We start from the raw sequence: 124,776 nt of genomic DNA on the forward strand, positions 1-124,776 counted from the left end.
TCCTGGACCAGGCGACGCGTTGTGTTCTTGAGCAAAACACTTCATTTCATGCTGGCAAAAATGAGTAACGCTGCGATGGACTGGCGTCCCATCCAGCTGGGGAATACATACGCTCTTGAAACCGGGCCCATGAGCCAGGCTAGGCTTTAAAAGGGCGGAGACAGTTGAATGACTTAAAACAAGTAAAAGAAGATATGTTTTGAAGCATGTGAAAAGAATCTCTGTAGTAAATTGCTTAACCATTTTGATATCAACTTGTCTGAAACTGCTCCGAGTTCTACAATACAAACTACCTATTTTAAAATGAACGGAATTAAAACCATTCATCAAAATTTCATGTTAATTTATGCTCTAAAAAAACCAACTTAATAGTAACAAAAGGAATATGGTGAAGTTCAAGCACCTGTTCTCTTTCTATCAATAGCACTTCGTTTACAGTTTATCCATCCAGACCAATGAAACATCTCTTATGAACTAATCTAATGATGTGGAGGGAGGGTTCTTGGCCTAGTGGTTTGGGTGTTGGATCTTTGATCCTCAGGTCATGCTTTCCATTTCCACACTCAGCAGTGTGCTGTGTTCTTGAAGAAAACACTTCATTTCACATTACTCCAGTTCCCTCAGATGAAATTTAGTACCAACTAACTGCTGGAGGTCAATTCCAGCGGCGGGACAGTTATTTCATTCAGGACGAGACAGTACTGAATGCTATGTTATTCAGATGCCATGGAAACTGGAAGCTCCAACCTAAATGATCTGAAGGTTCACGACAGACCTCAGACATTAATCTAAGGACGAATGTAGAAAAAAAAAACATTTTTTACGTCATCTGCGGATATAATACAAAACACATTGTTTTCCATCAAGTGATAATATATCGAACTAAACATGCTCTTTAAGGATCACTGGAAGAAGTTGTTAACATTTTGTTTTTCTTAGTAAAACATTAGAATCTGAGAAGTTTTCATCTTTCTCACAACACTTTGTTAAAGAGAAATGACTTGTCAAAGTTGAAGGATGAAGAAATTAGGACTAATAGAGTTTCTATTTGTATTGTTTGAACGCTTAACATAAACTCAGAATTTTTCTTTTTCCTCTTTTCAACATGCCTTCTATTTCATGTTGATACTGAATAATACAAAGCATCATATCTTCGATATTTTTATGTTGTACGATGAACATATACACGTAACTGAGTAATTAAAGAAAATATTAAACATAAATATAGGTATCTTCGTGTAAAAGCTGAGTCAAAAGACTAATTTGAAATTAGGACTGTAAAAGCGGTCAAGGTGGCGATTAAAACAGAACTTTTGTTTTAACTTATTTCAGTTTGTAGGACCCCTATGCAAAAATCGAAAGATCGCAAAATTCTTTTACTATCATATACCGTAAAACTGACAAAAGATCAAAAGTATAAAATTAAAATTAACCGCTAAAAGAAGTTTTTAAAAAGTACCACTTCTTTTAAAGGTAAATGCGATATAAGATAATTACAGCGTATTCTCGAAGACATGGGAATGTATAAAAACATCATGGTTTTCTGCAAATAATTCAAACGAAAAAATACTGCTTACTGCAGAGGTGGCTGCAAACATTGAAAGTTCATAATTTTGCTGACTCTTAAGCATCATTAAATCTTATAATCAATATAGGTTCTGGTAAATTTTTACAAGTGTTTTAAACAGTGCTTTTGTTTTCTTCCCATAATACACATGCTTTAAAAACTAAAATCTTGCTGATTCTTATATATAGCATAAAATCTTTAAAATTATTTGTTTCGTTGTTTCTGATTAAACACTTACAAATTGCGTAAAAGTATTTTTTTTCTCTCCTGGTGAAATATGTAGTTTTCAAATGAAAGTATTATTCTCTCTACTATAAGCAATATTTCGTTTTCGTTTCGGCATTTCACGTAAACCAAGAATTTTTTATATATACCCATTTCTTTGAAATCCCGCCGTAATTCACCACATTTAACCAAACATGTAATCAAATAAGGCTCAAATAAAACTCAAATCGAAAATAAAAAGAGAACTATATGTCTTTCAATATGATTTTGAAATGTAATTCAAATTTTACCAACCTTCCACTATGTTATAGGTCCTAAAACAATGTTATTATTGTTTACCTACAATGGCCATCACAAAGCTAAAGCGCTTCTAAAAATCAACAACCAATAGAATTTCTTGTTTCTTTAAAAGATGCCCGCCAAGATCACAAATGCGATTAATCTACATATGATTCTAACATTTATACTTTTAAACCTTTTTCTACAATTGCTTTTATTATAAACTATCTTGACCCAAATTTTTAGTTAATTACCATTGCATTGATGATGTACAGGATCTTTTCCTTTTGAACGGCAGTTTTCAACATAATTTCTAGTTAACTAAACACTTTTAAACTTCGTATACTGGTAGAATGTGTTTATAAAACATCATTTTTTTCTTGGCTTTATTGAGAAAATTCTGTATGTTGTAACATATTTCGACTTTAATTTCGAGCATTTCGGCAATTTTAACCAATCGCTGACCGCCATTTGGGGTGAAAACATTCCGTGCTGTATGAATATGCCCCTCGTTTAAGAAACAGATTGGGTTTATTTACATTTGCGAAGAAAAAAAGATACCCTTCCCCCACCCCTAACCCTAAAATAGATTGAAATGCAATAGATCGATACTAGGGTTATAATTATGGGTGACAATTTCATACGACATCGCTACGGAAAATGGGATTTTTTTTCTAGCTTTGTTACTATGGCAGCAGTCCGGATACTTATTGATCAGACCACATAGATATGTGTCCTGGTATAGCGCTTGTGTTACTGGTATTTATTAAAGAAGAAGGAGTACGGCATACAAATACATGGTTACCATACATGTATAGATGTCAGGTATGAAAGCATCTCCAGTTACTTCAATGCAACAAGGTCACTAGCTTTAACAATGTTCATTCTTATTTCTCTCAGTATGCGCCAGAACTAGCTTCTAATATCACCAAAATCTTCTCTATCTCTCTCACTATATATATATATATATATATATAAAGTTCAGAGAGCTCCTACTTCTATTGGTAACAAAGGGCATCTCCCTCAGAGTGGAAGTAGTATGCTTCACTGGATGTGCAATGTCTGTGCATGCACAACAGAGTATAAGTGTCTTGAGAGAAAAACTGGGCAAAAAAGGCATCAAATGTCACGTGCAAGAGAGATAACTGTGCTGGTGTGGTCGTGATATGTATGGACGAGGACAGCTGTGTGAAGAAGTGCTGATCTCTAACAGTGGAAGGAAATTGTGGAAGAGGTAGACCCAGGAAGACATGGGACAAAGTGGTGAAGCATGATCTTCGAATGTTGGGCCTCGGATTCATAGGCTTGCAAGCCGCATGGCAGCCTCACTTGTGCCGAAAGCACAAGAAATGCACCCAGTACACTTAGTAAAGTGGTTGGCATTAGAAAAGGCATCCAGCCATAGAAAGCAGACACTGGAACATAATGCTGTCCTTGGATCCTGTCAAATCATCCAACTTATGCTAACATGGACATTAAATGATGATAATGACAATGATCTTTATATTTAGAAACATGTTACAGTAAACCATCCCCAAGAAGGCAACATCTCTGAGCCCGTCAACTATCAATCAAAAGTTCTTGTTTTGTGATAGTAGATGAGGGGAGCTACATGGCTTCTCACATTTAGCAATGAGTGAGGTATCTCTGTATTTAGCAAAGATAGGAGCTAGCTCTGGAGTGAGCTGTTTGAAAGTAATTGAAGGGACATAGTCAGGGTCTGTGGTGTTGGTTTTATGTTACCAGAAATGATTTTTGTATTTCGTGTGTATGTGTACAAAATAGTAAGATTGGTGGAATAAAGATATTTTTGTGAATTTTTGCAGAATGTGTGCTAAGAATGTGCAAATCAAGCAGCAAGCATAAAAGCATTTACTGCAAGAGTACAGCTTATGGTACCTTAACAGAAAGATTCCATGAAGTTGATAAAGAATGCTTTGACAAAGAACTGGAGAAAACAACTGTAATTTGGGAGGTGGAAGAGTGTGCAGACTATGAGCTGTACAGAGGCATCTGTTACTTTACCAGTTATTGGAATCTAGTATAAGTTGCAGTAGTAGATAAAAGTCATTCAGTTGGTAGAGATGGTTGACTTTTGGCAGTATCTTTAGCTTGTGCTCCTACAGGACAGCTATCATCATCATCATCACCATCATCATTTAGCATCTGTTTTCCATGCTGGTATGGATAAGATGGTTTGACTGGAGAGCTGCACCAGGCTCCAGTCTGTTTTGGCTTGGTTTCTATGGCTGGATGCCCTTCTGAAGGCTAACCTATTTCTTTACTACCCACAAGGGGCTAAACACAGAGAGGACAAACAAATGGATTATGTCGATTATATTGACTCCAGTGCGTAACTGGTACTTATTTAATCGACCCCGAAAGGATGAAAGGCAAAGTCGACCTCGGCGGAATTTGAACTCAGAACGTAGCGGCAGACGAAATATGGCCACGCATTTCGCCCGGCGTGCTAATGGTTCTGCCAGCTCACCGCCTTCTGAAGGCTAACCATTCTACAGTGTATACTGAATGTCTTTTACACATCACCAGCACAACTATTTGGTGATTGGGATTATGAGCCTTGGTTGTATGAGAGAGATGAAGGTACATTCTTAAGATTGTTGACACTGGCATAGGTGTCTTGGATGAATCCAGAGTGAAACACATTTACTGTTAGGGATAGTTAGTGTTAAATTGGCACATATCACTGATCATGAGTCTACCACCGAGATCTGCACCCGCGGTCGGCTTCACCCTGGATAAACAACAACCTGTAATCTATGACTTTTTGATCATATCTGATCGAAGAACCTTATAGCTAAAACCTGTTCCAAAACAGGAAATGAGTTAACGTGTAAATATATCAAGTAATAAGTGAGGAATCACATCTAGCATTGAATGTAGGTCTAGTTAGCCTAACTATGTCTAATATTTCGAAGTAACACTATGAAGACATATGAACAAACAGTATTTGTAGTCCAGCACTGCAAATTAGAAAACTTTTGCTAATTATACACAGCTGTCTCAGAATATAACGCTAAGCTGTATCTTTGTATGGTGATTTTTACCTTTGATTGGAACTTGCAACCTAGAAATAAGTGATTTATTTATAAACACAATTGAAGAGTTAATTGACCTTAAGTTAAACATAGAATCTGTGACACTCCCGAGAAATAATATTTCACATTAAAGATCAGTCGACGGACGAGATGGTCACATCTGGAATGTCTTTGATCCTGTGTCTGCTCGATCAGGGCTGATCTGAGGCGAAGTAATAACCTGTGGTTTCTACCCTTTTGACCATATCTGAATCCAAGTCCATGTAGCTAAAATACTGTATTTCATAACTGGAAATAAGTTATAATGGGAAAATATCTTTAAAAATATAAGGAGAGTTACATATCACATCGAGTGAAGGTCTGGTTAGCTTAGATTGTCTTCTATTTACTCCTTATGCATACATCCATACATTCTTTGTCTGGAGTCAAGAATTAGTTCCCCTGATAAAGTATTGTCAATTCGCTCAAGCACCGGCTGTTTATGTATATATCTGATGGATGCTAATTTACGCTGCCGCTACATGTAGTTTCTATTTCTCAATGAGGCGTTAGTCTTATGTAAAGTTCTTTGATAATGAGACTGATGTCTTCATCGTTTGAAATACATACAAGTTGTTGCGAAAGTATCTCTACTTTTGTAGAGTTCAAGTTTGATCGTAATGTGAACATCTGATATATTTCATATTCGGACTGCATTGATATGTAAGTATCAATTATTAGTACGAAAACAAGAAGCTACACTAAGATCTGTCTCAATATTAATTTGTTTGGTAGTTGCAGAATAATTTATTTTCTGGCACAGTACTGTAACCACCCAAGTCTTGGTTTTGGAATTCTTTTAGTATTGATTTGTATAGAATTTTTGTTTTGTTGTTATTAACCTTGATTGACCAAACTTAAGATCAAAGAAGAGTAAGCTCCTTTTAAAAGTACGATTTACCGTACGATTGAACCGACAGTAAAATTTAATGATAGAAATTAGGAAGAAAAAAAGTTTATCAGTAATTTTACTATCACTTAAATCGTTGTTATGCATGCTGTAAAATGATTATCTTTAGCATTTTACATCCGTTCCCAATCGAAGAATTTACCTTGATATCGCTTGTAAACAATGGAGTACGATTCTGGACTCAAATTTCTATATAGTGGTTAGTCAAGAGTGCATGGTTTATTATCCTTGCTCTCACGTGTGGATTGGCATTTTTTAGAAGAGATGGCATTTGAACGGACTCTAAATGACATTTATTTAACTGTGAATAAGCTGAATAACAATAAGTCTCCAGGGTCTGATGGAATCTGTGCAGAGGTCTTGAAATATAGGGATGACCCAATGGTTGAACTCTTAAATATATTATGAGGAAGTGCCTTAAGACTGGATTGATGCCATTTTTGTCTTCTTGTATAAATTGGGGCCAAAGGATCTATGTGGTAATTTTCGTGGGATTTTGCTTTTGCCTGTAGTTGGAAAGGTAGTTGCCCACATTCTGTTAGACTGTTTAAATACGTTCATAGTTCCAAATATAGTGTCTGAGTCTCAGTGTGGTTTTCACTTCTCCAGGGGCACAGTTGATTGTATCTTTACTATCAGACAATTTCAGGAAAAGTGCATTGAACAGAATTTTACCCTATACCATTGCTTTGTTGATTTAAGCAAGGTATTTAATACTGTTAATTGAAATGCTCTGTGGCTAATTCTAAGGGAAATAAGTTACCCAGAAAAATTTGTAAACATGACCAGGGCTTTGCATCAAGATATGAAAGCTAGAGTTAATTTTGGTAGTAGACTTTTTGCCATGAAAATGTCTTTGCTTCTGCGATGGTCTGGCCATATTGTCCGAATGGCGGATGAATGCATACCCAAACAGCTGTTTTTATGGTGAGCTTGCAGAAAGGAAATGCAATCGATGTAAAAGAGGTTTAAAGATGGCATAAGGACTACCATGAAGTCCAGACTGAGTTGGATGGCAAGCATAGGTGTGGAGTGAAGTGAAAGCTTTTGAGGAGGCTAAGATGACATATGCAAGACTCAAGATAGATTTAAAGACGACTGTTGCAATTGAGAAGATGAACCTCAGTGACCTTTTTTGTACAAAGTTTGTGACAGATCATGCCTTTCTTTTGCTGAGCTTAAATCTCATTTGCAAACCCATGAACAACAAACCTCCACCAACTACTCTGCCTATATATTTGTACACATCTTTCAATGCTGTGTATGCCATTGGGTCTACAAATCTAACGGAGACCTCAAAAGATATTTAAGATCCACAAAGATCAGAACTTAACTGCAGCTCTTGGTGGTCCAAATCAGATATGCAATCTATGTGGGTGTCTTTTCAATACATTGGTTTAAAAAGTCATATCAGATGCCATGATGAATCTAAGGAGTAAGTACAATAGGTGGCCAGACTTTGCATAAGGAGTAGACAACCACTGTATATATATATATATATATATATATATATATATATATATATATATATATATGCAGCTGAAGATTGCTCTACATTTTAACTTGATGTAATGTTTGCATTGTTCAATTAAATGGAGTCATGTGAAAACGATTGTACTGCATTACCTCTGGATATCCTTGGTGATTATTTTGATTATATATATATATATATATATAGAGGGAGAGAGAGAGAGAGAGAGACACCCACATACACACATCTGACTTTCAGTATCTTTTTATCTCTAATAATACTTGAGTTGACATTTATAGTATATTTTCTTTTATTTCAGATTTTCACAACCAATTGAGATAATCATTTCTCGTCCAAGCTACGTCATCAAATTCATATTTTGAAGACTGCAATTATGTGTAGTAGAACACCTGTTACATTGTTTACTTCTCTTCAGTTAAAATCTGCATTATTTCTTCTGATTTCCAACATACAATAAAAGCACTTTTATGCTATATTCACATGTTAACTGAATGATTTTGTCATGAACTTAAACTTGAAAAGCTGACTAATTATTTTCACTTAGACTGTGTACTGGCTCTTTCAGATTTTGATTTAACTAAATGGCTGGAACTAGTTTAAGAATTTATTTTGACTTAACCCACTTAGCATTTAAATTGGTTATATTTGACCCAAATATTCTATCTGATTTATGTTCAGACTGGCCAGATCCTACCTATCACACCTACTCTCATTCTAGAAAATAAACAATCACATCATTGAAATCTCGAAGCTACATGATAATATAGGATTAATTCAAAACAATGTGAATAAATAAGCATCATATTTGACAGAATAATCTGAATGCTAAAGGGTTAAAAATTACCAAATTTAGTTCTGGAAAAGGATTCTATCCTACAAGAAATTAGACTACAAATCTCTGCAGTTGAGAAAACTTCAAATTTAATGAGAGGGAAAGAGGAAAAAAATAGGACTATTTTACAGAAAGTATAGGTTTAGAATAATTCTTTGGAAATTTGTTCCAACATGTCCTAACCATGATGGCTAAAACAGACTAAAGAACATAAATCAGAAAAGTAAAATAATTTTTGTGATTTGTAAAAGAGAACATAATGGAAGATGAATCAAAGAGTCAGCTTTTTGGAAAAACACAGCTGGAAAATATTGATTTTTCTCATGAGAAACAAGGAGAGATGGAGAATAAATCCCACTCCAAAGACATTTTTGCAACAAAAAATAATTTAAAGGAAAAAAAATTTCCTCACTCTGGATCAAAGTCTTACCAATGTAAAGAATGTGGGAGAAATTTTACAAGAAACAGTTCTTTATATCGGCACCAGCTTATTCATACGGGAGAGAAGCCATACCATTGTGATATCTGTGGTCGAATGTTTTCACAAGAGAACAGTTTACATAGACACAAGTATATTCACACAGGGAAGAAACCATACCAATGTGATATTTGTGGGAAAAGGTATAATGGGAATAGTGATTTATCTTGGCACAAACGTACACACACAGGGGAGAAACCATACTGCTGTGATGTCTGTGGTAAAAGGTTTACCGGAAATAGTGATTTATCTCGGCATAAACGAATTCACATGAGAGAAAGATCACATCAGTGTGAAATCTGTGATAAAACATTCTCTACAAGTAGCCATTTATACAGGCACATACGTATTCATTCAGAGGATAAGCCATCATACCAGTGTAATATTTGTGGCCAAACATTCTCAACCAGTGCTAATCTATCTCGCCATATACGTATTCACACAGGAGAAAAGCCATACCAGTGTGATATATGTGGTAAGGAATTCTCGAGAAAATATGTTTTATTCAGTCACAAAAATAGTCACTCACAAGTAAAGCCATACCACTGTAATATCTGTGGTAAAATGTTCTCTTACAGTACTGGTTTAAATAGTCATAAACAGACTCATACAGAAGATACACCACACCACTGTGATATCTCTGATGAAAACTTCTCAGACAGCATTAGTTTATCTTCCCATAAACATACTCACACAGAGGAGAAACTATACTGCTGTGATGTCTGTGGTAAATCATTCTCTGTCAACAGTAATTTATGTAGCCATAAACGTATTCACACTGGAGAGAAACCATACCATTGTGATATCTGTAATAAAACATTTTCTAGGAGTAACTCTTTGTCTATTCACAAACGTTTTCACACAGGAGAGAAGCCTTATCGCTGCAATATCTGTGGTAAATCATTCTTTGCTGCTAGCGGTTTGTATTTCCACAAACGAACTCACACAGGAGAGAAACCATACCATTGTGAAATCTGTGGTAAAACATTTTCTATGAGTTTTAGTTTATCTAACCACAAACGTACACACACGGGAGAGAAACCGTATCACTGTGGTGATTGTGGTAAAACATTTACTTGCAACAGTTCTTTGTATCGTCACAAAAGGATTCACAGAAAAGATTAATAATATTTGAGGCACACCCTATAACACTGAATGGAATTTGTGAACAAAAAAATATTTACAGCTCTCTGACACACTACCATTGTCATATATGTCCATGCATGTTGTTATTTTACTGATTTCAGGAGTGTGGACATGCTGGAGCACTGCCTTTATGGGTTTCAGTTAATTGCATTGTCACTACTACTGTACCTTTTCAGTTGTTTATTAATTACAGAAGGGTAAAAAGCAAGATAGATCGATCTGAACTTAAAGTGATATAAAGGAATATTTCCAAATATTCAGATAACCTGTCAAGTAAAAGTTCTTAAATAGACAAGACAAGCAAAATGCCCCCCAATGGACAGTGCTGAGTTGTCAAACATTTAAACCAAATTTTCTCAAAACAACTTGTCCGACCGTCCCATAGGCCTCCCCTTTGAAAAACACTAATCGCAACAGCTGATGTACTTGCACGTACAAATGCACATTCCCACAGCTTTATTGATCGCATTCTTACCTGGAATCAATTTTTATAATTTTTTCAAGATTTATACACGCCCTGATACCGTCGGTATCTACACATCAAATTTGAGCTCAATTGGATGGAGGATGCCCGAGATCCTAGAAGACACACACACAGACAGACAGAACAGATTTTATATAATAGCTGATTGTTATTGTTATTGGAAACAAACTACATTGGTATTTATTGCACAAATTCCAACATGATTAAGTTTCACATATTCTAAGGGCTTCATTATTTATGTACACTGTTTACATTAATCAGAGTGGTGTTCTCACCTTGATTGTTGCTTTCACTATGTTTCGGCTGTTATTCAGGTGTCTTGCGAGTCCCCTTTGTGTGCTTTGCTTGGGAATGAACTCAAAACTTCTAGGTGACTGCACTGCATTAAATAATGCCTTTATCACTATGCCGTGCCCATAGGCAGTGATTGAGTGAATCCTAGATAAGGCATTAAGGAGGATTACAAGACACCTGAAGAAGACTGGAGTGTACAACAGCTGAAATGTAGTGAAAGCAACAATCAAGATGAGGACACCACTCTGACGAATGTAAACAGTATACATAATGTAAATTTTTCATCTCAGAAATATAGAATTGGTTTCATTATTGTATTAATATTTAGATTTATCATATGAATCCATCCTAACATTATTCAATTTAACGCAGCCCTTACTATAAATGAAATGGAAAGCTGTGTGATTTGCAAATATGCTTTATAAAAATTTATAAATTTTTCCCTAAAATATTCTTAAATATTACAGTTTCAATTAATTTTGCTTGAGATTAAATTTAACATCCAGCCTGGTTTATAAATCCAAACAGTTATATTCACTGTTGTACTATCTTTAACATTATTTGGAGGTGTATTAGATGTTTTACTTTCTTTAAATGATGTTTTAATATCAAAAATTTTCACAAACAAAAAATAGGTATTATTAATATATGCAGTAAAAGGTTGTATGGATATGTGCTATGGCATTATGTGTAATACAGTATCAGGTGTGCATAGATAGTTTTGAAAACTATTTCTATACAGTTTTTTAATAATACCTGTACCTTTAACATGTCACTACTATGTAACAGTAATTTAGTAGACATAACCTCACTTTTCTACTGGGATTTATTAAGATAAAGGATATCACAATGTGCTCACATACACAAAAATAATGATAATAATAATTGTACTGTGATAATTAACACCTTATATTTGGATAAAATGTCATATGAAAAAAATAAAATGCATCAGAATGAAATCAGTTTTTTGTTTTTTTTAAGAAAATGCAAATAAAAGTATAAAATAGTTATTTGTGTTATTTTATCTATAACATTTTTTCAGCCTGAAATTTCTGCTACTATAGATATTGTAGTGACCAACTGAAAACTTCTCTGTTATTTTTAGTTCTGGGTGGAATTTTTGCTGACAGCAGTGGTGTGTAAATTTGTCCTATTCACCGACAGTGGTTCTATGTCTCTTATCATTTGTTCTTTTGAAGCATCATGCAGTGAAAGAGTGATGAACAAAATTTTAAAAGGTTTAAACATAAAATAACGTATAGTAATATTTGATACTTTCACTAGAAGCCAGTACTTAGTTCTGGTGTTGGTTCTGTTAAATGAACGACAAGCAAATCTACCACTTGTACAGGATGCCACAGTATCACAGTTTACTTGGCCAAAGTACCCTTTATGGTTAAATCAAAGGAGAAAGAGCAGTGCTCTTAATTTTTTTTAAAAAGAATTGGATACTTGTGGGGGAAAATGGAAGAATAAACAAAGTCCAAATGCTTGTAACTGAGTGGATTCAGCTAGACACTCAAAGCCAGTTTGTGGTGTTAAACAAAATGATGGGCTAAGTCTGCCACCCAAAAACATGTAGAGACTTCTACACAGTTTCTATTCACCCAACATCAATCAATTTCATGAACATAGTTTAAGTCAACCTGAGACACTTGTCTAAGATACCACACAATTGGGATTAAAACCAAAAATGCATGATTGCAAAGCAGATTTATTACCAACATGCCCATATCTGCTCCCAATAACTGGGTAAACTAGAAACATGTAGCATAGCATTTTGTTTAAAGAATACAGTATGCTGGTAGTAAACTTGGCCATTTTAGTTTGCTAATGTATGATAGATATTAGATGAACAAAAATTGTGGTTAAGCACCAGATCAGACCTATGTTCAAAGATGTTCCAGATATTACAACCCCATCTTTCTTTTTGGTGTCTACAGGACTACATTATCCAATATGACCTTTTTTTCTCCGGTAGACTGTGATTTGAGTGAGACATGATTATTATTTCTAGCATGTAAGTAAATGTGTGGTGTAAACTGGTTGATGTCAGAGAGTCAAAGAAAACCGTTTTCCCCATTACTAATATAAGTATTAGTACATCAGTTGCTCTTGAGTTCCTCTATGGCTTACACCTTAAAGACATGCAGTTGTCACGTTTTGTCCTTTATGATATTTCTAGAAGAAATAACATAATATTTAACAATTCTAGAAGAAAAGAAAGATATAATTCAATGGTTACAAACTCTGTTTTTGATGTTATTTGATCCAACCTGATACTTACAAACATTGTAGAAATACAGCTTTTTCACCTGTTGGAGATATTTCTGTCACGATGACCAACAATTTAGCCACTGATTTCATAGGGATAAGTTCCCACCCACCAAGTGTCTGTAATTAAGGTATTTGTTTCAGACAATGATTTACCTAAATTATTCCTATAAACTGTGTATAAACACCAACATGCTTCAAGTGATGCCAATGCTTTGGTTTGATTTAGGCCTCCTTAGTGATAGGCAGTGTTGGATGTTTGGAGCTAGCTAAGAACTCCTACACCTTCCTATAGAAATCAGCAAATAAAACATTTGTAGATACATGCAAAGTTGTTCTTTGAGACAAAATCCAACAGAAAAAATTGCTTTATGAATGTTATGAATAGATGCACATACCATTGTTCTTATTTTCAGTTTCATGTGCTCATAATAATTTAGTCTAGTTACAATAGATCTGGAAAGTGAAAACATCACATTAATTTAAGAATTAAGACTTCAACTGGAGTGATAATTGTTATTCATAATAAAATAGTGGTATATCTATGTGTTTCTATTTGGAGAGGAGGTAAAAGAAAATCTACAGTCAATATACTTTAGATTAATCCTTTAGCATTCAGATTATTGCCAAGTGTAATGCTTATCTCATAGCCTTGAGATAATGACAATGTGATTGCTTATTTTTAGAATAACATTGTAGGGTAGGTGTGAGAGGTTGGATCTGACTGGTTTGAGCATAAAACAAGTAGATTATTTGGGTCAGATATGTCCAGTTTAAATGCTAAAGTTAACTTACAGTACATAGTTTCAAACAGCAAATCTTTGTTGTGTAAGTGTGACATATAATGACTATTCAAAACTTCATAAAGAATAAAGACTGAAGCAGGGCAAAGTTATCTATCATGTTACTGGGACTCATAAATGACAAATGATAATACAATATATAACAGATCTGTCCAATGCATGGCATGGAAAAATGAATATTTATTTTCATTAAACTAAATGTTGAGACAAGCAAATTTACATTCAGCTTAACCATTGAAGTCCAAAGAAATTAAGCCATAAATAAAAGTGTATACAAAGGGATAAATTTCTTTGATGAGATTCATACAGTGAAGTTCAGTATAGAATATTTCACATAATGCCCTGTTATAGTATCGTAAAATAGTTCATTTTTGTTTTGAAAATTATTTTTGATTCTTGCAAAACTTAACAACAGATTCTTTGTTGTTTAACTTTTTCATTACCATATTTCAGTTGAAATACTCTGCCTTTGTTTAAATTCATCATCATCATCATCATCGTTTAACGTCCGTTTTCCATGCTAGCATGGGTTAGACGGTTCAACTGGGATCTGGGAAGCCAGGAGGCTGCACCAGGCTCCAGTCTGATCTAGCAGTGTTTCTACAGCTGGATGCCCTTTGTAACGCCAACCACTCTGTGAGTGTAGTGGGTGCTTTTTACATGCCACTGGCATAGGTGCCAGGGGAGGCTGGCAACGGCCACGATCGGTTGGTGCTTTTTACATGCCACCGGCAGAGATAAATTAATTTTGAAAAATAATGAAGAATTTAGTAAAATAACTGTAATTATTCAGCTGATGTTTTAACATGGCATTTTGCTGGAAGGTTTAAATTTAGATCACTTTAAAACAGCAAGTTTGTTTCAAAGAACCAAGGATGTTGGTATTAAAAGGGTTTAACAACAAATTATTGTTGTTTGTATCAACATTACTATTTGGTCAATTTTAAAGTTCGTTTTCCAATCACATGGCTCTCTGTTTGATTTCACTGCATTACATCTTGCTTTAGTATCTTTTCTTAGAAACTTTGGCTGACCCAAGCATCAAGAGTGAAACTGTGTAGACTGGAACTGTGTGGAAGACTGTGTGATGGACTGTGCTCGGTCTTAGGTCATCACCAGGTTGGCCTTTAGAAGCCTTTGGTATAGTCCACTCTGTTGTAAGCATTCACATCATTTTACTGGTACGAATATATCTTGATATGCTGCTTCCCACTATAGTAACATAAAATTAATGGTTTCTTCATTCATTTCTCCCGTTAGTCCGGCTCTTGTAAAAGGTCATGGGTGCAACTCTTCTCCCCTCCAAAAAAACAAAAAAACACAGAGAAAAAAAAGGTACTTAAATCACAGTTGTAAACTTTGTTATCAGTTTGGATATATTTGTGGCTATATAAAATATTTTAGGGAGTATTTCATCTAATCCAGCAGTATTTTTTACAGTTGGGAAGTTATTTTGTCATGGATCGCTCATATTTTAGGATATACTCAGTGTGAATAAATCAAATGATTGCACTGCAAGAATGCTAATTTCTCCACAAACATTGCAGAAATATAGCTTTTCACCAGTTGGAGATATTTCGATCAATGACAGACAATTTAGCCACTGATTACAAAGGGATAAGTTCCCACCCACCAACTGTCTGTAATCAAGGTATTTGTTTTTGACAATGATTTACCAAAAATATGATAATGATATTACATCATGGCACAGCCATGATAACCATGTAAAAGCATACAAAATCTGTTGTATTTCCTTTTCATTTCTTTCTTAAGATGTCAAAATTCTCACTACACTTTTGCCTCCTGATCACCAAGACAATTCTACTGCAACTGTTGAAAATTAGTTCCTGGAAAGTTTTTGTAAGCCTCAGCGGGATTCCTTTACTTTCTCACTTTTTCTTTTGTTGAACTCTCAGACATACAGGTCAGCTGCCCAATCATTGCTTCACCTTCACAGATAAATTGCAATTTAGGGACAATAAATCCATACGAATTTAAAAGATACCATTTCAGAGGAAGCATTACCAAAGTAATTATATCAGCGATTAGGTTCTTCTCCAGAATGAAGATGTTTGCATTTGGTTACCTTTAACTAAAACAATGAATTTACCACACATATCAGTTATCTGGCTTCTCTTCTGTATGAATTTTTTTGTGTCTAGTTAAATGCTTTTTTTCAGAAAATGATTTGTTGCAGACATCACAACTGTATGACTTCTCTCCTGTATTTTGATGTGTATTTGAATGACATCTTTGAGAAAATGATTTATTACACACACTACAATGATATGGTTTCTCTCCAGTATGAATATGTACATGTTTCATTAAAGGACTGATTTCAGGAAATAATTCACCACATACATCACACTGATATGGTGTCTCTTCTGTGTGGATTCGAATGTGTGTTGCTAATATGTTTCTATGAGAGAATGATTCATCACAGATATCACACTGATATGGCTTCTCTTCTTCATGAATACAATTGTGTTTGGTCACTTGGTTCATGTCAAGGAAGAATTTACCACAAACATCACAGCGGTATGGTCCTTCTTCAGCATGAATAAGCTGGTGTCTATTTAAGGCAGTTTTCTGAGAAAATGATCGATCACATATATCACAGTGAAATGGCTTCTCACCTGTATGAACACGTTTATGCCTAGTCAAGCCACTTCTTTGAGGGAATGCTTTATCACATATATCACACTGAAATGGTTTCTCTCCAGTATGAATACGTGTGTGATGGGTTATTTGGCTGACACAAGTGAATGATTTGCCACATATATCACAGTGATACGGCTTCTTTTCTTTATGAATATACTTGTGTGTATTTAAATTACTTTTTTGTGAGAAACGCCTGAAGCATATATCACATTGATATGGTTTCTCTCCAGTATGAATAAGTACGTGTTTAGTTAAATTGTTTCTTTCAGAGAATGATTTACCACAAATATCACAATGATATGGCTTTTCTCCTCCGTGAATGTATTTGTGTGTGGATAAGTGACATTTTCGTGAGAAAGATTTACTACAGATATCACAGTGATATGTCTTTTCATCTGTATGAATATGTTTGTGTCGAGTTAAGCTTCCCCTCCGAGAGAAAGTTTTTCCACAGATTTCACAGAGGGATGCATTTTCTCGCATATGATTAAATTTATGTGCTGTTAGAACTCTTTTCTGAGAGAAGGTTTGACCACAGATATCACAAGGATATCGATTCTCTCCTGTTGGAATACGTTTATGTTGAGATATTAAACTGCTCATTGTGAATTTTTTATTACAAATATTGTAATTATGAAGAATTGATCCTCTTTTGGTTTACATTCAATTAATTTATTTCCAGTTATGGATGACTTTACATTGATATCAGCAGTATCATTACGTAGGTCTTTGGCAATCTCTGATCACTAAAACCAATATTTTGTGACTTTTGATGCAATATTTTTCCTTCAAATCTTCACATTTTCACCACACAGCAGCAACAACAACAAAATAATTTTCATCCTTTCCTGCCAACATCCAATAACAAGATGTTTTGTAAGTAAACATTCATTTCTGTGATAATTATTCCAAGAGATGTAATTAGGATAGAATTCTGTCTTGCAATGAAAAACCGGAAAGTTAAAAAAAAAAATCACAAAAAATAGTTCCACTTATCACATAAATTCTATATGAAAATTCCCATCAAGAAACCAAATGTATATCTATGGTAAATTAGTTTAAGTTTTATATACAAAATCATTAAAAGGACGTGTTGAAAAATGGAGGTCAAATCTCAAATACTTTGATACAAAGTGCTGAAGAAATTCCCAAATAAATAGTGATATATGCTGTATCCCAACAACCCTATGGCAGTTTGATAAAATGGACATTAAAATATAAAGGATGATGATGAATTTAATCCAGGATTTGAATGAACAGCTTTACACGAGATCTTCATAAAAACTTCTGTTTCTTCAATTAAGAATAATTATGTTGATGTATCTTAAGTGAAATCTTCATGTTCATAATACCACTTGATATCCTGAAATAAAGAAACAGTATATTAAAAGAGAGTTTGATATTAACTTGAATATTATAAAATATAATACAAGATTACTCCATATAAGTATGTTTGACAATATACATTAGCAAAGGATTGGCCTTTGTAGCACATATATTGCAAAGCTAAATACCCGTGGACAAACGACTAGCATTATTACTGTATAATTTTGTTCAGTTTAGTTGAAGATCTTTTATAAGCTCCAAGAACTATTTGATCTTTACATGCAAAAGTGCATATTGATCCTGTATATTATTTACAGTACCTGCACCCCAGAGCTTTGGATTGGCACAGTTGGCATAATCATAAAATCACTGTATACATGTGTGCGTGTACAGTAGAACCTTGCAATATGAGTGCACCATTGTACGAGTAATTTGCTGTACAAGCCAAGGCTTGTGTGAATTTTTGTCATGAAGTACAAGTGGAAATTCACAATACAAGTGAGCTTTATACAAGCAACCGCTAGTCAGTGCCAAGCTCACACATGCTCCCCTAACAAGTGCAGCTTCCGCTCACTCAGTTCACATGTTTATCTTGTTGTGGCAGCATCCCTACTGAGTTTATCTAAGTGGGGTTTTTTTTAGTTTTGTGCGTTTTTTGCCATTATTTTATGATAATTAGTTGTGTTAGCCATGGGTCCTAAGAAAGTTAGTGCAAAGGGACAGTGCTGAGAAGAAAAAGCTGATTACAATAGAATTGAAGAAGGAAATCATTGACAAACATAAGAGGAGTGTATGTAGTGGACATAGCACATCAATATGATCAAAGTACATCAACAATCTACACCATCATGAAGAAAAAGGTCGAGATAAAGGCCATTACAACAGCAAAGGTTGTCTTCAACCTCTCTAAGCAATACACATCTGTCCACGAAGAGATGGAAAAATTGCTTCTCCTGCGGATCAACAAGAAGCAAGTTGCAGGAGATACAACTACGGAGACTGTCATCTGTAAGAAAGCACAAGCACTACATGTGGATCTCCTGAAAAAGAACTCTGGAACATCAGCAGATGCATTTAAGACCAGTTATGGCTGGTTTGATAATTTGAAGAAGGACTGGTGTTCATAACATCATCAGGTACGAAAAAGCAGCGAGTTCTGACATGAAGGCAGCTGAGGATTTCATGCGTGAATTTCATCAATTTATCACAGCCAAGGGGTACATCACACAACAGGTATTCAAATGTGATGAAACTGGCCTTTTTGGGAAAAATGCCCCAAAGAAGCTATGTAACTGTAGTGGAAAAGAAAATGCTAGGCCGTAAGCTTGTGAAATATAGGCTAACTCTCGTCCTTTGTGCCAATGTGAGAGGAGACTTGAAGGATTAAGCTGCTCCTCGTCTACCTTTTCAAAAACCCATAAGCATTCAAGTCGCACAAAATCATGAACGAGAAGCTGCAGATCATGTGGAGGGCAAACATTAAATCCTGGGCTGACCTTGTCTTCGGACTAGCAGTGAAAAAGTACCTTCAGGAGAACAATTTTCCTTTCAAGGCCCTCGTCATCCTCGACAATGCTCATGCTCCTAATCTCAAAGATGATATCCTGGACAAATTTAAATTCATAGAAGTTCTGTATCTTTCATACAACACCACCCCTATCTTGCAGCCCATGGACCAGCAGGTGACTTTTAATTTGAAGAAATTGTACATCAAACACCTGTTTAGTCAGTGGTTTGAAGTCACCGAAAATACAAATTTTACCCTTCATGAGTTTTGGAAGGAATACTACTACATTGTTAACTGCCTGAAAATCACTGATTATGGCCTGACAGGGTGTAACAAGGAGATCAATAAATTCTACATGGAGGAAATTGTGGCCTAACTGCGTATCTGAGACTTCAAGGGGTTTGAGTATGAGAAACCTGTAATCAAGGAGATAGTGTCTCTTGGAAAGTCCATGGGCCTCAAGGTTGATGATGGAGACATTAATGATCTTGTTGAGAAACACTGAAAGGAGCTGATGACAGATAAAGTCCTGCAGCTTCAGGAGCAGCAGTATTCGGATGCAGTGGAAGAAATTGGTTCCCCGGAGGAGGACAGAAGGCTATCTCAATGAGTGACCTAAAGGCAGTATCAGCAAAGTGACAGTATGTTTCTGAATTTGTAGAAAAAAATTAATTCTGAAAAAGTATCTACAAGTCGTACAGCTGCTTTATTTAATGACACTGATCTGATGCATTTTCGTAACATTTTGAAAGGCATGAGAAAGCAGACTTCTTTTGAGGTGTTTCAAATGAAGCAATCTGTAAGTGTGAAAAAGTGAAGAAAGTGTGTCCAAAAAGCCTAAATTAAGTGAAGTGAGAAAGAAAATGCCAGAAATTGTTCTTCTTGAAGTCTTAATGGAAGGAAATTCTCCTTCCAAATAGTAACCCCCCCCCATTCCACAGTCTTCCTCACACACAAATCAGCCCATCATCATCATTGTTTAACGTCCGCTTTCCTTGCTAGCATGGGTTGGACGATTTGACTGAGGACTGGCGAACCAGATGGCTGCAAGCTTCTTACCACACAGCCGCTCCTATCATCATCATTTAATGTCCATTTCCCATTCTGGTATGGACTGGAGAGTTTGACAGGAGCCGATAAGTTGGAGAACTGCACCAGACTGTTTGTTTTGACATGGTTTTTATGGCTCCTAACACCAACCACTTTGCAGAGTGTATTGGGTGCATTTTACATGGCACCAGCACAGGTGCTTCATATACACACACATACAAGCAAAACGCTCCCCATCCAATGGATGGTGCTGAGTTGTCAAACATTTAAACCAAATTTTCTCAAAACAACTTGTCCGACCGTCCCATAGGCCTCCCCTTTGAGAAACACTGATTTAACCTAAATTTGAGACACCAGCAAAAGAAGAAATAAAGATAGACTCTTTTTCTATTCCAAACAAAAACGATTTCCCACAGCTTTATCGATGGCATTCTCACCTGGAATCGATTTTTGTAATTTTTTCAAGACTTATACATGCCCGGATACCGTCGGTATCTACATATCAAATTTGAGTGCAATCGGATGGAAGATGCCCGAGATCCAAGAAGACACACACTCAGACAGACAGAACATATTTTATATAAGAGATAAAATAATAGAGTTTGGTTCAATGAAAGAACACTGTCCAGCAACAAGACTGACAAAGAGCTTATATCACTTCAACTTCTTTCCCTTAAGTCTCAGCATGGCTATATTTTGAGATATTAAGCTTCTGTTTTAAAATCAAACTTTGGACTTTAAATAACAGAACTCAATATATATATATATATATTTTACCAAAACAAAATTCCCAAAATATCCACCAACATGTACCAGATAAACAATCTGGCTGCTGAGATTCATTAATTCACAATTTTAGATACCAACACATCATTTTGGTTAATCTTATTAAAAGAAATTTCATAATTTATTTGCTTTATTTTTTCTGTTATTGAAATGCCAGCATTTGAACAATTTTCAATAATTCATCTCATAAATGATCAAATAAAATATGGTTGTTTTGTACCTAGAATAATTTCTATTATTTACTTCAAAATAAAGAAAAAAGAAAGAATCCCAGTATTTTAAGCAACGAAAAGCTATTAGTTGATTAACTTCTATTCAATACTCCAAAAGAACAGAACTCTTAAGAATCTAGTGTGGCTAAAAACCGTAATTTCTTTTTGGATATCTACTTTTTAAGTATTGTAGATTGCGAATCAGCAAAACAAAAAAAAAACGAAGTGGTGTAGGTGAGGGAATGTTTCCCTTCTTTACCGTAATTTCTCATTTCTGACCTTTTGTCAATTTTATTCTTCAGATTTATATCACGCATATTTTTGAAGAATAATAAATCTCAGATGTTTAAAGTATAATCTGAGTAAGGGTGTGAGCGTGTGTATACGACCACAATTTATGATGCTTAAAATATACACATCCGAAGAAATCACGGCTTTTGACGCACAAGATCATTACAATAATAATCTTCAAGAACACTTGTCCCATTACAAAAAAAAAAAAATACTGATACCGAAATGCGGTAAAGTACCTAAGAAAAAACAAAACAAAACAGAACAGAATAGGCAACAATTTCCAAAACTTATTTTGAGGATACCATACGTCTAATTGATAGGAAACTGCCACACCCTAATTTCAATAAAACATTTAATTAATAAAACCTGTTTAAGAGAAAAATAAATTTATTCCTATGGGAAAAAAAAAGAAGAAAACAAACAAAAACAACACCACTACGTTTTCGTTTGAATATGGTAATTAGCAGTTGTTTTATAAAGTAAGAATTTTAATTAAAAGACACCTTATGTATATCGAGAATGACCAGAATTCTGTTCATGGAACCAACCCAGTTGGAGAAAATCAGTCTAAGACAAATGAGCCGGTCGCAGCACGACGCTAAGAAAAAATTCTTCCGCCGGCCGCCAAAGAAAATATATAAAAAAATTAAAACCCATCTGAATAAAAGGCCTGACTAATCCAACCAAAATTCATATAGATTTCCCCGATTTCTTTAATTTTTAGCATTTTCAGCTAATTTCCTTTGTGTAAGAATAAACAGACGTTGTTAAAACACTGAATAGACTAATAAACATTGATATACATATGTGTTAATAAAACTGACATACATATATGTAGATATAGATGTATATATAATACTTACAAATCAATATAAGTGCGAATATATATATGGCAGATGTCCTAATAAGGTCGGATTCAGTCTGCGAGAACAAACTAAGACCTCACCGCACAACTTCCTGATCTTAAAAAGTGTTTATAAACAACAAAATCACGAAGTAAACACCATCAATGGCTTTGTGATGCCAATTACTACAGATCTCGACAGAAGTCTTATCTCACATATGATAACCTTGTCATAAAAGAGGAAGCGTTGGAGAATAGCTATGAAAATAAAGCCAAAAATATATATGAGGGGAACTAACTCTTTCTTTATGTAATAGAGAGAGAGTGGGAGGAGTGTAGACAATAGAGATATTTGGCAAAATCAGATTAAAATAGTCATTGAGTTTTCTTCTCCTCACCGCATAAGTATTAATATTAATTAGATTCTCCGCCTCACAACATTAAAATGCGAGCCTTCTACTTGGTTTATGAGATTTGTTTTGCTTTAATGGAATATCAATTTGTTTATTATTGGAGTATTTTTTTAATGATTTAATACATAATATTCATTTCATATTGAAATTGTACTTTCCTTTCTTCACCAGATAAGTATTGATAATTAATTCGATTCCACCCCCTCACTCATTACATTAAGCAGCAGGAATGACAGAGTATTAATTCGCTCATTGAATATTTTACATTTACATTTTATGAGTGGAGCTGTTCAATATTTTTAGCAATAAAGTTTATATAAAGGTTGAAAAAAATAAGGCAAATTATTCTGTTTCTTACAATAGCCAAAGTTTAAATAAAAGGATTTTTTCATTTCTTTTCTCAGTCATTTTCTCACTTCTAAACCCAATCACTACTTAACTATATCAATCTCTGCATTTGTTAAGCCTTTCGACCCTCTGCTTTGCTTCATTGCAAAACTCTCCAACACAGAATCACATCCTACACTACATCAACCGTATTTGACCCAATGGCATTTGAACTCAGTGACTGGTTAGAGTTCTATGAGTTTCATACCACTTATACCTGGTATCAAATATTTCACTTTTGAGCCATCAAAAACAGTTAGGTGGGTGACTGAAACTATCCTTTAGGACAGTGGTCCCTAACCATTGGGCTGCAGACCAGTGCCAGACCATGGATCACTTGGTACCAAAGTGCACAGAAAGAATAAATTTTCCAATTTTTATTTCTATTTTACTGACTATCACAACCTTCAGGGTCTTTTATTTTGAAAAATTACCACTTCCACTCCCATCTATACCTCTTGCCTACACTTGTCTTAAGTTACATTTTTTTTTCATACACCAAAAATGTTTTATGCACATAGTATCTTTGTCTGTGGAAAAATAGTCTTGCATGAAAGGGGTCTATAGTGCAAAAAAGGTTAGGGATTGCTGCTTTAAGGTATACCCAGTCACGTTCTATACACAATAAAATCACAAAGTTCCAAGCCTACATAATGATTTACTCTTAGCTTTGCTATAGCTGTTTGAGCAGAAAACAAGGCATCCAATGCCTAGAGTCTTCCCAATTCCTCCAACCTGGGAGCACAATTCCTTTAAGACTATTATCTGGTGTACAAAAGATGCCATCAAGCTTTCCCACTTTCCAAACTAGAACCATCCTTTGGTCTCTTGTCAAAAGAATCTTGACCAGCTTTGCAGAGTCCTCTTTTCCTCACCTTCTAAACAATGATGGCTCTGAAAACATGACTCCAATACAAAAAGTTTCTTTCACCTCTTGGACCAGTAGCTTCCAAACTGATCACATCATCATGGCATGTGGTTGAAAGAGCTCTTTCTATTCCATTCTCAATCAACTCTGGTGTTCCTCAGAGTTTAGTTTTATCTTCCACTTCCTTCTTTATACGCATCAATAGCCTATTTTCCGATACATCCAACAATGCTAATGACACAATTCATAATTTCCTAATTCCCCAACCACACATCATTTGTAAGCAACTAAGAAACCACATGTCAAGTCTGCACAGAGAAGTTGAGAGAATCGACCATGCCACCCTGGTTTCATTTAATAGCAAAAAATGACTAAGATACTAATATCAAGAAAACTCCACATTCCACAAAACACAAATGGCACTCAATTGGAGCCCTTAAAAAGGGTAAAGACCCCCCTTTGGTCATGAATGACCATAGGATTACACCTAGAAAGTTTCCCTCTGAAGCACAAATCTGAACAAGGCTATTTATAACCAGCAACCACCCATGCCTCTCCTCTCCACACCACCAATGTTATTGAAGGGAAAAGCAAAGGCTGATACAACTTAGCACCAGCAACATCACAATTCATTTACACAGCTGAGTGAATTGGAGCAATGTGAAACAAAGTGTCTTGCTCAAGAACACAATACATAGCCCAGTCCAGGAATCAAACTCACTACCTTATGATTGTGAACCAGACACTCTAACCACTGAACCATGTGCCTTCACTGCTGGGTGAATGTTTCTTCAGTGGGAGCCCTTACAACCACTCTGAATGCAGGGCTTCACTTTCACCAAGCATTTCTCCTGGAGGCAGCACATCCTTAGCACAGCATGGACTATATCCCCAAAAGACTGGTTCTTTACACAAAAACGTTCATAGGGTGGTCCTTTCACCCAGTCTAGTTATTTGTTAAGCATATTTTGTTTCCTCATAACTTCCAGAAAAATTGGTATTTTTTATTGAAATTTTCTACAAATACCTTTCAGAATGAGTAGATTACGATTATATCATAATTTGGTGTAAAAAGAAAAATGATAAGCACGTACACATTTTTTTCCTCAATTTCAAGTTTTATTTTGTATATGACGTGTCAGTTTGCATGTGTGAGAACTCCGTTTTTTTTCTTTTTCGTTTTTTTTTTTTTTGTGTGTGTTTCATATTACATCCCAGTATAATAGTAATCTACACACTCTGAAAGGTATTTGCAGAAATAATTTTCATGAAAAAATATCCATTTTTCTGAGTTATGTGGAGACAAAGCCGACTCGTGAATTTTTCGGGTACTCCGCTCCCCATTCACGGAAAAAAGTTTTTCACAGCAAATTCCGATATAATCGGAAAGTACATCATCCGAAACGTATTTGTAAAAGAAATCATTAAAAAATACCCCTTTCTCTGGAAGTATACAGCATTTGCAAATTGACAATTCATTTCGAAAAATAAACAGAAACATTGAAAGTCTGCGAAAGAAATATATTTTTGAAGAAATACCTAATTTTTTACTATGCTGGTTACCTTCATAAACTAAACGATACCGTTGAGAAATGAAAGCTTAAGTCTATAAAAATGACCTATTTTTAGCGTAGGATCGAAAGCTTCACGATGTTTGTTCTGACTCTCAAGATTCTAAGTTCAAATCCCGCCGAGGTCAACTGTCTTTCATCCTTTTGGAGTCAATCATAATAAAGTACCAATCCAAGGTGGTGGATTAGTAAAACTAAAAAAAGGTGGGTCCGGATACATTGCGGTATTGTTCCGGTTCTTTGCATTCTGATTTCAAATCCCGCTATGACAGACTTAACCCGTCGCTCGGTTTAATACCACCATTTGGCACCTTGGTTGTCTTTAGGAGATCCACTTTGTAGTAAGTATTCGGACCAGGCCTCTGCTTTGAGATCCTCTACTCCTACCTCCCTCTCTCCTACCAATTGCAGAGACCCTGTAACGCATCAGGGGCACTGTCTTTCTTCCTGACTAAAAAAAAGATAAAACAAAAAGAATTTAATTATTCAATTCGCTGGCCCAGGAAATATAAAAATGTTCACTGAATAATTAACATCATAATAGAAAATCGAAATATAAACTGAGACTGAGACAAGTATCAAAGAATGAATGATGGCACTAAAAGACAAGGCAAGCCGGTCAATGGACAGCGTCAAGTAAAATTCTTCCGCCGGTCGCTGCACAACATCAAGAAAAAAATTCTTCCGCCGCACCCCTCCCCCCCCCCCCCCCCCCCAAAAGAGAGAGAGAAAACTCATCTATTCCTAACTAATCCAACTAAACAAAAGCTTTAATTTCAGATAAAATTTGCTCTTTATTTATTTATTCTCTTTCGTTTAACTTCTTTGTGAAATGCAACTTGTAAAACGAAACATAGTTACACTATTAAATGGACTATAAGCATTGATATATTAATCATACTTACAAATCAATATACACCGAATAGGAAATGTGGCAGATGTCCTCGTATGATCAGTCTGCGAGAGCAATCAAACTAAGTCTCATCACACACAACTTTGTGATCTTGAATATTTTTAGAGTCAACAAAATCATAAAGTAAACATCAATGCGTTTGAGATAAAAAAAAATTACTACATATTTCCACACAAGTTTTTACCTCACTTATGACAAACCTTGTATTTAATGAATGACGGAGAACGTCTACAAGACTGGTCAGGGGAACTAACTCTTTGTTTATGTAATATAGAGAGGGAGAGGGATACAAATAGAGAGGGGTGGAATTAATACGTGTATATGGGAGGGAGTCAAAGATACACAGAGAGGAAGAGGAGAAAATACGTGTATGAGATTGTGAATGGTTCTTTCTCCGAAATAAAGCACTGTTAATCTTTAACGTGGAATTAACGGATGCTCAGTGTTTCTCGAACTTTTAAACTCTTGCTCCTTTACTTACACTAACACTTTTTCAACGTACCCCTTTGTTACAGTTGCACGAAAAACACGCTACAAATTTTTCTGCTGTTAAGTTGGTTACCATTTGAAGTCTATTTACACATAAGTCACTTCATCAACATATGGAATGTCAAAACATCATTTCGACCAATATTATTTCTAATATAGGCTCAAGGCCTGAAATTTGGGGGACGGGTAGTCGATTACATCGACACCAGTACCTATTTTATCGACACTGAAAGAATGAAAGGTGAAGTCCACCTGGCAGAATTTGAACTCAGAAAGTGAAGATGAATGAAATGGCGCTAAGCAGTTTGCCTGGCATACTAACGGTTCTGTCAACTCGCCGCCTTATTTCGACTACTAATATTGCTTCCGAATTTTGATACAAAGCTAGCAATTTCGGGGGAGGGAGTAAGTCGATTACATCGACCCCAGTACTCAAATGGTACTTATTTTATCAACCCCAAAAGGATAAAAGATAAAGTTGACCTCGGCAGAATTTGAACTCAGAACATGAAAACGGATGAAATGCTGCTAAGCATTTCGCCCAGCATGCTAACAATTCAGCCAGACTGCTGCTTTAAAATTTCAATCTCTAATATTACCAAATGATTTGTTCAGAGATTAAAAATGTAAAATATTTTTGGAAATTTGGATATTAAAAAGTGTAACTATTCCTCCCCATCCCATTGTGCCCAACTCCCATATAGTATTTTCTCACAAGGAAAGAAACAAAAGTATAAATTATTCTGAGTGGGTAACAGCAAAAGGATGAGTAGCTTTGGTAGTGCTAAAAGAGAAATGAATGGATAATGTAATCAAGGTAGACAAATTATGCATTAGACTTTGGTTAGTCTTACTCAGAGCAAGAACAGTTTCAACAGTTAATCTCTGCATCACACCACAAACAGGGCTGGCAGATGAGCATTTTTATGAACCATGTACAACAGTGCTAAAGTGCTGGTAGGAAACCACCAGGGCTTACTTCTCAGCCCCTTCCATTTATCATTGTTAAGGCCTGGAAGCCTTAACAAAAGTCTCATGACCTAGAGGTTAGGACACTTTTGTTATGGCCTGGATGAATTTAACTAACTGAATTTGTAGTAGAACTGGAAAATTTCCATTCATAGAAGTAAAACCTAGAATGGAAAGCCCTAGTCAAATGCAGAGGACTTTGCTACCATCAAAGAAATGGCTGTCCTCAATATGCAGGAAAGGAGTAGGCAGGAATTCCATAGTGACCCCTATCAAAACTAAAGACATACAAGATGTATAGTGGAATCACGAGCTGGCTAATTAGGGAGGTAGACTTTGTATGAGGCAGATTCTCAGAAGCTGCAAGCATTAAGAGCAGGCATAAAATAGATTCTTATAATTCCCAAAAAGTGGTTGATAGTTTCTGTTGCCTAATTTGTAATGGAGGTAAGTGCTCTGAAAACATAGTACCAACCAACCGACTAACTAACCACTGTGACTACCACTACACAGCACTAATAGTTAAGGTCTATCGTATTTGCCACCTTACCAACTCTGTTCTATTCAACGTCTATCTACACACTCAAAAAATTCTCTGCTTTTCTCTCTCCAACTTCATTTGTTCCTCAGTTCTTTAGTTCAGTTAATACACATATGTATATAAAATAAACTTACAAATCTAAAGGATGTGGACCACAAAAGCTGTATGCAAACAACTCATATACAGAATATTAATTTGATACACAATAAAGGGCTCTCTTTAATCATGTTATAGACAACCTCTCTAACACTAGTGGCTAGCAAAATGTGACTGGTCTACAGTGTAAAGTGGTTGTGATAGGAAGTGCATTCAGCCATAAAAACCAAGGCAGAGATGCAGGGATGTTTGTCCAACCCATACTAGTATGAGAAAACAAATATAAAATGTTGATGACAATAAATCTAATTACTTTTATCACGCAGTGCTGTATCAATTAAACCAAATATAAGAGAATTAACCCTTCTTTTATTCTAGCATTAGAATTGCTGTTTATAACTTGACATCAATTTGATATATGATACATGTTAGAATTACTTGCAAAAAACAGAAATGTTTCCCACTGTTCTAACTTCTAGACTACTTTATCACAAACTTAATTGTGACAGAAAATCCAACAATTTTGCTAATTAATGTGTAATGAAAAATCAAAGACATAAAAAATAACAGATTCTCATACAAATTATTTTATCAACATTTTACATGATTAAGGAGCTTGTTTCACATTTTAGTCCCACTGCACAGCACTCTTGGAAAGTATCTTTTTCTATAGCCTAATGTATGAATATATAGATGAGTTTGTGTATATGGGCACATTGTCCATATACCCAAATGCACACACACACACATATATATATATATATGTGTTTGTGTGTGTGTACTAGTATATTTATGTGCATGTGTGTGTCTTTCTCTTTCCTTCACCATGGCTGTTTATGATTCTCCTGATTAATATCCAAATATAAACACTTCATCTTACTGTGGTTTTTGTATTATAAATTTTTTTCTCCATCTGACGAATTTCTAATAGGAAATTCCTCACATGTCTATCTAACATGTAAATCTTTGTAATTACTATTTAGCAAATGAAACACATGTAATAGAGAATAAATAATACAAAAAAAATGTCCACTTTCCTGTTTTGTTATAGTCTTAAATTGAAATAAAAACTGAGCAGACAAGGATGATGGGGGAAAATGTCATAAGAGCTATACCTATTTCTTAGTGGTAAACTTAATTCAGCACAAAATTTAACATAGCTCTTATATGCTTTTAGCAGAATCCACTTTGTTGCAAGTATTTTCTGGTCTAAGGATAACTTGCTATCTTGATATTCTGCTTCCTATTGCAGCAATATAAAACTTGTAGTGTATTCTCTTTCTCTAATAAGTCTTAGCAGATCTGTGAAAAGTCATGGGTGCAGCTTTTCATTCTTGAACTAAGCCACAACAAAATCATCATCATTTAACATCCGCTTTTCATGCTAGCATGGGTTGGACAATTTGACTGAGGTGTGGCAAACCAGATGGCTGCACAAGACTCCAATCTGATCTGGCAGAGTTTCTACAGCTGGATGACCTTCCTAACGCCAACCACTCCGAAAGTGTAGTGGGTGCTTTTACGTGCCAGTCAGATGGTACTGGCAACGGCCACGCTCAAATGGTGCTTTTTATGTGCCACCTGCACAGGAACCAGTCCAGCGGCACTGGCAACGACCTCGCTCGAATGTTTTTTCACGTGCCACCAGCACAAGTGCTAGTAAGGCAACGCAGGTAACGATCACGCTCGAATGGTGTTTTTAACATGCCATCAGCACGGAGGCCAGCTTGTTGCTCTGGCAATGATCTCACTCGTATGGTACTCTTAGCGCTCCACTAGCACAGATACCAGTCACCGAATTTGATTTCAATTTCACTTGCCTCAACAGGTCTTCGCAAGCAGAGTTTAAGTGTCCAATGAAGGAAAGGCACACATAAGTGGACTGGTTACACCCCTACCATAGGCCACAAGGTTATGGTCTCACTTGCTGAGTCTTCTCAAGCACTACATATTTCCAGAGGTCCCGGTTTGTAAATTTTGTCACCAGTTTGGGTTTTTTGCAGTTGTATAAGATAGTGTTGGGAGCTTATTTTGCCAAGGATCATCATCATCATCATCGTTTAACGGCTGTTTTTCCATGTGGACATGAGTTGGTCAGCTTGACAGGAGCTGGCCAGCCAGAGAACTATTCAGATTCCAATTGTCTGTTTTAGCATGGTTTCTATGGCTGGATGCCCTTCCTAATACCAACCACTTCACAGAGAGTTCTAGGTACTTTTTATGTGCCACCAGATGAGTGCATTTATGTAGCACTGGCATGAGTGCATTTTATGTAGCACCAGCACCTGCAAGACAAAGGGTTCTCAGCTGAGAGACAGAGTGGGGTCATGGCCATAAAGGATATACCTCTATGTATGGATGGCTATAATTTTACTTAGCTTGACGTGTCTTCTCAAGTACAGCAAATTGCCACAAGTTCCAGTCCCTTGTCATCTCTGCCATATGGCCCAGTGTCTGAAGATCCTTTCTCATCACTTCATCCCTCATCTTCCACAGGTTCCCTCCATAGTTAGAGATTGGGTTCCCACCACAATTAGAGATTGAGGTCTCTCACATAGTAAAAGACAATCAGTGTAAATAAATCAAATGATTACTCAAAGAGAGTGTTTACCAATAGTTGTCACATAAATTTGAATTTTTTCCAGTGTAAATACATTTATAAAGAAATTTAGTCATGGACTGGCTCCTGTGCAGGTGGCACGTAAAAAACACCATTTGAGCGTGACTGTTGCCAGTACCACCTGACTGGCCCTCATGCCGGTGGCATGTAAAAGCACCCACTACACTCTTGGAGTGGTTGGCGTTAGGAAGGGCATCCAACTGTAGAAACTCTTCTAGATCAGATTGGATCCTGGTGCAGCCATCTGGTTCACCAGCCTTCAGTCAAATCATCCAACCCATGCTAGCATGGAAAGAGGACGTTAAAGGATGATGATGATGATGATGATGATGAGATTTAATGGAAATAAGGTTTCTATCCTGACTGAGTATATCTGTGTAAGATGTTTCTTTTAGACAATGATTTACAATGGTTCATAAGGACATGGTTTTTATTGTGTTAAAAATGTTTATGGCAAAATAATCAACTAATTTAAACAGTGGTGGTGCCCCAGCATGGCCACGGCCTTCAGGCTAAAACATTTTTAAGGATTTAATTTGGGATAATAGTTTGTCACAGGTTATCAATAGTAATATGATTTCTCTCCAATGCAAATATTTATATAGCAAAAATGAAATAGCTACTTTAAGGGAAAAAGTACATGTAAATTTTTTTAACTATCTTTTGGTAGAAATTATATTAGTGACTGTTCCTCTCTTGTGTGGATACTTCTGTGTTTGGTTACTTGAAATCTATAAGAGAATGGTTTACCACAGATATCACAGCTATGTGGCTTCAAACCTGTATGAATTTTTTTATGTCTAGTTACATGTCTTCTTTCAGAAAAGGATTTACCACAGATATCACAGCTATATGGCCTCTCTCCTGTGTGAATATGTTGGTGTGTAGTTAAATGACTCCTTTGAGTAAATGAATTACCACAGATATCACAGTTATATGGCTTCTCTCCTGTGTGAACAATTTGATGTGTTTTTAAGTGACCTTTTTGAGAAAATGATTTGTCACATATGTCACACTGAAAGGGTTTCTCACCAGTATGAATACGTACGTGTTTTGTTAAGGAACTTCTTTCAGAGAATGCTTTACCACAGGTATCACACTGAAATGGTTTCTCTACTGTATGAATTCGTATGTGTTCAGTTAAGATATTCATATGAGAGAATAATTTACCACAGATATCACAGTGATATCGTTCTTCTCCTTGAATACATTTGTGTGAAGTTAGGTAACGTTTTTGAGAGAATGATTTTTCACAGATATCACAGTGATATGGCTTCTTCCCTGTATGAATTCGTTTGTGTTTAGTCACTTGGTTTGTATCAGTAAATGATTTACCGCAGATATCACAGCTATATGGCTTCTCTCCTGTATGCATATATTTGTGTGTAGTTAAAACAGTTTTTTGAGAAAACGATTTACCACATACATCACAGTGATATGGCTTCTCGTCTGTATGAATACGTTTATGTATAGTTAAGGAACTTTTCTGTGAAAATAATTTATCACATATATCACACTGATATGGTTTCTCTCCTGTATGAATCAGTACATGCTTACTTAAGTTACTTTTTTCTGAGAATGATTTACCACAGATATCACAGTGATATGGATGCTTTCCTGTATGAATGTATTGGTGCGTAGTTAAGTAACGTTTCTGAGCAAATGATTTATTGCATGTGTCACAGTGATACGGTTTCTCTCCAGTATGAATACGTACGTGTTTAATTAAGTTACATTTTTCAGAGAATGATTTACCACAGGTATCACAGTGATATGGTTTTTCTCTAGTGTGAGATAAACTGCTCATAGCAAATATTTCACCAGAAATGTTTTATAAAGTATTGGTTTTTGTCAACTAATTTATCTCAAATAACTCAATTCTTGATGCATTCATTTGTGCTTAATTAATTGATTTTCACATTAATGTTAAAGAGAGATGATTTATTCACTTTCACTTCAGTGTCTGCTTCATTACTTCTTTGTTGTATACAATTTCATCTCAAAGCTCTCTGGTTTGATAACCTGAAATAAGAAATAATATATATATAACAGAAAATTATTTGAAAGATGGGTGGGGGGGAAGATATTGATTCCTAAAGATTATCAACATGATTCAGTTTCATAAATGAGTTACACTAATTTAGCCTGCTGTTAATTGATTTGTAGAAATTAGCAATATTGATCTATTATTTTAGACAAATCATGCCTTCACCTAGCTGAGTATTACACCACATATACAGACAGGCAGTGATTAGTCATATTGAAGAATGGCATAAGAGTCTGGACATGCCACACTCTCTCTCCTGCTTCATCTGTATCTGTACATTGGTAGATTCTGGTGTTAGCCACGAGCAGACTAAGTTGGGATGAAACAATTGTTATTCCTCTACATTGAATGCAGTCATCATTGGTAATGTACATCTAAGCATACTGTTTAGCTTAATGAAGCCATTGATTCTGGTGTTATATTTGTGTATTAATGTTTCTAATGATTGTTGGGGCTAAGTGAGTAAGGTATGTTCTTTGGATGGTGGTGTTGCAATATTTTGAGGTGTTATAGAAAAGTGTCTTTGTTTGAGGGTAATTTTTTTTTATGTAGTGAAGGTGACTGTGATGGCTAAAATGTACCGTGTCAAATAAATTACACTTCTTGGATGTCAGCATGATCTTTTCTTTTGAATATTTATTTCTGTTGTGTAGTGGTAGCTGGTGTGCAGTCTATAAGGACGAAAAGTACATTGCTTTGTGTTGTTTATAGTTTATTGAGGAAAGAGTTGAGGTAGCACTTGCATAATCTATGATGGATCTATTGTATTTTTTATTTTTTACTTGCTGAGTCTAGAAGGCAGGGCTATTCCTATGACTACTGCAGACTCTCCAAAACTATTCCATTTAAACTGTTGCAAGTCAACACCTGTAGGAAGGACATGAGCAGGGAGGGGATTCTAGAGGAGTGATGTTCTGGAAATGAAGGATTGGACAGAGTAGGTAGTGTAGGTGTTTGAGTCATGGAGATATGAGATCAGCCAGCCCTGAGGAAAAGAGGCCATTATAGTAGCAATAGAAAATACAGAACAGGAGGTTGCATGTTGGTGGGTCAAAGGCTGGAGTGTATCTACTAATGATGGAGTGCTAATCAGCCAAGTGGCCCTTGTCTGGATGCGATCCAGAATGTCAGTGTGTTTAAAAGCAATATATTGTCTCTGGTTTGGGAGTAGTCCTCACTCGAGCATTGTAGAGTGCCAGCAGTTATTGGGGACTGAAATATCTTCTGACCCTTAAGAGAAGGGTCAGTCTTTGAGATGCAGTCCTAGCTATGTTAATGATGTGCTTTCATCAGGAGAGATCTTTGGTAGTATTAAGACCCAGCATTTAGAGTAACTGTGACAGCGCTAGGTGAGTGCCATTCATGTTCAGTGTAGGTGTGGTGCAATGGTAGTTGATATAAGTTGCACTTAAGTTTCTTTACTGTTAAAAGAGACACAGTTGGCATAACTCCACTGGAGGATGCTCTAAAGATCTCCATCAATAAACTTCATGCAAGTTTGGCACATGATTAAGTTGCATGTGGATGATGCATAGTTAAAGAATGTTCATTAAATTGACCAAATATGTTTTGAATCTAAGCCACAAATGTTCCAAGAGTGTAATTCTTTTAACAGTAAAATCCCAATTAAAATATTTCTCAAATTAACCAGCTTTATAAGTTTATAATCTGGGTACAATACTCACAGAACACCAACGCCACTGCTAATTAGGTCAGCTAGATAACAGAAGTTATCAATTGCTTCTAGAAATGCTCCACACATTAGAGAGAATCTGTTTTTCGTGAGCACCTAGTACTTGGTGCAATTGCTGCATACAAAGCCTACTTTCATTATTAGCCAGCCTATGATCCCACTAACATTTCTTGTGCATTCAATGTTTAAACTGAGCACACTCTTGTGTTATTTCTGCCACCTCCTTTCCTACATATCAAGCACAGCCGTTTTCCTAGTGTTTAGCTACTTACTAAAACTTAAGTCTTTGCTAAGTTTAAGTACTTTCAATTACAGTAAGAAACCATCAGTATACGGAAGTTCTTATGTACAGCCGGTCTTAAAACACTTTTTGTTGAGGTTCTTGGGGATTACAATGATTACAACGAATGCAAACAAAATATACTTCAAATGCAAAACACTATCCACGCACACACGCATCCCCTAATCTTCATCGCGCTAATTTTTTATTTAAAAAAGGTTTTGGCAGATACTTAATACCTGATGTTCGAAAATTTTTTCTTTTTTCTTTTTTTGAAAAAGCATAATAAAAAGAGAGGGGTTGTTATAAATACGATTAAACGAAAAAGCCGCACAAATGTATAGTAATGTACACATTTGTAAAAGCAGAAATAAATAAAAAAATCGTAAGGTAATGCAGAGAGATAAAAAAAAAAAGGATCAGATGTATTTAAGGACATACCAGACGTACCCCAACTTCAATAGCGTTTATTCAAGGTAAAAAAGTTTTAAGTGCATTACAGCTTATGGGGAAACCCAATATCGCATAGACCTGGTGTGATTTTATGAGACATTTTTTAGTGGGGAAAAAGTGTCATCAAATAAAGTAATAAGAGAATTATACAGTTTAGACCCAACTAATCCATCCAAACATCAGCTTTACTCTCGTAGGCTCGCTGCTTTCTTTATTTCCCTTTTTATTTATCTTTCTTGGTAAAATACACATAAAAAGGACACTGACGATGTTGATACATTAAACAGACTATAAACATTGATGCATTAATAACACTTACAAATAAACGGAGTCCGAAAGTGATATCAAGGCGATGTCCTGAATACAGTCTGATTTAGTCTACAAGAGTACACTAACCCCCGCGAGACTCAAGTTTCTGATCTTGAAAATTTCTTTATATACGACAGATCATAAAGAAGAGACCATCAGAATTCATACAGCTAATTATTAAAGACCTCTACCTCAGATAAATCTCATACCTAATGTTTACAATAAACAAGGGAACCAACTCTGTCATTATCTGAGAGAGAGAATGCGTGTGTTTGAGTGAAAGTGACGTAGGTAAACGGCAGAGTCCTTCTATTCTTCACTTCAGGATCAATGAAATTTGTATCTAGAGAACATCACAGATAGCTAAAGGCAACGTGTTTAGTTTTAGTCTAAAAACACAATTAACTATTGTTGTTGATGCTTAACCTAAGGTCAACTCTAGAGTCGGACTGTGATTCAAAGTATTTTTTTCGTAGCTATTCTACCACTTTTTAGAAATTAAATTAATAAGTACGTACTTCTGAGATGTTAGAACAGTACTTCTCAAACTTTTATTTTTTACTATCACTAAATATTAAATATACTACAAAAGATTGCTATCGAGAAGATTGCCATTAAAAGACAGCACATAAGTCATTTCATCAACTAGTAGTATCGCCCGGCGTTGCTCGAGTATGTTTTGACCCTTTAGAATTGGAATTTTTGAAAAGTAAAAAATTTTCATTATGTAGCTCGTTATTCTCTTTAAGTGAACATTTTTCTGGTTGAAATACACCGAAAAATGGCGACACAGCAGTCAAAAAATCGTAAAAAATAGGGATTTTCATAGAAAAAAAGCACCTTTTTTATGTAAATAATTTTTGGTGTTAACATGGTCCGATTTGAATTTTTTTCTTCTACAGAAGGAAGAGCAAGCCTTCTTCTATCATACTCTCAATTTTGGTCAACTTGCACCGCAGGGTCTTGGAGGAGATAGTGTTAGTTGAAGGCTACCAAACCTGCCATACACAGACAACTTCAGCTTTATATATAGAGAGATTTATATTATGTCAAAACAACATTCCAAATGCTAATACAACCAGATGATTCGCACACAATAAAAAATTGAAAATGCTTTTGAAAATAAGGTAATTAAAAGATGCATCTATTGCCTCCTTTATCTCCAGCACCCATATAAAATATTCCATGCCACATTACCAGCTGAGGTGCTGCCCACTTTTCTGAAGCACTGTGTTAGTGATTTGAACGGGGAATTGGATGCTATTTCTAGCATGTTGATGTAGATGTTCCTTCATTTGGGTCATTTAAAATTCTTAATGTTAGGATTAACATGTTGAATATTCAATAGGAGAAAGAATCAACTTTATCAAAATCCGTTTACGCCATAAATAATCTTGAAGTATAGGGACGATAATTAGCTTATTTCAATGTTTGGCTTATATTTGCAATGAAACAAGATATTAAAAAAAATAATCTACCGTTAGATACACTGGAGCAAGACATGGTGCTCTGACTTCTTAGATTCGGCAGAATCATCCAATCCATGCCAGTATTGAGAACAGACATAAAAGGAAGAACATGAAAGAAAAAGTTATGTAAAATTTTTAGCCAGAATATATTGCAAAATTAAAATTAAAATGAGGTTCCTCTGAAGAATCTCTGGAATAATGTTACTTGACAGGATGCATAGCTGAAAGATCAGGGAGTTTTTCCCGGTTGAGCCTCTTTTCTCCACAATGAGAGGTCACAGCTCTGGGTACTATGGATAAGTGATTAGAATGTCACAGGAAATAATCATAAGATAGATTCTTCAAGCCAAGCCAACCAGCAGGAGATTTAAGGGTGGTCCAAGAATGAGATGGTCGAATAATATCCAGTCTCACTTGGGAAACCAACCAGAAAGTCTAATGATGTTTGCTTCTGATAGGACACTATGGAGAGATGCCTGAGGTATCTACCCAACAGCCCTCTCAGGAATAGTAGGCAGAGATAGGTGGGTGGAAAATTAAAATGATTAAAGGGAAATAATTTCAATGGGCCAATACTATTTCTTACTCCTCTGCATGTAAAAATTTATCCAAGGATTTGCAAACTTTCTTAGACTGTACTATGTTGTTGAGGCCTAATAAACTGAAACATGTTCATAGTTGTCCTTCATCTACAAATAAAATAAGAGGGTGTAGTTTTATACTCAATTACTTATGTTATTGAAACTGGGACATGCTCCAGTCAAATAATCTTGTAGACTCGATACATTTTTTCTTTTTTTATATTTGCAATTGATGGAATCTTATAAGATATTGCAGTAGAATCTTCAGAACAAATAAAAAGTCACTCGCAAAAAAAAAAAAAAAAGGTAAGGAAAAAATTATGCAAAATGATGAGTTACAAATTTATTTGATAATTCACAATATAGAAATAGTTATTATTAGGTTTACAATGTTATTACATCATTCATTGTAAGGCTTTAATGGAATGGTAACTATTATCTATATATATAAAACTGTAGTTGTGTGAGTGTCTGTCTCCTACGATTTAGATTCCTAACTACTCCCACATTTTGCGGTGCAGTTTAACCAAATTCGGGTATCTTATAGTCGTGATTCATATCGAGCCCGTCTGAGTATTAGCACGCGTCTACGATGAGTCTACGATTTTAAAAATAATTTAACATCATTTTTTATTCCATTTTAATGCATAATTTTTCGTGTGTCGATGGCGGTGGAGTTGGCGTCCACACTCACAGCTGCACCTGTTTGCTTCTCCCCTCCCTCATGAAGCTGTGGGAAAGGGAGTGTAAGGAAATCAACGTCGTAAAGCGTTGTCAAGGAGACCAGCGTTCTTTTAGAACGACTTCATGGCTTGAAGACACCAAAACAGAAATGGCTAAGAAAGCCCAAATTGGCATCTATAAGGGAAGTAACTCTCTAAAACTGCTTATATAGTTATTTCCCTTACAAACCCGAGCAACGCCGGGCGATACTGCTAGTTAGTAATAAAATAATGATACACATGTCTATTTGTAATTAGACTAGGAGTTAAAAATAATCTACTGTTAATTTACATTAGATTAACTTGGGCAACTAAAGTCTTGTGAGTGGATTTGGTTGAAGGCAGTCTGTCTATATGCCTGCCTACCTACCTGTGAGAGAAAAAAAAAGGATGTAAGATCCTACCTAAGCCATAGGCTCATAAGGCCAGTTTCCTGGTTTCTGTGGCATATACATTCCCTGCTGGATGGGATACCAGTCCAGCACAGGATTACTCATTTTTGCCTGCTGAGTGGCCTGGAGCAATGTGAAATGGAGTGTTCTGCTCAAGAATACACCACATTGGCCAGTCCAGGAAATGAAACCACAAACTTATGGTCATAGGTGCAATGCCCTTGACCACTAAGCTGCATGCCTCCACATCTATCTATATATATATACATGTGTGTGTATGTCTACAAGTAATGATACCATGTGATAGTTTAATAGTAAAGATGCATTACCATCATACAAGCAATATCACTTGTTTTCAATTTTCTGTTAAAACATGCCTGGCAATGGGGAAATATTGCATTGCTTGGAAATAAGGGTTGATGGCAAGAAGGGCATCCAGCTGTATAAAATCTTTCTAAATGAATTCCATCTGATCCATGCAAGAATGGAAAAGTGGACATTTAAAACAATGATGAATACTGTCCCATATTTTAAACAGCAAATCACTTTTGTGTGAAAGGCAACCTTTTATAAAGATTATTTAGGCCTTACTAAATGAATAAAGAAACATATTATGAAGAGTGATGAAGTGATTTATCAGGATGCATGGATTGATGACAAAAATTGAGATCAGTGATTGTATGATGTCTAATAGATTTGTCCAACTCATGATACAGAAAAACTGAAGTTCACACATTGATGAGGACAATGATTCACAACTTATATTTTTTTATTAACTAAATATTAAAACATAAAAGTTTACATTGTTTAACCACAGGGTCTCTGGAGTAACATTATTCAACAGGGCTCACAGCTCGGAGATCAGGGATTCTTTCCAGGTTCAGCCACTATTTCTCCACACTGAGAGGTCACAGCTCTGGTACTATGGACATGTGATCAGAATGTTCTGGGAAAGAATCACAAGGCAGACTCTTCAAGCCAAGACAACTGGCAGACACAGTTGGTCACATTTGGGAATCCAGCAGGAAAGTCTGAGGATGGTTGCTTCTGAGATGACACTATGGAAGAGGTGCCTGAGGACTTTAACTGGTGGCTTCTGAGGGAGATGGACTGAAGTTGTCAAGCCTCATGGCATTGTTGATCTGGAGTGACTGGCATTTTTTTTTTGTACTTGACATGTATATGTGAATGGTAGAAAGGATAGGAAAAGTATGCAATGGTGAGTTGGATGCAAACTGGGCAGCAAATATGGAAATTTCCACAGAGCCATCAAAGTTAAGGGGTAGTGAATAGGATTGAGGATTCTACAAACTTGGTAGAAATTCTTTATGAAAGGACCAGTACTAAATACAGTCTAAGAGGCTAGTAAGCTTCAGGCTGGGAAATGAGCAAAAGGTATTTTGCTTTATGGCTAGTAGTCTTGCATGAGGTGCAGAAGTGTGTGAAATTCATCCAGCAAGTGGAGGTCAATGACTTATTTTCAGGCATTGTTAACTATGTTCCTTGCCAGAAGTGTGGCAGTGCAACTTTGTGTGAACCATTTGGATGATTTAAGTTTATAAGCTTTGGGATGTGTGGGATGTGGAAGGACATCCTTATGAGAATAGTTTCAATGACCTGCTTAGCTTTCTGGGATTGGTTACAGGTGCAAAATAATACACAATCCAATATGTGCAGGGATGTCTGAATAAACTCATAACATGAGTAAAGACTACATGTAAAGAATGTTTAGACACAAATCTGATAGATATACAGTCACTTCTCCATCTGTGGTTCAGAAAGATAATTTTGTTTTAGATAATAATTTACCATTGATAACCATATGTTTTTTCTCTCATGGGAACAACTCTATACCAAGTTACATGGCTACTTTTAGAGAACAAGTTCATGTGAATTAAAAAGAAAATCTGGGAGGATGATATGATTTAAAATGGACGTCAGAGGCTGTGTTTGTCTCCTGTATGAGTATGTTCATGTTTGATGACCTGATACCTATAGGAGAATGATTTACCACAAATATCACAGCAGTGTGGCTTCTCTCCTGAATGGATTTTCTTGTGTCTGGTTACGTGATTTCTTTCAGAAAATGATTTACCACAGATATCACAGCTATATGGTTTCTCTCCTGTATGAATATGTAGATGTGTTGTTAAGTGGCCACTTTGAGAAAATGATTTATCACATACTTCACACTGATAGGGTTTCTCTCCTGTATGAATACGTACATGTTTGCTTAGATTATTTCTTTCAGAAAATGCTTTACCACAAGTATCACACTTGTATGGTTTTTCACCTGTATGAATACGTACGTGTAACGTTAAGATGTATCTCTGAGCAAATGACTCACCACAGATATCACAGTGATATGGCTTTTCTCCTCCATGAATAAATTTGTGTGAAGTTAAGTTACTTTTCCGAGAGAATGACTTATGACAGATATCACAGAGATATGGTTTTTCTCCTGTGTGAACCCGTTTGTGTTTGGTTACTTGGTGTGTATCAGTGAAGGTTTTACCACATATATCACAGTGATATGGTTTTTCTCCTGTATGTATGTATTTATGTGTAGTTAAATGACATTTTCTAGAGAATGATTTACCACAAGTATCACAGTGATATGGTTTCTCTCCTGTATGTATAAATCTGTGTGCATTCAAGTGAGATTTTAGAAAGAATGATTTATCACAGATATCACAATGATATGGCATCTCTCCAGTATGAATGCGTCTGTGTTGGGTTACCTGGCTTTTATCAGTGAATGCTTTATCACAGATATCACAGTGATATGGTTTCTCACCTGTATGAATATATTTATGTCTAGTTAAGCTGCATCTTTGGGAGAATTTTTTCCCACAGACATCACACTGAAGTGAGTTTTTTCCTGTATGAAACAATTTACATGATGTTAAAAGACTTCTTTGAGATAATGATTTATTACTAATATCGGATTTGTATGATTTTTCTCCTGTATGAATACGTTTGTGTCGGGTTATTTGGCTTGTATCAGTGAATGACTTACCACAGATATCACAGTCATATGGCTTCTCTCCTGTATGAATATATTTATGTCTAGTTAAGTGACTTACTCGAGAGAATGATTTACCACAGATTTCACAAAGATATTGTTTCTCTCCTGTCTGAAGAAATTCATGTTGAGCTAACAAACTACTCATAGTGAATCTATTGCAACAAATATTAATATGAATTATATATCCTTGGTGAATCAATTGATTTCTTATGATGACTGACTTCACATTGATACAAAGATATGATTTATTCAGTTATTTTCAGTGTCTGAACACAAACATCAATATTTTCTTTCTATATTTCTTCTGAGACTTAAACAATTTCCTCTTCAAAACCTTCTACTTCCATCATACAGCACAAAATTATTTTTCCTGCTTTTTTTAATGTGATTTAGAATATATTTCTCTCACTATATTTTTCCACCACAACACTGTTGTCTTTGACATATTTTGAAGATGTTTCAAACAATTGATAACAAAATTATAAATAACAATATAATCACTTCTGAAGTAATTGTTTCAAGAGGATTAATTAGAATAGAACTCAATCTTATAATAAAAAGCTAGTAAATTAGGAAAAAAACCCCAATAATAGCTAAAATATCTCTACTTGTCAACACAGATCCATACATTCTTGTTCATTCAAATACTCATAGTGAATTATTCAATCCAGCACACATTTCGAGGTAATTAATATTTATACTGAGGTTAGTTTCAGTTGAAAGGAAATCTTTCACAGTATTTGTAAATGAAAGATGAATACTTGATAAAAAAAATTACTATATACTGTCAATAGAAGGTATTTGGGGAAAAAGGTAGATTTACAAAGGTGTTTGAAAATAAATGTGGAAGATCAGATTTCACAATGAAGTGTTTCTAAGAAGCGGTGATAAAAAAAACCCCAACATAACTAGTGATTTGCTGTATTCCAACAAATCTGTGTTTGCTTCATAAAATATGTATTAAAATGCTGAGGATAATGATCTTGATGAATTAAACCCAGGATTTCTGCAAACATATGTTCTTCATAAAGTCTTCTTGTTATCTTCAAAAATTGATGAACATATCGATGCATCTGAATTGTAAAGTCTTCAGGCCCATTTCACATGATAACCTGAAATAGAAAAACAGTATAATATACATGATTATTTAATATTGGTTTTAAATTTTGGCACAAGGCCAGCAAGATGGAGGGGGGGCAAACTAATTACATCAACCCTGGTGTTCAACTGGTACTTATTTTATCAACGCCAAAAAGATGAAAGGCAAAGTTGATCTCAGCAGAATTTGAACTTAGAATGTAAAGACAGGCGAAATACTGCTTAGCATTTTACCAGCATGCTAATGATTCTGCCAGTTCACTGCCTTATAACATCATTTAATATTAGCTTGAAAGTGTTATAAATAATTTACATCAACTACTAAGTTTGGTAGACAAACTATGCTAATTCACTTCACATTTATTTGATTGGATTAAATTATAAGTGAATGCACAATGGCCCAGTGGTTAGGGCAGCGGACTCGCAGTCGGAGGATCGCGGTTTCAATTCCCAGACTGGGCGTTGTGTGTGTTTATTGAGTGAAAACACCTAAAGCTCCACGAGGCTCCGGCAGGGGGTGGTGGCGACCCCTGTTGTACTCTTTCACCCCAACTTTCACTCTTTCTTCCTGTTTCTTGAGTAACGCTGTGATGGACTAGCGTCCCGTCCAGCTGGGAGAAACACATACGCCATAGAAACCAGGAAACTGGGCCCATGAGCATGGCTAGGCTTGAAAAGGGCGCATAAATTTAAAAAATTAATTACAAACTGTGAATCATAATGATATAATTTTATTAGTAGAAAACTTAATTTCAAAATCTTTGAGCAGGTCTTTAAGACTATCATAATATACCAAAGGTGGTGAAACTACAGCTTATGAGTAGCATGATGAGACAACAGCTAAAGTATATAAAGCTGTGGCAACCTACTATGACTTGCCACTCTGTGATAGATTGATGGAAAGGAATTATCTCTCAAGGCATGTGACACAGTTTGTCTCTTTGTATGAAGAATAAAGGGAGAAAGTGAGACTGCTTGAATTACAGTGGCATTTCTTTATTTGTCCATAGATGGTAAAACAAGACCGTTCCTGAAGAGACTGATTCCTTCATTCATGCAAGAAAATATTTTTTAAACTTAGGTTTAGTCAATACAAAAACACAATGAGTGGTTGGAATATTTTCATTCTTCATTTTTTTACTATTTAACCTTAAAATACATCGTACATATTCAAAGAAATCTTCTTGGTTTAGTGGTACAGGACATTTTTCTGGTATTCTTTTACTTGTTTCAGTCATTTGACGGTGGCCATGCTGGAGCACCACCCTTTAGTCGAAGAAATTGACCCCTGGACTTAATACCTGTAAACCTGGAGCTTATTCTATCAGTCTCTTCTGCTGAACAGGTAATTTATAGGGATGCAAACGCACCAACATCGGCTGTCAAGAAATGGTGGTGGTGGTGGGACAAACACAGACACAAACACACATACATACAGATAAGGTGGTCAAGCATGAACTTCAAACATTGGGTCTCACAGAGGCAATGACGAAAGACCAAGACCTCTGGAGATATGCTGTGACTGCAAAGACCTGACAAATAACGTGAGTTCATGGCTGTTTCCTGCACCAGCTTCACATAGAAGCCCCAGCCCATCCAAAGTGCCTTGGATCACAGGACGGCCTGCTGTGCTTACCTTGGATCATAGGGCAACCTGCTGTGCTTGAGGAGACCTATTGAGTCAAGTACATCACCATCAAAAAATCAAATGGAAATTGTAGGTTGTGATACCTGTGCCAGTGGCGCGTAAAAAGCACCATCCGAACGTTGCCGATGACAACACTGCCTTGACTGGCTTCCGTGCTGGTGGCACGTAAAAAGCACCAACTGATCGTGGCCATTGCCAGCCTCCCCTAGCACCTGTGCCAGTGGCACGTAAAAAGCACCCACTACACTCACGGAGTGGTTGGCATTCATGCATTGTTTATCTTGATATGAGATCACCATGTCGCACATATATGGTTGTGATGCATGTGGTTGGTGTACTCTTATCAGACGGGTAGTCATGATGGGTATACTGGGCTGGATACAGATTTTTTAATTAATTTCTTTTTAAACTAGACAGTTTGAAACTTTGAATACTGGTAGAATTTCTCACGTAGAACACGGTTTACTCTGAACGTTTTTGACAAAATTTCGTATTTTAGAAGTTATTTCGTGTTAAAGTTGTCGTATTTGGGTAATTTCAACAAATCAATTCTACCAGTATTCGAAGTTTCAAACTGTTTAATTAAAAATAATAATAATTAAAAAATCTGTGATTGAGATGAAATAGATTCCAGAAGGATGAAAGGCAAAGTCGACCACGGTGGAATTTGAACTCGGAACGTAAAGACGGACGAAATGCCGCTAAGCGTTTTGTCCGGCGCGCTAATGATTCTGCAAGCTCAAATAATCTTTTCTACTATAGGCACAAGGCCTGAAATTGTGGGGAGAGGACAAGTCGATTACGTCAACCCCAGTGCTCGACTGGTACTTATTTTATCGATCCTGAAAGGATGACAGGCAAAAGCAATCTCGACAGTATTTGAACTCAGAACGTAAAACGGAAAGAAATAAAAATTAACGATGATTTCTTTTATTTGCCACAAGGATGACAATACAAAGACAGACATGAAGAGCGAGGATTTGCATAGAATGGAATGGAAAAGAATATAGGAAGTATACGTGGTATACAATTAACAAATGAAAAGAAGTACACGATATAATAATAATACTTACAAATCAAATAATCCAAATGTAAAATATTGATAGATGTCTTTTTACTGTCAGATTTAAAGTCTACGAAAGCAAACTCAGCGTCACCCATACACAAAATATCACGATTTTGAATTTCTTTACCCACAAAAAAAAAAATCATAAAGCAGACATTATCAATGTCTTTGTGTTGACAATTATTATTAATTCCTAAACAAGTTCACCTGACATCTGAATTGATAAGTGCATTTATTCTAAATAATGTTTGGAGATTATCGACAATAAACGATCAGGGGAACAAACTCTTTCATCGCGCGCGCACACCTTTGTATGAAATAAAGAAACAGAATGAGAGAGAGAGAAAGAGAAAAATGGAGAAATGGGAAGTAGAGGAAAATAGATGGGGAGGAGAGAGAGCCTGAAAGACAGAGAAAGAGAGAAAATGGGTAAAATAGATAGATATATGTTTCTTTATTATCCACAACGGACCAAACAAGGACAGACAAAGGGATTAAGTCGATTACATCGACCCCAATGCGTAACTGGTGCTTAATTTATCGACCCCGAAAGGATGAAAGGCAAAGTCGACCTCGGCAGAATTTGAATTCAGAACGTAACGGCAGACGAAATACGGCTACGCATTTCGGCCGACGTGCTAACGTTTCTGCCCACTCGCCCCAGATAGATATAGGCGCAGGCACGTTTGTGTAGTCGAGAAGCTTGCTCTCGAGCTGTGCAATCTTGGGTTCAGTCCCATTGCGAGGCACCGAGGTCGAGTATCTTCTACTATAGCCCCAGGTCGCCGAAGCCTTGTGAGTGGATTTATTAGACGGAAACTGAAAGAAGCCCATCGTATACACACGTATGTGTCTTTGTGTTTGTCCCTCACCATCGTTTGACAAACTCCTTAAAGGCAGTGCCCCTGCATAGCCACAGTCCAATGACAGTAACAAGAATAAAAGATACAGGTGGCTGTGTGGTAAGTAGTTTGCTTATGAACCATATGGTTCCGGGTTCAGTCCCACTGCATGGCACCTAGGGCAAGTGTCTTCTACTATAGCCTCAGGCCAACCAAAGCCTTGTGAATGTATTTGGTAGACGGAAACTGAAAGAAGCCCCGAGCAATCTCAAGATTAATCAGCCGAAATTGCTAAGATGATCTGGTTCTTGACTGATGACTGAGGGCTTCGAATGTCCCGTCCTGTGGTTCTTGTGTCGTCTCTGTGGTGTTTCTTGTTCTTGTCCATGTCTGTAATTATTTTTACTGTTTACATATATATATATATATATATATATATATATATATATATATATAATATATATATATATATATATTATATATATATATATATATATATATGTATGTGTGTGTATGTTCGTGTGTCTGTGTTAGTCCCTCCAACATCGCTTGACAACCAATACTAGTGTGTTTACGTCACCGTAACTTAGCGGTTTGGCAAAAGAGACTGATAGAATAAGTACAAGGCTTACAAAGAATAAGTCCTGGTGTCAATTTGCTCAACTAAAGGCGGTGCTCCAGGATGGCCACAGTCAAATGACTGAAACAAGTAAAAGAAAGTAAAGAGTATAGAGGCCAAAATCATTCCACATCCTGAAGATAAGACTGAGATAGTCTGTAAACGCTAATAAATATGGTATACTATGAAAAAGTATTGAGTGATCCTTCAATCCAATGTTCAACTGGTTTCGTATATAACTTTACAAAGAAATTAACATTAATAAGTGGGAAACTGATGAGTAAGATCAGCTGAAATGGATCTATAATACTGTATACTCTGATTAATGTACCCACTCTACTGACAAATAATTTTTCTGACTTATAGATTCTCAGAATGAATGAATGAATGAATGAATGAATGAATGAATGAATGTATGTACATACATATGTCTGTCTATATTCCAAGTTGATGACTTCAACAACAGCTCCACATGACAGTTTGATGATAAGATTTGCTTACAAGTACATTTTATATCTGTTTTATTAAACCCTCTTTACCAATGGTATATATACAAAGCTACGATTGACAGAAAACTTTTGTTGCTGACCAAAACAGAAACAAATGTAGAATTTTCAAAGAACAGTAAAGTCATGTTGAAAGAAAAGTAACGCAAGATCATTTATTACAAATTTATTTGATTTTGAAAATGATTTCATTGTTTCATAATTATTTTTATCAAACACTGTGTCAGTTTAACCAAATATAAGAGATCAACTACTTGTTTGTTTACGAAAAGACCAGCAGTTGCCTATGCATGCCAGCCTCTCCTCTCCACACCACCAGTATTATCCAAGGGAAAGGCAAAGGCCAATACAGTCTGGCACCAGTGATGTTGCAACTCATTTCTACAGCTGAGTTAACTGGAGCAATGTGAAATAAAGTGTCTTGCTCAAGAACACAACGCAGCCTGGTCCAGAAATCAAACTCACTACCTCATGATTGTGAGCCCAATGCTCTAACCACCGAACCATGTACTTTCACAGTAGGAATATTGTTTTTGACCATGTTTCCCTACTAGGTGGAGAGAAGATACAATATTCTTTTCTACTCTAGGCACCAGGCCTGAAATTTTTGGGACATGTGATCAATTAAATCGACTCCAGTACACAACTGGTGCTTAATTTATTGATCCCAAAAGGATGAAAGGCAAAGTCGACCTTGGAAGAATTTGAACTCAGAATGTAAAGACAGACGAAATACCGCTAAGCATTTTGCCCAGCATGCTAATGTTTCTGCCAGCTCACCACCTTGGATAGGAGATACAATATTGGCAACAAGATGGAGATACCTGAATAGAAGTAACATGAAACCACTGAAGTACATGGAGATGAGACTATAGAAGTAATCAAAGAAAAAAATGGAGTGAGGAGGCAAAACATCTGTGCATCAGAGGATGAGGTATGTTGGTGATTGATTTTATTTCTTTGATACAGTCTAGGATGTCTATATGTGTAGTAACAATACTGTCTTCAATGAGAGAGTTGTATACTATTGTAGGTTTCACTTGAGCTATATAGTAGCTTCGTAGTTATTGGGAGACAAGTATTTTGCGACCTCAAAGATGCAGGTCTGTCTTTGTAATATTGCTGTTGACATGTTGAAGATATGTGATTGTAATGAAGACATGTGATCACCAGGAGAGATCAGTATTGAGGAGGTCTAGCATTTGGAATAACCTTGAGGATTCTAGTTGACAGAAAATGCCTAGCACAAATATCGCAATGGTCATTAGCATTTTTATATATGTTTGTCTACACTGGCATCGGATGAGTCAATTAAACCCAACTCCTCAGTAAATGTTCTCATCTATGAGGACATATAAAATAATAGTTAAGCAGTTACTTTGCCACAGATTACCTGTACATGCAAATACAGACACTTGACAAGTTTGAGATAAATTACGATTCTGGCAGAATATTTTTCAATAAATATCAATGTATAGTTTCCCACTTCCCCTCATGTTCAACTTTATGGGCAAAATAATGGCTAATTTGAGGGAATTAACTCATGTTTTTAGGTAGATGAATAACCACAAATATCAATGACCGTTTATCTTTTGCATGAAAGACTGTGTTTAATTACCTGAAATATATAAGGGTTTTAACAAACCACAGATATGCCCTCTCTTTAGTAGATATTAGTGTCTGATTACATGCCTTTTGTTGAGTGAGAGCTTTATCACAAATATCACTAGGATGGTTTTTCTTCAGTATGAGTATGTTGGTGTTTAGTTAACTGACTTCTTTGAGAAAATGATTTAGTGCACACATCACACTGATATGGCTTCTCTCCAGTATGAACACGTTTGTGTCGAGTAACTTGGCTTCTACCAGTGAATGATTTGCCACAGACATCACAGTTGTATGGCTTCTCTCCAGTATGAACAAGGTGGTGTGTTGTTAGGTGACCTCTTTGAGAAAATGATTTATCACATATATCACACTGATAGGGTTTCTCCCCAGTATGAATACGTACATGTTGTATTAAGGGACTCCTTTCAGAGAATGACTTTCCACAGATATCACACTTATATGGTTTCTCTCCTGTGTGAACACGTATGTGTGTAGTTAAAATATGGCTGTAAGCGAATGATTCACCACAAATATCACAGCGATATGGCTTTTCTCCTGCATGAATATTCTTGTGTGAAGTTAAGTTAGTACTTCGAGAAAATGACTTCCCACAGATATCACAATGATACGGCCTCTCTCCTGTATGAACACGTTTGTGTATTATTAAGCTACAACTTTGTGAGTATGATTTATAGCATATATCACAATGATATGGCTTTTCTCCTGTGTGAGTATGTTTGTGTATGGTCAGGTAAGATTTCTGAAAGAATGATTTACCACAGATATCACAGTGATATGGCTTCTTTCCTGTATGAATTTGTATGTGTGTATTTAGATTACTTTTCTGAGAAAAAGATTTACCACATGTGTGACAATCATATGGCTTCTCTCCAATATGAATATGTTTATGAGATGTGAAAAGACTTCTTTGAAAGAATGACTGACCACAGATTTTGCAGAGATATGACTTCTCTTCTCTATGAATACATTTGTGTTGGGCTCCTTGACTTGTATCATATGATTCACCACAGATTTCACAGGGATAGGATGTTTCTCCTGCGATAATATTTTTGTGATCAGATAATGCATTGCTCATAATGAAACTTTTGCCACAAATATATTTAGTATGAAGTATTGATCCTCCATTAATTAATTTATGTTCAGTTAATTGATTTTTTATGATGAATGACTTTACACCAATGTCACACAGAAATGGTTTCTTCAGTATCTGATCACAGCATTTATACATATGTATATAATTACATTATATGCAATTTCTTCTTTAGAATTTCTATTTTCATCACATTATACAAAATCATTTTTCATTCTTTCCTTTATCTTATTTATAAGAAATATTTTTCTCCCTATAAGTTTGACAATTTCTTAAAAGGCTGCAGAAAAACCAAACAAATTATTTGAGTTAGTTGTTCCAATAGGATTAATTATGATATACTTAAGCCAAGATTTACATGTAATGGTTTACGTGTATTCTTCATAAATTCTTCCTTTCCTTTTCAAAAGATGATAAATAAGTTGATGCAGCCAAAGTGAAAAATCTTTATGTCCATATTACCCGATAACCTGAAGTAAAAAAGAACAAGTTCATGTATAAGAATTAATTTAATACTAAGGTTGAAAGTTATAAGAAAAGAAAAAAAAAGAACCCAAAACAGTCAAGTTTATACATTGGAGTGAAAAGGACCATTTACTCATCCTTAAGGATAACTGATGACTTGTGCAGTGACTTTGTTTAAAATGAAAAGTTGCACACCATCAATCTCGCTACCTTATTCATAACCATCTTCAATCCAGTGGCAAGACCTGGTCGAGACAACTGGGGATGTGTGTGTCTGCACATGTTTGTAGGTATACATATTTCTGCATGTAATTCCAATAAATCAGGATTGCTCACCCCAGAGAGTAGGAAAATGCACAATCTATGTTGAGGTCACAATTCAACCAATTGCGTACATTCGGTTTGTAGACAAGAGTTAGGTCTTTCTTTGTTCGTGAATGCCAGCGAAAATAAGAGGTTACTTATTCATTCATTGACAAAATTAATGACTTTCAGTAGAACACTGCACGTACGTAGTTTGTGATAAAAGGATATATAGGCGCAGGAGTGGCTGTGTGGTAAGTAGCTTGCTAACCAACCACATGGTTCCGGGTTCAGTCCCACTGCGTGGCATCTTGGGCAAGTGTCTTCTGCTATAGCCCCGGGCCGACCAATGCCTTGTGAGTAGATTTGGTAGATGGAAACTGAAAGAAGCCTGTCGTATATATGTATATATATGTGTGTGTGTTTGTCCCCCTAGCATTGCTTGACAACCGATGCTGGTGTGTTTATGTCCCCGTTACTTAGCGGTTCGGCAAAAGAGACCGATAGAATAAGTACTGGGCTTACAAAAGAATAAGTCCTGGGGTCGAGTTGCTCGATTAAAAGGCGGTGCTCCAGCATGGCCGCAGTCAAATGACTGAAACAGGTAAAAGAGTAAAGAGTATGTAATCATGTATGTGTGATTGAATGACCATAAAACTAATCTTTAACACAACATAATTGCTACATTAATCTCTTCGTAGTATAAACCTACGTATTTTATATTTTTTCGTTAATATCTGCTTTCCCATGGATTGGACGGGGTCTTACTTGCAGCAGAATTTTATGGCCAGATTGCAGATAATAGTGTCCCGAAAGGAACCGAGTGTTTGATGGAGTTGAACACAACACAGCTAGATATTGCCTTACCTACAGAGCAGACTGTGGATCCGACCAGGTACTAGATTGTTACCTGATAGGTGAGTTTCCTTAATACAACTGATCCATAGATGATCGAGTGGCAGTTGATATCTGATAAGCACATGTGGAGAGCTAAGTTAAGCAACCCAAAATAGCTTTACAGTAATATATAAATTGTATATCTTGGTACGTATATATAAATGTCATTTTCTTCCCATTTACTTTCGTTCCGTTTGTCTAATTCCTTTCGAAATAAAATCTCTCGTTTCGATCACTCATTACAATAGTTAATAACTAGATATAATCAAACTAATGAAGTTCATAGGATAATCGTCTATTCCTTTGTCATCCCTTTTCTTTATATATATATATATATATATATATATATATATAGCACATATATCTATTAATGTATGTGCGTGTGGATATATATATAAATAAATACTTACAAATCAGTTTAGTCCGAATGTGTGTAAAATAGCAGTCGCCCTCATATTTTGAGTCTTAATGTTGTCCAAGAAAACAAAATCAGCCCCACCACACTCACAAAACTTCTTGAACTTGAAAATGCAAACAACAAAGTAAACAAAGACATTTATCAATGCCTGCCAATATTTCAGATCTCTACGTAAGTTTATCTCACATCTGATAACCGTGTGATAAACAATAATTATTGTTATTGCAGAGATTTCTACAATAAACTACCAGGGGAACTAACTCTTGTTTTCTCTGCGAGAGAGAATAACTGTGTGAGAATGAAAGTAACGCGAAGGTAAAGAGATGGTTCCATCTTTCTGTATTTTCAGAGAGCGTCACAAATAGCAAAGGGTTTTTATGTTTTTTAGTCCGTAAATACAATTAACTCTTCTTGTTCTCGCCGAAGTCAACTTTGTCTTTCATCCGACTGGAGTCGATAAAATAATGTACCACTCAAGTACTTAGGTCGATGATGTCGACTCACCTCATACCCTAAAAATTATGGGGCTTATGTCTGAATTAGAGACCGTTATTTAAACCAGAGTAGCTCAAACTGAGTATGCTTACTAAAGGCATTTTATCTATAACCGATGCGTCCTTTTTAAGATGCTTGTGGCATTTGACTGCTACTTCTAATTCACACCTCACTTTTCTGCTTGACATCTATTTCGTGTTATATTTTTGTTTTATGTCCTCCTACAATAGCAAAGAGAGCTTCTACGTGGTTGCTGGATATGCTAGTAATAGCAGCCAAATTGTCCTCATATCCCGACCTATCGTCTTGAAAAACGAAAGAACATTGTGAGTAATGTAACCCTAGGTACTCTCCCACCAAAAAACAGGATGGTCCTGGTTGGAACATCTATGATCATAAGTTTACTCCAATCATTTGTCTGTTGTTGCTTAATTCCATGGTTGGCCTGGAACTAAGGAACAGTATGTAAAAAATATACAAAGTTTCTTCAGACATCTTAAGGTAACAAATGCTAATATTTAGGCATTAATCTTGCACATTTTTTTTTTTTTTGCTATTTTCAAAAAAATTGAAACAAATTGATAGTCAAATACCCTTTTAAATCATTTATAAAATTGAAACATAGGTGCTTAGTGAATATCTCATGTTAAATTAATGGTAATCCAGTGACTCAAACATAGATCCACAAATTGATTGTTTGCTTTTGTCAACATCACCTTCATATGCTGGTATCAGCATATGAGCCAACATTCACCTTTTGGACCTAAATACAACAGCAGTTTATTCATCATATTGGTGTCAAAGGATGTGTCATCAAATGTGTCAACATAACCTCCATTAAGACCAATCAATGCATTAGACCAGGCCTGGCCAACTCGAATTACATTGCAGGCCACTTTAATCACAGAAAGTTTTTAAGGGTTGCTTGTATACTGACAGAATTGAAAGCATTCTGTTTTCTCATCCTATTATTACAATAATGAATGAATGATCATTGATTCAACATGAAATATTATCATTGCAAAAACAGTAGTATCTTTCTTTTTTACTTTTCATTATAGTCTTTAATTTTTGATAAAAATTTTCAAATGTTTGTTTAAATAAATCCATTTCAAGAAAGTATCAAGTGGACTGCAAGATGTCTGCAGGCTGCATACGGCCCGCAGGCTTCAGGTTGGCCAGCCCTGCATTAGACAGATGTTATATTAACAGGCACCTCTAGTTAGAGAGGAAGAGGGCCTAAACAGATAGGACCATGATGCCTGTTCTGAGATCCCCCCAAATTATCTATATCTTTCTAAAAGCAACCCCATCCATCTAGATGCACTGGTGCCAACAGACATACCCTCATAATCATCTTTATCAGTTAGCTAGTACACATATTTTATCAACAGACATGATGATATCACCACCATTTGGACAAATCAGCAATGAAGACCAACAATATCTTGATAGTACCTCTGGTCACAGAGTATTCATATGTAAAGGCTACAGGTTAATTTGTTGATATAATTACAAATCACTTCAGACACCTTATATAGAAAGTTTCGTTCTGGACACACATGGAAAATGTTAGCATCTATCCTCTGAATCAAGCTTGTTTACAGATTGATCACACCTGGTCATTACCACAATGGTATCTCATAATACTAGTACTTCAGTTTCTCTACCAATGGTCAAGGAAACTAGGTAGGAATGAATGTTCAACAACCAACTCTTTTCATGTGACAGAAACATTCACTTTCTAAAAGCAAGCATAGGCTGCTATATTTTTTCTATGAGCAACAACCTAGGAAGTTATAATATTCAACATAATTCTACAAATTAGAAGCTTGATTTTGTCAACTGGCATCAATAGACGTATCTTTGTGAGCATCTTTCAGAACAATCAACTGATGCGACAGTTATCCATCCATCCATCCATCTAGATGCACTGATGCCAACAGACATACCCTCATAATTATTTTTATCAGTTAGCTAATACACATATTTTATCAACAGACGTGATGATATCACCACCATTTGGACAAATCAGCAATGAAGGCCAACAATATCTTGATAGTACCTCTGGTCACATAGGGTATTCATATGTAAAGGCTACAGGTTATTTGTAAGAAATTCTAGCTCAACAGCTACACAAAGAAACAAGTGTACCTGGCCTTTTCAAAGCCAACTGTTTCCACCAAAACTGCAGTATGCACACTTTGTTTCCTCCACTCATCATCATTGAAATGTTCATTTTCTCATGCTTGCACGGGTCAGACAGAATTTGCTGAGGCAGATTTTCTACAAGTGGACGTTCTTCCTGTTGTCAACCCTCACCTGTTTTTGAGCAAAGTAATATTTCCTCATAGTGAATGTTTACATAAAGGACTTGAAATGAGAGACTACTGCTTGTACGGTGGTGAGACACATAACTATCCTGTGATGTCAAGACAAGAGGATACAAGCACCATACACACATAATATACATATATTAAGAAAAAAGAGGTAGTCAGAATTTTGGATAATTATTTATTAGTGCTTTCATATTCGTTTACATGATTCATCAGATGTGATTTTTTACAGAAAAGCCATGACTTTTTATATAAATCTGGAAGAGAATGTTCTTTTATCTATGTGTGTGTATGCATGTGTACAAGCATGTGTGTGTAGTGAAGTTTTGGGAGGTTTGGTGAGAGGGAGGAAAAAGAAAAGAAAAATAGAGAAAACAGAAAGGACAGGAGAGAAAAGAAAGCAAAGAGAGACAAACAAACAAAAAGGGGGAGCGAAAGAGAGAGAGAAAGGGGTCTTTTTTTCTGAGATGTCTTTTATTGTATTTTCATGGTCAGTCATTTCACAGCTGTTTGAAGTTAATGACATTTCAAGATGTCAATTTTTGCTTTAGTTCTTGTTTTAAAGGCATCTCTCTCTTTCACTGTGCATGCATATGCATGTGTGTGGCAAATTTTTTTTGAGGTTTGGTTAGAAGGAGAGAAAAAGGGGGGAAAGAAAAACTAAAAGAAAGAATGAGTGAGAAAGGGGCTCCTGGGATGGTTTAAATTGTATTGTATTCATATGGTCAGCTTGAAGTTAATGACAATTCAAGATGTCAGTTTTGAAAGTATCTCTCTCTATACACACACACAATATATAATGCAATATATATATATACACATCCATTCATCCTTCCACATACACGACTACATTATACATATATATACACATACACACCTGTATGTATGTATGCAAAGTGTTTTGAATGTTAGTTGAGGATTGAAAAAGTGATTCATAATAACAAGTATGGATGCAGTTACAATTATATGAAGGAAATCCAAATGGTCCAAACTAGATTTAAAATATAAACATATACTCTCTCCAATGTTGATTAATCTTACACAAAAATGATTCATTTGGTGAAGGTCAAAAGTGAGTATTCAAGTACTTGCATTTGATTATTTCACACAAACCATCTGTAACTTCAACCACATTTTCTGCAAAAATTAGCCAGGTACGGTACTTGTATGAGTTAACTATGTAAAATAACATCCATAACTTGTTCAATTTCAGCAAGTGTCCACATATCCTTGCTATAAATATTGACCAATTTTGGGGGAATCCAGTAACCTGAGTTTTTTTAAAAGTTTAATTTAGGTCAGAATTTTTTGATAAAATGAAGTTCCCATTGTCTTCCGGTACTTTGAATTATTCCTTGAGCATTTGTAGAGGGAAATGATCTTGAATTTGCTGTCTCCACATATTTCCAGATGTTTACTTAGTAAACACAGCAATCTTACTTGGCACACTGCCTTATGAAAGTCACTGCACACACAACCATGTGCTACCATCTATGTATGTATGTATTGGGAAGACCCATCAAGAAAGTGAAATTGTAGTCGTGGCCAATACCAGTGTCGCATATCTGGCACCTATGCTTGTGGCATGTAAAAAGCACCCTTCAAACTTTGGGCCTCACAGAGGCAGTGACAAGTGACAGACTTTTTGCAATATACCATGCTTAAGACCTGTCAAGTCAAGTGATATCGTAGTCGTGGCCAATATTAGTGTTTTGTAACTGGCATGTAAAAAGCACTCACTACACTCTTGGAAGGGTATCCGACAGTAGAAACTATGCCAAATCAGATTGAAACCTGGTATAGCCCTCCAGCTTACCAGTTTTCAGTGAAACTGCTCGACCCATGCCAGCATGGAAAACAGATGTTAAATGTTTCTTATTTCTTTATTACCCACAAGGAGCTAAACAGAGAGGGGACAAACAAGGAAAGACAAAAGGATTAAGTCGATTACATCAACCCCTGTGCATAACTGGTACTTAATTTATCGACACTGAAAGGATGAAAGGTAAAGTCGACCTCGGCAGGATTTGAACTCAGAATGTAAAGACAGACAAAATACTGCTAAGCATTTTGCCTTGCGTGCTAACGTTTCTGCCAGCTCGCCACCTTTTCAGTTTCTGCCCACCAAATCTACAAGGCTTTAGTCAAGACTGGAACTATAGTAGAAAACACTTAGCCAGAGTGCCATGTAATGGCACCTTAAGTGTCCTCTACTATGTATACAAATGCATGTGTGTGAGTAACTCATCAACCAAATTACAGAATGCTGTTGATTTTCATCTTGCTGACATTCACAGCTTGAGTTTACATGTAACATTTATCTTTCTGCATATATTATTTCTGTGTTATTCTCTTGATATCAAAATTGAAACCACATGTATTAGTATTTATAATGCTTGATATAGCTTGTTACAGCTGCATAGCTCTATTGATCAGTAGAGAATCTAAATAAAGCCATTGTTAAATGTTATTCAGCAGTTTTGATTATTTTAGACTGATTCTACAATTCTCTAAAAGTGGAATAATTTTAACAAAACATTCTTTAGAAATTACTTGATAGATTTTATTAAACAAACAAAAAAGTTTTAATGTCACAAGAATAAATCGTACTAATAACTTGGTTCCAAAAATTTAAAAAGGATTCTTCACCAAACTTCTGAATCCACATGAAATTAGCAGATAGTATTTGATAAGATCATAGAGGCTCATAATTGACACAGTGGGACCCCAGTCCCCACTACTACTTTGTTCTCCCAGTGTGGTGTTTGTAGGCTTGTCAGTTTTTACACTAACTCCTGATCTACCTCTTTATTTGTTAAGCCCTTTAGCATTCAGATCACTCTGTCAAATGTAATGCTTATTTATTCACATTGCTTTAAATTAATCTTGCATAATCTCGTAGCTTTGAGATTTTGAATATGTGATTGTTTATTGCTAGAATGACATTGTAGAGTAGGTGTGAGAAGCTGACTCCAGCTTATGTTTGAACATAAAGCATATAGAATATTTGAGCCAGATATGGCTGATTAAATGCTAAAGGGTTAGACTTTCAGTAAAAGTATTTGATGGTTAAATCTCATCAGAACACTGCTTCTAATCTTGAGCTCTCATATGATTATTTCCTCATGAAACCTTCAGGTGGGCCAGCAGCTGAGCACCTCAAATAGAACAAGTGAGAATTTGGCAAAGCTCTAAGTACAACTTTAAAAAAATCACCCAACAACTTAGTTTTGAATTGAATTGTTATACAGTGCTACAATTCCTTGTAGTAGTTCTTCAACAGTGGATTCAAATTTTGGCACAAGGCCAGCAATTTCAGAGGAGGGGGTAAGTCGATTACATCAACCCCAGTGCTCAACTGGTATTTATTTTACCAACCTCAGAGGAATTTGAACTCAGAACATAAAGATGCAAAAAAAAAATGCTGCTAAGCATTTCACCCAGCATGCTAATCATTATACCAGATCATCGCCTTAGCAGTTCTTCATATTACCCTTCATTGAGATCAGCACCATAATTTTCACATTATCTCAGCATTGGTAACAAGCTGTAAAGTTTCAACCATTGTATTTTGCAAATGAGAATAATTTTGATTATTCACTACTATACTTGTGCCGGTGACACGTAAAAGCACCAACTGATCGTGGCCATTTGCCAGCCTCCTCTGACCCTGTGCTAAAAAGCACCCACTACACTCATGGAATGGTGGGCGTTAGGAAGGGCATCCAGCTGTAGAAACACTGCCAGATCAGACTGGAGCCTGGTGCAGCCTCCTGGCTTCCCAGACCCCGGTCGAACCGTCCAACCCATGATAGCATGGAAAACGGACGTTAAACGATGATGATGATGATATTTCAGAGATAAAGGTGCACAAGTTGTATGTACATAATTAATAAACTTTACCACAAAGTATATATCCTTAGATTTTAGCTGACACTGCATCTATATACAAATTAAAATGATTAAATACATGAGACAGTTATAAACACCTGTCATGTTTATACAGCCTCATCATAAGCAGAAAAAAAAGAAGGATTGATTGGACAATCATTTCAAGTGACTTTACACTGTCTCATCAGCAACCATATACTCTACATTAATTACCATTGTGAAACTGTATTTAACCTTTTAGCATTCAGATTATGCTATCAAATGTAATGCTTATTTACACACATTGTTTTGAATTAATCATACATTATCTTATAGTTATGGAATTTTGATGACATAACTGTTGATTATTTTACAATATTATAGGGTTGGTGTGAGAAACCACATCTGGCCTGTTTGAAAGTGAAATATTTGGGGCAGATATGGCTGGGTTTAAATGATAAAGAGTCAAAGCCATTCTTGTTAGGTTTATAGCTAAATCAGGTACACTGATTTTCAACTGTTAGATCTCTTTATGCAAGTATGTTAAATTACTAATGGTGCTTAAAAGATGAAGAAAAGTGGTAATTATGGGTCACACTGTCTGAGGTTGGGTGAAGGGACATTGTCAGAGTAGGTGGTCTTGTTTTGGAGTGGGTGGAAGGATGTATGGACGGATGGATAGACACAGATAATGTTTGGTGGTGAAATGGAGAACATTAGTGTTGGAAGCATTTTGCTTTGCTAAATGCAGATGTGGAGGTAAACAAGAACATACTGCTTACAGAATTATAATGATCAGGCAATCTTGGGTAAGAAGATTCTGCAAACTCAGCAGTGAGATTTTTAGTAAGGTGCCAAAAGGATTGGCAGCAATTTGGAAGGTACGTTTCAAGGCAGTATAGTATGGTGAACAACAATATTTTTTCAAATAAGGATGATGGTCTTGCATGCATAATGTTAATAGATAAAAGCCAACTGACTGAGACAAGCAGGTGATTTCTCTACATATCATAGGCAATGTTCTTTACATTGTGACACTTTTGGGTGATACAAGCTTTGGTTATGTGAGGGTAGTGCTTTGTTGTCTGAAATGCCAGAACACCAAAAAAAAAAAAAGAAGTGGATGCTCTAACTGCTTAGCCAACTTGAAGTGCTATAGTTTTAGAAAAGTGGTAACAGTTGGATAGTATGAGGATATCAAGTGGGTAGTCATGATGAAAGTGTTCAAATAATCTAAGTGCAGAAACTTCAGAATATATTTATGATAGAACTATTTGTAAAAAAACATTTAGCCACAGATCTCATAGATATGGTTTGCTTCTTGTCTGTGATTATGTAAAATATTTTGATTTATAAAATGATTTGTCATAGATATATAAATGTTTTTTCTCCTGTTTCATTATGTTCATATATCTATAAATAACTTCTGTGAGATAATCTATTACGTTATAAACAATGATGATATTTCTTGGCTGAGTATTATTATGGTAAGGTAAATGATTACTTTGTCAGTAGAAGTTCCTGTGAATTGATAATATATCACTTTGGAAGATGACTTATTGCAAATATCAGTAACTAGTTTCATCTCCTGTATGAATAAGCTTGTGTTTGGTTACCTGAAATTTATAAGAGAATGATTTACCACAGATATCACAGCTATGAGGCTTCTCTCCTGTATGAATACGTTTGTGTCTAGTCACATGATTTCTTTCAGAAAAGAATTTACCACAGATATCACAGCTATATGGCCTCTCTCCTGTATGAGTGTGTTGGTGTGTAGTTAAATGACCACTTTGAGAAAAAGATTTATTACATATAGTACACTGATATGGTTTCTCTCCTGTATGAATACGAACATGTTTAGTTAAATGACTACTCTCGGAGAATGACTTGCCACATATATCACACTTATATGGCTTCTCTCCTGTATGAATACGTATGTGTGCAATCAAAATATATCTCTGGGCAAATGATTCATTACAGATGTTACAGTGGTATGGCTTTTCTCCTCCATGAACAAATTTGTGTGAAGTCAAGTTACTTTTCCGAGAAAATGATTTATCACACATGTCACAGGAATATGGCTTCTCTCCAGTATGAACCCGTTTGTGTTTAGTTACTTGGTGTGTGTCAGTGAAGGATTTACCACAAATGTCACAGCGGTATGGCTTCTCTCCTGTATGTACGTAATGGTGTGTAGTTAAGTGACATTTCTGAGAAAAAGATTTATCACAGATATCACAGTGATATGGTTTCTCTCCTGTATGAATACGTTTGTGCTGGATTGTTTGGCTTTTATCAGTGAACGCTTTATCACAGATATCACACTGATATGGTTTCTTACCTGTATGAGTATATTTATGTCTATTTAAACTACCTCTTTGAGAGTATGTTTTCCCGCAGACATCACAATGAAACCGATTTTTCGCTACATGAATAAACTTATGTGCTGTTAAAACACTTTTTTGAGAGAATGATTTACTACAAATATCACAGGTATATGGTTTTTCACCAGTGTGAATCCGTTTGTGCGTAATTAAATCACATCTCTGAGAGAAAGATTTACTGCAGGCAAAGCAACTATATGGCTTTTCTTCTGAATGAATATATTTGTGTCGGGTTACCTGGCCCGTGTCAGAGAACGTTTTACCACAGATTTCACAAGCATATGGCTTCTCTCCTGTATGAATATAATTGTGTGTAGTTAAGTGACTTTTGCGAGAGAATGATTTTCCACAGATTTCACAAAGATACGGTTTCTCTTTTGTGGGAACAAGAATTTGTTGAGATATCAAACTGCTCATAGTGAATCTTCAACTACAACTGTAGTATTGATCTTTCAGCAAATAATTGTTGCCTCAGTAATATGATGTTTTTACAAAAGTGATATGATGTTCTTACAATTGTCTTCAGCCTCTAATTACAAAACTTAATATTTTATAACTTATTCATTTTCAGTTTGAAATTTATATAATTCCTTCATCAAAAGTTTCAATAGCTATATCAAAACAAAAATATTTTTCTTTTTTTCTTTACTCTTTCCACAATTAATATTTCTTCAAATATATATTTCTAAGACCAGTTATTTTTGTCAAATTCCGAAAAGGTTATAGAATGCTACCATAATTGTTCCAAGACAATTAATTAGGATAGAATTCTTTTGTAATAAAATGCCAGAAAGTAAAGAAATCGCTAAAATATTTTACTTGCTAGCATAGATCCAAATATGAAAAGTCACTTAAATATTCTTAGTTTAATCTCTGTACAAAATTATCCAGTACATATGTTGAGGTAGCTATGAAAAATGATTAAATTCAATCAAGATATATTCCACAATATTTGTCAAGGGAAGGTAAATCTTGGCAGAAAAAAAATTATCATTTCTTTTCAATGGAGGATGATTGTGGAAAATGAAGGTTTAATACAAATGTGTGTGAAATTTAGAAGCAAAATCTTATAAAACTGTCTTGAAGAAGTGAGAAAAGGCTAAGATGGCTGGTTATATATTAACAAACCTATGTTCTCTTCATGAAGTTTTCCCCTTTCATTTTCAAAAATTGAATGTCTTAATGCATCAGAAGAGAAAATTTTTTTCTGTCCATGGCCCCTGAAACCCTGAAATAAATAAACAATATAATATATACTACATAATTTAATAATGGGATACAAAAAATCTCTTCTAAAAATTTAGGCTATTAAATATTGTCAACAAGTACAGGCAGAAGCTTGCTTCCCAACCACATGGTTTTGGGTTCAGTCCCACTGCACTGCACTTTGGACAAGTGTCTTCTGATATAGCCTCAGGCCGACCAAAGCCTTGTGAGTGGATTTGATAGACAGAAACTGAAAGAAGCCCATTGTATATATATATATATAGGTGCCGGTGGCATGTAAAAAGCACTATCTGAATGTGGCCAATGCCAGTGTACCTAACTGGCTCCTGTACCAGTGGCATGTAAAAAGCACCCACTACACTCTCGGAGTGGTTGGCATTAGGAAGGGCATCCAGCTGTAGAAACATTGCCAGATCAGATTGGAGCCTGGTGCAGCAGCTGGCTCTCCAGACCTCAGTCAAACCATCTAACCCATGCCAGCATGGAAAACGGACGTTAAATGTTGATGATGTATATATATTTATGTGTATGTGTCTTTGCATCTGTTTGTCTCACCACCATTGCTTGATAACTGATGATGGTGTGTTTACGCCCCTATAACTTAGTGGTTTGGCAAAAGAGACCAATAGAATAAGTACTAGGCTTGCAAAAAATAAGTCCTTGGGTCGATTTCTTTGACTAGAAAACCCTTTAAGGTGGTACTCCAGCATGGCTGCAGTCAAATGACTGAAACAAGTAAAAGAATAAAAGAATGCTTGGTTAATTTGGTAGAAATTACATACAGGGAAGAATAATGTTTTCAAACTTTGGTACAAGGCCAACAAGTTCAGAGTAGAGGGTAAGTTGATTGCATCGACCCCAATACCCATCTGGTACTTATTTTATTGACCCCCAAAAGGATGAAGGGCAAAGTCGACCCCAGCAGCATTTGAACCCAGAACATAAATCGTAATCTACAAGCTCTGAAAGGAATTTGTAGAAAATTTCATTAAAAAAAATTGCCCGTTTTTCTCAAAGTTACGAGGAAACCATGTCAACTCATGTGAAATTTCCCCGGGGAAAAATTCACCACAAATTCCCATAATCGGAATCTACACCATTTGAAGTGTATTTGTAGAAAATTAATTAAAAATTTAGGTAAAATTCTGAAAATTTACCAAAATTTATCCATTTTCCCAGAAGTTATGAAGCAACAAATTCGGTGGGGCACATTTGTGTAGGTATGCCGACCAGCTTGTTAACTTATAAATTCTTCTCAGCTGGATGTGAAAAAGTAGGTTAGAGTTTTGACATACAAAAATGCTCACAGTACAGAAAGTGTATGATCGTTCAAACACAACGGGGGAAATAAATAAATTTCGCGGTTACTAAACAGATACCAGCCAGACCGGGAAATAAAACTGGGCCCATTACACTCAAAGAACAGCGAGTTCTTATGATTAGGAACTTAAAAACGTTGAACTTAGCAAAAAGAATTATGCTGGGAGGGAAGGCACAATGAGTTAAGATTATTTACTTTGAGAACAAAAATATTTGGTTAATGTTTACAATATTACGCGGAAAGGAAAAAATAATAGTGCAAGGAAACAAATATGAAAACAAAGATGCACGGAAAGCAACAAGGTGGGGGTAAGGAGAGGACTTCGGAAAATTCACAAGAGCCGAGTTTTTCCCTCATAACTTTTAGGAAAGCCATTTTCCTGAAAGTTATGAGGGAAAACTCGGATCTTGTGAATTTTCCGAAGTCTTCCCCCACCCCCGTTGCTTTCCGCGCATTTTTGTTTTCATAGTCGTTTTCTAAATATTTTTTTACGCCCGTTACACTTTTTTCATTTACTTCGTTTCCCAGTAGTATTGTAAACATTAACCAAATATTTTTTACAAATGTGTACTACATTACAAAGACAAAATCAGCTAAATAAATTACTTTTTCTAAACACATTAAAAACCCTATAGCATATTCAGAACACTATTTCAGAAAAATTATCTTCGTTCTCTTTGAGCATATAAAAAAATAAATTTAGCTAGAGCAAAATGAGGATACGATAAGGTAAATTTGCCTCTTCAACTGTCCACCAAAAAAAAAACAAAAAAAAACTTATGCACATCAATATCCATCCTTAGACAACAGGGATGAGAAATGCAACAAAAATTTTAAATATCTAGGTCAAATGAAAGAGCACCGTGTTAAAATGGCACGTGATATGTAATTAAATCCCGACTACATAGAATATTCTCTAAGCAGTGGTTCCCAACCTGGGGTCGGCAAAGATAGTACTGGGAGTCCAAGCATATTAAAAGGGGAAAAACTCATTTAAATAAAAGGGTTGGGTGCCACAGTTCTATAGCTTCGTCAAGATCCACTGAAGTAACTTGATATATTTACGCACCATGCAATTAATTATTGAAATTAGTTATTACTAATTTTTCCCCAGGAAGACTTTTTTTTTTTTTGGAAAATTACTAAATTAGACATTAGTGTGTGTGTGTGTGAAAGAGAGAAAATTGACAAAGAATCCAAGAGAGAAGAATATTGTTAGCAACCTCAATTACAATCGGGTGAAAGTTGAGGAATTTTTTTTAAAAAGCAAAAAAGTATCTATCACCTGAATATGTTCCAAACTCTCAACTTGAACAACAACTATCCTGGCCAATTTTTACTCCGAAAGATGATGCAACAGTACAAAATGATGCAATACTTGTAATGGAACCGTTTCAAACAGGGTGGGAGAAAATAACGAGAAATAAAAAATTACTGAATTTGCTTCCTATACTCCAATATATTTCTTTTTAGACTTTACACGAAGGCCTTTCTTCTGCTTCAGTTTGAATATAAATGTTTCACTGATGACAATACTTTCGTACAAGGAAACTAGGGGGGGGGGCAAAATGAGGTGTTTTTAACAGCATTTTTGGCTTTGAGACAAAATATATTTTTTACAGATGTTCACTACCTTCCAAAAACTAAGCAAATGGCCTACCCTAAATGTATTAAAAGCATTATGGCATAATCAGTCACTATTTCAGAAAATTATCGCCGTTGTCTTTGAGCATATAAAAGGCAAATTTGGTTGGGGCAAAATGAGTAAGACAAGATAATGCAAAATTAGCCGCTTCAGTTCTCCGGAAAACAGACTCATACACATCAATATTCATCCTTAGATATCAGAAAGATCGGAAATGCAAAAAAAAAAAAATTTTAATATCTAGGTCAAATGAAAGAGGATCAGGGGAAAATGGTACATGATATGAAATTATCGAAACTCGAATAAAAAAAAAAAACTAACATAAAATATTCTATGGCTTCTTCACGATCTGCTGGAGTGTTCTCTCCATGATATATTTAAACACCATGCAGTTAAAGAGATACGATTATTGAAATTAATCATTACTCATTTTACCCCATTTTTGGAACTTGAAAATTGTCAAATTAGACATTAGAGTGGGAAAAGAATTGACTTGGAATCAAACAGAAAAGATCCAAGGATACTGATTGTTAAACTCTAAGAATTATCTATATATATTTTTTTCTTAGCAACCCCGATTACAATCGGATCAAAGTTGAGGAAACATTTCTTGAAAAATTAGGACCTGCCACCTGAAGGTTCTAGACTCCCTCAACTTCAACAACTATGCTAACCTAAATATAATGTAACAGTACAAAATGATGATGCAATTCTTGCAATGTAATAATTTCGAAACTGGTAATGAAAAAAATAACAAGAAAACGGAGGTTACTCATTTTGCCCCGTTACAAATTCCATCCTCCACTTCTCACTAATGCAGTCAAATATCAGCCTTACCTTCATGCATATTCCCCCGCTTTCTTTTATTTTAGCTTTCAATTAACTTCCTTTGACAACAGACAAAATTAAAACATTAGATTAGACTATAAACAACAATACTTACAAATCAATGTATTCCGAATGTGGTAAAAACAGTAAATAGCCTGCGTACTGTCAAAGGCCACGAGAACAAACTAAGCTTCCACTTACTCACAACGTCCTGATCGTGAATATCCTTATAACAACAGAATCATAAAGGGGATATCATTAATGGCTTTTGCAGTGCCATTTACACCAGATCGCTCCATAAATGTACAGAACATCTGATTAGCCGTGCGAAGCTCTGGTGAACGTTAAGATAATAACTACAATGACCTATAAAGGGATTTAACTCGATTTTTCACTCTCAGAGAGAGAGAGAAAGACAGGTAGACAGACAGACAGATAGAGTCGGTACTACTTAAGAAGAGTGGTCCCGGTGCGTGCACTCGCGTATCCGCGCTAGCTAGTCGTGACTAGTCGATCCTACAACGACTCCTAGCAAAGTAAATAAAATACAAAATAAATAATTTTTTTTGAAACAAAGTAAATAAAACATAAAAACACAAAGTGTAAATTTTTTTAAGCAAAGTAAATAAAACTAAAACACAAAGTAAGGATCGACTAGTCACGACTAGCTAGCTCGGATGCGCGAATACGCGAGTGCGCGCACCGGGACCACTCTTCTTAAGTAGTACCGATAGAGTCTCCTCTCTTTATAAATTAGTCTTTGAAGTGAAATAAATTCTTAGATAGCGTCACGGGAAAAGGGCAGACTTTCTGTCAGTTATCAAATGCAGTTATGTCTGTCTATTATCTTTTACTTGTTCAGTTATTGGACTGCGGCCACGCTGGAGTATCGCTGTGAAGGGTTTAAGTTGAACAAATCGACCCTGTACTTGCATTTTCAAAGTCTGGTGCTTTATTCTATCGGTCGCGTTTTGCCGAGCCTCTAATTTACAGGGAAGTTTACAAACTTCTTACCACACAGCCATACATACCTGCGTTGGAATTAGTGAAAAATTACTTCAAATAACAATAACAAACACGTAGATTATCGAGGGATAATGATGAATTGTTTTGTATTCACCTTTCTGTAGTAAATTGGCTAGTTACTTCGGGTAATTACACATACAGTCACTTCGATTGCTTGTCTGTCCAATCAACAAAGCCGAGAGGCAGTTGTTCGATTGCTAGAAATAGCAGCTAACTCCCCACAACTGTCGATGAAACCTTAAAAGTCTTACAATAAAAGGTAAATATACGTCGGACATCAGTGTTCTAGCTAGGTATAAAGAAGATGGTGCACCTGAGCACTGTATACAATAATTTCATTATTATTATAAGAATTGTTGGTCATGAGAAGGACGTCTGCTCAATGAGAACTGAAATGCTAAAATAACTACTCGATATCACACACAAGGTTGACCTGACGCTATTGTAAATATTTTGTGCTCGTTGTGGGATTGAACTTGGTGTGTCTTCGTTTCAAGCAAACTTTTCTCGTTGACAAATAACGAGCTAACCACTATGTAGACGCTCGAGTTGCTGGAAATAACAACCAAAACAAAACATTCAACGGTAACGAGGAAGACATTAATCGTTTAAATTATACATCAGTTATCGGTCCAGAATAAACTGTGAATATAAGATGGGCTGGTCATGGGTGGAACGCATTGATAACAGATCAGCGTGTTCAAATAGTCTTGGAACTTTAAATACGTAAGATAAAATATTTTGTAACGTAAACAAGAATGATCAACAGTGCTGTCCTCTATTATGATGACGTCACATGTCTACTTTTAGTTACTAACTTTATACAAAGACAAAAAAGAATTTCTTGTTATTAAACATATAATATTTAAGTAAAGTCAAGTAAAACTGATATAAAAATATTACAAATGGTAAAAGGTAGTAAATGAAAAGAGTAAATGAGCATAAACTGTGGAAAATAATTAAATATAAGTTACATATATAATACGTATATCAGTGGCTGTAGTAGAAAGAAATATATTTAAATAGTCGGTTGTTGCCCAATGATAATTTTCTGTACTCCCTTGGTACAAATTCTATCAACACCGAAAGGATGAAAGCTAAAGTTGACCTCAACGCTATTTAGAACATGTACTTGTAATATATTTGCAAAGGAGTGTTTCGGTCAGAATTTTCAACTGTGTTTGCGTACCCAGTTGCTTAATCAAAAGACAACCAGACTTATTGTATTAGCGTGTAAGTGAGCGAGTGTTCCACAGACACATGTAGTCTAAATGTAATGATTTTACAGGCAGATCAAAGTAACATTGCGTCTCAAACCAGGACCTTTTGCATAATATATAAAAATACTAGGCGGCGAGCTGGCAGAAATGCTTAGCCGTATTTCGTCTGCCGCTATGTTCTGAGTTCAAATTCCGCCGAGGTCGACTTTGCCTTTCATCCTTTCGGTGTCGATTAAATAAATACCAGTTACGCACTGAGATCGATATAATCGACTTAATCCGTTTGTCCTCTCTGTGTTTAGCCCCTTGTGGGTAGTAAAGAAATAGGTATTTCATCTGTCTTTACGTTCTGAGTTCAAATTCCGCCGAGGTCGACTTTGCCTTTCTGGGTCGATAAATTAAGTACCAGCTGCGTACTGGGGTCGATCTAATCGACTGGTCCCTTCCCCAAAAATTTCGGGCCTTGTGCCTAGAGTAAAAAAGATATGTAAAAGTACACCTGGCTAGCTTCGATACAATTTCCATTAAACAGATTTCAATATTTTGGTTTGCGTTAATCCGAGGCTTTAGAAAATAATATTTACCGAAGTTGCCACGCAGCGAAAACGAACTTCTTAAACATTTGCTCATACTGCGCCAACATGTACACCCGCAGCCCATAGCATCTTGGATAGGTCAGCGACTGACGCTTACCGGTGTCTTGCGAGCTTATCCCAAACGGGCAAGGCACCTCTGTAGCATTGCCGGGTTAAGAACTTTTGGAAATTGTCCAACGTTCTCAACTCGAATGTATGGTGAAACAGGCTGTCCGGTTGAATAAACCCGAGACCTAGAGTCACTCCCAGGCCATCGTTACATTCAGACTCTACCAACGCACTATATAAAATCCGTGTAGAACCCCCACCGCTGGCATTGCCCGAGCGCCGGAATAGCAATAGGGCCTTACGGCACTCTTTATGTCACTCACTCGACCTCGGTCTACGAGAACACTAGGCTTCCTGTTCGCAAAACCTTTTGAACTCGGTGAACATTTGTCTGGCTAGCGGAGACCACAGCCGTTCACTATCCAGGAGAATCCAGAGGTGCCTCAACCTCAACGCATGTCTGCGCATCATTAACCAAGGCATCCCTAAACCTCCTTTTAAAGGCTTTTGATGGTAGACAGAGCGTTCACAAGTGGCGACCTGCCCTTCCACAAAAAGCGAAAGAGATGTCTCTCCAACCTGATCAACCACGAATCCAGACAGGGCACGACGGTCAGGCGGTAGGTAATGACCGAAGCGATAAACACATTGGCCACTTCCGCCCTCTCTTTCAGGGATAGCCACCGCCAAGACCAGATCTTGACTACTGCAGCCACCCTGCTCAATACCTCTGTCCAGTTCTTCTCTATCTGGAGGCCTGGTCCAAACCAAACTCCCAGCAACTTAACCGGTCCCTCCGTCCAGCGCCCAACAACGCTGTCTGAAGGCATCGACTTGCCAACCCAGGTGCCGAGCTGCAAGCCGACCGACTTTTCCCAGTTGATCTTTGCTCCTGCCACCTCCTTGTAAGCCTATCAAGGTTACGCTGATAGTGATATCATCCGCGTAAGCCGTAACAAACTCCTTTAGACCTGGTTCTCTCGGGATGCCACTCAACCTTCGCAGTAGGGGCTCGAGAGCCATCACATACAAAAGTGGTGAGAGCGGACATCCTTGACGAACCGAGCGTCTGATGCAGAACGGCATCGAAAGGAAACCGTTCACCCGAACTATCGAGTCAATGTTGTGTTACAAAGCGATAAACCACCTGAGGAAGCCAAGGCCCAGGCCAAACCGTGCAGGCACAGTCGCCAGGTGTCGATGGTCAACCCTATCAAAAGTTTTAGACTGGTCTAAATGTACCAATGCCCCACCTTTGCCAGATTTATTACCAACCCTCTCTATGATATAGCGAATAAGATGGAGGGTATCCTGGATGGTTCTGCCTGGGATGGCACATGTTTGTGCATCCCCGACTATACCATTCGCGACACGCACCAACCTTTTTGCTAAGACCTTGGCCTAAATCTTCACTTCTGCGTTTAACAGAATTATGGGCCTGAAATTCTCTATAACGTCCCCCTTGTCCGGGTCCTTTCTGACCAACGTCACTACTCCCCGGCGCTCAGATCTGGGGATAAACCCATTCTGTTGCCAGTTCGCGTACGTCAGCCAGTAGTTGCCCAAACAAGTCTGGCATACAGTTATACAGCTGTACGGAAGACCATCAAGTCCCGGCGACTTACCCACTTGACAGTCGGCCAAAGCCTCCATCACCTCCACAGGTGTGATTGGCCCTTCGCAAGACTCCGCATCCGACCCCGAGAGACACGGCAGCCCGGCAAGAAAGTCCTCGAGGGCTCTCCCACCACCAGGACCGACGTCACCCCCGAACAGCTGGGCGAAGTACTCCCGAAAGGCCTCACACATTTTCTCGGGTTCGTTTACCAAGACACCATTTTGATTCGTCAAAAACCGATTAGTGGAACTTCCTTGCCGAGTTTCCACCACTCGGGCCCATCCAACGGCCTTGATTCCTTCACTTCCTATCGCACGTAACTTAGCTCTGGCAATACTTCCCATGTATTGGGCTTCAAGATGCTGGTTTAACTCCAGTCTTTTCACCCTCGCTTGGTCCGCATTACCAGTCCTCTGGGCTTCTTCTAGTTTCTTAACTAGGCCATCACTTATTCTATTTTCATCACCTATTTTCTTAGCTAAACTTATGCTAAACATAACATTTGATGGCTCTTTTTAGGGCGTACCACCATTTGTTATTAATGATGGTACCTGTTAATGCTCTCCGTATTAACATTTTGATCCGCTTTCTGTACCCCTCAATCGCCAAAAGGGACGTATTGAGTTTCCAGTAGCCTGTTTCCTGACTATGCAACTTATCTACCGTCAGTGTACAGGTAAACCATCTTGAGGTCACTGTAGCTGACTACAAAAAACTGTGGACACTCAGCTATGGACTTGTCTGTTTCTCTAATTAAAATCCTATATAGATATGTTCTGGAAAACCCGTTACTATTTGATCACGTCCACTGTGGAGTGTTCGGGTGTTCCAACCTATATGGATCTGCTAGCTGAAATTGACTTAACAGATCTCGTAAGCCTGGGTTACATTTTCTGTTCACGTTCGAGCCAATACAATCTGTGTGTGCTTCACATATTGTGTTAAAGTCTTCTAACAATACTAGCGAATGCGACGTGGCTAGGAACTTGCCCAGGTCACGAAAACATTCAGGTTGTGGGCCCATAATGTTGGGTGCATAAATAGCGACTAGCCTGATTATCTTGCCACAACTAAATGTCAGGTCAAGAACGACCAACCTGCCTTCTACGTCAAAAAAAACTTTTTCTCGGCTACCCGGTTTCTTTTTAGTAGGACCAACACCCCACCCCCACTTCCCGCCCGACTCGGAGAAACTTATTTCTCGTAGCCATTCAGGAGGGGGAGCAGATCTCTTGCCCCTATATCCGGGTTTCCGTTGCAACAATTACATCCAAATTTCTCGACCTGATGTCATTTAGGAAGCGCCCTTGCTTCTAACTCTACATCAGGCCACGAACATTTATACAACCAATATGAATAGACGTGACCTACCTTTTAGATCGGGGTGTCCTGTGGAGAGGGACTCTCCACCTTTTCTTGACTTAGAGTCGGAGATGGCAAGCCTTCAAACATAGATTGGTGAAAAATCAAGTTTCAATGTTGAGACAGATTTCGGATCTTTTCATTTTGAAGGCCAGATTTTCCTAGTTAACTAAACAATTTGAAACTTCGTATACTGGTAGAATGTGCCAAAAGAAAACATAATTGTAAACCAAACTGAAAACGGAATTGTAATTTCTAAGTTTAACGTTGTGTTAAACAAGATATTATACGATTTTTCGTCCAATTCATAAAATTCATAGTTTTTATATTTATCTGACTGTTCAGTTAATCTAGTTGCTTGTTTTTTGGTTTTTATCTCTCGCATTAAGTCTTCGTTTTTGCTGTGTAGTGCAGCTATTCCTCTGTTCGTCACCCCCTCTGCCATCCTCGGTCTGTTTCTCTTGGCTGTTTTTTTTTGTTGTTTTTTTTTTTGTCTCGGCTCGCTCTGCTTTTGCTGGTTCGATCCTTCCATTTTCCTTCTGTTTCTCTCTCTCTCTCTTTCTTCCTCCTCGCTGTCAGATTCTTCTACACCTTCTTTACAATATTTTTAATGTGACCCAGTTGGCCACAGTGGAAACATCGGGGTTTACGCCCCTCAACCAAAACTATTTAGCACTTCCTCCCCTACTTTCACGATTTCTGGGAGCTGTTCTCAAATTTTTTGATCAGCCTTCAGGATGAGGTTAAGCGTTTGACCAGTCCAATGGGTATTCTCTATGACGGGTAGCCTGCAGGAGGTTAATATTATCTTCCCTGTTTGCCGGGACTGCCGCCATCAAGCACGTAGGGTTTACTCCGGGTGGAATTCTTGGTATTCTCACTTTTGATGTTCTCATTCCGATGTAAATTGAGATTAACATTGTGTCTTCCGACTCTAAAGATTTTACAGAGTGTTTTGTGCCGTTTCTGCATTCTTGAACCTCACCACGATGGTTCCAAGCAACATATGGAAGAACTAATTAAATATATACGAATAATGTTATTGCTAAATCAGTCACAAAGATTTTGCATCGCTTCTCGACCTCGTTTTGAATTTTTCCTTCTTTAAGGAACGCTTCATGAGAAGGAACGCTTCTTGAGAAGGAACGCTTCTTGAGAAGGAACGCTTCTTGGCCATGTTTTCAGTTTTGCTTCTAGAATCTACGTCGCTGAACCGCTACCTGTTGTGTGAGTTTGTTGCCGATTGTGTTTTTATGTCCTGCCAGATGGGTTTTAGACATTTTTCAATTTTTTGCTCACATATCTTATCAATTTTACGAGCTTTTAAGCAGAATGTCTTAAAAATAATAATTTTCTTTTTTTCCTTCGTTAATTCTTCTTCTGCTATTTCCACTTTTACGACTCCATCTCGTTCTGTTATCATATCTTTGTATTTTAGTATCTCTTTTTTTGTCAGTTGACGGATCTTTACCTTTTGAACGGCAGACAATTTCTAGTTAACTAAACACTTTAAAACTTCGTATACTGGTAGAATGTGTCAAAATAAAACATTTTTTTCTCTTGGCTTTCTTGAGAAAATTGTAATTTGTTTGTTTAACGTAGTTTCATTTCTAGAATTTTAACCAATCCTATGCTCTTTTGAGCTAAAATCATTTGTTGCGTCTAAAACTGAGACAACATCCTGTCACTAACCCTAAACCTCCCCCTAACCCTAAACTTTTTTTCTTAATTGTTAAATTAATTTAATTGTTACGTGTGTAAAAAAGACTACCAGCTGCTGGCGCATAACTTTTCCTTTCTTCATTTTGGATGGTCCTTTCTTGTCTTTCTTTTGGTGTTCGTAACTTTTGGTAATGCCGGGAAATGGCTTTCCGACACATCAGGAGCGTTATCAAAGATTAAACTTTCTATTTTCTTTGCTTCTCGCTCAATCGATGATTCATCACCCGACGAAGAAGACAAACTTTTCGGCATCTTGTCGGCAACTTCCACAGGGGAAAACCACAGATAGCTTTCGAAAGAAAACTAACTACATTTTTTTCAACAGTAAGTCCAACAATAAACAGAAACTTACGAACACACTCCAACAATAAATTTTCAATAACAGACAGACGAAATACGGCTAAGCATTTCGCCCGGCAGGCTAACGTTTCTGCCAACTCGCCGCCTAATTAATGAAGCTAACTTCTTACCACAACAAAAAAATAATAGATATTTTCAAAGATTTATTTACGTTGCAGAAATAAAACAAATGCCCGTGAATAAAAATTAACAAAGGTCACCAATTTTGAGTTGGGAAGAAATTAGTCGATTAAAACTATAGACCCCGGGTGAGTAAAAGTTACAGCTGATCCTAGTGGAATCTGAACTCGGAACATTTGAGTCGGAAGAAATAACGCAGGATATCTTATCCAACGCTCTGACAACTCTTATAGTTTAATGTATGTTTTGTTGCCGTTATTGTACAGCTACTCCAGCCGTGACTATCTCGTCTTTCTTACGTTTATAGTGTATTTAGAATTATATTATTTTACATGCGATTACAGTGACACTAGGCTATTATTTCTAGCATGACGTTGGTCCGTAGATAACCCGTAGCATTTGAACTGGGAACGTAAAGAGCCGGAAGAAATGTCGCAAAACACTTTGTCCGACGCTGAAACGATTCTGCCAGCTCTAAATAGCTGAGAGTATGTTTGGATATGGTGATTGTTAAGCTGTTCCAGCCGTGACCATCTCGTTTTTCATTCAGTCATGCCGTATCTAGAATTATAATATTTCATATTTCCATCCTCGCTGAAGGCAGTAGTGAATGTGATTAGGGCGAGATTAGATTATTATTTCTAGCATGACGTTTACATATTTTAAAGAGGAGGCGAAGACGTTCACATTGATAATTCTAAAAAGTGTAATTTAATGGGATTCACATTGAGACGTGAAAAAAAGGCTCTTCCTCTAACATTAGAGTTAGCACGTGTATTGTTTACAATGCGATAACTACTAGTAATCAAGTTCGGTAACTCGCTATCATATCTATTCCAGCCAAGAGATGGCAGTATACGTCGTTGTTATTTTTTAAAACAACGATGATATTTAAATAAATTATTAAATTTAACAACAATAATTAACATTCATTTAGAAGAAAACATTGTTTCTGTCCATATATATTCTTTACTCTTGATATTTGAAAAATATATATATTTCCCTGTGATGTTCGAGTTATAATCTATATATAACGTAAACATTATGACCTTGAACTTGTTGCCGATCTTAATTATATATAACTGCGTCACGATAATTCACTACATTCAAACAAAAATAAAAAAAATTTGCCCAAATTTATGCACGAAAAATATTTAACTTTATATACTACATAGATATAATACAAAAAATTAAAAATAGATAAAGAGAATAATTAAATATAGCTATATAAGTGCAAGTATAAATCAGTAAATGTACTACATACAAATAGGTTTAAATATTTCTGAGCCAGACTAAAAATTTATCGCTTCTCGGCCTTTTGGCTAAGATCAAAGTGTAGTATCTGTTCTTATCAGCTTAATATCTGATACGGTCCCTATTTGGGACCATCGATATTAAACTGATTTTTAGAACGAGGCGAAGAGTTAGGGGCTTGCTCCGCCTTTGCCACGGGTTGGCCTGGTATAGCAGTACTTCCAGGATTCAGCCCATCTCCCACCCGGGAGATATAAACAAACTAAAAACAGATTTAATACCCTGAAATCCCTTATGATGTCCGCTGCCGTTACGTTTTAGAAGCAATAACATAGTTTATCCCTCAGTTGCTATTTTCGTTTGCTACCAAGGATGATTTTTCCCGAGATGGGAGGAAGTAATAAAAAGAATACCCAGGAAAAACAAAGTTTTTTGGCCGCCGTAGTTGGCAATGTCGTCGAACTGAATGTAGCCACGGACAAGCTCTTCCAGTTCAGAAAATTAATTGAAAAAACTGGAAGAAACCAAGTTAATACCGCCCCCGGAAACTGTTCAAGCAATTCACGAAAAAACTGTCGTTTACAAAGTGTATAGTATAAAGGAAAAAAGAATCACCGAAGTAAAAAATGAAGTTGTTGAACGGTGCATCGCACCGGTACTGGAACAAGGTTCGCTACATTAGCTGAGGTGTAAGAAGTGCTACAATCGAAGTACATTTCGAGTCGGCTGACGTAGCAAAGGAAATTTGTGGGTTGAAGAGCGAAGAGATTATGTTGCTGCCAACGTATTTGGGACGGCGAAAGTGACGGTTGATGAAATACCTGTTGGTTACAAAGTCATGTGGGTAGCGGCGGCAGTAATATTTGACATCGAAGGGAAACTAAGTCTCTTTTAATGTTAAAAACGAAAAGGTGTTACGCTTTATTAAAGCAAACAATCGTATTAAATTTTATAAAGTGACTGAAAGAGTCTGACACTCGTTATGCCAAAGTCGGAAAGGAAAACTCCTCCAAGAACATGTTGAAAACAATCTAATCAAAGATATAACCCAGGAGGTGATAGCTGGGAACCTGGTTATCAGCCCGGCAGCCACTCCAACCCAGAGCCCGGTGAAAAGCCCAGCAGCTACGGGGAGTGCTGGGGAAGCAGGCAGACAAAGACTACCATGCTCCCTCTCACAAACGTAATTTATTTTTCTTTCTTTGATGATTAAGTTAGGTTGTTTAAATGTACGTGGAATGGGGTCGAGATGGAAACAGGCTTGTTTTCTGAACGACCTCACGACACATAGAATAGATGTGGCGACTGTAACCGAGTCCAAGTTGAGTGGTTACGAGAAATTTATTTCTCCTAGCTGAGGTGCAGGCGTAGCAGTCCTTATCAGAAGAACTTGAACTTACAGATAAGTACTGTCTTTCTGGATCCAGAAGGTAGGCTGGTCGTCCTGGATGTGGCTCATGTGAGTAAGCAGTCCTTCAGGTTGGTAGCTGTCTATGTCCCTAAGGAGTGTAGGCAGTCTGATTTTTACCAGGACCTGGAGCACTTTTTAGTGACGTCTAAAACGTTAGTTTTGGTAGGGGACTTCAACACTTTCCTCGATGAACGGGTTGATAGTGTGGGCTCAACTGATAGGAAAGGGAATCTTTGCCTCAAGAGTCTACTAGAGAGCTATAATCTAGTAGACCACTACCGACTGGGTGGGCCGAGCGTTCCACAGTGGACGTGGAGTAACAACTACGGCTCACGCAGATCGTACCTAGATAGGCCATTTATTAAGGAAAGAGATAAGAATAGCGTTAGCTGTCCAAAATTTTCTGTTGTGCCTTACACGGATCACAAACTTGTGACGTATGGGGTACATGTAGATAAATGTCATAGACAGGGACCCGGCTATTGGAAAATGAACAAGTCTATTTTGACTTGTGAAGCTTTCCGTACCCGGAATAAGGTGTTAGTTCAGAGGGCATTATGTGGCACCATCATTAACAATAGATGGTGGCTCGCCCTCAAAAGAGCCATCCGTTTGGAGTCCCTTAGATTTAGCAAGCAGCTAAGTTTAGATAGGACTAGAATAGAGGGCGATTTAGTTAAGAACTTAGACGAGGCAATGGAATCTGGTTCTGCATCTAGAGTGTTGGTAGCGAGAACAGTCTTGTACCGTCACCTCAACGCCAAGCATGAGGGGTGTAGAGTCAGAGCTAAGCTATGTGCAGGGAAACGAGAAGGTATTAATGTTGCCCGATGGGCACGTCGTGCGGGGAGTCAGAGAGGTAAAAAGTCCTCTATAAAGTCTTTAACGGACGAACAGGGACGCAAGATCTATGGACAGGAGGAGATGCAAAAAGTCATTCACCAGCATTTCGCTCGGTTGTTCGGGGAGAGTGGTCCGCTTGAGCGGGGGAGCTCTTAAGGGACTTCTTAGCTGGTGGGCCGCCACTTTTGGCACGTGAGACTGAATGCTGTGAAGGACCGATCACTCCTGCGGAGGTAAGAGAGGTGTTGGCCGAGTGCGCCGGGGAAAAGTCGCCGGGGCTAGATGGTCTGCCCTACGAGTTTTACTGTTGTATGCCGGACTTGTTCGGGGAGATACTGGCAGGTATCTATGCAAACTGGCAACAGAATGGGAGAATTCCCAGTTCTGTGAGCCGGGGAGTTGTGACGCTGGTCCAGAAAGACCCAAGCAAAGGGGATAGTATCTGTAATTATAGGCCCATAACTCTACTTAATGTAATGTAGAGTTAAAAATTTTGGCCAAAGTATTAGCAAAAAGGTGGATGGCTGTCGTGGAGAAACTTGTCGAGAAGGCGCAGACATGTGCAATCCCAGGCAGGTCGATCCAGGACAATCTTCACCTTCTCCGCTACAGCTTAGATAGGGTTGGAAAAATGGCCGGAAAAGGAGGGGCATTGGTCCATTTAGACCAAAGTAAAGTGTTCGATAGGGTAGACCATCGGTACCTGGGGGACGGTCGTCGAAGCGGCTGGGCTGGGCCGGGCCCTGGCTTTCGCGGGTGGATCTCCGCTATGTACAGCCGCATCAAGTTCACAGTCCAGATAAACGGCTACCTAACAGAGCCGTTTTCGATCATGCGTTCTGTTCATCAAGGGCGTCCCTTGCCTCTGCTTCTGTACGTTTTGCTTCTTGAGCCATTGCTACGGAAGTTGGAGAAGTTGGGAGGCAACCCTAATGAAATAGGATGCGGTAGGTCTGTTTCTGTTTATGCGGATGACGTCACTCTCATCGTGTCCAACTAAGCACAGCTACCTCGTGAAGATGCTCTCCGAGGATACGAAGCCGTGGCAGGGGCAAAACTTAACAAAGACAAGTCCATCGGTTTGCGCCTCAGCACCTGGAGGAACAAGCCGATATCGTCCATTGTCGTTGGACACTGGACGGATGGTCCTGTTAAGTTGCGGGAGTTTGGTTTGGCCCGGACTCCCAGACGGAGGAGAATTGGAGCGAGGTACTGGACAAGGTGGCGGCCATAGTACGGAAGTGGTCCGGAAGGTCTCTCTCCTTGAAGGATAGAATGTAGGTGGTGCAGGTGTTTATAGCATCTGTAATCACCTACTGCCTGTCCGTTGTGCCTTGCCCCGATTTGTGGTGAAACAAGTTGGAACTACTCCTTTTCCGCTTTTTGTGGAGAGGAGCAAAGCCACTTGTGAGGCGCTCTGTGCGCTGCCAGGAACCGCTAAAGGGTGAATTGGGAATGCCTTGGTTGATGATGCGCAGACATGCGTTGAAGCTGAGACATCTCTGGTGCCAAGTGGAGGGTGATAAGGTGTGGAGTCCGCTGGTGGTGGAGCTCTTGCCACAACCGACCTCTTTGGAGAAACTTAAATGCGGTTTCATTAACAGACGTAAGCTGACTTATGACTCTGGCTAATCCACAAGGTGGGCAAGGCCGACAGCGGGAATACCACCTCGGTGTTCTATAGAGGGCTGGTTGAGGCAGAAAACGATGACGTCCTAGGAGGGGCTCTGGGGTTCGACAAGAACCAACTTACCAACCTGTTTCAGAAAACCTTCAAGCCGGAGTATTTGGATAATTTCCAAAAATCTCCGACTTGGCAGTGCTACAGGAATGCTTTACCTGTTCGCGAGAGGTTATCTAGGCACGGTTTGGCAGTGCCACCGACATGTCCAAAATGCGGGCTGGACAATGAAACTGTCCAGCACGCTTTTGTACAATGTCGGGAGCTATCCAGCTTGATAAGTTACTTTGAGCACGTGCTGTCGCATCTGGGACGAGTACAGCTGTCGGCTGGATCTATGATAAAGATGATACCGCCAACTGGACTCTCGAAGGACGGTAAGGCATGTCTTTACTGTACGGTTGCAGTACTGAAAGAGTGTGTCTGGTGGACTAGAATGGAATGTTCTGTGAAAGGGACCTTCATATCTGGCCCCGGTTTGCTGTCTTATTTCAGATATCATCTGAAGAGCAAGATGGCGTTGGAGAGGAAGACCCTGCCACCGATTGAATACGAGCAAAGATGGAAGGATGTGATGAGAAAGGTCGGTGTTAGTAACCCAGCTTAATCATTGATGAAAGGAAAAGATAGTTGCTGGGCCTTGTAGGCTGCCGGGTTCGATCATTTTGAACTATTATTCGTTTTCTTTATAAAAAAAAAAGGTCTAGTTAAAGGAAAAATTAATCGTTATATAAAAATTTTTAACATAATGATTATTCGAACTCTTTTCTGTGTACGATCAGTTTGATCATAATAACGAATTTATTCCACTTAACTCCCTGTGACCCATCGTTTGCCTTGTTTTCTTCATACAAATAATATCCTAGAGTCCGCAGTTTTTCGTCTTTCATTTTTATATTACAAGGCTTGTGGTTTTGACTGCTATTTCTAATTAGTCTGGTCTGTCATAGTAAGTATAAAATGCAAAGCAACCAGCTAGTTACTGCAAGATAGAAAGCCACCCCTATAATTTGTTTTTTATTATAAAATATTTCAGAAAAGCAAGAAAACGTTTCCGATACGACTTACAAGATTTATGGTAACTGAAAAAATAATTTAGTAAATGTTTTAATGTTGAGATATAGAGTCACGTGAACATTACGGACCGTCGTAATTCGTATTTTCCATTCACGTTTATTATCAAATCAACACTATTACAGATTACGCTTAGGATATCATTTTAAAGAAATAGAAATAATAAAATTGAAAAATATTATTGCTAAATCAGTCAAAGATTTTGCATCGCTTCTCGGCCTCGTTTTGAATTTTTGCTTTTAGAATGATCGCTTCTTGGCCTCGTTTTGAATTTTGGCGCCTAGAATGATCGCTTCTTGGCCATGATTTCAATTTTGCATTTAAAATCTACGTCGTTAAACCGCTAACTGTTGTGTGAGTTCGTTGCCGTTTGTGCTTTATTATTGAACTGTTGTTGAATTACAGTAATTTTCGCCTTACGGGGCAGAAAGTTTCTGTCTTGGATTGGCCTGTATATTGGTTATTTTGTAAAAAAAAAGTTTTATTCTTATGGAAACTTTGTCACTCGTGACGTTCAACAAGGAGTTTGACTTAACGTCTCACGCTGACTTTCTCGAGATGGGACAGGCAAATAACAATGCAAACATGAAGGAAAACCGGGATAAGCAAAGTTTTTCTGAAGCAGTAAACGGCAGCATAATTGAGTTGGAAGTTGCAATGGATAAACTTTTTCAATTCAGAAAGTACATACAAAAAGCTAAGGAGGAGACTAAACTTGTACAACCCCCGGAAACATTGAACGCTATTCGCGAAAAAATTGTCTACAAGATATATAATTTAAAGGAAAAAAATTACTAATGCAAAAAACGAATTAATTGAACAGTGCTTGGCACCGATATGGGAAAAATACGCTACGTTAGCCGAGGAATAAATGCAGAGCTGTTGTTGAATTACAGTAATTTTCGCCCTACGGGGCAGAAAGTTTCTGTCTTGGATTGGCCTGTATTGGTTATTTTGTAAACATTGAACGCTATTCGAGAAAAAAATGTCTACAAGTTGTACAATTTAAAGAAAAAAAAAATTAGTGAGGCAAAGAACGAAGTAATTGAACGGTGCCTGGCGCCAATATGGGAAAAAGGCGATCATTCGTTACTAGTAACATAAGTCACTTATAAACGCAGGTGGGTTTATTTACATTTCTGAAGAAAAAAAGGGTAAAATTAAGGATACCCTTCCCCCCACCCCTAACCATAACCCCCACATTTATAAAAAAACTAAAAATTTTACGGGGCGATGTTTCGCTTGTCGTAGCACACGTTTCCGTCGATTTCCGTAAAAAATGTAAACACTGAATCGGCCATACATACATACACACATACATACATACATACACACACACACACACATACATGCAGACATACATATACACATACACCGAGTAAAAAATTTCAGTTATCTCTCTCTTTCACACATTACTCTGTCTCTTCACACACACTAACAGAAGCACTTCACTTACACAACATACTGTCTGTCTCCCACACCCCATCAAACACACACACGGGGACTTCAAAGAGAAATTTCCTCGTCATAAAATCGCTTCCTCTTAGTCTCTTTCGCTCTCATTACTTATGTAAAAAAATAAAAGTTTTTTACGGAAATCGACAGAAACTTGTGCTATGACAAGCGAAACTTCGCCTTTTACGGAAAGTGACGATCTTCTTCAAGTGTAAATGGGACTCATATCGAAAGAATTAAAGATACCCTTCCCCCCACCTCTAACCTTAACCCCCACATATATAAAAAACTAAAAATTTTACGGAAAGTGACGATCTTCTTCAAGTGTAAACAAATTACACGTGATGTAAATGGGACTCATATCGAAAGAATGCCGGGAAAAATATGCTACTTTAGCCGAGGAGTAAGAAGTGCAACAATTGAAGCTCACTTCGACTCGGCTAGCGTAGCAAAGGAAGTTTCAACCCAAACGTTGAAAAATGAAATAATTATGCTGCTGCCCACTTACTTGGCCAAAATAACAGTCGGTTTCGACGTGATGTGGGTGGCGGAGACTGTGTTCTTCGACGTGGAACAGAAGATAACAAGCATGAAGAAAAAATAACCGGAAAATTGGAAGGGACAAATTCTTGAAATGGTCGTCCAAGCGGAGAACACAACACTTGAGAATTTGCCAGATAGGGTTTTCGTGGGGGAGGGGCACACCATCAGTGTAGCGGTGGAGGGATGTAGGCCTAGGTGCTCCAAGTGCGGGAAAAGGGCCACGTTCGCTCCGCCTGTACTAAGAAAAAAAAAATGGGTGATGCCCTTCCTCCAAGCGCTGTGAAAATCACAAGATAAAAATACAAAAGAAACCGAAGGAAAAAAGAGCGAAAACGAAAAGGAGGAAAATAAAGAAAAACAAAAAGAAGTGGAAGATAAACAAACAGAATCTGAAGAAATGGAGTATACAACTCACAAATAAAAGGAAGAAAACTCATACCCCGGACTCTCTATCCCAAACAAAAAAAATAGCAATACAGACGAACAAAATAAAAAAAAAATTCCCCAACCCCACCCCAATGGCACTACTTTAAAAGGTCTCCGGGACTGGATGGTCTGCCCTACGAGTTTTATCGTTCGATGCCGGACTTGTTTGGAGACGTTCTGGCAAGCGTCTATGCAAACTGGCAGCAGAACGGGAGAATTCCCAGTACTGTAAGCCGGGGAGTCGTGACGCTGATCCAGAAAGACCCAAGCAAGGGGGATAACATCAGTAACTACAGGCCCATAACTATTTAACGTAGAGTTAAAGATTTTGGCCAAGGTGTTAGCGAAAAGATTGACGGTTGTTGTGGGAAGCTTGTTGGGAGGGCACAGACTTGTGCAATCCCAGGCAGGTCGATCCAGGACAATCTTCATCTTCTCCGCTACACCTTAGAGAGGGTAGAGAAAATAGCCGGCAAAAGAGGTGGGATATTGGTCCACTTGGACCAAAGTAAAGCATTCGATAGGGTGGACCACCGGTACCTGGGGGCTGTCCTCAAAGCGGCTGGGCTAGGCCCTGGTTTTCGCGGGTGGATCACCGCAATGTATAGCGGCATCAAATCCACCGTCCAGATAAACGGTTACCTAACGGAGCTGTTTTCGATTAAGCGGTCTGTTCGTCAAGGGTGTCCCTTGTCTCCGATTCTGTATGTTTTGGCCCTGGAGCCATTGCTGAGGAGGCTGGAGAAGTTAGGCGGCAACCCTAATGAGATTGGATGCGGTAGGTTCACTTCTGCTTATGCGGACGACGTCACTCTCATCGTGTCTGACGAAGCACAACTACCTCGTGTAGAAGATGCTCTCCGGAGATACGAAGCGGTGGCAGGGGCAAAAGTTAACAAGGACAAGTCCATAGGTTTGCGCCTCGGCACCTGGAGGAACAAGCCGATATCGTCCAGTGTCGGCGGACACTGGACAGATGGTCCTGTTAAGTTGCTTGGAGTTTGGTTTGGTTCAGACTCCCAGACGGAGAAGAATTGGAGCGAGGTAGTGGACAAGGTGGAAGCCGTAGTACGGAAGTGGTCCGGAAGGTTTCTGTCCTTGAAGGGTAGAGCGGAGGTGGTGCAGATGTTTATAGCATCTGTAATCACCTACCGCCTGTCCGTAGTGCCTTGTCCCGATTTGTGGATAAACAAGCTGGTGCAACTCCTCTTCCGCTTTTTGTGGAGGGGGAGAAAGCCACTTGTGAGGAGCTCTGTGTGCTGCCAGGAACCGCTAAAGGGTGGCTTGGGGATGCCATGGCAAATGATGCGCAGACATGCATTGAGGCTGAGACATCTCTGGTGCCACCTGGAGGGTGATAAGGCGTGGAGTCCGTTGGCAGAGGAACTCTTGCCGCGATGGCCTCGCTGGAAAGATTTAAACCCGGTCTCATTAAAAGATGTAAGCTGACTTTATGGCAGAAGGAGTGTCGTTAGGCACTCTGGCTAATCCACAAGACGGGCAAGGCTGGCTGCGGGAATACGACCTCAGTATTCTATAGAGGGCTAGTGGAAGGAAAAAATGATGACGTCCTAGGAGGGGCTCTGGGGTTCGACAAGAACCAACTTACCAACCTGTTTCAGAAAACCTTCAAGCCGGAGTATTTGGATAATTTCCAAAAATCTCCGACTTGGCAGTGCTACAGGAATGCTTTACCTGTTCGCGAGAGGTTATCTAGGCACGGTTTGGCAGTGCCACCGACATGTCCAAGATGCGGGTAGGATTGTGAAACAGTCCAGCACTCTTTTGTACATTGTTGGCAGCTTTCCAGCTTGATAGCTTACGTGGAACATGTGTTGTCGCATCTGGGACGAGTACAGCTGTCGGCTGGATCTATGATAAAGATGATACTGCCAACTGGACTCTTGAAGGAAGGTGAGGCTTGTCTTTTTCTGCATGATAGCAGTGTTGAAAGAGTGTATATGGAGGACAAGAATGGAAGGTTTTGTGACAGGGTCCTATATATATCCAACCCTGGATTGCTGCTTTACTTCAGATACCATCTGAAGAGCAAGATAGGGCTGGAGAAGAGGACCCTGTTAGCTAGAGTATATGAACAAAGATGGAAGGAAGTGGTGAAAAAGGTGGGTGTAAGTTACCCAAATTGATCATCACGGAAATAAAAAGTAATCTGCTGGGTCGAAAGACACCTTTTTTTCTTCTTTTTAAAGGTTAAGCTTCAAGTAGTCATAATCTTTATTTATTTGTAAATTATTTATACCTTGTATATAATAATTGAAAATTTTTTTATACAACACGAACTCATTCATTCTATGTAATTGTTTGCCCTGTGCTGTCCTCATTTCTGTGTTAGATCCTTAGTGATCTTAATAAAGATTTATCGCTTCTCAGCCTTTTGGCTAAGATCAAAGTGTAGTATCTGTTCTTATCAGTTTAATATCTGATACGGTCCCTATTTGGGACCATCTATATTATTTTCAGAATATATTTCACATTAAATTTCTACATGCAGAGGCTTGCAGGGAAAATATATGACGAGAAGGAATTTGAGAGGTTTGAGTTTTGGTTAAAATGTCTAGTACAGTGCATGTAGAAATTTAATGGGAAATATATTCTGAAAATAAGTTTCAAACATAACAAATATATTCATAGCTGTCATTTCTAGGAATCCAATCTCTACTTTTTAATGTCATTTCAGTTAGCATCAGATGCACAGACAAATTTATTTCACTGCAGCTGTATCCAATTATTTTATCAACTTTCAAAGTCTAAAGCAAAATGTTACAAAGAGCACATATGAATCTATATGAATTATTGTGAAATATTTGCTGTGAATTGACATGAATTGCAAAATTTGTGTACTGCTTGGAAATGTATGCTCCTTAATAATTTTGTATTCTAACTGAGAAGAATTTTCATTTATCAATAAAGGCTGACAGTTTATTTTACTTGTTCTTTTATTATCTAATTTCTTACTTTAACACAGGAGCACTGTATACAATAATTTTATTATTATTATTATTATTAAACCAGTAAGGGAAGTAAATAGCGTAAAAGAGAGTTACTTTTCTTGATAATTGACGAAATACTTTTTCGCTACCATCTTTAGTACAGTCAATTCTTTGTCAACAAGCGGTCTTTGTAATTGACAGCACAACGAAATATTGATGTTGCTTTTATTGAGATTTGGTTGTTGAGAAAAAAATTCAAAAATGAGAAGTTGAGAATTAGCAGAGGACGTCATATATATCTCATATTCAAACCACTTTGATTTTGTAAGTATTATTAATATAGATCAGCGTTAACACGTTTTCTTTTCTTAAGATTTACCAATGCCTATTTCTTTTGATATTTTATTTCGCTCAGTTAAGTTCATTGATACACGTACAAAGAAAAAAAAAGTTTACGAAAATAAAGCTGCTGTACGGATGGATCGGGTGTGATATGTGTTGTATTGTCTCGGACTAAGATCTGTTGCTATGTGTTACCCGAGTCCTTTAGTAATATTTACATCTGTATAATTATGTTTCCCTAATTGAACACATTTATAGTGTTTCGTTATATACTTAACATCAAGAATGGTTAACGTCACATTGAATATTTTATATTACTTATGTTAGTCGTGGAATATTTCGAAATTGTTGCCGATACAAAAATATTACAGTAAAAAAAAAAATACTTCAGCTTTATAACAAAGTAACGTTTTGAAGATTTTTATTATATATACTAAAAAGACAATATTGTTATATTTCGGGATTGCCTTTTTCTTTTATTAACCCCCCTCCCCCGCCCGCCAAATAGCTTTCGATAAATATCAAAATGTATCAGTCAACGCTATCAAGAGAGACGACTTCAATACAAAGGCGGATCAACAATTGAAACTGATCGGTGATAATAATCATTGCCGAGTCATATAGACTCATAGAGCCAGTTTCCCCACATTCTGGACCAGGCGATGAGCAAAACACTTCATTTCACGTTGCCCCAGTCCAATCAGCTGGCACAAGTGAGTAATCCTGCGACAGACCGGCGTCCTGTTCAGGTGTGGAATATATACACTACAGAACCCGGGAAACCGACCTTATGAATCTATATGATTCGGTAAAGCGCTTTATGGTTTATAATAATAATAATAATTTCTACTATAGGCACAAGGCCTAAAATTCAGTCAGTTATGGACTTGTCGATTACATTGATTCTAATGCTCAACTGTAATTGTAGTTTTGGTACAAGACCGGTAATTTTGAAAAGAAGGGCAATTTACTTACATCAATCTCAATGCTTGACTGGTACCTATTTTATCGACTTGAAAAGGATGAAAGGTAAAGTCAATCTGCTCAATTTGAATGTAAAGAGCTAAATGAAATACCGCTAAGCATTTTGTCTAACATGCTAACAACTCTGCCAGCTTATCACTTTGATGATGATAATAAGAGTACTTAGAGAGCACAAACCTCTCCTAAGACAACACCAACATCCTCTCAATAATTAGCCAGAGATGATTTTTAAAATGAGAATATCTGAGATAAAATCAACTGCTCTCACAAATGAGTATACTAAAAATGAACCCAACCACTCTAAAAAATTAAGTAAAAAAAACAGGAAAAATAATCCAGAATCCTTGTCCGGTACCAGATCAATCCCAAAATCTAATCAGTTTGTGCCAGTCACAAGGCCAAACATTCTTGAAAGTTTAATATGAATCCATCCAGCAGTTCTTGAGTTATCTTGTCCAAAGACAAACAAATATGACTGAAAACAATACCTTTGCCTTCACTAAGGTGGAGGTAATGATGATGTAGATAGTTGTGCAATGGCTCAAGTATTCAGCAACTGTTGCTCAGATAGAATAGTGTAGTTTGAGAAGGATTTAGATGTATTGTTTGGGGTTACATATTGACTGTCTTTTTATATCTGTGGATATTCTCTCTCTCTCTCTCTCTCACTGTTTTCAATTTTTATTGTATTTTGATATTTATAGTATACCATCTTCCATTTCAGAGTTTCACAAGTCTTTGAGATGAAAGTCTCTTATCCAAGATACAAGAAATTTCTCGTATTTTGAAACTACAAGTAATGAGTGAAACACATGCTTGCTATTCTACGATTAAAATGAAAAAAATTGGAAAATGAAAATGCAAAAATGAAAAAAATTGATGCCACATTCCAGTGTCAACTAGATGATTTTGCATCCATGTTAAAATTGAAAAGTTGATAAACAGCTTCTGGTGAATTGTATACTAGCTCTTTCATATCCAAAATTAACTGGAGAAGTGGAGTTAGTTTAATATATTTCTGTGGGAAAAAAAAAGGCGTTCGAAGACTGGAGAAGCAAAAGAGAATATCATGGAAGAAATATCATACAAGAGTCAGTTTCTTGGAGAAACACAGCTAGAAAATATTGATTTCTCTCAAGAGAAACAAGAGGAGGCAGAGAATAAACCCTACTGCAGTGATATTTCTACAACAAAAAATAATTTAAAACCTGAAGTAAATAATTTACTTCACTCTGGATCAAAGTTTTATCAATGTAAAGAATGTGGCAAAAATTTTACAAGAAACAGTTCTTTATATCGGCACCAACTTATTCATACAGGAGAGAAGCCATACCATTGTGATATCTGTGGTAGAAAGTTTTCACGGCAGAGCAGTTTACGTACACATAAGTATACTCACACAGGTGATAAACCATTCCAATGTGATATTTGTGGCAAAAAGTTTACTGGAAATAATGATTTAACTTGTCACAAACGTATACACACAGGAGAAAGGCCATACCAGTGTGACATCTGTGATAAAAGATTTATGGGGAATAGGGATTTATCTCGGCACAGACGTATCCACACAGGAGAGAGGCCATATCACTGTGATATCTGTGATAAATCATTTTCTAGGGATAGCAATTTGTATAGACACATACGTATACATACAGGGGAGAATACCTCATGCCAGTGCAATATTTGTGGTAAAACATTCTCAGACAATGCTAACTTAACACGCCACATACGTATACACACCGGTGAAAAACCATACCAGTGTGATATCTGTGATAAAGCATTTTCCTTACGTAGTGGTTTATCTTCCCACAAACGTACTCACACAGGAGATAAACCATATCCCTGTGATATCTGTGATAAATCATTCTCTACAAGTAGTAGTTTATGTAATCACAAGCGTACTCACACAGAGGAGAAGCCATACCACTGTGATTTCTGCAATAAGACATTTTCTATGAGCTGTAGTTTGTCTAGCCACAAACGTATACACACTCGGGAGAGTCCACACCACTGTGATATATGTGATAAAACATTCTCTACAAGTTATATTCTCTGTAGACACCTGCGTATTCATGCAGGAAGCAGCTCTTCATACCAGTGCAATATTTGTAGTAAAACTTTCTCAGACAGTACTAATTTAACTCGTCACATACGTATTCACACAGGAGAAAAACCGTTTCACTGTGATATCTGTAATAAAACATTTTCCAGAAGCAGTAGTTTATATTCCCACAAACGTACTCACACAGGAGAGAAGCCATATCACTGTGATATCTGTGGTAAATCATTCTCTGTCAGCAGTAATTTATATACCCACAAACGTACTCACATGGAGGAGGATCCAAATGATTGTAATACCTCTAATAAGTCATCAGTTAATAGTTTATATACACATAAATGTACTCACACAGGAGAGAAACAGTATCACTGTGAAATATGTGGTAAAGTATTTTCTACGAAGTGTAGTTTATCTAAGCATAATCGTACTCATACAGGAGAAAAACCATATGGTTGTGGTATCTGTAATAAGCGATTTTCTAGAAGTAGCTCATTGTCTACTCACAAACGTTTCCACACAGGAGAGAAGCCTTATCGATGTATTGTCTGTAGTAAATCATTCTCTGCTGCTAGTGGTTTATATTTCCACAAACGTACTCACACAGGGGAGAAGCCTCATCGATGTGTTATTTGTGGTAAATCATTCTCTGCTGTTAGTGGTTTGTATTTCCACGAACGAACTCATACAGGAGAGAAACCATACCATTGTGAAATCTGTGGCAAAACATTTTCTATGAGCTGTAGTTTATCTAACCACAAACGTACACACACGGGAGAGAAACCATATCACTGTGGTGATTGTGGTAAAACATTTACTTACAGCAGTTCTTTGTATCGTCATAAAAAGATTCATAGAAAGGAGAAATAATAATTGAACTATACAATAATACTTGGAAAGAGTGAATAGAAATACTGTTGACAATACTAATGTTACATATAACATGTTAGTCATTCTACACTTTTTATAAGATGTGTATAGATATTTTTGTATTTCTAATGATTTATTGCACCAGTATCATTAAACCGTCACTATAATTTTCTTAAGTTTTTACCATTTCTCTACATTTAATCAACATTAAAAACATTTTTGTTCCTCTAATGGACTACAGTAACTAAAACGCTATAGCTGGATAAAATGGCATTATATGAGAAAATTTAAGGGAATCATTCAAATCTAACTTTTTATTTCTTTTAATTGAAATAAAACTATAAAATAATGGTTTGTGTTATTTAAATTACACTTTTTCAGCCTAAAGAGTTTACTATTAATGATGTTGTAGTAGCAGCCTATTAAACTTTTGTTTTAAAGGTTACAGTTATGCCACTGTGGATGTTTTAATAACATTCATTAATAAAGTAACTAGTAATTAAGCGTAAGAAAACATTTAGAAAATATTGGTTTCAAATTTTGGCACAAGGCCAGGAATTTGGGGGGAGGGATAAGTTGATTACATTGACCTCAGTGATCAACTGGTATTTATTTTATCGACCATGAAAGGATAAAGGCAAAGTCCAACCTCAGCAGAATTTGAACTCAGAGCATAAAGATGGATGAAATGTCACTAAGCATTTTAGCTGGCACAGTGACAATTCTGCCAACTTGCTGCCTTCCAATGATTTCAAATTTTTGGAAAAGGCCAGGAATTTTGAAGGAGTGGATAAGTCAATTACATTAATCCTAGTGTTCAACTGGTACTTATTTTATTGACCCTGAAAGGATGATAGGCAAAGTTGATCTCAGCGAAATATGAACTTAGAACATGAAGATGGATGGAATGCCACTGAGTGTTTTGCTCAGTGTGCTAACAATTCTGCTAGCTTGCCATCTTACACTTAAAAATTATTAAAAAGGAAGAGGCTCTATTTCTGGAAAGTCTATAAAGTTTTTAGTTTACTTGCTGGGTCTTGTGGAAGAGGCATTGCCTATGGCTTTTACAAGCTTTTCTGAACTGGTGAGGCTGTTGCTGTGGTCCTCTTGGATATTTATAAATTGACACCTACAAGAAAAACATGGAGAGAATTCCAGTAAATCAACACTTTGAGAAAGAATGACTAGGTGTTATGATTAATGTCAGGCCTGGTGGGTTGGACACAACCAGAATGATGGAAAGGGGAGAGGCCAGTAGAACTGGAGTGTCTTAGAGAAGGTAGCATGAGCCTAGCCAGCTTCAAATAGCAATAGACATCGTAGGAGCAGTTGAAAGGGTGGAGAGAAGAGACAATGCACCTGTGGATCAGAGGTTTGCAAGTACCTGAATGACTTGTCAGTCAGTTGGGTGGTCTCTTTCTGGATGTGATCTAGGATATCTGAACAGAATCTACACCATCCCAAATGTGAGAGTAACATTCCATTGAGGTTCTCATATGAACCTTGTAAAGTATCAATAATTGTTAGGGTTTGAGGCATTTTCTGGTCCTGAAGATGTGGTCTTAGCCTTTGCACATCCTTAACATAGAACCTCGATGATAATGAATGCCTACAATTTGAGGGCTCTAGTTGAGTGGCAATCATGTTTTCATGAGTGTGGTGTGGTTTTCTTGTTGAAATAGGGAAGTTTTCTATATCTAACTGGCTGAAAGCAATATTCCATTGGGGTTTGAAGTATCTCCTGGTCCCGAAGATGTAATCCTAGCATTTTCAGGGCAATGTTTGTATGCTCCACTGGAAGATGCTTTTGAGGTTTTTGTTCATGAAACTAGTACAGGTTTTATGTGCAACGTTTAAGTTGTGTGAAAACTATGTATGATACGGGGACGTTAGGAAAGAATGATGAGTAGCATCATCTCTATAAAAGTGGGTGTTCTTTGATATGGTAGCAAATAAGTCGATGTATGAAAGAAGAGAGTGGGGGAACAAAATCAATTGATCACTAAACTTCATAGAATGAGGGATAAAAAGAGATGCACTAACAAATGGCAACAGAACAATCGGATTGTAACCTACAGATCCAAGAGCAGAGGAATGGATGGAGACTATCAGGGAAAAGTTTTGATAGGAGATTTGCTTGTTAGTCATGGTTGAAGCCTTTGCTGTTTTCGAGAGCCTGAGGAATCTTGTTACAATATGGTTAATGAGAGGAGAAATGAGTTGAGATTGCTGAGTGAAATGCCATAAGTTCAGCTTGCACCAGGAAGCAAAAGGCATAGTATCTGTAGGAAGGGCAGAAGTGTGGGTACAGCAGCAGTGTTGTCTAAATATTGAATCACTACTCCATTATCAACCTAACTTGAACTTTATAGAAAATCAATAATTGTTGGGTGAGAGTAATGTATTTTCTGGCCCTAAAAAAAAAGTCTAGTCCATGGTATGCAGTCCTAGCTTTTTCTAGATCCATAGTAACAGTGAAGTCTAACATTTTGAATGACTAAGTTTCTAGTTAAGTGTTGCTAATGTTTAAGGAGTGTTTAGTGCAACTATGTGTTTTTGGAATGTGTAGTACTTCTTTTTCTTTCCATGTTTGTTTTTTAGCCTTTTGAATGAGACAAATTTGGTATGACCCCACTAGACAATGCTTTCAAGATCCTTAGTCATATAAAATATAAATAAATCAGTGAATTTAGATCTTACAGTTTTACATGTAATACCATTAATTAAGTTTTAAAAAGGATAGGAAGACTAGTGTTTGAATTTTCTGATTGATCACAAAGTATAGATTAAGATAATGCTATGTCTGTAGTAAAATATAATCAATCCAGAAGCCCTTCCATGTAGATCTTATCTACAAAACTGTCCATCTCCTTGTAAAGTACATTGTTAAAAGACAGACAGATCAGTAACATCTGAATATGTTAAGCTAACAACACACTTGCTAGTAATGTACAACTACTAGAGGTAGAACAGTAAGCTTTACATTAAAAAGAAAATCTTTTTTTGCCAGGTGGTTGGGCGAAGGGAAGGAGGAAAGTAACCTCAAATCACAGACCTGACCCAAATGCTTGCAACAAAGTGAACTCTGCTGGAAGAGCCCAAAGTGTCAATTGAGCAATGAGTAAAGTCTACCACCCATGTAGACATGGCAGGACTTGAACTCAGAACATAAAGATTCAGAATAAATATTGCTAGGCATCTGTTCCAATGTTCTTCAAGCTGCACCAATCCACCACTTTGGACAGGTACTTCTTTTTTTTTGCTCCTTGAAGGAGAAGTAAAGTTAACCTTGCTGGAATTTAGAATGCAAAAAGCAGGGATAAAAATCATGAAGCATTCCTTCTGACATTTTAAAAACTCTGCCAATTTACTTTTGTAAGGCATCTTTTAATATTAATTTCTAATTTAAAGGTGGTGAGATAGCAGAATTACTAGCACACTGGGAAAAATGCTTAGCAACATTTTGTTTTGTCTATACATTCTGAGTTCAATTTCTGCCGAGGTCTACTCTTTCTTTCATCCTCTCAGGGTCAATAAAATAAGTACCAGTTGAGCACAAGAGTCAATGTAATCAACTTACTTCAACCCCAAAATTGGTAGTCTTGTGCCAAAATTTGGAACTAATATTCGTTTCTAACTTAAGTACAAGGCTAGCAATTTTTGGGGAAGGTGCTAATCGATACCATCGACTCCAGTCCTTGATTGGTATCTTATTGACCCTGAAAGGATGAAAAGGAAAGTTGACCTAAGTAGGATATGAACTCAAATTATAAAAGCCAGAATAAAAATCACATCGCATGGTGCTCTAACAATTCTGCTAATCTACTGCTCTTATGGTTTCTTCTTTAGGCACAAAGCAAGCACACTTGAAGTGAGGTGGTTAGTTGCTGTCATCGACTCCAGTACACAAATAGTACTTGTTTTATAGACCTGAAAGGATGAGAGGCAGAAAAAAAATACTGAATAGATGATGTAATATATTTTACCGATGCTCTAACGATTCTGCCAGTTCGCCACCCTTACTAATTTCTGATTTAGGCACAAGGCCAGCAATTTTGAGGGGAGAAGGGTTAGTCAATCGATCGTCTAAATTAACTGATACTTTATTTTATCGACGCTGAAAAGGATGAAAGGCTAAGTTGACCTCGCAGTGTTTGAACTCACAATGTAAAGAGCTGGAAGATGCCTCTTGATAATCCTTTCTACTATAGACTCAAGGCTTGAAATTTTGGGCGAGGGAGTTATACGATTACATCGACTCCAGTGCTCAACTGGTACTTATTCCATCAACCCTGAAAGAGTCGGTATTCGAACTCGGAATGTAAAGAACTGGAAGCTATCTTTAAATAATGACAGATATTTTGTGTTAAATATTTTTGTCATAACATGAATGGCATTTCACAGAAAGACATGATGCTTCAAAAGAACTATTCTTTTTTTCTTTTGTCTTCTGCGCAACAGAAAGAACCAAATAAGGGAAGTAAATAGCGGGAAAAGAGTTACTCCCCCTTGGCAGCTGACGAAACACCTTTTTATCTACCATCTTTAAGCTTCTTTAAGAGGTTCGTAGTTATTCTTCTGTACAGCAAACATTGATGTTTTCATCGAGATTTTGTGGTCGAGAAGATATTCAAAAGTAAGTATTTGTGAATTAGCACTTTATTTCTCGTAGACTTCATATCTGACTATGTGAAAATCAGACATATTTCATCTTCGGACTAAGTTTTACCTGTGCCTGTTTCTTTTGATATTGCATTTCGCAGAGCCAGTCTAAAGACACACAGAGAAAAAGTTTACTAACATAATCTCATTTAGTCTAATATATGAAGTATGTATGAAAGTGGACTTATCTACAGAAAGTATCTTAGCTTTGTAATGTATTTCCCTAATTTATAAAACCCTGAATTATAACGTGTTGTTCTTTTCTGCTGTGGCTTCAACTAATATATTATCAGTCCTGTGGTTATATTGAACCGCACCCCCTTTGGGATTTTTTTTTTTTTCAGGAACCTACTATATCGAATACGGAGATTCCGAATCCGCAAAAAAAAAAATCTGCATTTCAAAATTTAAACCCCACCTCCCTCCAAATTTCTAAACTTTAATTAAAATTTTTTTATTCAAAATACGTAGAAAAATACGGAGATTATGATTCTGAAAAAAAAAAAAAAAATTCTGTAAAATTTCAATTTAAAAAAAAATATATATATATATGTGTGTGTGTGTGTGTGTGAAATAAACACCCCTCCGCTCTATGACAAGAAGTGAAATTAAAAGTGTTTTCGTGACGAACATAACCCAACATGTTGTGGTCAGGGTTTTTTGGAATTAAGAGAGGTATGTAAAAATTAGATTTTTTGCACACACACACACGCAACAAAATGACATTAAAATTTTTTTTTTTCTCTTTTGATAATTCGTATTAAAACAGTACTGAATATAGGAATAATGTATTTATTACAATTAAATGTAGAAAAAAAAAACCCATTTTTCCACCTTATTTCGAAAATCTCGAAGAACAAGTCGCGGCACCTGGACAACTAACTGTTCGTGTTGCCGATGCCTTTAACTGACCCCAGTTTAAAAGTATACCAGTTATAACTGGATAGAATGTCACAAAATGTTTGGCGGAGTTTTTAAACAGTTGTCTGTCGAAGTCCCATACTTGACGGGAAAGAAAAAGGTGCCCCCCCCCCCACCACCTTCAGTTATTAGTATTCTTGCGTTTCATACAATGGAAATTCCGATTCTGATTTTTTTTTTCTTTTTTTTTTTTTGTTATTTCTCTTATATGACTGCAGTATGTTTTAATGAAGATTCAAGTGTTATTTCCAACATTTTGTACTACCACAATAATTCAAGTATTCAGTAGTTTAACTTCAAACCAACTTTGTTCCAACTCTGACCATCCTGTCAATCCTTCAGGCAGAGTGTATCCAATGTATGCTTTGATTTCAAAGAGATTTGGCTGCTATTTCTAGCAAATACTCATTTTCCCTGACCAGTTCTAGGTAACTGTACTTGAATAAGGAAAACTCGAATGAAAATAGATTTTACAAGTATTGAGAGTATAAAATAAAATGAGGATGTTTTGGTAAGTGTATTATTGTCTTAGGTGGGTCATGACTGAAGCAGACATTAAAAATATTCTAGACACAGTCAAAATCAAACCAAATCAACATCAGTGGAAATTGCAGCTGTGGTTAAGCGAACCATCCGATCGTTTGTCCGTTGCCAGCCTCGCCTGGCCCCCGTGCCGTTGGCATGTAAAAGCACCATCCGCTCGTATCCGTTGCCAGACTCGCCTGGCCCCCGTGCTGGTAGCACGTAAAAGCACCATCCATTCGTGTCCGTTGCCAGCCTCGCCTGGCCCCTATGCCGGTGGCACGTAAAAACACCATCCGTTCGTGGCCGTTTGCCAGCTCTGTCTGGCACCTGTGCTGGTGGCACGTAAAAAGCACCCACTACACTCACGGAGTGGTTGGCGTTAGGAAGGGCATCCAGCCGTAGAAACACTGCCAAATCTGACTGGGCCTGATGAAGCCTTCCGGCTTCACAGACCCCAGTTAAACCGTCCAACCCATGCTAGCATGGAAAACGGACGCTAAATGATGATGATGATAGCCATCTTGTCTTGACAAAATACTTTATCCAATATAGCCTGTCTTGTTTTCCAAAATAAGACGGTAGGCTGTAACTTGAGAGAAATTTGCCTATTTTACTGGGTTACTTAATGTCTTGTCTTAGTGAATATTCTCTCTCATTCTATTTCTAAATTTCATTGTTTCTTTTCTCTGATAACTTTGTTGACATTTATAGTATAACCATCTTCTATTTCAGAATTTCACAAGTCATATCAGATGAAATTTCTTATACAACAGGAAATTTGTCCGATTTCAAAACTACAGGCAGATACTGAGGGAAACATGTGACTGTGTTTGCTTTTCTTTGATTAAAATGTAAAATATTTCTCCTGAATTGTAATTTAAAGTAAAGAAAGACAGAAAACAAAGAAAAAATTGATGCCATATTCCAATGTCAACTAGATGATTTTGCAAACTTGAAAAATTCAGTAAATAACTTCATGTACATTGTACTTCAGGTACATTGTATGCTAAATTGATGAGTGTAGCTAATTTAGCATATCTCTGTTGGAAAAGTGTTGAAAGACCAGAGAAGCAAAAGGAAATATCATGGAAGAATTATCATCTGAGAGTCAGTTTCTTGGAGAAACACAGCTAGAAAATATTGATTTCTCACAGGAGGAGGCAGAGAATAAACCCTACTGCAGTGACATTTTTACAACAAAAAATAATTTAAAACCTGAAGTAAATAATTTACTTCACTCTGGATCAAAGTTTTATCAATGTAAAGAATGTGGCAAAAATTTTACAAGAAACAGTTCTTTATATCGGCACCAACTTATTCATACAGGAGAGAAGCCATACCGTTGTGATATCTGTGGTAAAAAGTTTTCACGGCAGAGCAGTTTACGTACACATACGTATACTCACACAGGGGATAAGCCATTCCACTGTGATGTTTGTGGCAAAAAGTTTGCTGGAAGTAGTGATTTAACTTACCATAAACGAACCCATACTGGTGAAAGGCCATACCAGTGTGACATCTGTGATAAAAGATTTATTGCAAATAAAGATTTGTCTCGGCATAAAGTTATACATTCAGGAGAGAGACCATATCACTGTGATATCTGTGGTAAATCATTCACTCGCAATAGCAGTCTATATAAACACATACATGTTCATACAGGGTGGGAGCCATCATTCCAGTGCAATATTTGTGGTAAAGTTTTCTTGGACAATAGCCATTTAGCTCGCCATACACGTACTCACACAGGTGAAAAACCATACCAGTGTGATATCTGTGATAAAGCATTTTCTGGGAGTAGTGGTTTATTTTCTCACAAACGTATTCACACAGGAGATAAACCAAATCCTTGTGATATCTGTGGTAAATCATTCTCTACTAGAAGTAATTTAAATAGCCATAAACGTATTCATACAGGAGAGAGGCCATACCACTGTGATTTCTGTGATAAAACATTTTCTATGTGCTCTAGTTTGTCTAATCACAAGCGTTTACACACAGGGGAGAGTCCATACCGCTGTGATATCTGTGGTAAAACATTCTCTACAAAAAGCCATGTAAATAGACACCTGCGTATTCATACTGGAGACAGCTCTTCATACCAGTGCAATATTTGTAGTAAAACTTTCTCAGAGAGTACAAATTTAACTCGCCACATACGTATTCACACAGGAGAAAAACCATTCCACTGTGGTACCTGTGATAAAGCATTTACTAGTAGTGCAAGTTTATCTTACCACAAACGTACTCATACAGGAGAGAAGCCGTATCACTGTGATATCTGCGGTAAATCATTCTCTATCAGCAGTAATTTATATGCCCACAAACGTACTCACATGGAGAATCAGAACCACTGTGATATCTGTGGCAAGTCATTTTCTGTAGCTAATAGTTTATATACACATAAGCGTACCCACACAGGAGAGAAACCATACCACTGTGGTATATGTGGCAAATCTTTTTCGGTGAAGTGCAGTTTAACTAACCACAAACGTATTCACACGGGAGAGAAACCATATCACTGTGGTGTCTGTGGCAGGACATTTTCTAGAAGTAGCTTTTTGTCTACACACAAACATTTACATACAGGAGAGAAACCATATAGCTGTAATATCTGTGGTAAATCATTCTCTGCTGCTAGTGGCTTATATTGCCACAAACGAACTCACACAGGAGAGAAACCATACCATTGTGAAATCTGTGATAAAACATTTTCTTTGAGCTCTAGTTTATCTAGCCACAAACATTCTCATACAGGAGAGAAACCATATCATTGTGAGGTTTGTGGTAAAGCATTTACTCATGACAGTTCTTTATACCGTCACAAAAGAGTTCACAGAAAAGAAAAATAACTGAAATATACAATAAAAACTCTATGGAAACAGAGAACAGAAATACTGCTGTCTGACAGTAGACATAACCTGTATGTCATTATACACCATAAGGTCACAGGAGGTGGATGCACCAACAGGTAGGTCTGGTATGTTATGACCTGTCGGGACTCAGTGGTTTATCCACTGTTTTTTACTCGGCAGGTGTATGCGCTACCAGACTTCACCCTTATGGACACTACCTTGGCGCGGTGAAAGAGCTTACGTCCATATGGGGGCGATGCCGGATAAAAGCCCTCATATTGGACAAACTAAATGTGTCCATCTTCCCCAAAGTGGTGCCAAGAAATTTGGTGGGGACCATGCGGAATATGGGTGACCCTGATTGGGAGGTGTGAGGCTCCCCCGCTAGGGTGGGTAGGCAGCAGCTGGCCTGCCCTCTTGTAGGTTGTGAGGGTTCCCATCAGGAACACTATGAAATTGGTCAGGTCCACTTCTAGGATACATTGGGGGATCCTGGTTGTTGTCTGGGAGGGTCCTGGCTTAGGTTCTGGTGACTGATTGTTGTGAGGGTCCGTGGCATGTCTGGTGGTTCCTCATTTGGGATCACCAGATTTCTTTTGGACCCAAGTGATAAGGCCTGTCTTTTATGACCCCAGCCAGTGGTGATATCGAAAAACCACTGCTTACATGGGGTGGATGCACTGACATGCCGAGCCTGGCTTTTATGACCCCTTGGGGCCTGTTGGTTATGACCTCCTGCAGGGGACAACGGACCATCTCCTCTGCAAGGTAGCATTAGTGGCTTACAGAATAACGACAGGACTGGTGTTGGGTGCTTTTTATTGCGCCCGACACTGACATATAACCGGATTAGATCAGGCATTTTTAGCTTAGGCTACAGTACGTATTCCCTGGTAGTAAAAGGCTTTCAGCTCCCGCTGGACCTAGCACATGTCCCCATCGATTACGTCCATTCTCTTATTTTAGAAATGGACCAAGATGTGGCAGCTAGGGACCTCCCCCTTGACGTCCATTCTCTTAATTTAGAAATGGACTGAGAGGAGGTAGTGAGGGTATCAAGCCTCACTCCAGCAGGGAGCGAATTTTCATTGCCAATTCCCTGTGCGTCATGCTCCATAGCCTGTCCGCTATGTCCTCTGCGCTTCACTTCTCCCCAAAGATGGGGAGATCATTTAGAATGTAGACATGGTATTAGACCTGTCTACAGATATAGCAAATGTGGTAGGGAAAGTGGACACCTCCATTCAGTGAGGTGCCATGCCGGCTTGTGCGATGGTGCATCTGGTGCGCCTGCCCCAAGTCCTGCTCTGCTTACCTTCCAATGTGACCACTGCAGCCGTTCTTTTTTGACAGCTGTAGGCCGAGGCTTCAGGCCGAAGACGCAGAGGCTGTTGGTCAGATGAGGAAGTAGTGGTCCTCGTCGAGAAGGAGGCGGAGTTTTTGAAGGCAGGGGTTGGGTTAATTAATGCAGCCATCGCACGGTTCCTACCGGGCAAGACTACCAAACAGGTAGGTTCCAAGAGGGCTACCCTGGCCAAAAAGACTCGTGTGAGTCATCAAGAGTCAGGGCAGCCCATGGCCGATTCCCAGTCACAAGTCAAGGGCTGGTTTATTGGAGACCCCTCAGTTTTTTTTTTGTTTTTTTTCTATTACGAGGAGGTAGTAAGGTTCTTGTGCCTTGCTTCGGTAGTGAATAGACCTAATCTGAAAAAGACAATAAAAAGAAAACCGAATTGACTCTAGATACCCGTTTCATAGGATATTTTAGATATTTTTTAACATTTAAAAATTATTTTAATATTGTATGGGACAGTGAGATCGTGCTGGCTTGACAATTATGCCTGTGTCCTGTGCACGTCACCAATGGCAAGGCAAAAAGTGGGACCACCCACTATAAATAAAGGGAATAATGACTATAAATGTCTATTATATCACAGCCAAATGCCTCGTCATCTAATTAGTGACGCGCATGAACGGATCAACAAAATTCCCACTGTCCCTATCTACTGTCTAGCGAAACCACAGCCAAGGGAACGGGCTTGGAGTTCTCGGTATCGAGCACGAGTGTGGCCGGTCGGTTGGCGGGGAGTAAGTCAGTAGTATACGACGTTATCAACGAAGACCACGAGTGTGTGTGTCCATGTGTTATCGACGAGGCACAAAGTGGCGAGTTCTTGGTGTTGAGCACGAGTGCGGCCGGTTGGCGGGGAGTAAGTGTGATTTCTGCCCAGTGCTCTGCATGTCAAAGTGAAGAAATTCAACCAAGTGCGGGTAAACGGTGGGAGTAACTGTGATTCTCTCACCTGGGAACTTTAGGTGTTGGTAGGGCCCTCTCCTGCATTACTTCGGGGGTACCTGAGGGGTTTCTGGAAGGGTCCTTATTTTGTTTGTTTGGTTTGTTGGGGGGGGGGGCACCGGATCACTATCGGGCCCGAGTGAAGGGGCCTGTCTTTTATAACCCCAGACAGCGGTGCTATCGAAAAACCACTGCTGATCTGGGGTGGATGCACTGACAGGCCTTGCCTTGCTTTGACGAAACCCTTGGGACCTGGCTGGTTGTGCTTATGCTTGAGTACACTAGCAGGGAGGTCTCGTATGCAATGACCTGTTGAGACCCAGTGGTTTTTCTGCTGGGTTATACTCGGCAGGTGGATGTGCTGCCAGGCCTTACCCTTGGGTGAAGTCACTGTTGGGCAGAGCCACTCGCGGTCTGCTGTTAGGAGTCGAATTAGTGGGCCAGAGGGTTTACTAGGTGGTTGGGGTAGTGGATTAGCTTGCCCTATTCGGTGGGGTTGGTCTTGCGCCTCCTTTAAGTTAAACTTAATCGTTTCAGCCATGGACCCATGGAAATTGCCGCCCAGTTAGTTATGAAATGAATAATAAGGTGAAAAACAAACGGCAGCCAGGCACCGCCAAACTGGTGGCCTGTGGGTCCGGGACGGGGCCCACAGGTCAGGCTGAATGTACTGCCCAGTTGCATTCGGCTGCACTGTGACCCTCCCCTGCAGGGGACAATGAGTCATCTCCCCTGCATGGTAAATCTGGTGGCTCACTAAATTATGACAGGACCAGTGTCGGGCGCTCTCTTTTGCACCCAACACTGACGTATCACCGAAAAAAGGTATTTTCAGCCTAGATTATAGCAACTATTCCCTGGTGGTTAAAGGCTTTCAGCTCCCGATGGACCTGGCACAGGACCCGGTCGATGACGTCCAGTCTCTTTCTTTAGAGACGGACCGAGATGGGGTCGCTAGAGACCTCCCCCATGACGTCCATTCTCTTAATTTAGAAATGGGCCAAGAGGAGGTAGTGAGGGTATCAAGCCTCACTCCAGCTGGGAGCGAATTTTCGCTGACTATTCCCTGCATGTCGTGCTCCATAGCCTGTCCGCTATGTCCTCTACGCTTCTCTTCTCCCCCTAGATGGGGAGAACATTTAGACAGTAGACATGGCGTGAGGCCTGTGTACAGGTGTAGTAAATGTGGTAGGGAAAGTGGACATCTCCATTCGATGAAGTGCCACGCCGGCTTGTGTGATGGTGGTGCATCTAGAGCGCCTACTCCTAGTCCCCTATTCTCCTTCCAATGCGACCACTGCAGCCGTTTTATTTTGACGGCTGTAGGCCGATCGCAGCACATTCGCCACAAGCATCCTGCAGTGGCTAATGCCCGCAGGATTGCTGCTCGTTTAGAGCAAGTGGTGAAAAAGCGTGCTGATCAGGCAGCCGCTGCCGAGGCATCAGGCCGAAGACGCAGAGGCTGTTGGTCTGACGAGGAAGTAGCGGTCCTCGTCGAGAAGGAGGCAGAGCTGTCAAAGGCAGGGGTAAGGCAGATAAATGCAGCCATCGCACGGTAGGATCCAAGAGGGCTGCTCTGGCCAAAAGGGCTCGTGTGAGTCATCAAGGGTCAGAGCGGTCCGCGGCCAATTCCCAACCACATATCGAGAGAGGACCTCAGTCTAACTTAGACTGGAAGGATCGCTTCCTCGATGCTGCATGTCCTGGGCATACCCGTTGGTCTGCAGTCTTCTCCGAGGTCCTATTGGAACTTGTAGAAGACGGGACCTCGGCTGCCTAGGGCTCTTTTGAGAGAAGAGTAGAGGACTGGGTGGAGCACTACAGATCGCGTAGGGAAGAGACCACCAGGAGAATTAGTGTTAGGTCTGCTAGGAACAATACCAACTTTCGGCGGCGGGGTAGGCGACTTGCATACACCCGCCACCAGGACTTATTTAGGAAAGATAGGAAGAGGCTCCTTGCAGTTGTCTTAGGCGAAGATAAGGAGTAGGAATGCCCAATCCCACTCTATGCTATAGAGGAATTCTATAGAGGGAGGCTTTCTACTCCAGGCCCTGAGGTCGATCTAACGGACTACCCTTCCCCCTCCCAGGTTGAGAACAGCCCTATTTTGAGACCGTTCTCCGTGTCTTAAACCCGGTACAGTGACGTTAGGTAAATAATAAAAATAAGAAATAAAGACAAGTTTCCCTACCGACTTCAACATACAATACCCCCTCAATGAAGTCTTCAACTTTGTTTATTTTTTTGGAGACTGAGAGGCTGGTTTTTTGGAGACCCTGCAGTACTTTTTTTTTTATTTCTATTTTATTTATTTTTTAAAAAATTTTAGTTTACAAATTTTCTGTGAGGGGTAGCAAGGCTTTTAGGCCTTGTTTCAGTAGGGTTGAGATATAAAAGGAAAAAAAATTATTAGAAAAAGAATACCAGACTTGACAAATTTAAACCCCACCTTCAATTGATGCTTTTAGATATTTTTTAATGTTTTAAAATTATCAATCTTTATTTTAAAGGACAGAGGGTGCTGGCTGTGACAAAGTGGGACCACCCACTCTAAAAACAGGGAATGGATGATAAAAAGTCACTTAGAAAAATAGCCAAATGCCTCGTCATCTAATTTGTGACGCGCATGAACGGATCAACATGATTCCCACTGTCTCGTGAAACCACAGCCAAGGGAACGGGCTTGGATGGATCGACGGGGAAAGAAGACCCTGTTGAGCTTGACTCTAGTCCGGTTTTGTGAGGGCACATGGTAGGTGTAGCATAGGCGGCAGCATTCGCGTTGCCCCGTCGGTGGCACGCGCGGTGCTCTTTCGGTCATCGTTGTTTCTTCGGCAGCGGATATATATGGATATATTTCTCTACATTATTTATTGCATTATATCGTTAATATGTTGCTATAAATTACCAATAAATTTTGAAAATTTTTTACCATTTTGTTTTCAGATTAGTCAAAAAAAAAATCTTGACTTGTAAGTTACAAAATAAATGTACATCTGGTGTACTACAATAACTATCACCCATTATTTGAATAAAAAAACTTTGTATGAGAAAAATAAGGAGTCATTAAAATTGACTTTTTATTTGTTTTAATTGAAATAAAGCTATGACTATTGGTTTGTGTTATCTACATCACACATCTGAATATTTTTCTACTATACATGTTGTAGTGGTCTATTGTAAACCTTACTGCAGTTTGTTGCAGTAAATGGAATAACATTTTGGAACCACAAGTTATTCTGGGGAGAGTTCTATTGTTTTAATGCCTAATTATCTAACACATTCACCTGTTCGATTTCCACTCATATTTTTTCTACCAAATTTTTTGTTGCTTTGCAACCTTATCAACGGATATTGACTGTTATTGGAGGTGCGCTCCCTTTTGTCTGTCTGTGCACATGTGTATGTGTCAGCATGCATGTGTGCCTGTTTATGCACATATGTATGTGTATATATGCATTTGTGTGTATGTATGCTGCATATTCATGTGTTTGTATGTCTATGTGTGCGTATGTTTTAATATGACTATGTATGTGCATCTGTTATGTATGGATGTGTCTTTGTGCATGTGTATATGGTCATGTGTTTATGTTTCCTTTTGTTCATGTGTGTTTGTCCATATTACCTATGTACCTATCTGTTTACCTACATATCCATTTATCTACCTATATAAAGGGAAAATTTATGAAAATAAACAAAAGACGAAGGCAGGTGGAGTACAAACAAACAAATGTATTAGTATAGTGCTCAGGAATAGAAAAAGTCTTTTATGTTTCGAGCCTACGCTCTTCGACAGAAAGATACACAGAAGAAAAACAAAGAGAGGAAAAAAAATGCGTGTAGGAGCTAACGATCTGTCATGGCGTCCTGTATATATGCATGGGCAGGTAAATGGATATATAGGTAAACAGATACATAGGTAAGTAGATAGATAGGTACATAGGTTATATGGACAGACAAGCATACACACAAGGAGACAGAAACACATGAACATATACACACACAGACTCGTGGAGACCCACATCCATAAGACACATACATAGTCACACAAACCCATACACAGAGACATACTCAAACACACGGAAGGAGACAGAAGTATACACACATACAAACATGAATATGCAGAATACATACCCACATGCACAGAAACAGACAAAAGGGAATGCAGCTCCAATAACGGACAGTCAACATCCATTGACAAGGCTGCAAAAGTAACGAAAATTTTGGAAGAAAAAACAAATAATAAATGAGTGGAAACCAAACCGGTGAGTGTGTTAGATAAGGCATTAATATGACTCTCCCTAGACACAACAAAATTAACCTTCAACACACGAATTCACATAAAGAATCTAGCAAACCATAAACAAAAACGAAATACATATGTTTATTTGACCAGAAACTGCTGCTGCTTATGGAGTAAAAGAAAGAGAAACCAATTACTATGAGATGAGAGGGTGGGTGAATATTCTTTTCCAGGTTTTTATATATATGTATGTGTGTGTATATATATATATAGAGAGAGAGGCACTGCAGTGGTTGTGTGGTAAGTAGTTTGCTTACCACCCACATGGTTCCGAGTTCAATCCCACTACGTGGCACCTTGGGCAAGAGTCTTCTACTATAGCTTTGGGCTGACCAAAACCTAGTGAGTGGATTTGGTAGATAGAAACTGAAAAAAGCCCATCGTATATGTTTATATATATGTGTGTGTGTGTCTGTGTTTGTCCCTCCACCATCTCTTGACAATCAATGTTACTGTGTTTACATCTCTGTAACTTAGCGGTTCGCCAAAAGAAACTGATAGAATAAATACTAAGCTTACAAAAAATAAGTCCTGGGGGTCGACTTGTTCAACTAACACCGGTGCTCCAGCATGGCCACAATCAAATGACAAACAAAAGAATGAATTTTTTTTTCCTTCCTTATGACTGAAAAGAGCATGTATTATTTCCATATAATTCATTTATTGGGTATTTCAGTAGTTATGGATAGCACCATTTCACCCTTTGGGCTCTTCAGTACAAGTCTGTTTTCTCACTTGTTAATGAAAACCAGTGTTCTTTTGAGATATCATATTGTAGAAGTTTGATGAAATTAAATGGTCTGAATGTAATGCTTAATATTTGATATTTTAATCAATGCTGCTTAGTGGCTGTGTGGTAAGTAGCTTGTTTACCAACCACATGGTTATGGGTTCAGTCCCCCCTGCGTGGCACCTTGGGCAAGTGTCTTCTACTATAGCCTCGGGCTGACCAAAGCCTTGTGAGTGGATTTGGTAGGCGTATATATGTGTATATATATATATGCGTGTGTGTCTGTGTTTGTCCCCCTAGCATTGCTTGACAACTGATGCTGGTGTGTTTATGTCCCCGTTACTTAGCGGTTTGGCAAAGGAGACCGATAGAATAAGTACTGGGCTTACAAAAGAATAAATCCCGGGGTCGAGTTGCGCGATTAAAGGCGGTGCTCCAGCATGGCCGCAGTCAAATAACTGAAACAAGTAAAAGAGTTATTGATTTAGCATGTATTTAATTCTGGTGTTGCTTTTGCTAAATGACTGACAACCAAACCTACCACATAAACAAGATGGTATTTGATCACTGTGTTTAACATGACCCATCATCTGAAGTTTTGACACTTCTTTCAGGTTTGTTGTCTTACATCACTCATAAAGTAAATTTGGAGGAACTGTGGTTGTTCATTTGTGAGTAACAAGGAACCAATGAGGTGATAGACTTGCCCTTGAACTTTGAACATTGGGATAAATCTATGTTTAACTATCTCCTTAGATGCACCAAATGATGTCATTTGAAATGCAGAGTTGTCTGATATTGTTCAGAAAATCCTTTGACTGAATGGAAGATCTATAAGAAGTTGAGGAGGAGCTGGTAGTGCTAGCAGTCTTACCCGACTGCTTGAGCAGTGCATGCCATTAGTTTCATTTTTAAATTTTAAAGCTTTGCAGAAATGACAATTTGAGTTCAGCACACCAATTTGGACTAAAATTATAATTTTTATAAGAATGGGATGGATCACATCTGAAAGCAGCTCCAGGAGTTGTGAAGAACAAATTTGTACATAGTCTGTTTCTGAGAGCTATTCTATTGGACCGCTGTCTAATCAGCATTAAGTTCTGCAGCATGCATGCATTTGCTGATCTTGAGAAAGTCTCATCTTGCTTCTGTATTGAGACTCCATCAGATGTGCTGCAGCATGTGTTTGCTGATCTTAAGAAAGTCTCATTTCTTTTGAGACCCTCACCTTAAGAAAGTCTTTCTCTTTTGAGACCCTCACCTTCAGTTTTCTACAATCCTCCTTACTTTATACTTGTTTCTGGAGAGATTATGTCTTTTCTTTGGTGGCATTTTTTTTTCAGTATTATAAACCAAAAATTATGAACATAGAAGAAATTATACAGTAATCTCTATTATTGTAAGCAGTCGTATATAGTATATCTTTATTTTTGTATGCTGTATAAATTAACCAAATAGAAGCACATGTATGAACTGCTAACTTAATGGTAAATTTACAACTGCTGAGATAATTATTAACTGGTAATTGAACAGTAAATATGTATTATTATATACCATGGACCTGCCACCTCATTGTTTTTTTGTCAAGAGTTTCACCTCCAGCTGTTCATTATGTCAGCTAACACACCATTCTGCTGTCATAGCCATAAAGATGGAAAGTTGTCGATGCATAATGCTGTTCACATTAGGATATAATTAGAATTAAAAGGGAAACAGTATTATATCACATTACAATATATATGTTATTCTTTCACTTTTGACATGTAATACTGAACCAGTACCAATGATGTATTTTTTAATCCAATGGAGAAAAAAATTACATGTTGACACTCATGGGGTCTGATAGTATTACCAAGTAAAATTTGCTTTGATTTGGTTGAACCGTTTGAAAATTCATTGGGAACAGACAGACAAAGAATTTTATATATATAGAAGATAAGTAATTTAATTGTTATTTATGATTATAAGACTTTGAGTATAGATGTATAAATTATATACTTATTTGTTTATATACTCTGGCTCAGGGTAGCAATACTTACCAAGGATCCCAGTTATTGGTCTAACAGCAGAAAATGATCCTGTGGCTAAGGTACAAAAGATCTGGGGGAGAGTTGAGCACTAGACTTGTATCTCACAAGCTTATAGGTGTGTGAACATGCTCTGATAACATGTGAACCAGTCCCTTTACCTAAGGATTAAATAGGCCCTGTGTCTCAAGAGTAAGCTCAGAGGAGCAGGAGACTATCAAAGTAAATTGTAAATAAACAAGCAGATGGCAACAGGAAACCACTGCTGTATCTGTCTCAAGGAAATCATGACTCTTCAGACTTTGTCATGGAGGTACATGATTGCTGACACATACACACACACATATATATATATCATCATCATCATATATATATGTATATATTTTGTGTGTGTGTGTATAGGCAAAAGAGATGAGAGTCAATATGCATTATATACTTTTTGTGAAAAATTCTAACTTAAATTTTAATTGACCTAAAGAAAACATTTTTTTAAAATGACGTAATTGATTTGTTCATTGATAAAACATACCTGAAACAGCTATAGTGAACCTCAGCCCATTTGTGCTATCATTTATACCACACCACACTCAGAACCTTTGCTGTTCTGGATCTTGAGCCTACAATGGAGCGTGGACTGCATGCTGGAGTATAGTCTTGTGTGATTTTACATATATGTTGAGTGTACTTGGTCTGTATTTGTGGATCTAAGTATAACCGGAAGGACAAATCTGTATATACTCCAGTTAGCATGTGAATATCCATGTTGACATCCTTATTAGAATACATTGATTTCATTGGATAATAATAATAATGAAATTATTGTATACAGTGCTCAGGTGCACAACTTGTCAGAAAGTGCGTATAAAGTGTATGCAGTTATGTACAAATGTCTGGAAAGCGAACAATGTATGAGTCAGATACATGCTTGTGTGTGTATGGAGGGGAGAAAATCAGGTGTAGTGTTGGCGAATCTCAGAAAGCATAGAAGTTTTGAAGGATACAGTGCTCCGACAACTAACAACTGATCCTGCAAACAATTATATATATATGAGTGTGTGTGTGTGTGTATAAAGAGAATTACTGAAATTAATTACACAGAGATGCCATCTGTTAAATTAGTGTTAACATTTATAATATAGTGATCTTCAAAACTCTAATTAGAAAAACCTAATTAGGAAAACAGCATTAGTTCAATGACTAATATTTTGTTGAGAGTAATTAACCTCATTTTCTTTATCTTATAGTTAAAGCTAATGACTCCTAACTGACAGATTAGTATATGGGCACATATACTTGCAACAGAATGAACTCTACTACAGGTAACCAGGGTACTGGGTGACAGTTTAAATCTCTCACCTAAGAAGGCTATGGCAGTATTTGAATTAAAAATGCAAAGAGCCAGGACAAATACTACAAGGTATCTAATCCAATGTCCTTAGAGTTCTGCCTATCCACCACCCTGGATGAGTACACTTTTATCAATCCCAAAAGAACAAAAGACAAAGCTGACCTCAGTGGGATTTGTGTGTAGAGAGTGAGAACAAATACTTTGTGGCATTCTACCTGATATTCTTAACACTACCAATTTGCTACCCTAGGGGATATGTTTAATTTAAATTTGGTAATTTTTCCTTCATACTCACTCACGGAGTGGTTGGCGTTAGGAAGGGCATCCAGCCGTAGAAACACTGCCAGATTTGACTGGGCCTGATGAAGCCTTCTGGCTTCACAGACCCCAGTAGAACCGTCCAACCCATGCTAGCATAGAAAACGGACGCTAAATGATGATGATGAGGACTCAAGTAAAAATCACATTGTACATCTATTTAATGATTCTCTCATCACTACAGCAGCAAGTATGTTGAAATATATGCTTCACTAAGGACTAAAATATGCCCAAAGTCTCATACTTGTCAAAATGATTAAAATGATAGTAGCAACTGAGTTACTGTTGTGTTTCTTTACTGCATTAGTATTCCTAATTTAATTTTCAATGTCTATTCCATTTAAATATGTTAATGTTAAATTAACATACATACATTTATAGGCATAGGAGATGCTGTGTGGTAAGTAGCTTGCTTACAAACCACATGGTTCCAGGTTCAGTCCCACTGCATGGCACCTTGGGCAAGTGTCTTCTACTATAGCCTCGGGCCGACCAAAGCCTTGTGAGCGGATTTGTTAGACGGAAACTGAAAGAATCCTGTCATATATATGTATGTGTGTGTGTATATGTTTGTCCCCCAACATCGCATGACAAAATCGGTGCTGGTGTGTCTACGTCCCCATAGTTTAGCAGTTCGGCAAAAGAGACCAATAGAATAAGTACTAGGCTTACAAAGAATAAGTCCTGGGGTTGATTTGCTCGACTAAAGGTGGTGCTCTAGCATGGACACAGTCACATGACTGAACCAAGTAAAAGAGAATACATATGTATGTCAATGATAAATTAACATATGTATGTATGTTAGCATAAACCTTTTTGCATTTAACCTGGTCATGTCCTGCTTAAGTATTCTGTTTTAAGTTGAAACTGACCAGATACAACCTCTCACACCTACCTCTACAATCTCATTATAAAAACACACAAACACACTATTGAAATCTCAAAGCTATGACTCAAAACAATGAGAATAGGCAATACACTTGACAAAGAAATTAACACACACACACACATATCATTTTAATGGCCACTTTTCTATGGGTCAGAAAAAAATTCATTGAAACAGATGTTATATGGCAGGATGCTCTTCCTGTCACCAACTATCATCTCTCCAAGTTCATAATATTTTACACACTACTTGAAAATACTGTCATACTTTCCACTTGCAAAACTAAGATAATAAATTATATTACCAGTTGTATTAAACATTTTATTTACAATCAGTATTCTTCGGGTATTTTTACATTCTATATTCTTGCCACTTGTTTAAATATTTAAAGAAAAACTTCAGATTCCTGTAGTAACAATTAAGAAAATTAGTCGTTCCTGCAAAATTTCAGTAATGTAGTAAATATACCATAAGTCTGGTTGACCATTTTCAAATTTCCTTATGTTGTTCAACCCTTTGTCTGTCCTGTGTATTGCATGTGATACAAAGGACATATTTCCTTGGTGTCCTGGCATCATATATGATACACATTCCCAATCAATTTTTTTCAATCACTAGAATATCTTGGGATTTATGAAGGAAAGCTTTATATCACTCGCAACATGTGAAACAATATCTAACCAAAAGTCTGAAAAACAAGCATGGACATTTAAGACAAACTTATGAAAATTGTATGGACAAGCAAAAGATTAAAATCTCTAGGACAGGCATGATTGAGCATACCCATTATCAAAAGTACAAGCTGTAAAGACATATAAATTAGCAGTTACCTGTCACAACATCAATAATAACACACTGAACAATAAAGTTTTATTATGGCAAACATAAATTGCTAGTATATAGCTTTATTTAAATATTAAAAAAAAGCGGTCGTTTTGATTTGTTTTTTTATTTTATCCAAATACAAGGTGTTAGCCATTGCAGTACACTAAAATTATTTCTTAGTATACTTATGGAAACACCCTAATTTGTTCATTAATTTTCTTGATAAAAAAATTGTTTCCCAAATAATAGCCACTTAATAGTGATATGTTAATGATACTGATGTGATAAAAACAGCATACAAATATATTCAAATACAACTATATATAGTTATACCACAGTACATGTGTATTTTCCATATATTGTTTCATGATGTGAGGTTGGTTCATAGACATAAATTGATGTGGAATGCAAAGCAGCGTGGTAAATCAGAATGTCATTGGTGAACAATGTGTATAGAATGACAGCGGCGCACTTAACCTCAATGAGGATAAAGCTGAAAAGAATGAGGCATGAAAATGCTTCTACAGAGTTGCTAAATGGAGAAAAGTGAGAGGACTACCTGAAATAGATGGAATTGTGAGACAGCTCTGGCTGGAAATGTCACTGAGATATGAAGGAAGGAAAGGCCACCAAGAATAGGTTGCTGAGAGGCTGATCTCTGGTGAAATAGGACTCAAGTTAGTGACTTGCATAATCAATCAAGTAGTAAAAGGGGATTTATCTCAAATGGTAGATGTAGCAGCAGCCTCATCAACTACTACAAGGGAAAAGAAGAGGCTCTGGAAAGAAGCAACCATAGGTATCAAATTGATGAACTGAGTAAGAGGCAGAAAGAGTTATAGTATAGCTAATTAGAAAAAAAATGAGCTTATATGGATGCAGTTTGGGTTTGTGTTAAGACAAGAAGTGTCACTGGTGCCTTCTGCTATGTAAAACAACTACAGGAAAAGTTCTTATCTGAGAGGAAGACATTACACATAGTGTTCATACGCTAGTATAAAGCCTTTGACAGTATCTTTCTATATAGTCAGATGGTCATTAAGACAACTGGGTGTAGTGAGAATGGCCCCTTGTGAGTAATAAAAAATCAAACTGGGTGTAGTGAGAGCCATGCAAACCTTGTACATTGGTGGGGCTGACAGCAAGGTGAGAGTTAGCAACAAGTTTAGGGAGCAATTTATATGTACAGTTAGATGTTCATCAAGGCTCAGTTCACAATCACCTTCTATTTATTTTTATTCTCAGAGCCATAACAGAGATCAAGACCAACTGTTCATGGTAACTACTCTATCTGGACAACCTCATCTCATAGCTGAACCAGCCAGAGAATTAAAGAAAAAGTCCTAACCAAAGGAGAATAAGGTTTAAGGGGTTTAAAAGTGAATCTTGCAAAATCAAAAATTTTAACAACAAAAAAATCTGTCCTGCACCCTGGAAAGGCCACATTTAATATAGAGAAAAGGAGTATGTAGGAATTATATCGTGTACCAAATGTAAGATGGTTATGCATCAGAGATGCTGTAGGACTCTAAGCAGGCTGACAGAGGAGGACTTCATTAATATTATAATAATCATCATTGCTTTAATGTTTAATTTTTCATGTTTGCATAACATAGACAGAATTCATAAAGACAAATTTTCTATGGCTGGATGTTCTTCCTGTCATCAACCCATACCTGTTTCCAAGCACGGTTCCCCATGGCTGGACATGTTTTCACAGATGATTGGAAACAAAGGATACAGTTTGTATAATGCTGATGTTTGTCTACAGCTAACACACAATGTCAAAACAAGACATAAATTCATTTATATATACGAGCTTCATTGAGTTGCTGTCTATCAGATCAACTTGGGCCAGGGTTACAGTTGAATATACCTGCCAACGTGTCTTCTCTTATAGCCATGCAGTAAGACTGAATCTGAAATCATGAAGTTAGGAAGTGAACTTCTTAAACATACAGCCATGCCTGCACCTACGTAACAAATGAATAGATATAATTAGCAGTAAGAGCACCTATGAAATGAATTCTTTTAAATGTTCAGATTTGATAGTAGTCAACAGTTTCCACTACCTAACAGCTGTAGAAGCATAGTAACCAGCATAAGGATGGGGTGAAAAAAGTTCTGGGAGTTTCAACCTCTGTTGACAACAAAGGGATTCTATCTCAGAATGAAGGGCAGATTGTATGATGCATATGTTTGAAGTGTTTTATTGAACAGGGAGCAAAACATGAGCATGGATATTAGCATGCATGAAAGACAGAGTACATTTTTTTCACTCAGTTTATATCATGTGAAAAAATAGATATAAGTGAAATAAGCCAAAATAGAATATGTACAGGAATGGATATGTGATGCATATGAAAAGGACAGCTGGGTGAAGTGTCAAGTAACCCAAATGGAAGGAACTTGACCAAAGAAGTAATAAAGGCTGATCTCAAGGTGCTGAACCTCATGAAGGAGGAAAAGAGACAGCAGCTGGTGACAAGATACAGTGCAGGAGATATGTTAAATTGGACATCATTCTTCTATGTTCAAGGTATGTCCCAACATGCCAAGGGTTATTTTGTTTTCACCCTTCCAAAGATCATAAAATAAATACCAGGCAAAGTATTAGAAATGTCATCAACTAAAATCCTTAAAGGCAGTGCTCCAGTATGGCCACAATCCTATTGTTGAAATAATCAGTAAAAGAATAAAATGTATGAACATACATGACATTAATACTGTGTCAGACAGTTGTAAATATTTTTGTTCTTTGTTCACAACTTCCATTTAGTATTTTACATGCCTCAATAATATTTCTTCTCCCTGTGAAAACTTTTGGGACAATACAAAAAACTACTTCTAGAAATTGGTTTATCACAGATAACAAAATGGTATGGTTTCTCTCCTGTATGAGTATGTTTACGTTTAGACAAAGTACCGTTCATAAAAATATTTTGCTACATATATCACAGTGGTATGGTTTCTCCCCTGTGTGTGTTCACTTGTATTTAAATAAACTACTGCACACAGAATGACATATCACAATGGTATGATTTTTCTCTTGTGCAAGTACATTTGTGGAAAGATAAACTACAGTATTAGGTGTAGGAGTGGCTGTGTGGCAAGTAGCTTGCTTACCAACCACATGGTTCCAAGTTCAGTCCCACTGCATGGCACCTTAGGTAAGTGTCTTCTACTATGGCCTTGGGCCGACCAAAGCCTTGAAACTGATAGATGGAAACTGTATGGAATCCTGCCATATATATTTGATCCCTACAAAGTATTTTTATGGATTTTTAATCCCTTTTTTCCCCTATATATATATATATATAGGGAAAAAAAGGGATTAAAAATCCATAAAAATACTTTGTAGGGATCAAATTTGGAAAACTAAATTGCTAAAATTGTCCAGTGAAAGCCATTGTAATTGACGTTGACTGTAAAATTACTTTCAGCTGTATGCTTTTTCTCCTGTGTGAAAATGTTCATGGGTAGACAAGCTATTTTTAGAAAATGTTTTATCACAGAGATCACAATGGAATGGTTTTTCTCCTGCATGAGTACATTTATGGTTAGATAAATGTTTTGCCACATAAATCAAAATGTTATAGTTTCTTTCTTGTGTGAGTTTGTGTTTAAATAAATTACAATGGACAGAAAATGGTTTGCCACTGATACTGCAACAATATGGTCTTTTTTTCTCTTTTATTGATTACATTAAAATAATCTGCTGTTGACAAAGGATGCTTTACCACACCATCACAGTGGTATGGTATATCATCGTCGTTTAACGTCCGCTTTCCATGCTAGCATAGGTTGGACGATTTGATTGAGGTCTGGCAAACCAGATGGCTGCACCAGACTCCCAATATATGTTTGTGAATTTATAAGCCACCCATATCAGAAAACTTTTTACCACAGATATCACATTAGTATGTCTTTTCTCCTGTGAAAATTCTCATGTTATATAAGTTACATGCCTGAGAGAGTGTTTTGCCACAGATATCACAACAGTATAAATTTTCCTTTGAGTGAACAAGCCCATTACTAGTTCAACTACCATTTGTCACATACGTTTTATCACATATATCACAGTGGTACAGTTTCTCTCCTGTATGAATACGTGTCAATATAAATGGCTAGCCAGAAGGAATGCTTTATCACAGATATCAGTGATAGGATATTTTTGTTGTATGAATATGCACATGGCAAAATTAAATTCACTTTGAGTGTGTTTTAACACAGATATTGCTTTCATATAACCAGTTTTCTTTTGTATGAATGCATATGTGGCTATATAATTTGCTAACCTCAAGAGAATGCTTTACCACAAATATCACAGTATTATGGCCTCTTTCCTACGTATATCACTATTACCAGTAAACCTTTTGCCACAAATATTACAGTTTATCACCTGTGTAAAAATACTTGCATGTACGTAAACTGCTCCCTTGTGAAAACTTTCTACCAAAGATATCACAATGACATGGTCTTCTTTCTGTGTTAAGTTGGTGATGATATAAAGGACTGTTTCTTGTAAAATTTTTGCTAAATTCTTTACATTGATAAAACTTTGACCCAGAGTGAAGTAATTTATGTTGATTTAAATTATTTTTTGTTGTAAAAATGTTACTGGATTAGGATATATTTTTTATCCCTTCCTGTCTCCTGGGAGAATTCATTATTGTTCACCAAGATGCTGTCTCTCATATGATTCTTCTTCCATTATGCTCTATTTTATCACAAAAACAAAATTATCATGTTTTTACTTTCCTAATCCTTGTGGGCACATTTTCACAGTAATACACTAAAACAGTTCTACACCTCCAGATAACTGATATGAAAGAGCTGATATAAAATCCATCTGAAGCTAATTAGTTAACTTGAAAAGTTGACTAACTGACATTTGATGGTAGCTACTTGTTTTACCTTTTTTTTTTCTGACTGTAAATTGTAATTCAGAAGTCGTGTTTTACATTTTAACCAAGGATTAGCAAATAATATCACAGCTATTCTTATATATAATTTATCTGTATTCTTCAAACAACAACTTCCATGACATATCTTGGATGAAAAAATTCTTCAAAATAATTCCTGATGTTCTGAAATAAAAGAGAGTATACTATAAATGTCAACACAAAACTGTTAGAGATAAGAGACAATGAAAGTCAAAAAATATGAAATAAGAAGAGTATCTAGACACAGCTCTGCAGTTTGTCAAACAGCCCAACCCTTGTCAGCGTGGAAAATGGATATTAAATGATGAAGATGATGATCATCCACAGAGAAAATACTAAGAAAAAAGTATGGCAGAATATACTAAACTCCTAATATCACAATCCCTCACATCTCACTTAGAGGTATACCAACTACATATTCACCCAAATGCTATATCAGGTTATCAATCATCCCTCATAAATCCCAAGAAATTCAGTTCATAATGTCCATGGTCATATCAATTCCTGCCAGAATTTTTTTATCATTCTTGAGTTGAAAGACATCAGATGAGATTCACATTTTGAAAACCAAACAACTGCACATGACAAAAACGGTCTTCACATTACCAGATTACATTATGGCATATTCAAGGTATTTCAAAAATTAATTTGGTTCAAAGTACCCCATTACACAGAATTCCCAATGAGGAGGAGTCTAAGTGGTCATTCAATTTGGTAGAAATAGCAACCAAATCTCCTTACAATAATCAAAACCAAAGGAAGTCATATAGGACTATGTAGTCCAAAAGAAACTACATCTGAAATGATGAGATGGTTGTAGCTAGAAAGTCTTTGATAATAGGTCGGTTAACCCTTTAGTGTTTACATTATTCTGCCAAAATTAATCCCTTTTCATCCACATTGTTTTGAACTAATCATGCATTATCTTGTAGTATGAGCTGTTAATTTTTAAAACGATATTGTAGGGTTGGTGTGAGAGACCAGATCTGGCCTGTTTGAACATAAAACAGGCAGAATACTTTTGGCCGGATATGGCCGGTTTAAATAAAGGACTGAACAACAAAATAACTCTGCACATTTTGCAAAACATCCTCCCCTATTTTATAATCTGAATGTACCCAGCTGGTTGCTTTCATCGTTCTAGCAAGATATTTTGCCTTAGTTACCAACATTGATTAAAAAAAGGGACTAGTAGAGCCTCTGTCTGCTAGAAACAGCAACCAAACCTTGTTCAAATCATACTCTAGAAAGGACACATTGGATACACTCTACTTGGTGAATAAAGAAAGGATGATCTGGTACTAAATAACAGCAAATGAATACTCAAGTCAACAAGAGATGTTCTGCGTGACAGTGCAACCTGTAGGATATTAGTAACCAAATCTCACCTAAATCACACCCTACAATCATATAATAGAAAGGATACATAAGAGATTATATTCTCAGATAAGCTATGTCAAAAGGATGAGTAGAATGTTTATAGGTGCAGGAGTGGCTGTGTGGTAAGTAGCTTGCTTACCAACCACATGGTTTCGGGTTCAGTCCCACTACGTGGCACCTGGGGCAAGTGTCTTCTACTATAGCCTTGGGCCAACCAAAGCCTTATCAGTGGATTTGGTAGACAGAAACTGAAGGAAGCCCGTCGTATATATGTATATGTATGTGTGTCTGTGTTTGTCCCCCTACCATCGCTTGACAACCAATGGTGGTGTGTTTACTTCCCCGTAACTTAGCGTTTCGGCAAAAGAGACCGAACTTAACACACAGCCACTCCTATGCCTATGTTGAGTACTTTTCTTTCATGTGTACACATTTATGCATTATACAGGTATATCATCGTTCCATTCTTGCATGAGTCAGACTGAATTTGTTGAGGTGGGTTTTCTATGTAGCCATTCTATCTTTCATTAAGACATAGTTTGCCTAGGACTACATTTTCCAATGTCTTTCCTTGTAAAGTGATTTGAGGGAGATTTGTACCATATAGAGCCAAGTGAGCAGAGCTGTAATAAAAAAATGTTCCAGCTTTGACCAGTAGGATCTGATTTAAGGAAAATTTGGCCACTATTTCAAGCAGGTAGAGTGTAGAGGCTGAAGTTTCATATAACAACCAACATCCATCTAATAGAAATAGCAGTTAAAGGTGGCGAGCTGGCAGAAGCATTAGCACGCCGGGCGAAATGCCTAGCAGTATTTCGTCTGTCTTTGCGTTCTGAGTTCAAATTCTGCCGAAGTTGACTTTGCCATTCATCCTTTTGGGGTCGATAAATTAAGTACCAGTTACGTACTGGGGTCGATGTAATCAACTTAATACCTATGTCTGTCCATGTTTGTCCCCTCTATGTTTAACCCCTTGTAGGTAATAAAGAAATAGGTATTTTGTCTGTCTTTGCATTCTGAGTTCAAATTCCGCCGAAGTTGACTTTGCCTTTCATCCTTTCGGGGTTGATAAATTAAGTACCAGTTATGCACTGGAGTCAATGTAATCGACTTAATCCCTTTGTCTGTCCCCTTTATGTTTAGCCCCATGTGGGCAATAAAGAAATAAGAAATAGCAGTTAAATCTCTCTTAAATTACGCTCTGTTATGAGAGGGCTCATTAGAGAAAAAAGACAAAATAGTCACTACAAGAAAGACTTTCACCATAGGTCTAACCTGAAGCTAAAAAAACTGAAGTAATGCTGTGATATATATTAAAACCTTGTGAACAGATACTGTAAATAAGAATGACAGATACCTTTATTTAGTATTGGAGAACAAGCCAGTCATTGACAGACCTTGATATTTGGTTGCATGACCTGTCATGGATGTGGTTCAACTGTTGTTTAGCCCTAGGTCAGCCGTCATGAGGTAAAGCTATGATCATCAATGACATTCCAGCATTGATTAGTTTTCTTTCTTTCTTTTTTATAGGATAACATTGTCCAATTTGTCCCTTTCCCTGAAGACAGTAGTATGTGATTTGAAGGAGAGTTTTCTGTTATTTCCAGCGAGTCCAGATATACTGAACAGATGCTCTCGTTGACACTACAGCCATGGGAGATGTATGTCTGACGTGTGACCAGTAGAAATGTCCAGTTCTGTTTACATCGAAAGAATGCAGCATGCATGGCTAACTTAACATTATTACAAATTGTTATTTACATAATTGCACTGCATAAATTAAATGTGACCATTTGCATTAATTAAATATTACACTTACTAGACAGGATACAATCTACTTATGGTCATTAACAAGTGGCCAAAAGGTTTCTTTTTCACCTTATTTTTCCACAAAAATTCGTGGAGATACGACGAAAATAATGCATCACTGGTGCCGCATTGCTTTTTTAATTTTCTTTTCGCTCGCATCCATGTATTCTCGATAATCTGTGCGTGTACATTCGGATCGTTTTGGTTCACGATATCCCGTTCGTGCACCACAGAGTCGTTCGAGTACAATCTAAAATCGATATCTTTCAGCAGATCGAAAGATACCCATGCATCAGCAATGATGCGGCTACCCGGAAGGATCCATTGTCGGATGATAGGCTCCAACGTTTGCTGTTTTCTGTTGGGGACTTCAACCATACAGCACTTACCACTCCGGCGTTCAATCGCACCAAACACCCAGTGACCAGCCCTCCACTGGCCCTTGTGGTATCTGCTGTTTAGAAATTTCGATTCACCCAGCTCTACCACAATGGGAGTACCGTCCTCGCCCACACCTCCAAGTACTGTGGGTGATTTCTGGAGATCCCATTCCACTACTTCTCGCAGAAAATTACACCAGTCTACAATTGTGTTCTTATTCACATGGAGTTGCTCCATCATTTCTTTCTGCTGGTAGTCCTCAACCCACATGTTAATTAAAAGAAGAAGGTCCAGTAACGACATGCGACTTCTTTCAAAAAAAGACCCTTTTCGAATGGATTGGGTAAAATTGTGCCGGCGACAGTTCCAAATCTTCTTGTCGAGTTTCTTCGTCAGAGTAATAAGTGTACACGGTTCGCCACACGTACCACAGTTGACAGAGTTACTTAAGAGTCTCCGTTTTGCCATCCATTCAATTGCTGAATCTATGTCCATTGTTTGAGTGGCTAACTCCAGCAGTGTACATGATTCTTCTTTGATTTCATCTTCATCCATCACTTTGTCCGCAATTCTTTTTCTTCTACAATACGTCATTACGAAAGAGTAAATTGAAGTGGAGTGAGAACAATAAATTTCCTTCGAACTGTTTTCATTTACTGTGTGAAAGAAAGGATGATACAAAGCCAGTTACATGGAACATAATAGTTATTGATTAGTTATATAATTTTAAAAATGAACAATCAGAAGTTAAAAAATAAAGAAAATAGATTTTGAATTATTTTTTATTGAATACGTACGTACAAGAAAGTTTAATTAAATATACAAAATTCGGTGAATGTTTATCAAAGTTCGAAAACTTCCTACCGGAAATGGGATTTCAGATTTCGGAAAACTGAATGAAATCAAAACTATACAATCAAAGGAGAGAACAAAGAAAAAAGGATTTACATGGAACTCTAAAGTCAAAATACAACTTCGTAGTATTATGACATTTAATAATGTTAATAATGTAACGTGATGGACTTAAACAAAAATGTTAAACTTGAAGTTGTATGAGTGTTTTTTTCTCCTTTCCTGCTAAACACCATACCTTATGGTGAGCCTTTACTCCTTCAGAATTGTAAATGACCTGACGCAAATGAAATTTCCAAATATGCAAACGATTTCTCAGGGTTTTTTTGTTTTTTCTTCTTCTCTTGAGACAAATTTGAAAGTTTCGACAAGTTTACACAATGGAACTCTTGTAACAAGGGGAGTTAATTCATTTAAATAGTAACAGAAGAGTTTCTTCTCACTCTTAGCAACGAAGGTGAGGCGGGGGGGGGGGCTATATAGTCGTTCGGTAAGTAGCAGACAAATATCCTCCTTAGATACATCGGACTATGATCAATGGCTAGACCACTTGATCATATGTGCCTTGACGAGGAAAAGTCTCCAACAATTAAATTGTCGGCGATATTTCGCTTGTCGTAGCACAAGTTTCCGTCGATTTCCGTAAAAAACTTTTATTTTTTTACATAAGTAATGAGAGCGAAAGAGACTAAGAGGAAGCGATTTTATGACGAGGAAATTTCTCTTTGAAGTCCCCGTGTGTGTGTTTGATGGGGTGTGGGAGACAGACAGTATGTTGTGTAAGTGAAGTGCTTCTGTTAGTGTGTGCGAAGAGACAGAGAGAGTAATGTGTGAAAGAGAGAGATAACTGAAATTTTTTACTCGGTGTATGTGTATATGTATGTCTGCATGTATGTGTGTGTGTGTATGTATCTATGTATGTGTGTGTGTATGTATCTATGTATGTGTGTGTATGTATGTATGGCCGATTCAGTGTTTACATTTTTTACGGAAATCGACAATCGACGGAGGAAATCGACGGAAACGTGTGCTACGACAAGCGAAACTTCGCCAAATTGGCGATATTTCGAGCAGCCTTTAAACGATCTGGACGGAGACTTCGTGGTCATTTGACAATTAGTGGGCCGCAGGTGTTAATGTGGTGTTTAACATTATTATACTTGATTGCATTGCTTCTAAACACCAGACGAGAAATGTTTGGGTACTTACGGAGAACAGAGCTGTATCATGAATACAAAATAACAGGGCTTGTTGTGGGTGTCCAGGCAGTTATACCGCACACCAAGAAGTTGGTTATACTATCAATAAGCCTTCTGCGTTTAACATCTACTGAGAAGCTGAAATAGCGAAGGAAATCAGCTCCTAAAATTGGAATCAGCTAGTTAGCGAAGATGAAAACCTATTGAAAAGAATGATAAAGGCCTAAATCCAGAATAAGAGACTGTTCACTGATTGTTAGAATCAGTGAATGATCGCCACTTGCAGAAATATTGGCGTAGGTTTTCTAATGTATTAGGGAAACTGAAATTTTGCTTACCTCGGTACCCAAATTGACAAGGAAACATGTACCTGATAGTTTGTCACTACTGAAAAAGAGATGGTTTTGTTTATTGGAACCAGGCATATTTGCTGCCCTTAATCCCAGGCTGCTTTGTCTCCTGGAATAGGAGTCTTTTCAGAAAAAGAACAGGGTGGCTCACAGTTGCAATTGTACTTGACAAATTTGTAGTGACACCAGGAAATCCAATCAGGCTGTGGAGTACAGATGGAGCTTTAAGTACATCAATAATTAAAATACCAAGAAGCGATCTAACTTGAAGCAATGTGAAAATCAGTGCTGGGTTGTGTAATCAGAATGGTGATACTTGCAAAATAACAGTTGCCATATCTATGACAGAAAAGGGTACTGATATGTCATGCTCTGATTAGAGTACTAGTAGAAAGTCCAATTGTTGGTTTCATGTGGTTTGATTTGTCTCAAATCATAACAGAGCTGTGCAGTTTGTTTCTTTATGGAGATCACCAAATGTAACAGATGATTGATTACTAGCCTTCAATAAAAGCATACTATAATGCACCTGGAGCATTAGTAGAAATGATTTATATAAAACCATAGTCAATGGAACTTTAAAGATTGGATTTTTTTCAAGTCCCTGTTGAACAATGAGGAAATTCAAGTGATGGGCCCGTGGCTTCTTGTTCACAAGACTACTTTCACTCACAGCCTGACTTCTCACTATGCCAGAGTGACAATCATCTATGAGAGCATCTAGAACTTGCTGAGTTCAGTTCCTCCAACAAGATGACATCATGCTCACTTCTGTGAAACCAGAGTTAAGTCGATTTCCAGTAGAGCTTGGTCTTTCAGATGGTTCTATATCTTCATCTGAAAAAATATCTATTCACCCATCTAATTATTTGGAATGAACATATTGATGAAGAGTGTTGATGTTAAATAAGATGGACTGTTGGATCATATTTGTTAGGATTCAACTGTCTCAGTAAAACTTCACCATATTCAGAAAGCCAGTCAGGTAAAGATTGCAGTGCTTAAATATAAGTGGCCTGGTTAGTCACTGTGCAAAGGAGGGGGCCGAATCACAGAGCAATTCCCATAAAGCATCACTCTATCATTTGTCTGGTGAGTGTTA

General features: G+C 37.4%; 6 protein-coding genes, 3 long non-coding RNA genes, 1 other non-coding gene and 1 pseudogene across 18 annotated transcripts in view; 4 read left to right on the plus strand and 7 right to left on the minus strand.

The window, feature by feature from the left end:
* LOC115214002 (zinc finger protein 260-like) overlaps positions 1–2,172 on the minus strand; it is a 6,416-nt gene extending 4,244 nt beyond the window's left edge. For 2 of the 4 annotated variants that reach the window (XM_036504642.1, XM_036504645.1), the window contains exon 1: positions 2,087–2,172. The gene's annotated coding sequence lies outside the window, so the exon portion shown is untranslated. Of the gene's footprint in view, positions 1–1,497; positions 1,677–2,082 lie in introns of those variants that run through there. The other 2 variants (XM_036504644.1, XM_036504643.1) reach the window with 2 other exon arrangements.
* Positions 2,173–5,496: 3,324 nt separating this feature from the next.
* Positions 5,497–10,458, plus strand: LOC115214119 (zinc finger protein 235). Of its 2 annotated transcripts, none has more exons than XM_029783181.2 (2): positions 5,497–5,832; positions 7,870–10,458. In XM_029783181.2, the coding sequence occupies exon 2, from the start codon at positions 8,663–8,665 to the stop codon at positions 10,004–10,006; it is 1,344 nt and encodes a 447-aa protein (XP_029639041.1). In that variant the 5' UTR covers positions 5,497–5,832; positions 7,870–8,662; the 3' UTR covers positions 10,007–10,458. The 2 variants fall into 2 exon arrangements, with proteins under 2 accessions (XP_029639041.1, XP_036360539.1); XM_036504646.1 differs by lacking the exon at positions 5,497–5,832 and adding an exon at positions 5,840–6,042.
* Positions 10,459–13,710: 3,252 nt separating this feature from the next.
* Positions 13,711–28,080, minus strand: LOC118764194. Its single transcript, XR_004999981.1, has 3 exons — positions 28,071–28,080; positions 26,183–26,184; positions 13,711–13,803 (listed from the first exon to the last, which is right to left on the minus strand). It is a non-coding gene; the product is annotated as an uncharacterized LOC118764194 (long non-coding RNA).
* LOC115214301 (zinc finger protein 708-like) lies at positions 14,621–27,070 on the minus strand. 3 transcript variants are annotated; one of them, XM_036504648.1, is made up of 3 exons: positions 26,707–27,070; positions 25,850–26,252; positions 14,621–17,906 (listed from the first exon to the last, which is right to left on the minus strand). In XM_036504648.1, the coding sequence occupies exon 3, from the start codon at positions 17,144–17,146 to the stop codon at positions 16,001–16,003; it is 1,146 nt and encodes a 381-aa protein (XP_036360541.1). In that variant the 5' UTR covers positions 17,147–17,906; positions 25,850–26,252; positions 26,707–27,070; the 3' UTR covers positions 14,621–16,000. The 3 variants fall into 3 exon arrangements, with proteins under 3 accessions (XP_036360541.1, XP_036360540.1, XP_029639319.1); XM_036504647.1 differs by lacking the exon at positions 25,850–26,252; XM_029783459.2 differs by lacking the exons at positions 25,850–26,252; positions 26,707–27,070 and adding an exon at positions 22,582–23,117.
* A 3,887-nt stretch (positions 28,081–31,967) lies between the features above and the next one.
* On the minus strand, positions 31,968–67,528 carry LOC115214528 (zinc finger protein 845-like). 3 transcript variants are annotated; one of them, XM_029783729.2, is made up of 4 exons: positions 67,209–67,528; positions 61,768–63,300; positions 42,420–42,498; positions 31,968–33,209 (listed from the first exon to the last, which is right to left on the minus strand). In XM_029783729.2, exons 2-4 carry the CDS (start codon positions 62,487–62,489, stop codon positions 32,103–32,105), a joined length of 1,908 nt encoding a protein of 635 aa, XP_029639589.2. In that variant the 5' UTR covers positions 62,490–63,300; positions 67,209–67,528; the 3' UTR covers positions 31,968–32,102. The 3 variants fall into 3 exon arrangements, with proteins under 3 accessions (XP_029639589.2, XP_029639318.2, XP_036360542.1); XM_029783458.2 differs by lacking the exons at positions 42,420–42,498; positions 61,768–63,300; positions 67,209–67,528 and adding exons at positions 50,257–51,371; positions 52,977–53,210; XM_036504649.1 differs by lacking the exons at positions 42,420–42,498; positions 61,768–63,300; positions 67,209–67,528 and adding exons at positions 50,257–51,371; positions 52,537–52,569.
* LOC118764197 lies at positions 42,631–46,639 on the minus strand. Its single transcript, XR_004999983.1, has 2 exons — positions 46,223–46,639; positions 42,631–43,515 (listed from the first exon to the last, which is right to left on the minus strand). It is a non-coding gene; the product is annotated as an uncharacterized LOC118764197 (long non-coding RNA).
* Positions 55,971–57,686, minus strand: LOC118764196. Its single transcript, XR_004999982.1, has 2 exons — positions 57,648–57,686; positions 55,971–57,609 (listed from the first exon to the last, which is right to left on the minus strand). It is a non-coding gene; the product is annotated as an uncharacterized LOC118764196 (long non-coding RNA).
* Positions 67,529–76,467: 8,939 nt separating the features above from the next.
* LOC115214545 lies at positions 76,468–76,661 on the plus strand. Its single transcript, XR_003881895.1, has one exon. It is a non-coding gene; the product is annotated as a U2 spliceosomal RNA (small nuclear RNA).
* A 9,570-nt stretch (positions 76,662–86,231) lies between these two features.
* On the plus strand, positions 86,232–86,340 carry LOC115214558 (annotated as a pseudogene).
* A 2,658-nt stretch (positions 86,341–88,998) lies between these two features.
* Positions 88,999–105,380, plus strand: LOC115214007 (zinc finger protein 850-like). The gene is made up of 2 exons (XM_029783020.2): positions 88,999–90,459; positions 98,739–105,380. Exons 1-2 carry the CDS (start codon positions 89,199–89,201, stop codon positions 100,013–100,015), a joined length of 2,538 nt encoding a protein of 845 aa, XP_029638880.2. The 5' UTR covers positions 88,999–89,198; the 3' UTR covers positions 100,016–105,380.
* Positions 105,381–117,241: 11,861 nt separating this feature from the next.
* Positions 117,242–121,898, minus strand: LOC115214241. The gene is made up of 2 exons (XM_029783365.2): positions 120,438–121,898; positions 117,242–117,844 (listed from the first exon to the last, which is right to left on the minus strand). Exon 1 carries the CDS (start codon positions 121,865–121,867, stop codon positions 120,902–120,904), a length of 966 nt encoding a protein of 321 aa, XP_029639225.1. The 5' UTR covers positions 121,868–121,898; the 3' UTR covers positions 117,242–117,844; positions 120,438–120,901.
* Positions 121,899–124,776: the final 2,878 nt, after the last annotated feature.

The sequence above is a fragment of the Octopus sinensis genome, linkage group LG7 (genome assembly GCF_006345805.1).
Source record: "Octopus sinensis linkage group LG7, ASM634580v1, whole genome shotgun sequence".
Lineage (NCBI taxonomy): Eukaryota > Metazoa > Mollusca > Cephalopoda > Octopoda > Octopodidae > Octopus > Octopus sinensis.

Excerpts from the sequence above, each read along its gene's own strand:
- LOC115214119 (XM_029783181.2), top strand. The coding sequence starts at position 8,663 with ATGGAAGATGAATCAAAGAGTCAGCTTTTTGGAAAAACACAGCTGGAA.
- LOC115214301 (XM_036504647.1), bottom strand. The coding sequence starts at position 17,146 with ATGAGCAGTTTAATATCTCAACATAAACGTATTCCAACAGGAGAGAAT.
- LOC115214528 (XM_029783729.2), bottom strand. The coding sequence starts at position 62,489 with ATGAGCAGTTTGATATCTCAACAAATTCTTGTTCCCACAAAAGAGAAA. Across the intron at positions 42,499-61,767 it reads GTTCATACTGGAGAGAAGCC|ATATCTTTGTGAAATCTGTG; the intron begins ATATTCCTGTGA and ends AGGAGAGAAACA. Across the intron at positions 33,210-42,419 it reads AATATATTCATACAGGAGAG|AAACCATATCACTGTGATAC; the intron begins AAGCCATATGAC and ends CACACTAGAGAA.
- LOC115214007 (XM_029783020.2), top strand. The coding sequence starts at position 89,199 with ATGGAAGAAATATCATACAAGAGTCAGTTTCTTGGAGAAACACAGCTA. Across the intron at positions 90,460-98,738 it reads TACCCACAAACGTACTCACA|CAGGAGAGAGACCATATCAC; the intron begins TGGAGGAGGATC and ends AAGTTATACATT.
- LOC115214241 (XM_029783365.2), bottom strand. The coding sequence starts at position 121,867 with ATGACGTATTGTAGAAGAAAAAGAATTGCGGACAAAGTGATGGATGAA.